General features: G+C 42.5%; 1 protein-coding gene across 7 annotated transcripts; it reads left to right on the top strand.

Annotated features, from left to right (window-relative positions):
• The first annotated feature begins 21,000 nt into the window (after nt 1-21,000).
• TRIM9 (tripartite motif containing 9) lies at nt 21,001-113,633 on the top strand. 7 transcript variants are annotated; one of them, XM_081098806.1, is made up of 14 exons: nt 21,001-23,123; nt 68,231-68,326; nt 70,178-70,300; nt 78,697-78,807; nt 79,670-79,823; nt 86,068-86,112; nt 89,070-89,227; nt 90,681-90,819; nt 102,895-103,083; nt 105,517-105,558; nt 105,977-106,000; nt 106,810-107,113; nt 109,422-109,584; nt 111,546-113,633. In XM_081098806.1, the coding sequence occupies exons 1-14, from the start codon at nt 22,302-22,304 to the stop codon at nt 111,606-111,608; spliced, it is 2,433 nt and encodes an 810-aa protein (XP_080954932.1). In that variant the 5' UTR covers nt 21,001-22,301; the 3' UTR covers nt 111,609-113,633. The 7 variants fall into 7 exon arrangements, with proteins under 7 accessions (XP_080954932.1, XP_080954934.1, XP_080954933.1 ...); XM_081098808.1 differs by having other exon boundaries at nt 106,810-107,059; XM_081098807.1 differs by lacking the exon at nt 86,068-86,112.
• Nucleotides 113,634-131,196: the final 17,563 nt, after the last annotated feature.

A 131,196-nucleotide genomic window follows, 5' to 3' on the forward strand; every position in this document is an offset into this window, starting at 1 on the left:
AGTGTCTAACTGCAGAGTGATTGATCTAATACCAAAACTCATTCAATCACTGTAGTATTCATTGTAAATATTAAGGGCTAATACATGGATTAGGAGAATGTTCTTTGAATCTGAATTCATTTCAGAAAAAGCAACAAGAAGATATTTTTCCCCTTTATTTCTCTCTAAGTAATGTGCAGAGGAAAACCAGGCTCTGATTGTAGAGATCAAGTCTTTCCCGGGACAAGAGGCCAGATCCTTAGATGTGGGTTCATTCTCTAGATAAATTTTACCCTTTTCCTACCCAAGGGGGACCAAGTTACTATTTTTTTATTGTGGCAAAATAGACATAACTAAAAATGTACCATTTCAACCATTTTTCAGTGTATAATTCAATGGTATGATGGCATTAAATACATTCACAATGTTGTGTAACCATCACCACTATCTATTTCCAGAACTTTTTCATCATCCCAAACAGAAACTCTAACCATTAAACCATAAGTCCCCATTACTCCTCCCCTCCACCCGTGGAAACCACTATTCTACTTTCTGTCTCAATAGATATGGCTATTCTTGGCACCTTATGTATAAGTAGAATCATATAATGTATGTCCTTTTATGTCTGGCATCTTTCACTTAGTATGTTTTCAAGGTTCATTCGTGTATCGAAATTTCCTTTTTAAGGCTGAATAATATATAATAATTATCATTATATTATAATTACATACAATATAAATACATTGTGTGTATTTTTATTTATCCATTCCTCTGTTAATGGACATTTGGGTTGTTTCTACCTTCTGGCTATTCTGAACAGTGCTGTTATGAACACTGATGTCAAGTATCTAAGTCCCTACTTTCAATTCTTTGGGGTATGTACCCAGAAGTGGAATTACTGGATCATGTTCATAAACATACTCTATATTTAACTTTTTGAGGACCCACCACACTGTTCCCTAGAGCAGCTGCACCATTTTACATTCCCATAAAGTCCCCCCTTTTAATACTTTGAAAAGATAGAACCTGTATCACTTTCCCAAATTCATGGTGCTGGGGGAAGGCTGTCAATAGAACCAACCCTATGAGTCAGTTTTGATACATTTTCCTGATGTCACACTGAAATCCTGATAACTTAAAACCAATAAACGTGCTGAATGCCTACTATGAGCTAGAGACAGGTAACAGAGATACAAAGAGGGCACAACTCAGGAAGCTAGACATTTCAATGAAAAAATGTAGTGAGATGAATCCACTAATAGAAGGATATGCAAGGCAATAAAAAAAAACACAGAAAAAGCTTTGCAGAAGGGATGACTGAATAATGAATAATGAATTCATTTGGAATAATGAATTCTTTGCAAGGGGGGAGGAAGGAAAATAGCCTACATAGGAAATCAGTTCAAAGAAGTTCCAAGAGAAGAATAAGGCAATGTTTACTTGCTTCTATAAAGCCAGTAGGAGAGCAGGAGCAAAAGTTAACAATAAGCAGTCCACCTAATGTAATGTAACATAATCATGGGTGTGACATCTCATCACCCTGCCATATTCTGTTGGTCACAAGTCTCACTCACCCTCTAAGGGAGAGGGTTATACAGGGCATGGACACCAGAAAACAGGGGCCATTGCAGAACACTGTAGGGGCTGTCTACCACCTAGGTACACACATTCAGTACTGTCATATCCCGGAAATATCCATCAAGAGGTTCCTCCCCAACGTCAGAGTACTGACTTCCCATGTCACAGTTGGCATGCTGGCGACGTGGTTTTGCCCATAGGTACTGCCTATAAGTATTGAAGAATGCAAGATTTATTAGTTTTCAATTTGTGTGTTTTATGAAAGCTCCACATCATTATGGAAACGTTCCAAATAGTACTGATAAGTAAAAGCACAAAGGACAGATTCCCTATCTCCTTTCCCATTCACAAACCCCCAGAACCGCTGCTCAGAAGTAGTTTTTGGAAATAGTTTGTGGATAGTGCAAGCTACCAAGACTAACACTGTTTCAGGAAAACAAAAGCACCATCTGTCAAAGATACAATAGCAGTTGTCCTGGGCAAGGTCAGCTATTGAGTGTCCTGAGGTACCCACAGTGAAGATCAAAGGGTAAGAGATTCATTAAGGAGGCAAGAGGGGAGGCAGGACAGCTGCAGAGGCAGTCTCCATTCTGCCATGTGGGGCTGGGCCTTAGAGACAGAAAGTTCAGTGGTAAGTTAGGGAGAGGTTAAAACCAAAAGATTAACTATAAAATAAGAGATATGAAAAATAAAAGGAGTGAAATAAAAAAATTACATAGAAATAAAACCAAGAGATTATTGGGAGTGAAGAAGAAAAATATTAACATGAAAAGAGTATAAAGTATTAAAGTAAACAGAGGTCAAAAGTTAAAAGAAACATTTAAAATTAAAGTCAAAACAAAGAATTATAAAAGTTAGGATTTTTTTTAATGGGTGAAGAGATGAACTGACAGTTTACAAGAAACACAGATGGTCTATATATATGGAAAACATTATAGCTTAGTCTCCCTTTTAATCAAAAAATCTATATATATAAAAGCCTAATATGCAAACTGTTCCCTCTGGAGTTCAACCAATCAGGAGTTCGATTGCTTGCTATGATGTGTGCTGACCACCAGGGAGCAGCGCAGAACAAAGGAAGGCTGCTGCTAGAGAACCTACTCATCCACGAATTTTGTGCACTGGGCCTCTAGTTAATAACAAAAATCACAAGATACTCTTTCTAGCATAGATTACAAAAGGTTTAAAAGTTTGATAACATGAGGAAAACAGTCTCATACACTGCTAGTAGGAATATGCATTTCTGTGGCCTGTTTAGATGGCAATTTGACAATATAATAATTTATAAAGCTGCTTGAATTAATTCCATTTTTAATAATGTATCATAAGTATATTTACTTGGTTTATATGTATAAATATACCATTTACCTTTATAAACAAGATAGATTGATATGGAGATTCATAGATCATCACTGATTGAGATAGAGAAATGATATAAAAACCTACATATCTATCAATTGGGAACTGGTAACATAAATGATTATATCTCCATTAAATATGGCTTATTCCCACTAAATAGCTTTCTCCCACCTGAAATGAGCTTCCCTTCATTCTCCTCTACTGGAAGACTTCTCAGGTTATTCCATATCTTAATGATGATTTAGATTTATAACCCACCATATCAACTTTCACCCACTTTAACTTCAGGGTAGCTGAAGCCCCAATCAGTGGCTTTCTTGGTCATTGCATTAATGGTCCCAATCAGTGTCCTCTGTATGCGTGCTCTCTGCCTTGTAACTCTGTAGTTCTGGCCCAATTTGAATCTGGGCTTGGCCTATATATGACCTGTTTAGACCAATAGGAAAATAGCAAACTTGACATATAAACACAGAGGCTTGAAAGGGAGTTGCTGCTGGACTCCTCTTGTTACAACAACAACAAACCAACATGACTAGGCTAACCTGTTGAAGATGAGATCTGGGTGTGAAGTCCAGTCATCCCCGCTGAAGCCATCATAGACCAGCAAACTGCCAGCTAATTGTCAAGCCCCAGCTAAAATTAAAGCGTCAGCCAAACCAAGTGAAGATCAGCAAACCACCAATCAACTCGTAGATTCATGAGAAATTATACATACGTGGTGGTTGTTTTAAACTACTATATTTTGGAGTTGTTTGTTATAGAGGAATAGCTAACTGATATATCTGCCAATTTGCCTTTTCCAAAAATATGTATATATTCCCAAGCTACTTGGGTGTATTAATAGCACTCACCATCTTTTTTTTTTAATATATTTTATTGATTTTTTACAGAGAACAAGGGAGAGGGACAGAGAGTTAGAAACATGAGAGAGATCGATCAGCTGCCTCCTGCACATCCCCCACTGGGGATGTGCCCGCAACCAAGGTACATGTTCTTGACCCGAACCGAACCCGGGACCCCCCAGTCCGCAGGCCAACGCTCTATCCACTGAGCAGCACTCACCATCTTTAAAAAAATTTTTAAATGCAATCTATCCATTAAGTTCAGGATACTCTATCATCCTTATGGTGGTTTAATGAACATATATATACATATTTTTTTTAGAATTTAGTTGTTTCTTTTATCCTTCTTAAATCAATCTCCATTAATTTTTTCTGAAACCAAGCTACATTATCTTCAATGATGTGGCAATTAAAAAGGATGGTGATTATGAGCAAAGGAGAGAAAAGTCTTTGGAGAGGATTTCCTGAAGTCACCACTTTGGAGGTTTCTTTTTTCTCTTATCCTATTTCAGTTTCATCAGTGGCTCAGGGCCTCAGTTAACACAGGACTGATTTCAAATACAGGAGAAAGCTGTGTATGCCCAATCAATCACCCACGGTAAGGAAAAAAAAAAAATCAGGAGCCTTTCAGATCGAGATGAATTTGATCTTGAAAAAACATAAAGCATTTATTACAATGATATATAACACACATCGATTTAACATGCTATCCTTACTTTTATACTTTTAAAAGCCTATGAAAGGTATTACAAAAAAAGATGTAAATATTAACATTTTAAATCCTTAACTTTTAAACCTGCCAGCTTTTCTGTCTGTTCGGCTTTCTCTAGAATCTGTCTTTTCCTTGCATCCTACTTTTTTTAAAATAGTCTTCAATTTTCCGACACAAAGGAGGATTGATTAGGACCCCCATTACTGCTTCAGGTGCCCATTCTGGGAAGATGCAGTGCTTCTTCAAAAATCCTTTCCAAACAAGCTCTCAAGTCGATTACTCTCCCTTTTTGTAATGCAAAACAAATTGTACCATTAGTCATTTAGCACAACAAAAAAATGGCTTTGTGAAAACCACAGAGCCATTTGGTTTGAAAAACTAAAGGATAAATCACATTTACCTAATGGATGGAACTTGAACATTTCTCCATATGTTATTCCTAAAATTGATATGGCAGAAGTTGCCAAGAGGGAGCGATAAACAGTGTCTCTAAAGAAAGAAAAATGGTTCTTGAGTCCTCATTAAACATATTCTTGTTTTAAAGTGTGATTCTGTTTCCACCAAGAAACTGAAATTTTCACTTAGACCTTTGTCTACAATTAAACAGCTTTAAGAAAGCTGTTTTCAAAACAACTATCCCCAAAGCCAACTTATGGAAAAGCAACATTCCCAAGTTACATTTTATGATTCTTAGGTTACCAATGAATGGCTGTACGCCCTTTTTGTACCCAACAAAGCAACAAAAAAAATGCCCACCTCTTCATCATTTGTTTTCTCAGATAGTAGACCTTGGCACTGAGCGTCATTGGTTAAACAGGAAAGTGGAATCCTCCAGAGCAAGTTCAAACTGCTTTCTCCAAGTGCGGCCTGGGTCTCCTAAGGTCATTGCCCATATTCAAAGTGGACCCTCATTTCTCCTGTACAGCAATGGAGAGCCCTCTAAGAAGCTGAAAAGTCTATTCATTTTATACAATATCTTTTGCTATTTGGCAATGGTTTCCCCAAAAATTAATTTAAAAAGCTATAATGGCAGCCAAAAATAACTCTTATTTAATGCAAGATGCCACTACTAAATAAATAAACATATATGCATATATTGCCTCACTAGTCTCTTTTGTTTTAATTTTAAAGTAGTTTATTCTTACCTGTCTGGACAGATCATGGAAAGAGTATTGTTTCTTTCATAATAAAATCAGTGTCGTGCTGTGTGTTTTTTGGAAAATGTCCCCTCCTAGGTCCACTAAAGAGAGATGTGATTCAAAGAGAGGGCAATATAAACTAATTTAGAAGTAACCATAAGCCAAGTGCTTTACATATGTTATTTTATTTAGTCTTCATAGCCACAATATAACAAGTATTTTATCTGTTTTGTAGTTAAGGAAATTAAGACTCTTTAATAGATGAGATAACTTTCCCTAGACCACATATGGACTCAGAGTTTGATCCCACATGGATCTGACTCCAAAAGCCAGAGATCTACGCATTTATTATTACCCAGTTAGATTTTAATAAAACCCATTGGAATGACATTTATAAGAAGCCATCAGGATTAGTCTAATTTAATTTCTGGATCTAGAATTATTTTCTTCTCTTTTTTTGTGTTAATCTTCACCTGAGGATATTTTTACATTGATTTTTAGAGAGAGTGGGGCTGGGGCGGGGCGGGGCAGGGGGAGAGAGAAACATTGATATGAGAGAGACACATTGATTGATTACTTCCTGCACAAGACCTGCGTAGGGCCAGGGATGGAGCCTGCAACTGAGGTAAATGCCCTTGACCAGAATTGAACCCGAGACCCTTTGGTCCATGGGCCAATGTTCTATCTACTGAGCCAAACCGGCTAGAGCTTCTCCTCTTGTTTTATTAAATCTATGACTCGCTTATATTTGACCCTTCTTAGTCATCCAAAACGTAAGCAATACAATTAAACTATAGTACCCTATTACAAAAACGAAACATCTGTGACTTACAGGCAAGAGAGGCAAGCTCTTTGCAAGCATCATGGTTTAAATTCCTGGCTCTGTCATCCAACAGGTTTATCGTTCAAATCCTCAGGGGGTCATCTGAGGACTAAACAGGGTCATATACGTAAGCATCTGATAGGTGTACAATAAGTAGTAACCTAATTTGTCAAAAGCTGAGCTTATTCCCGCCCCCATTAGACAGGCCTTGGAAGAGGAGAAAGGTAATAAAAAATGAAGGTAGGGGATGAGAAAAATGGTGAAGGGCTTTGGTCATGTACCAAAAGCAGCTGGGCACCCAGAGACCAAACCTTCCACTTTACAAAGTCAAGGGCTGTGGCTTTTAATTAAATCTGCGACTTGGTAACGCTTTCTACTCCTGTTAAAGAAACTTCAATTCCCACTTGAGAGGGAAACAATCAAGCCTGGCAGATAACAAGCAGCTCTGTGGTGACAACAATGCTCAGGCATCAAGCCTGTTGACAGAACAAGCTGACAAGTTCATGCCCTCTCTGTACGATGGCGAATTCCCAAACGTGTTTTGCCACCTTCAAGTGTGGACAGATGTATGTGGAAGAAAATGACTTTACTGTAAATTAGATTTTTTATGTGTTGCTCAGCAGCCCCTGCAGCTTTGACAGGTGCAAGAGAGGCGGTGGAGGCAGGTTTGCAAAGCTAGCCACGATGCCTCCCCCAGCTGGGCGAGGTGGATGATCAGCAGGACGTGCCATTTCAGTTCTGCCCGCATGTGTGCCATCAGGATGTGAGTGACAAGTGCTTCTTGGAAGAAGGCCTCCTAGCAAAACTCACTCCAGCTCCATCTCTCATCTGAATACTTTCTGAATCCTGTATCTGTAATAAATTACCTTCACATTGGCCTCTGAGGTGGGCACGATATCATCCCCATTTCACAAGTGGGGAAACAGATACACAGAGCAGTTAGGTAACTTGGCCATGGTCATACTTGTAAGTGGCTGGGCCATGTTTTGAGCCTAAGGAGGAGGATTCTGGAGACCACATTACATAAAGAACCTTGTCTTTGAGAGGCTAGCAATGCCAGGATTTAATCCTGGCTCACCATCACCGCACAGCAAAGGCTACATTCACGGAGTGCTTACAGTAGTCCCAGCCCTGGGCAAAGCATCATCAATATATTTCTCGTTTAATACAACACCTGCAGGAAGTGAATACTATTGTTATCTTTACAAATGAGTTAACTCAGGCTTGGAGTGGGTAGAAACTTGCCCAAGTTTACAAAACTAATAAGACTGGAGACAAAATTGAAAAAGCAATCTATCTGACTCCAGAGCTCATGGTCTTAACTACTATAGTGTCCTGCATCTGATCCTGTCTTGAATATTTGACCTCTGTAAGCTTTGGTCTCCTCATCTGTGAAATGGGAATAATATTGATAACTAACAAAAGACCTATGGGAGGGTGAGACAAAGAAAGGTATTTGAAGATGATCCACAAACTATAATGTACTAAATAACCTTAGTTATCATTTCTTTCTGATTTGTTCTAGATTTGCTCCTTAGCTCTTTCAAATACTTATAAAAACATTCCTCAACTAAAAGCAAGTTTCTCAAGGGTACAACAATGACTTGTATGCTTTTAATTTCATCTCTTACAGAATCTGGCTATATAGTTAGGTACATAGTTAGGGACTGGTAAATGTTTCTTAAATAAACATAGACATGTGGGACAGCAATACCAGAGGTTTTGTCTGGGGAGGAAGCTTGGTTAAGCCATTTTGCAAAGGCTATTCAGGCTTTTAGTCAATAGTCCTATATATAATGATCATTAAATACAAATACAAGCCAAAACCGGTTTGGCTCAGTGGATAGAGCGTCAGCTTGCGGACTGAAAGGTCCCAGGTTCGATTCCGGTCAAGGGCATGTACCTGGGTTGCAGGCACATCCCCAGTAGGAGATGTGCAGGAGGCAGCTGATCGATGTTCCTCTCTCATCGATGTTTCTAACTCTCTATCTCTCTCCCTTCCTCCCTGTAAAAAATCAATAAAATGTATATTTTTTAAAAAAATACAAATACATCTTTTACTTTAAAGCAATACATAAACTAAGTAAATCAACCTCAAATCAATGCCAGAAAAGACTAAAGACTTCACAGCTCTTCCAAAAAATCATGTGTCTAGAACAAACGGGAAATATGTGATTAGTGTATCAGGACTAGTGGCAATAACTCCCCCTTCACTTGAATTTTCTAACTGTAATCTCTACTTTACAAAGATAAACTCTCTAAATAGTGTTAATAAAGGTAGTTTGATCAGTGTGTGACCATGATGTTATCAATGCACACTTTCTAAAAGGCATGCTGTATGAAGGCTTGGGGTGGGTGGCAGGGACAGGCTAGAAGAGGTCTATGGGGAGATATGGGGGACATATGTAATACTTTCAACAATAAAGATTTTTTAAAATAAAATAAACAAATAAAAGATATGCTGTAATTCATACTCTTCTCCAAGCAAATTAATTCAGTCCTTCCAAAGCTGGAGATTTTGACGTTTATCGACTTAGCACATTTAGAGAGTAGAGGGGAGAAAAGAGAAGAAAGGGGGCAAATCACTTGCCTCTATCTCCCCACCAAGTGGTTTTGTGCTGGAGAACCCCAGACAATCCCTGCGGCATGGCCATGTCTTTAGTCTTGAACGAGGTAATGGCGAATGAGCCTTTTCCCTTCCAACATGACAAGTTCCCTATAGGGCAGGGTCCTTGCATTTGCTGCTCTCTCTGTCCCCAGATTTCCCCATAGCTGCTTCTTTTCCATCTTTCAGGGGTTTTTTTGCATCCCTGGCAACTAGCCCCACCCCACTCAGTCCCACCCAGTAACCCTATTTAAGCATCTCCACAACATTTGTCTGGGCCTGAAATTATCTTGTGTTTCTTGTCTATCTCCCTTAACTTGAGCTCCTTGAGGTCTGGGGACTCTGCTACATCCTCAAATGCCTGGCACAGAGCAGGTACTTCTACCTCCCCCGCATCCCATCTCCAAGTCAGAAAGGCTGTATCAAGGGCACATGTAAGAAGTGGTGCTCCCTGGTCTTTGGTGGTACCCTGCAGTCTCATGGTGAATGGAGTATCTCAGCTCTGCCTCTGGCAGTCTCAGCTCAAATCTTAATCCACACACTTGGTATATTGTTGCCAGGAGTCTACATCATGACTGCCAGGGTTCAAATTGCTGCTCTGGCTCTTCCTAGCTGGGTGATCTTGGGCTAGTTATTTAACTCCTCTAGGCCTGTTTCTTTAGTCTTACAATGGGGATATGTAGCACCTATCCTGCAGAGTTGTGAAGATTCACTGACATAATGCAAGTACCAGGTTGAGCCCAGTGCCTGGCACAAGGTATGATCTCAATAAATTGTAGTTCTGCATTTATTAATGGTGCAAGAAAATGTGCACATGTGCCACTAGTCCCTCTCCCGTGGTAGACCTCACTAATTGATGATACCATTCTTCCTTTAAAACAAATGGCCTCACAACCTTCACAACACCATCCTCACCTAGACAGTCACTACCAATAAATCATTTGGAATCGGGCAAACTAAAATCTATTAGCTCTTCCTAATTCAGGAAGCTCTCAACAAGCTGTCAAGCAGGACTATTAACATTGAGCTTGGTGTCCAAGAGTAAATTGGTAGTTAATTTTGCCTCTGGATAAGTGGCAAATTCAGCAGTAGATATCCATGGACAAACTCACTAGCATGGGAGAAGAGCAGGTGATGGGAGAAGATGCTTTTGATAGATGAGAGTAGAGGGGAAGGCCCTACATCCTCCCCTTAGATTTGGCTCCCAAGAGATTATAAAGATCAAGACTATTAGAAGACAGGTGGTGAGCAGTGCTCTGATTTACTCTCCTTAGATGGAACAGCTCTGATGGAAAATGGGAGTTCACCAGGAAAAATCATCCCTCATGATTCATTTGAATTATTATTAAACATTCCAAACACCTCCTAACAATTTCTGGATTCTAGTTAATATCATCATGGGTCTAAAAATTTAATGATATTTTTAAATGGCAAAGAATGTAGCAGATTATTACTATTTGGTAAAGGGAGGGGACTGTTTTAGAAGTGCTAACAGGATTAGTTATGGAGCTTTCCCAAGAGCTCAGGAGCCTGCCAGATTGGATGATACAAGGAAACTTTCAGAACAAAAATGTAAAGTTAAATGAAGTAATTGAGGTGGGGCTTAGTCAATATTATTGATATCCTTATAAGAGGTAATTGGAACGGAGATAGGCACAGGGGAAGCACCAGGTGAAGGCAACGGCAGAAGATGGTCATGTACAAACCAAGCAGAGAGGCCTCAGGAGGAACCAACTCTACTGACATTGATCTTTGACTTCTTGCCTCCAGAACTATGAGGAAATAAGTTGCTCTTAAGCCACCCAGTCTGTGGTATTTTGTTATGGCAACCCAAGCAGACTAATACAAACAGCTTTGGAATAAGTCAAATTTATGTTAGAATCTCAACTCTTCCATTCAGTAACTGTGAAGCTTCTGGCTGTTAACTCTCTAAGCTTTTTTTTTTTTCTCAACAGTAAACAGAGATGACATAATACTCTCAATTACCATACATTTTCATCAGAAGCTACAGGTGTGATCTTGGTCTCCAAAATGCAGACAAGAATTGTAGAAAAATATAAGCAAAGTCCATCTTGCAAGAAAAGAGACAGAGAAGAGTCAGCACCAACAAATGAAATAAATTTTAAACTTATAGAACTATGATTGATTATGGTTAAATAGTTTATTAAACCATTAATACTAATAAGGAAGCAGCTTGTTTCTAATTAATTTTCTGAGAGAGCCTCTTAAATGTAATTTCTCAAATAAATGTCTTCACTTGGGGAACAGATATCTAATAATTATGGTTTCAGGTTAGGCACATTAAGATTTAAGTTAACACTCTGAATTTTGACATTTAAATTATTTTTAGTATAACTGGTTTCTCTAGCAATCAAAATTCCAACTGATACCTTTTCTCCTACCTCACAATTTTACACAATGGGTATGAAACATCACAAACCTGTTTACCCACAGGCATCTACATAGTCCATATAAATATGTTATGTTGCCTTGCATCCCAACAGGAAGCAAGAACAGAGCTACTTTGAACCTCTGGGTTTTGGGATTTTAGAAGTGAGCACATTATTGCTACTTTTCTAAGTTGGTTGAAGAGCTCATCTGAGGATTTCCGATGAGTTCTTCAACCAGTTTAGAAAAGCAGCAATAGAAAAGGAAGAAAAGCTTGAACACAGGAAGTAATACAGAAACATCTGGAACAGAATACAGAGGAACCAAAAGTATTTCAAGAAAATCAGAGGCACCCTGGCTTCACTCTAGAATCATTCCCAAATAAGATTCAAAACAAGTGCCTTGGAGCGGTGCAAGAAGAACATCAGTAGCCATTGGAAGCTCAAGAGAACAGTAAACACTGTCTTTTCAAAGACCATAAGTTAGCAAGGAAGAGTGAGCAAGAGTGGAAAGGAGAGAAGCAATGGCTGGTACCATTGATACGACTCTTCAATGTGACATTATAACAATGTTTGAAAACAACTTTGATTAAAACTCAGTTTTTGAATTAATGACATAAAAGATTAAGATGCATATGGCAAAATGATTGCTTTTAGACACCAAGACACCAATCTTAATGTTGTATTTTGACTGCTCTAAAATGATTAAACAATTTTCACTAGATTTCTTAATAGATATATGTTCATTTTAATGACATAATTATAGGAAATTTTATAATACTGGGTTCCTAAAAACTGAATAAATTCCCAGATGTTATTCATTTTATAAATAATTATCTGCTATATATTATAGGCCTTTTTTTAGCAATGAAATTCCAAAAGAGATAGCCCCTGCTTGTTTAAAAAGGAAGGTTATATAAAGGTGTATCAAAAAAATAGTTCCTGTTGAGTTTTTAGCTTTTTTTTTTTAATATATTTTATTGATTTTTTACAGAGAGGAAGGGAGAGAGATAGAGAGTTAGAAACATCGATCAGCTGCCTCCTGCACATCTCCTACTGGGGACATGCCCGCAACCCAGGTACATGCCCTTGACCGGAATCGAACCTGGGACCACTCAGTCCACAGACCGACGCTCTATCCACTGAGCCAAACCGGTTTCGGCGAGTTTTTAGCTTTTAAAACAAATATTTGTCTGCCTTCAAAAATATTTAGAACCTCTAACAAATAATAGTTGGTTTCTTTGAGTGTCAGGTTACATAAGATTTTCTATTGATTACATATTCAAAATTTATATTGAAATTAGTTTAAAGAAAATATTATCTATGGTTTGAAATATGTTAAATGGGAGACAAAATAACTAACAGTAAGTATTAATTACGTATATGTTTGTATAGGAACTTATGCAGCATTTCTTTACATGCATACGTGATAACAATGGATGTTTAAATCTTAATTATAGTAAGTTCCTTATTTAAATCTGTAAAATATTTTTCTTCCATTATTCTCAGGTTGTTATTATGTACAAATCATGTGTATCAGCTCTATGTATTCTAAAATTTTGGACTCTTGAAGTGTAACATGATTCAGGCACTATTCTGATACCATCTAAAGTAAAAAATTAAAAATGTGTATGTAATATAGAGAGAAAGAAAAAAAAGTGAGCACATTAGCATTCAATTAATATTTTAAGCGTTTTCCCATGTTTGGTTTCCCATATTGGTAAAGCTGAGGTTGAATCAGCCAGGCACATAACTCCAAAATATAAAACTGGATGTAGCCTTGCTTCTGAGTCTTGTCCCTCATGTGCACAGACAGTCTGCCCTGGTCATTCCTTCCCAGCAAGAGAGACTTGTCCCCTCTTTGAGTCTCCATCCCAATCTGGCACAGGTTGTCCCCATTCACTAATCTTGAGTCTGTAATGTTACCCATCCTGCAGCTGCACGTTCTAGTCTTTCCCCCTTGCCAGCTCCTCTCCTCCAAAGCCCGCCACACCTCCCCTTCTCAATTATTTACGTCTTATCTACGTTCCTGTGCAATACAGCTGATCCCATTGTGCACAGGTTCAAGAAAGCCTGAGCAGAGAGGCTCAGGGGAGGACAGAACTGGTCCCATTCTCGTATCAGGCTTCTGGGAGTTCCTGGGGCATGGATGGCTGTTAAAAATGTACCATTAGCCTCATAATCCAACACCTCCCCAAATCTAGAATTGACCCACAATGAATAACTATTAAAACCTTTGGAGAAGGAACCTAACAAGAGAAAAATAGACAAAGGTTTGATTTTCTAGGCTTCTTTTTTAATTGGTTTCCGTTTCAAGAAGAATGTAAGCAAGACAACTTGCTTTGAATTGCAGTAAGGTTCTTTATTGTGAACGGTTATTTACACGAGCCCTGCAGAAAACTACTTCCCAACATCTTATCAGAACAGAAATTTCCACAAAGGTAGGTTCACTTAGCTCCTGTTAGCCTGACAGCTCTTCCAGCAGCAGAGAGAAGAGATGCCTGACTTGTGGTTATTGTAAATGGTATAAATTTCCAGCTTGCCCCATGTCCTGACTGAGCATGCTCCCTCAGCTGGAAAAATCCTTCAAAAACTCACAGCCTTTTGCCCTAAGCGGCCTTCAGCATGAAGAGTTGCAACGCTGAGGAAAAATGGACAGAGTACCAACAGCACCTGCCAGAATGGAGATTTCAAATGTAAGTGATTAAAATGTGACTGAATAATTTGATTTTGGTCTTTTGATTGCAAGGAAACAAGGCACACTTAAGCTAACTGAGAAAAGTTAAATTTATTGTAAGGATACCAATACGTTCCTGGGCTTACAAGTAGATAAATCTAAGTAACGCCAGGTCTAAGGGGAACTGTAACAAGCCATTAAGAAGTGATGCAGCTACTGTGGCCCTTTCAAGGGCCATGCTCAGGACCAATCTCTCCCATTTATCTCTCTTCCCTACTGTATTGGTGAGGTTATAGTATGCTATGTTACTGTAACACAAAACCCTCAGAATTCTGGCTTAACGCAGCGAAAGTTGACTTCTCCTTGGTTGTTCGCTAGGCAGTGAACCAGCTCTGATAGCTGTTTTCCACGTGGAGATTTAGGGACCCGGGCATCTTTGATCTTATGGTTTAATAAAATCTCAACACATTTTTCCATAACGTTGTACAGGAGGTTTTTACTATCTCAGTCTGGAAGTAACACATATCACTTCTACACACATTTCTTTGACCAGAACTGGTAGCAAAGTCTAGCTTAAAAACAAAAGGTTGGGATGCATAGTGTCCCATATGCCCAGGAAAGAAAAGAAACCTAGATACTGGTAAGCACTCGTGAGCATCGGTAACATCTACCACACCAGACATGCTCCTTGAAACTTTAGCTTCCACATAAGTATATGGGCTAATTGGCTTCTGGTACACTTCACCCCCAACTAACATAATCTGTCTTTCAGGTTTCCAATTTCCATTCCTTTCCTCAGTGTCTTCTAACTTAACAAAAGTGGTAACCACAAAACTTAAAAGAAAGTATGGTGTGCATGAGTCATAAACATTAGAGAAGAGCCCCCAGCCATGTCTACTAAACACCTAAAGGAAAAAAAATCTGCAAGCAAGTTTATTTTTCTAGCAAACCATTTTCCTCTTAAAGGCAGGAAAAAATATTTGCAGACTTACAAAATGTAGAGAAATTCCCCAGGAAGACAGCTCCAGAGAACATTATAAGGAACAATGGCATTGGAGCTGTATTGGGAAGCTGAAGGAGAAAGTAGCTATGATTTCTAATAGGGACAGAGGAAGTGATATAAAGTCAGATTAACACTGTCATGTATTAAGGAGAATTCCAAAACACAAAATCAGAAATGTGATATTCTGACACCCTTTCTCCTTGTTCATACATACAAATTCAAGTGAATATATTTATACCGAGGGATGTGTGGATTGTTTTGGTTGCTTTTTAACAAAAGAGAATCATAATATACACATTAGCCTGCAACTTTCTTTTTTTCATTTGACAGGATATTAGGCTAAATCATATAGATCAGTATTTGTACATCTAGGTATTTTTAAAAATATGTGTGTGTGTGTGTGTGTGTGTGTGTAAAACACATAGTACTCATAAACTTAGTTTACATAAGTGGGATATCCCATATGCTGGAAAAGTGGAATTGGTGCTTTTTAAAAATATATATTTTATTGATTTCAGATAGGAAGAGAGAGAGAGATAGAAATATCAATGATGAGAGAGAATATTGATTGGCTGCCTCCTGCACGCCCCACACTGGGTAACGAGCTGGCAACCCATGCATGTGCCCTGATGGGGAATCCAACCATGACCTCCTGATTCATAGGTTGATATTCAACCACTGAACCACAGCGGCCGGCTGGTGGCTGGGCGATTGGTGCATTTTTAATGACTTCCACACTCCCCTCCATCTCCACCTATAATCCATCTCTTCAAAGCCCCAGGTAACCATGGTTTGCAAGTTGGTGTGCATGCTAAATAAGTTTCTCTGTGTTCGTATAATCATATGCATATTTATGTAGAGGTGCTTTGAGCAGGGTCATTTTTAACCTACCAAAAACAAAATCATCTTGTATACAATCCTGTGTATCTTCCTTTTCTAAAGCAGTAACACCTGATGGAAATCCCTCTAAATCAGATGCTAACCAACTCATTCTTCTGTAATGGCTTAATCATATCCCATGGTACACATGCAATATAATTTATTCAACCATACACTGTCTATGAACATTTTGGGGGTTTTTTTCTCCTTTGGAGACAATATGAACCTCTTTCTATAAGTATTCTTTTACATATGAATGCTTTTTTAGCATATAGCTTCCTAGTAAAGGAATTGGTAAGCTGAAGTTCTTAATTTTATTAAATATTTATTGTTAAGTTTAATAGACATTTCCATACAGCTTACTTAGAATCTTTACTTACAATTAATTGACCATAGATATGTAAGTCTACTTCTAGACTGTATTCTATTTCATTGATATATATATGTCTATCCTTAAGCCACTCACAAAACACGTTAATTGCTATAGCTTTATACTAAGTATTAAAATCAGTATAAATTTTTCAAGTAGGATCTTTTTCAAAATACTTTTGGCTGTTCTAGCTTCTTTGCATTTTCAAGTAGATTTTTAGAATCTGCTTGTCAATTTCTACACTGCCCCTCCCACCAACCAAAAAAAAATGCCTTCTGAAAATTTTGATTGGAATTGCTTTGAATCTATAAATCAATATGGGGGAAATGTCCATCTTAACCATTGAGCCTGCCAATCTATGAACATGGCACATCTCACCATTTATTAAACCTGCCTTCATTTTCTCTGCAATGTTTTGTAATTGTCAGTGTTTAGATCTTAAACATATTTTAATTCAATTTCATGTTCATTGATGCTATTGTGAATGGTACAGTGTTAATATCAATTGCTAAATTGTGCATTGCTTGTAGAAGGAGATAACATTGATTTTTGTATATTTCACAAGTTTTCTTCACTCTGGCTGAAGGGAATATGAATGATTCCTGGCTCTATGTGTATAGGACTGTAATTCCTGAGAGAAAGCAAACAAAGAGGTGAGTCCTGCCTTCAGTCAGGCTTTCTACCTGACAGCAATTTCCAGACTGTGACATGGGAAAGAGGAACCAAGCAAAGCCCACCAATCTGCCTGACTTGAGGAGACAGATATGGATTTAGAGAAGGTCAAGGACGCTAGAATTTGCAGAGAGGAAAGAACTAGACAATGTTTCAGGTGTCTTAGGGATTTGCTTAGGTCTTTAACTGAACACAATGCGTGCATGTGTGGGATGAACCTCTCACAGGTTGGGCAATAACTTCTGAGGAAAGAGCAATACTGGAATTGTAATATAAATAATTCTTCTTCTCCATCTTCAGAATGTTCTTTTTTCCCTCAGAGTTCAAAAATTGTATCTGTAGATGCCTAGGTCTTTTTTCATCCAAGTCATCTGTAATTCTAAAATCCTTTCAATCTGTAATCTCATCTCTCTCTTGGATTCAGGAAAATTATTGTTTCAATTGTGATTTTTCTTCCATCTGTACCTTTTTCTCCTTCTGGGATTCCTATTACCCATAAGTTGGGGCTCCTGGATTTATCCTCCAACTCTCTTACCCTGATACAAGACTCATTAAACCTCCATCTTCCCAGATTCTCCTGTCTACCTTTTCCAAAAGTATTAATAATATGTTACTTATAGTTGGAAATACTACAAAATTTGAATAAGGCCATCAACCAGTAGTACGAAATAAGCAAAACACTCTTAGTTTACTATGATAATTGCATAATTTAAAAAACAAAGGAATACCAACAATAAATAAATATGGAAATTATTAAAGGATGGCACAAATATAGCAAGTATAAAATTAAATGTTGATGGGCTAAATAACCCCATTAAAAGAAGTTTCCTCTGAATCTCTTTTGGAATAGAACACCATCCCCATCAATTTCCAAATAATGCAAAATTGTACAAAACACATCCAGCAATATCATTAATCACAAAGTAAATACAGCACTTTTTAACTTTGTGTCAGAGAATCTTAAAATGCCAGAGTCTAAAATCAGCTCCTTTCATTGATTTTTCTCCCCCTACAACTAAAGATTGGTAACTCCAGGAGAGAATGAGGGGAGATGCTTTCTTCTCTGAGTGTCATTCTTTAGAATTAAAGAGACTGTTGTGTTAATAATTAAGCATTGTAGTCAAAAGCAAAAAGGAAACCACCTAAAATTTTCATTGGTAAACTTTTGTCCTTTTAAAAATGAGGAAAGCTGCTAGGACATTTTAAATTTATTCAACTCATTGCTAAAGAACCTCATGTGGGTGAATAGAAAACAATCAGGCACTTTACACAAACAGGTACATCTACACTCACCCCAGGAGTGATGAAATAACAATCCTTGTGCTTCAGAGCATGGCTGATCACCAGCTGGAAGAGAGAATATTTTCTCTATAGTATTTCTATAATATCATCAATTATACTCAGACTAGAGGCCTGGTGCATGAAATTCATGCATGGGTATGGTCCCTAGGCCTGGCCTGTGATCAGGGCCATCTTCCCCAGCTTCCCGCAGCTGGCCAGGTCCCCCACTGCCACCCACCCCGGTTCCCCATTCACCACTGGGTGATTGGTGCCTGGCGGTGGGGGGACGGGAATGAGAGGTCGGCTGTTCCTGCCCACTCACCGGCCCTGCCTCTGCCGAGGGTGGCCATCAGGCGATCGGAGCCTGCCGGCCGGGGAAAGAAACCAAGAGGTGGTCAGTGCGCCTCATAGTTACTGGTCCAGTGGTCATTCTGGTTGTTCTGCCATTAGGGTCAATTTGCATTATTACCCTTTCATTATATAGGATGCTTATTTCCCTTTAGACTCATTGGGGGACTTTAAAGTCCATTATGGCCAAATAGTGCAACAGGAAGGTAAAATCTTGAAAGATTTACAAAAATTTTTAAATAAATTAATTCAAGAAAAATAATAAACCCTCAGGGAAGGTAAGCAGAATCGCATAGAAGTGAACAAAGATCATTTTGGGGTATTTTATCACACCCAGAGCATGGCATAGAGTAGAACTCAGAATTTGTTGAATGAATGGCTGAATGAACAAATGGAAGAACAAACTTACATGTGCCTGGGTTCAAATCCCAGTCTCACTGATATTGACATTGAGTACTTTGCTTATCCTCAGTTTACTCATCTTAAAAATGGGGATAAGTGTGCCCCCCTCTTCTTGTTATTACAGGATTGAAGTAGGTAATGTGTGTAAGTGAATAAATCCAGTGCCTAGTGCAGAGCGAACAATCAACAGGTAACAGTCATTTAAGAGCTTTCCTGGAATTGACTTAGCTAATTCTTGACCAAATAGATCTCACAACTAAATCATCTCAATGTATTTCATAATAGACCTAATATATTTATATTGCCTTTATTATAAAACTGTATTCTATTGAGTCTTTGTGAAACCCATAGCATATTACAATACAGACATTCCCTACAACTATCCTTTATTTTGAACTAAGCATACATTTTCTGCTAATAAGCAGACCTCTTAGATGGTGCCTCATTTGGGCTGAGATAACAAAATACCATAGACTGAGGAGCTTATAAGCAACATAATTTTCTTTCTCCCAGTTCTGGAAGCTGGAAAATACAAAATCAAGGTGCTGGCATTTTTGGTATCTGGTGAGGGCCCGCTTCCTCATATGGCGGAAGGAAGCAAGGGAGCTTTCTTGTGCCACTTTTATAATAACACTAATCCCATTCTCGAAGGCTCTGCCCTCCTGACCTAATCACCTCCCAAAGGCCCCCACCTCCTAATACCATCATCTTGGGAGTTAGGATTTCAAGATATGAGTTTTGGGGAGACATAAACATTTGATCTATAGCAGATGGTATCTACTGCGGTAAGTAAAGTTCAAACTCATAAAAAGAGTAACAGCTGCTCACCTTGAAATGTCCAAAGCCCGGGCTCAAGGCTATTACGACTTTTGGCCAAATGCATACAAAAGTCATGGAAAGGATTGTAAATTATGAGTCGTACTAACACCTCTAACAGTTTCTTAATAATTACCTTCTTGTTTTTAGCAATTCTCTTGGGACCCCTAAAATAGATGTATCCTATAGATACAGATGTTCCAAATCCACATGAAGAAATTCTATGTAAACAGAATAGATAAGCTTTTGGATGCTCTGAAAGTCAGGTTAAAAATAAATCATATAGCATTTGTGGTCAGTGTAACTTTTTGTTGTTTATTTGTTTTGTTTTGTTTTTGTTAATTCTCACCTGAGTGTATTTTTTCTATTGTTTTTTCAGAGAGAGTGGAAAGAAGGGAGGGGAGAGAGAAAATTTGAATGTGAAAGAGACACAAAGACCTGTTGCCTCCCGCCCCCCACAGGGTCAGGAGGGAACCGGCAACCTAGGTATGTGCCTTTGACCAGGAATCAAACCTTCCACCCTTTGGTGTGCAGACCGAGGTTCTAACCACTCAGCACAATGGCCAGGGCAGTGTAACTTTAAATAACGATAAGAACATTTTCCCCAAATAGTGATCAAGTGTTGTTTTCATTGACAAAAGTGTGGAAAGATAACCTAGTTTATTGGACTATTTCTCCAAGGGCAGGGTTATAAAAAGTTCTTTTTTTTTTTCCTGGGCAGTTAAGTGTCTTTTAATGTAACTGCATATAATCAAATTATCTCTTTTTTGGAAGATAGAAAATTGGAACATTTCTTAGAACTTAGGAAGAGTTTTTGTTACTTCATGAATCATTCACAAAAGGCAGCCATGTCACTATGTCATTTTACTCAAATATTTTTCTTTCTTTTTTAAAAAAATATATTTTTATTAATTTCAGAGAGGAAGGGAGAGGGAGAGATAGAAACATCAATGATGAGAATCGCTGATCAGCTGCCTCCTGCATGCCCCCTACTGGGGATCGAGCCTGCAACCTGGGCATGTGCCCTTGACCGGAATTGAACCCTGGATGCTTCAGCTGCAGGCCGAAGCTCTATCCACTGAGCAAACCAGCCAGGGCTTTTTTTTTTTTTCTCTTTGTTTTCTATCATAAATTCACCAGTTCTGCAGGCAAGGGGCAGGACCAGATATCTCCAGCAATGTTTGGGGAGAGGACGAAGGGTGCTTAATATATGAGGACTAATACTAGAACCCTCTTCATCTTCTTCCCCCGCATCATCATCACTTAAGGAAACAGAAAGAACTCACCGTTCTGAAGCTGTGGTAAGGCCACGTGACATTGAATAATGTTGATTGGAGCCAAATATTGAGACTCCACAGCGACACAGTGATTTATTTATCCGGAACTGCTGAACTATGGGAGCGCAGGAACAGGCAACCCATTCCTGCCTCGACTGAACCAAAGGTCCTTCCGGCTCAGTGCAGAGAGCGCGGGGAGAACACAGATTTGGGAGGCAGGGAACGTGAACAGGGGACAACAGAGGCTCGTTTCGCACCACACCTTAAGCAGCCTCTGTGCCCAGCCCGAATTTAAAGCGGGAGATGAAGGGGCATAGATGTGAATTCATACAACGAGCCTTTACATCAGTCACCTAGTTTAACTCTAGGAAGTCGATATGATTAGGCACCAGGGACCGAGGGTGAGCCTGGAAGAGACTCTCGCCCTGGCTCCCGCCAGGCGCCGTCAGACTCCCGGGATGCGGGCGCGCCCGGGGCAGGCTTCGGCGGGTTCACGAGGGGGACAAAAGCCCGGCTGCCATACAGAAACCCGGGCCTCGGCGAGGGCCTGCCGAGGCTGCCAGCAGCGGAAGAAGAAGGGGGCGTCTGCTCAAAGCCAAACACAGACTGTTGGCGAGAAGCGCCAGCCCCCTCCGCCAGCCTCCTCGCTGAGGGGAGGGGTTTCTCACGCCCCCAGCTGGGTGACTGCACCGGAGTCGGAAGAAAGCGGGGCGAGGGATGAGTCATAGCGCCTAATTCCTCCTTCCGAGTCCCCTCGCCAGCCCACGCCAGCCCCCTCCCGAGATCACGCAGCGGGGAGCGCAGACTTCCCCCGTCCTCAGATCCTCCACCAAATCCACTCTGGCCTGCGGAGGAGGGGGAGGGACGGGGCGTTTGGCCAATAATAGCTTCGCTTTCTTGCCTGCCGCCCAATAGACCGCTGTTTACAGGCAGGGGCGGGACTAGGAGGGCAGAAGTGGGCGGTCCCGGGCTGGCCGGGCGCCGCGGTGCAGCAGCGCACAGGGAGCGCGTCTCACAGGTAGTCCGCGCCTCGGCGACGCGGGACGCGCTGCCGCCGCTGGCCAAGGTGCTGGACACTACCGATCTGTCGGCCACCTCGCCAGCTCAGTTGCCCGTTGCAGCCGCGGCTGCCTCGCTCCCACCTGGGTCCCCATGGAAGAGATGGAAGAAGAGTTAAAATGCCCCGTGTGCGGGTCCTTCTATCGGGAGCCCATCATCCTGCCCTGCTCCCACAATTTATGTCAGGCGTGCGCTCGCAACATCCTGGTGCAAACCCCGGAGTCTGAGTCCCCCCAGAGCCGTCGGGCCTCGGGCTCCGGGGTCTCCGACTATGACTACCTGGACCTGGACAAGATGAGCCTGTACAGCGAAGCGGACAGCGGCTATGGCTCCTATGGGGGTTTTGCCAGCGCCCCCACTACTCCGTGCCAGAAGTCCCCCAACGGAGTCCGCGTGTTCCCCCCGGCTATGCCGCCACCGGCCACCCACCTGTCACCGGCCTTGGCCCCGGTGCCCCGCAACTCCTGTATCACCTGCCCCCAGTGCCACCGCAGTCTCATCCTGGATGACCGGGGTCTCCGTGGCTTCCCCAAGAACCGCGTCCTGGAAGGGGTAATTGACCGCTACCAGCAGAGCAAAGCCGCGGCCCTCAAGTGCCAGCTCTGCGAGAAGGCGCCCAAGGAGGCCACCGTCATGTGCGAACAGTGCGATGTCTTCTACTGCGATCCGTGCCGCCTTCGCTGCCATCCGCCCCGGGGCCCCTTAGCCAAGCACCGCCTGGTGCCTCCGGCCCAGGGCCGCGTGAGCCGGCGGCTGAGCCCGCGCAAGGTCTCCACCTGCACAGACCACGAGCTGGAGAACCACAGCATGTACTGCGTGCAGTGCAAGATGCCCGTGTGCTATCAGTGCTTGGAGGAAGGCAAACACTCCAGCCACGAAGTCAAGGCTCTGGGGGCCATGTGGAAACTGCACAAGGTGAGTCCTAAGAAACCCACCCCTATCTCCCCGCGCCTCCGATCCCTCGGTTTCAGACAGTCCTCCTCTTTTGCGCACAGTGCATCCCAGCGGGGGCGCAATGCAGGTGCCTACAGCATTTGCTTCCCCCGTCTGGTGCATTGCAGGAAGCGCAGGCGGATCTTAAACCGAGCACACTGGAGTTGACTATCCCCAGAGAGTTGTTGCGGGGATGCCTTAGAGCGGGTCTTCCCCGGGCGTTGCGGGTGATCCAGGCGCAGGGCGCCCCCTCTCCGCAGCAGACGTGCCGCTTGCGGTTGAGGCCAGCGTGCGGGAAAGCGCTGCGTGACTGGGCAGAGCAGCACCAGTGCCCAGTGCCGCCAGGGCCGCTCCAGGGCAAAGCAGGCTGCTGGGCTCTGGCCATGGTCCTTGGGGAGTAGGTGGGGGCGGTTGGGTGGTGAGGACCTCGGGGGGCTGGAGCTGTTAGATCGGCAGGCGCCACAGTCTCCGTGGGGGCGAGAGAAAGTCACGGGCAGAATACTGATGAGTCCGCGCGTGCCCAGACGCCACGAACCTGCTGGAGGGGCTGCCGTGGGGGCCCGTGCTTTGCGCTCGGGAGGCAGAGGAGTGAGGAGTGGGGTGGGGAAATCCTAAATCCTATGGTCGCCTTGGCACCTGGGCCTGCAGGCTTAGTTTCCGACCCTCCCCAGGGGACCTGTGCCTAGAGTAGCTGGACCTGAGGTTAGGTGCGGTCAAGGCCTGAAGGCTGGGCAAGCGTCTCTCCCAGGGTCACCCCGTCCTGCCAACCTCCCACCCACCCGTTTGTCCAAGATTCAATCCCTTTCCTCTGTGAAAACTTTGAGACACCTGTTACCGGATTTATCTTTCTGGTCTTTTTTGATGGCGTTTCCGCCAAGACCTACATGACTTGTTCCCCTTTGACCTGCCTCATCGATGTCATTTCCTCCTCCTCATTCCCTCTGCTCCAGCCACAACGTCCCTCCTGCTGTCCCTCAACCAGCACCAGGCACCTTCTGGCCCCAGAGCCTTTGCAGCGGATGCTCCCTCAGCCTAAGGTGCTCTTCCCCAACGTGCTATCCCCATATCTGAGTGGCTCACGCTCGTGCCTCCTTCAGATCTTTGCTCAGATGTCACCTTTGTTGGCAGATCTTCCTGACCACAATTGCTGCCACCATCTCAGACATCCTTTAGTTTCCTTCCTACTTTATTTTTCTCAGTAGAAGTTATCACTATCTGGCATGCTGTATGTTTTAATTATGTTCTTTTTGTATGTCTGCTGCTTCCCTTCTCTCCCTCCATCCCCATACACTAGAGAATAAGCTTCAAGAGGAAAGAGATCTGCCCTGGCCAGTCTGGCTCAGTGGATTGAGTATTGGCCTGCGGAATGAAGGGTCCGGGTTTCCTTTCAGGTCAAGGGCACATCCCCAGGTTGTGGACTCAATCCCCAGTGAGGGGTGTGCAGGAGGCAGCCGGTCAATGATTCTCTCTCATTGATGTTTCTATCTCTCTCTCTCCCTCTCCCTTCCTCTCTGAAATCAATAAAAATAATTTTTTTACAAAGAGGAAAGAGATCTTTATAATGCTATGTCCACAGGGCTTGGAAGGAAGGGAACCATTCTTGAGATGTACATAAATGTGACTTCTACTTTTTAAGTAACCCATTCAGTGGGGGTGTGAAGGGTAGGGCAGGGGTTCCAGATTGTTGTAGGGAGGATTTCTTCACATCATTTCATTGCAAGCCCAGGGATAAGGCCGGGCCTAAAGATGGTGTTCAGTCGTCTCAGCTATGCCCCCACTTGCCAGGAGCCGGTCCATCCTTGCTGTTTCAAAGGACCTGGCATATATGGCATACTGTTCTTAAAATGTTTGCTCACCTTCTTGGCACTATGTGTTTTAACCAAGGTCTCCTCTCTGAGAAAGGTTGTTTCCCCAGGTAGGGATTTTCCCCTGAAGTTAGGGAGGGAATAAAACCTCTTAACTAAGTGCCAGGTGGGAAATTAATCACTTTAACTACGAACGATCATGCTTAAGCTACATAATCTTTACTCCCTGGAATGGAGATAAGAAACGCCCTAACCTTTGAAATAGAGATTGATAGGATTGGAATCAACTGGTATAAATACAGATGTAAGAAGACAGAACGAGAGAGACAGAAATTGGCACAGAACCTACACAGAACGTTCTCTAGAGACAGAAGAACTTCGCTGGAGAGAACATGGCAAAAGATCCTGGACAGAAACTGGCCTCAGAACCTAGAGACAGAACCTACCGAGAGAACATGGCAAAAGATCCTGGACTGAACCTGACTACAGAAATTGGCAAGAGAACCTGACTAGAACCTGGTGACTGAACCTGGCTGGAGAACCTGGACAGAACCTGGCTGGAGAACCTAGCGAGGGAACATGGCTACAGAACCTGGCTGGAGAACCTGGAGAACCTGGCTGGAGAACCTAGCAAGAGACCATGGACACAGAACCTGGCTGGAGATCCTAAACAGAACTTCGCTGGAGATCCAGACCAGAACTTTGCTGGAGATCCTGGCTAGGCTGCTGATCAACTGAACGCTGTCTCCGTGTCCTTCCTTCTTCGCCGACTCCGTCCACACCTTTGGGGACCCCTGGACCTGCTGGGGCAGGACCCCGGCACCCACTCAGGACTTCCTAGCATTCCTTAGGACTGGCCTTTGAGATATATTTTATTTACAGAATGAAAAAACCCCCCACACACACCACTTTCAGCAATCAGGGAGGGTTTCTCAACTCAATATTAATTTCACGTGATCCACATTTACAGTCATTTGTGGTCTCACATATAACCTATTAAACCATATTAGTCTTGCTGGAGATCTAATTCAGCACAAATTTGAGCTCCACTAGGCACATGCCATTATTTTGAAAATGCTTCAATTTAAATGTTTTTAAATGACAATTTTGAGTGTTTTTAAAAATTTAGTTCACAGCCAATTTTCATTTAATTGTGTGCATTCACTCTTCAACTGCTATGTTGAATTGCCTTTCTATCCTTGGAACTAAGAAATTAATCACCTTATCTGGAAAGAAGAACTTTGAGCCACACACTAATTAGGATGGTCAAACAAGAGCATTATTTTTCTGTGAACAAGAGCCTAAAGTACTTTATCCATTAAGACTAAAAAAACCCTTTAAACCTGTCTAGCCCCATGCAGATTTGAAATGTTAAACCATTTGTTTTACCAGTAATGGGAAGCTGTGAGTAGACTCTGTGATATGGTCTGGGTTGAAATTTAGATGCCTGCTAAAAAAGAATAATGTTAAAGCCCTTGAGATTTAAATAGGCTAAGAAGGGAATGTTGGTTTGCTTTTTTTAAGGATAATTTCTTCTCTAATCTTATGCAGATTTTTGCCAAAATAGCAAATAGGTATAAATTTTTTCAGTCAATATCAGGATTATTAAACTTCCAAGAAAAAATAAGGGAGAAGGATGACAGATATTAACATTCACTTACCATCTGTTGATGAACAACAAACATTACTCCCCCATATTATCTGTTTAATAGGGTAGTTAATGTGTTAACGCTTGATCTTTCTCATATTGTTAATGATACCTCTATCCTCACAAAAAGCTCATGGGCTGGAATTTTTATGCTCTTTAAGACATAAAAGAGCAAAGATTTACACTAACTCACTCTCCCAAAGTTGGACAATTAGTTCTCTACACAGGTGATTACTAGACCCGAAAGTTTTCATTAACAGTCTACCATGTTAATTAGCCATTTCTAATGATAAAGAAAATCTTATCTATAATAATAAAAGCGTAATATGCTAATTAGACTGAACAGCTGAACAACCTCCCGGACAAAGCCAGGGCTGCGAGGGCCGAGCCCCTTTCACGAATTTTGTGCATCAGGCCTCTAGTGAATAAATATTTCCCTTGGACACTAAGTCATTATCTTACTCAAGAAAAAATGACTGAAGTTATTTTTAAATAATTATAAAAACTAGCTAAAATATATCTGTTGTCAATTGACCAAATTAAAATACTTTTCAGATATATATGACCTTCAAAATTCATGAAAAATTGCAATGCAAGAAGAGGCATTAAAAGATAAATATCTGCTATTAGTTTTTATTTAGTATCAGCACTTGCTATGTTCCTTTATCCAATTTAGGTTGGTAAAAGAATTGCTACACACACAAAACAAATCATTTTGTAGATACTTTCAAATAGATCATTGTAATCATTATTATTACTTTGTAATTTTTAGCAATTCACATTCCTAAATCTAACATTATTCTTGATTCCTGATGTGTTTTATCAATTATTGAATCAGTGATATATTTGTGGCCAGCTTTGTGTTTATGCTGTTGAGCAAGGATTTACTTTTTCTTTGCATCCCAAACACTAACTATTCATTCATCCTCAAATGTTATTTCTATCTTCTTTTTTGTTGTTGTTGATGATGATTTGCAATTTACAACATTTTAAAATAAACTGTCAGTTGTTATGCTTTGTTTTTCAAAGTGTTCTGGGGGAAAAAATATGTGCTTTGCAGTATGGTGACATCTCGTCAAATATTTCTGTAGGAAAATGTGTTATTTAATGTAACTAAAGTGATATTCAGTTAACTATATATCAACAGTAAACACAATATAATCTAAGACATTACCGTGGTAAATGTAACAGGTAGCATATGTTCATGTTTTTTAATTTTTAAAAAGTTTACTTCTAGTCCAATCAGAACATTCTGTGTGCAATGTAAACATTCTTAGGGGCATTAAGGAGAATGTTACAGATAAACAAAATTTTCCTCTTTGTACTGAGACATAATGGAAAGAACTAGATGACAGGAGATCTAGGTTCCAGATCTGATGTTACCACTTACTTGCTGGTAACGTAAAGCAAGTCTCATAACCTCTGTGCTTCCTACCCACAAGGATGCAAAGGAGCTAAAACTATACTGTGGAGGTATTTTGGAAAAAAAAAAAGTAAATGTTTACAACTTACTAACTTCAGTTTGACCCAGGAGAAGGTTTTTTAATAAAACAGAAGTTATTGTCTCACTAGTCAACAACTACTACATAAAAATCTCACCCCCCAGCTTGGAGTACTTTGCTTGCTCCTTCCAGAACACAGAGTGTAGTACAAAGGCTACTCTGGATGGTGGCCTAAAAGAGGGAACTACATCATTACAGGTCCAGAGAGAAAGCTCAGGGAATAAGAATGCTACCCAAAGGTTTATTTGTATATTAAACGAAGGTATCTTGTTTTTCAATAACAAAGCTAAAAATGATAACTGATATGACTCAGGTTTTTTTCAGATTCTCCAGTGAAGATACTATTATTATGTTGAGGTATTATAAATTGTTCTTCCTGTATATGCCAGGAAAAGATGCTATTAATTGGAATTCAGGGTCAAATCACAGTTTGCAAGAGGTAAGAGAAAATGATCACAGCCATCTGTTATTAAGTAATAAGATAATGCACAGACAAAATTTACCTTTACCATGACTACAATAAATTGCACTTCTCTCACCTAAACACTTGTCAAAGTGTGTATATGCATATAACTGAACCTTGGCACAGAGGATAAGATTCATTACAAGATAAATGTTTAAGAATGAAGTAGTTCTACATAATATCATTTTTGTCCGTTTTATGAGGGATTGTTGGTTATAACTCCACTTAGTGATCTCAGAGGAATTCATGGGAAATGAAACAAAATCAACTCACAGAGAGAATGGAACTAGAAAGCTGGAAACTAAGTTCACTCTCCATACTCATCAGTTTGGACTAAGTTATGCTGCAGTCACAATTTCCAAATCTCAGTGAATTACAACAGCAGCATGTAATTTCTTACTCATGTCAATGCCCACTGAGACTCAGCTGTGGCCCTCCTCCTCATCCTCCTTATTCTTGGACTTAGGCTGAAAGAGCCTATTTGAGATATGCCAAACTTATGGCAGAGGAAAGAGAGCAAAGCAGAACCCCTCAATGGCACTTACAGATCCTACTCAGATGTGACATGTCACTCCCCTTACAGTCCATCGGCTCAAACAAGTCATGTGGCCCAACCTGATGTTTGTGTTGCAGGAAATACACTCTTCTAACAGAGAGAGGCACAAGAGAAGAGTTCTGTAGAGGTGGGCAGAGAATATTTTGAACAAATAATATTCTCATTCTCTCTCTCTCTCCCTCTCTCTCTCTCTCTCTCTCTCTCTCTCTCTCTCTCTCTCTCTCTCCCTCTCTCTCTCTCTCCCTTCTTAGCCTGCATGAGGCCCTACATGACTCCTCTAGCCCTGATTCAGCACAACATTTCAGTTCAAGTCTGCACTAACTAGTGTCTCTTAATTCACATTTTCAAGTTTAGAGAAAGAATCCAATTGGCTTAACTTGAGTCGGGTGTTTACTGATGCCGTCTGGGTCCTGGCTCCGCCCCTTTGGTTAGGTGGGTGCAGAAGACTAGGGAGAGGCAAGTGAGACGTTCACCTCAGGTACAAGACTTAAGAGGGCACCAAAACTATAGGTTTGGTTTTTTTTCTTAGGCAGAAATGACAAAAGAATAAGTAGAGGACTTTTTTGGTGTTTTTTGTTTGTTTGTATTTTGTTTTTTTGGCATTTTAAGTATCTTTATCTCTGCAGACCTAAAACATTTATACGTTTATCTGCGAAAACATAGAAAGATGTTTAAACCTGTAAGCAGGTATCTGCTTTATACTCACTTTCAGTTTTTCTCTTGTACCTTTTGCAAAGGTGGTTGAAAGAAAATACATGTATTCCTGTTCAAGAATACATGCCTGACCCGCCTCTTACCATAATATGTAAAGCAATCTATGAACTGGAAAAGCCTATTGTTTAAGAATGAACTTAAGCACTGCCAGATAACATCGTTTCTCATAAGCCTTGCATGTTTTGTACTATTAGTTCTGATCAAAGAAGGAACTGTTTCTTAAAGAATTAGCATGGGAAGTAGAATGCTCAACATTGTTGTGTGGTGTGGGAATAGTTACCTCTGTCATTAGCCAGTTAATTCTCATCTGCTGCTGATTTATGCGCGTGAGCTGATTTTCCAGCCAGAGAGCATCACCTCAGCTTTTTTTTTAGATTTTTGTTTATCCTCTTTTTACCCTTACTTTGCTTGCAGCTTGCATTTTTGGAAGCAACTATTTGACACCAAATACTTACCACTCTCTCCCATGTTCCAGTACCAGCCTGTGGGAGGGCCATACTCCTCTGACCTGTGGTGTCATCAGTCTAAACCAGTGGTTGGCAAACTGCGGCTCGCAAGCCACAAGCGGCTCTTTGGCCCCTTGAGTGTGGCTCTTCCACAAAAAACCACGTGCGGGCGCACATGTACAGTGCAATTGAAACTTCATGGCCCATGCGCAGAAGTCAGTATTTTGTGGAAGAGCCACACTCAAGGGGCCAAAGAGCCGCATGTGGCTCGTGAGCCGCAGTTTGCCGACCACTGGTCTAAACCATTACTTAGTCTATGAACAAGGCAGGTTGCTGAGAGAAACAAATGTGAATATCAGAAGTTAAACAGTTTCTACCCAATAAGGCTTTTTTATTTTGTAGGGAGCAAATACTTGGCAAGTTAAATATACACAGGTTCAATTGTATTACAACTCATCAAAAGCCAAAGGAAAATGACTCTATAACATAATGTACCATTTTTGATCATCAGTACTTCAGTTTCTTTCCATCAGTACAAATAACCAACAAGTGATTTTACTATAGATGTGTGTAGTCCACTGCGTAGTAGTTTTTGCATAGAGATATTCATGCCTTCACCCAGATACACCAATTTATAAAATTGATGAAAGGGTGTAGCGTATCCTATGCCAACCCCACCCCCCGAATGTTATCCCAAGAGCATTAGTAACAAAATCAAGTGTAAAATTGGACTTCCATCCAATCTAATAAATCTTACATGGCACAGAGAAATCTGTGGTGCTTTTAACAAGCAGTTATATTGATTTTATTGACCATCAGTCATCTGGCCAAGACTTAGAAAAGAAATATGATAAACACCTTTCAGCACACAATCAATGCAGTATGAGGAAGCTTGATGTTTACATTCAACTTGTGCTTTATGCTTATCTTCTCCCATGACGGAAGCGACTCTGACATTGGTGGAATTTAAAACATTATTCAGGATTAAATACAATTTTCCCTACTTTCCCCTTTGAGGATCAAGAAATGTAGTATATAGAGACTTATATAAGCACTGATTTCCAAGCTGGCTTCAACCAGCACAATAAGGATATGGAATGTAACTACCATTTCCTTACAGTTCAAAAGTGGCACCTTTACTCCCGGACTGGGATATGGATTTCTGATTCCTCTGGTCACCGCATATAATAATTTTGTGGGAAAACATATTACTAAAACTTTTGGTATTAATTGGCAAATCAGCACATAAATATTTTACATGAATTTTTAAAACCACAAAGCAAAGATAATTTTAATGCTTCTAACATTGAGAACGTCCTTGATTCTTGTTTTCCAAAAGGCTGTACAATCTTACATTTGTGCCAGCAATGTATGAGGGTTCCAGTTTCTCCATATCCTCCCCAATACTTGCTATTGTCTGTCTTTTTGACTAGAGTCACCCTAATGGTTGTGAAGGGGTGTCACATTGTGGCTTTGATTTGCAGTGACTAGTGATATGGAGCATCTTTTTCATGTGTTTGTTGGCTTTTTTATATATTTTTTAGAGAAATGTCTGTTCAAATCCTTTGTCCATTTAAATTGGGTTACTTCTCTTTTATTGTTGAGTTGTAAGCGTTCTTTTTATATTCTGGGAACTTATTCATTTATAACATTTAAGGAACAGAGATGTGAGCTTCTTATCCCTTAGAGATACTTACAGGAAATAAAAAACAGACATAGAGCTGAGCATGAGGGAAAACTTGTCAAGACTGGCCCACCAGCACCTACTGCTAATTCCTTGCCCACAAACCTTTATTAGCCAGTTCTGGGGCAGAACTTGCATAAGCCCTACCAGGATTGGCTCCTGACAGATAGAAAACATGGAAAAGTCCAAAAGCAGGAGGGGGAAATAACTTAGTTATCCAAGTTGTGGATATGGTGGGAAGCTTCCTCCTTACCTCTAGTTCCACTTCTCCTGACTGTGATAATGAAGTACAATATTATCAAATCCCAGCAGAACTATGATTTCTATTACTACCAATGTGGTATCCAAAAAAGTCACTATAGGGTGTCAAGGTGGTGGTTTCTCTGCTACATTTAAGAGTTATGAATGGATAGAAGGGACATTGGATCTTTGAGATCATTTGCCCAACCCCCTCCAAAGTCAACAATAAATCCCAGAACACTTCAGTACATCACCAAAGACACAGAGTACATATTATCAAAAAACTTTGATTTCAGTACCTATTTTCAGTTGCGTGTGTGTGTGTGTGTGTGTGTGTGTGTGTGTGTGTGTTCAATGAAGCTCAATTGAAACACTAATTCTCTCTTTTGGAGGCTCTCCTATGCCCCCAGACAACGATAATCACAGGTTTTCTTCTAGAGTCCTGACCACAACTATCAAAGTTTATCTTACCCTTGTTATTGTATCTTTAAGGGCATAGTATATATGTCTATACTATTGAGTTAATAACTTCCTCGTTATAAGTAAGGTCTTACTTTTTCAACATTGGCTTTTAATAGATAGTGCCTTTGCTCAAAGGATCCCTCTAATGGTAGGAGTTTCAGCACGAGGGTGGAAAAGGAGAAATCTGTACAGATGAGGTTTTGCTTTGTCCCTTACACGGGGGAACTGCTACAATGCAGCACAGCTCTCCCCTTGCATTGGCTGACTGACTGGCTCCTGCTCAAGCCAAAAGCACAAAGGATGAAGCAAAAGAGAGCCTCCCGCTGCTCCTCTCCCCTCCTGGGGCACTACTGGCCAGCTTTGTTGGCTCCTTACTGACCACTGGCACTCCCTTCTTCTCTTCTGGCCTGTGGTCTCCTGTGAATCCTCTGTGTGTGCGCCCAGATTTGGTTCCAATGTATGAGCCTTCTTTCCTGATCATCTCCATGCCTTGTGCTCACCACTGTGTGTCTGGTCTTCTCATCCAGCTCCAGAACTTTGGCCTGCAACTTCTGGGGAGTGTCACTGCCCAGCCCCCCTGGCTTGAGCACCTTCTGCCTCCAGCCTAACCTGGCTTTCTCAGCCCTGACTTCCCTCCCAGGGAAGGTCCCAGTGCTGACAGCTCCTCCACTCACACCTTGTGGCCAGCAACTTCAGGGTGGGCACTGATCCCAACAGTAGATTAGTGTGATGTACTTGGCTGGTCACCTGTAATGTTAAAATAAGATGATAACATACACATCTGGGTTGTATAAAAAGGCACTCACGTAACCCTTCTTTTGAAACATGTCATAAAATGATTTAACTAAATACAAACACAGAATCCATTGACAAAAAGCCACCACTGAAATTAAATATGATGGATATATAACAGAACTTGGAAGCTCTGCTTACGTTGAGAGCAGGAAGTACAGAATAATTTATAAATTTAATCTACAAAACAGGGAAGGAATGATTTAATAGGCAGAAGATTATTACCCAATTTGGAGGCTAGCCAAAGACTGGTCAATTACTCTCTTCTGAGTGGAGCCAAATAGTTCAATTATATTATAGTTTTAGTCCCTCAAGCTTCTATTTACTTTTATGAGGACAAACTCATCAATTCACCATTTGTATTATCAATTTGCATGTTGTTACAGCTTTTGGGTTATGGTTAATTATTAAGTTTTCTAAAATTTTATGTACAAAAAGTTATTATTGTGGAGACTGTTGATTGGAAGGGAGCATGAGGAGGGCTTCCAGGGGCTGATAATACTCTGTTTCTTGACTTAGTGCTAATTACACAGGTGTGATCAGCTTGTGAAAATTCATTGCGCTGTACATTCATAATGTCTACACTAATAATTTCTGAAATGTCATTTTTTGCAGCTGCAGCTTTCAATAATTTTAGAAATTATTTTAGAAAACTTACAATCTGGCAGATCCTCCTGTCTGACATAAAGCAGCAGAGAGAAACAAGCTGTCGGGTGCTGGAGCTGGCTTGTCTTTGCTCTCACGTCAGGTCGCCTGAAGTCAGCCATGGCAAGTGCTAAAAATCAGAGCTTTCCGTATTTCCCAGCACACCACTGAAAAACAGCAGTAACAACAACAAAAACCCCACACATCATTTCTTCTGCATAAATGATAATCACTCGAAATGGAAGGAATTTGGCTTCAACATTAACAATACATTACTCCTCTTAGAAGTTCAGCACCGAACTGGGCTCTCGCCCTGAAATAAAGAACTCCAGGCCAGGTGCCCAGCTCAAGTCAAGCTTCAGAATCCCCAGGGTGAGGGGTGAGGAGGCAGGAGCATACTTACCCACAGTTTTCACCTTTTATCTCTCTCAAGCAAATGTCATCTTTCATTGTAGAAAGTAAATGTCAAAAACAGCTTTTTCATTCCTTCTTGATCCCCCTCTGCCCCACCCTTTTCTTTCTCTGCCAGTAAAAGACAAGGAGTGTCATCTATAGACAAGGTCATTACCGATCCACCAGTGGGTTGTTCCACTGTGGGGGTTGGAAGCAGAGCTCAAAGCTGGGCAGCCTGTGCTCTTCTCTCCCCCTCTTAGCTGCCTCCTGAGCTGTCAGCCTCCCTCCTACATGGCTCTGGAGCCCCTGAGGCACCTCCAAGATCGGGGTCAAATGAGGGGAATGAAAGATGCTGCAGCTACCTGGTCCGCCTTCCTTTGATCACGAACTGTGGAAGCTCCAACTGAGAAACTTGAATCAGGAGGAAAATTAAAGTGTCTCTTACAAAGGCACAAGCAGCAGGTAGCAGACAGTTTTATCCAAGAAACTCTTGTCAGGAACTGGTCCAGAGAAACATCAATAAATCTAGGTCCCAATTAAACCTGCCACCGACAGGGACCTTAGTTCTCATCTAATTCTACATCCTTATTCTACACACGAGAAGGTGGAGGTCCTGAGGAGTCAAGGAGGTTGTCCAAGAGGTAGACACATTCACAACAGGGGCCTCTAACTCCGCATCTCCTTCCTTCTCTATTATACTTGGCCACCAGTATTCTAAATTCCTTGATGGACGCCCCCCCCCCCACCTCCACCCCACTCCATGTTAACGTTTCTGAAATTGGGAAGTACCTTACAATACTTTTAAAAAATTATTTTCCTTGTGTGTTTTTTCTAGGAAAAAAAATTAGAAACATGTTATTAACTTGTTGGCATCCTGGAATCTGGGCAATGTGGATTTACAACAGATTTTTGTGGGGAGCCGATATAGGGTTAAGCCTCGGACTGACCTGTTGGCAAAGTCACAAACAAGTCCCAGCTTAGAGGGCACAGTCCTCTTAAGCATAATTAGGCTTGACCTTGTGATGCTCCCTAGATCTTACCTGGGAAGCTAATGGGCTGAGGGAAGTGCAACAAGAACAAAAACAAGTGAAACTCACAAGAACAGTGTAACTATGTTTACCTCTGACTATAAAATAAAGGCTCAGTTTGCCTCGGGATCTTCCTCTGTGGCCTCAGCCAGGCCAGGCACAGGAAGATCCACGGAGACTGAAGAGAGCTAGAGAGTTCTGAACACTGTCTCCATGTAAAACATTCTTCGCCGACTCCATCCACACCCTTGGGAACCCCTGGACCGCTGGGGCTGGACCCTGGCAGATTTTTACATTTGGAAATGCCTACCAGTTTTTTTATATATTGAAAATGTCTCTAGTACATGTAGAATACAATTGGTTTATGCAAAGTTTTCAGGAACACATGCCCACGTGGGGCTGCATTTTGGAAACATTTCTTAGCAGCTTGTTGCCTGTCACTTTTTCTCCCCCCATTTTTGCTGCCCTCCTTTAAGTCGTGGCCTGAATTCCTTGCAAAGACCCAGAGGCGAGTGAGAGTCAGAAAGCCTTGGATCAGGCTCTGATGAGAAACAAATGGCACCACAGATGGCTGAGCTGTCCGAACTCTCAAGACTGTGCGGGGAGGGGTCTGATCCAGCTGAATTTCTCATTTCTCTTGGCCAACTTCTAACTCACCCAATGTGGAAGTTAATTTTATGTGTCAACCTGACTGAGTGCCCAGATATTTAACTAAATGTTACTCCTGGATGTGTCTGAGAGGGTGCTTCTAGATGAGATTGGTATTGGAATTGGTAGACTGAGTAAAGCAGATTGCCCTCTCGGGGTGGGCAGGGGTCATCCTAAACAGAAGGCCTAAACAGAACACAAAGGTGGAGAAGATAGAATTTGTTCTCTATGCCTGCCTGCGTGAGCTGGGACATTGGTCTCCTCCTGCCCTCAGACTTGGAATTACACCATTGGCTCTCCTGGTGCCTGCTTGGGTCTCCAGGTTGCAGATGGCAGATCATGGGACTTCTCAGACCCCAAGTGCATGAGCCAATTCCTTACAACAAACCACATATAATAAATCAAGTCCTCATCACCAGCCCCATTTAACAGGTAACACTAGCACACATGAATCATGCACTTATTCTGGCCTGGCTCTGTTCCAAGGGCTTTGTGTCCACCATTCCTTTCATCCTCACAACAATCCTTGGAGGTTGGTCTGATTATTATGTCCATTTTACAGATGAGAAAACCACGGCACAGAGAGGTCAAGGGATTCACCCAAGTTCACACAGCTAAATGATGAAAATGTCAGGGGTCAAATCCAGGCATCTGCCTCAAGGTTCATGTCCTGAACCCTTCCACTGTGATGCCTGAATTACAGTAGACCCAGGAAGAGAACCCAGCTTTTCTGACCCTATACCAGTAAGCTGCACAAGACCATGCAGGCAATCCCCACCAATGCTTCATCAAGAAAAGGCCTCTTCCACTGGGCTCTAGTCCTTTGGTCCTCACTCTCACTTCAGTACTTGCTATAAAACGGCTTCACCAGAGACTAGTTTTTGCATTTCTGCCATGTTCATTTTATTTCCTGTTTCTTCTATTTTATTGTCTGTTCCCTGAATCCCTGCTATGCATCTCAGATTCTCCTAGCTTATATATGTGTCAAAACGCTGTCAAGTTTGCTCTCAGCCAACAAAGCATTGATATGGCAACATCACAATGGCATACATGATCAGCTGCTTTTAGGAGCAGGAAGGAAGGAGTCTCATTTCCTGTAGATGTCATGGTTACCTCGTTGGGTATTTTAAAGTTTGAGGTAAGGTGATCATGAGCTATCAGACTTAAGTCCTGGCCCTCAGCCTTAGCTTTGACGTGGACAATGTGCTCCTAACTCATTTCTAATGATCCCCACTGTTAAGTCGAAGAAAGAGTTCATGGTGGACAAGACACTGATATGAAGTCACATCTCATATCACAGTTTACACAGCAAATCTTGTCCCAGAAACAGTTGTTCCACGACTTTGGTTTTAATATGTTACAAGAGCCAGTTCTTCTCAGAGGCACTTGGGAATTAAAGTAGTCACACACCATTATCCGTGTAACCGTTATTTAGTCCTCTTTTAGGGCATATAACAGTGCTTTGTTTATGTGATCAAACTGGAATCCCTTACTGTGTGGATTTCCCCAGTTGAGCAGCTGGATAAAACCAAAGCTTAGTACCAGCTAAACAGCCAGTGGCTTCATGCTACACCATTCATATCCTGAGTCTGAATTAACAGTAAGGGCCTCCCCTAGCCCACACTGGGCCTTGAGGTAGTTACAATGAGTTGGAGCTTTGAATACAGATCATATAAATGCCTGGGAAGATTAAAGAACACTATGACAGGAAGGAATGCAGTGGGTTTAATATACCAATGATAAATATGATTTAATTCTTAAAGAAAATTAGATGATGTAAAAAAATACTAAATGAAATTAATTTTCAAGTCTAATATTTTTGCAAATTTTATACCAATCCCTCCAGACACACTAGTTTTAAATGTCTCTAAAAACACGGGGTTATTTTTTATGACTTGTGTAATAACCAGCAGCATCCTGCCTTCTAACAGGTAATCAATCTTGCCTGGTTTTGCACTTCGCATGAATGCAGTCATGCAGTGTGCACTCTTACGCATGGCTTCTTTTGCTCACTTTTATGTTTGTTGGACTCATTCATGTTACCGCATGTACTTTAGATCATTCTCATTACTTGATAGTATTCCATTTTAGGAACATTCCACAACTGATCCATTTTACCATGGGAGGGATTTGGGCAGTTTCCAGATTTTGGCTATTGTGAGCAATGCAACTATAAACATAGTACTTGTCCTTTGGAGCAAGTTCTGTTGGGTGTATCCCCAAGGAAGGGAATTCCTGGGTGGCCAGATATGCATAAGCTCAGCATTAGTAGATGCTGCCAAACAGTGTCACTGAGTCATGGTATCATAGTACATTCCCACCAGCAGTACTCATTCTCACCAGTGCTTGCTAGTATATGTTTTCGGTTTTCATTTTAGCTATTCTAGTGTGTAGAATACCAGCTACTCTAATGGTATCATAGTGGTGTAATAGCCAATGGTATTAAGTAAGCATCCTATATAATAAAAGCCTAATATGCTAAGAATCCAGTAGTCCGGTTGGCCATTCAACCAATCAAAGCACAATATGCTAATGATATGCTAAGGCTACTCAACCGCTCGCTATGATGTGCACTGACCACCAAGGGGCAGATGCTCCAACCAGTAGGATTGTCTGGCTGATTGGAACTGAGCGAGATGGGTCAGACATGCCCTGGAGCCCTCCCTCAGTCCCTCCCCGGCTGGCCAACGTCCCATGTCCCTCTCCAACCCCAACTGTGCACCAGTGGGGTCCCTCGGCCTGACCTGCTCCCTCTTGCAATCCAGGCTGAGGGACCCCCCCCCCCAAGTGCACACATTTCATGCACTGGGCCTCTAGTGTTTTCATAAGTTGGTCATAAGTGGTCATTTGCCCACTTTTCCATTGCGTTGTTTGATTTTTTCTTACTCACTTGTCTTTTAAATTTATTTTTTATGCACAAATACTAAAAACAAACAAACAAAATTAATTCTGAAATAAGCTGCTTTTTTTCTTGTGGGCCAGAGGTACTAATTAGAACAGACTTGTCCCCCCGCTTTCTCTTTTATTTTTTCTCAATGCAGTTCTTCTGCTATGCTGTGCATTGCTCTCCATCAAGTGTTGATCATATTTTGTGGATATTTCATAGCTTCACTTTGAAATATAAAACAATTTAGAGAAAATGGTTTTATAAGAGCAAATAGTGCAAAGGCAAATACATTTTCAAAAGAGAACAACTCTTCTTAAAATGAAAGTAAAAAAGAGCTATTCAATTCTTTCTAAATGAAAGTAAGAAAAAGTAGTCTGCAAGAAAAAAAAATGACTTGAAACCTCAATAACCTCAAAAGGTAATTCTGCTTTCACATGAAATATGAATTTCAAAAAGTTTCCAGAGGTAAGGCTTCTTTTCCTTCCCATTATTTCAGTAGAAAGACCTTCTTTCTTATCTGCCAGTCTTTTATTTAAACCTTGTTCACTAAATATTGAATTCCTCCTATATATTGTGTGAGCTGTTTAATTTTTAAAAATCCTCATTTAGATATGGGAGTGCAACCTGTTAATCCATACTGATTCTAAGGCCAGAAAATACAGCAATAACTTAAAGAATGATTTATTATTTCAGAGGTTAATGGTGGGTCAAATATACCAAACAGGCCTTTCATAGATGCCTAATGGCTCTACTCTTCTTCAGTATTTTTTCTCATGTAATAAAATAAGATAATGTATGAAGACTGCTATTTCAGGAGCAAGAGTTAAGTCTCCTCAAGAAGAAAGAAATTTCCTGAAACATTCCAGACAGAATCGGGGCATTCCCAGGACCTCCTGAAGGTCCAGGCCCTGTGTTTTCCCCAAAGCCCGGGGTTGGCCCTGTCCTGCCGTGTGTGCCTTTTAGCTGCCGACAGCATGGGCAGCCCAGAGCAGAACTGGGAAGAAGGGGAAGTTCCCCCTCCGTGCACTCTGCTCCCCTTCTCTCTGTGCTGTCCCTTCATGGTGCTCCCTCACGTTACTGAGGCCAGGATTGGCAGATGGACAGCATGGAAGCCATCACCGTCAGTCATGGCACTTTCCCCCCAGTGAGCCCAGATGCAATCCAAATGCAGCTCAGAATTCTGAACATGTCACCTTGAGAAACTAATACCAACTTCAGATTTGGCATTTAAGATGGTGTTTACTTGCCATCATTTTCTTAAGTGATATGATTCTTATTCTATATTTCCCATTAGCCCCAAAGTGTAAAGTATTACTTTCCCCAAGATTAGGAACATTATCTTCTATGGCAGTCCCTATTGTCTGAATCTCTGACTCATTGTTTTCTATCATGGTTCTGGCCACTTTCCAGCTCCAGACACATAGGATTGTTCGAGAAATGCCTTCAGAGACCAGATAACACAAACAAGGTAGCAAGGTTTGCAAATTTAATATTTTGTCTATAGAATAGGAATAATAGCAATAGTTTTCACCTTTAGACAGAAATATACTGTCCATTTTTCAGATAACATGCAACCCTTGGTCTATCTTTGATTTGTCCAGTTTTGATAAAGGCATATAGCTGATTCTCATTATTCAAGGTAGTTATGTTCTATAAACTACAAATACTGGATTAACAAATACTGAACCATTGATCATAGGGGAAATACAGAGTTAGGTTCCTGCAATCCTCTGGTCACAACATTTTATCAACTGATCAATATGTAACCTTTTTTTATGTGTGTTTCTGTTTATAGATACCTTATTTTATATATGTTGTCATTTCATTATCATCAAACTTACCACCAACAGCACTTTAACTTATGCCTAAATGAAGTTTATCTAATGCATGATGAATTCATTGTCATAAAGCTATTCATACTGGTAATATTTATTTATTATCTTTTTCTCTTTTTCCTTCAGATTGAATAATTGCTATTAATGTCTTTTCAGAACCTGTTATTCTGCATATTTCAGTATAATATTAAGCCCATAAATTATATTTATTACAGATATTTTACTTTTCCGTTCTAGTATCTCCATTTGGTTCATTTTTTAATAGCTTTCATTTCTTTGTTTAGATTCGCCATCTGTTTATATAATGACTATATTTTCATTTAAGGCATCGAACATATTTATAATAGTTGTTTTTGAAATCTCTCTCTGCTAATTCCAACATCTGGATTGTCTCAGGTTTTGTTTCTACTGACAGATTTTTATTCCTTTTTTCTTTTCAACAATGAATCTCATTTCTTATTTCTCCACATGTCTCATAATGTTTTATTATGTACTGGACATTGTACATAATATGTTTTTTAAATTATGCTTTCTGTTATTTCTCTAAAGACTGTTTTTCCTGGTACACATATAAATTACTGGGTGATCACTCTCATCTTGTAGAAGCTTAATGTGTTTACCAACTACTCCACAGTACAGGACTCAGACAGATTCCTTTTAGATCCTCTTCATTACTCAAATATCTCTGCTCATTTATTTCACTTGTATAGCCGTTACTAGGTTTCCCTAGACTCCCCAGAGTTTCTCCCATATATCTACAGTTAGCCAAGCATTTCGGGGGGCGGGGGATTTAAATGCAGATTTTAGGGATCTGCTATCGGTAGCACTCTCCTTTATAATATCACCCTTTCAATTTCCAGCCACTCTGTTACAGATGAACTCTGTCTTCCCTAACCACAGGCCAGTAAGACTTCAGCTTATTCTAGTTGCCCTTGCCCCAAAGAAAAATCCCTGTAACACAGGTCTACATGTAATCCCTTCCAGTTTATGTCTCCTTTTTTGTTCCTTAATGCCTTTACTTATTAAATATATATTTTGCCCAAGGTTTCTAATTGATACTAGTATGAGGGTTATTTCAATAAAATCTACTCCACCACTAGCAAAACTAGCACTTTAATTATTCTTTTCAATGTGATATCTGACATAAATTCAAAAATTGTGAAACTTATGAAGAGTCCAGAAAATATGACCCATGGTCAAGGCCAGAAGCAGTCAATATAGCAGGAACTGATATTCTAAAGAAGCTACACTGAAAGCTAGATGTCCAAAGCCATAGTAGAGGAATATTAAATTACCTAGTAGGACTGTATTTTTTTCCTATTCTCTTCAAAATGCCCCCAATTCTGTTCCTCCAATTTGAATATTGATGAACAATTAAAAGTAAATGTTGAAAAAAAGACTACCCATCATTGTATTTTTAGTAGATCACATGTAGGATTTCCTATTATTAATGAAGTCACCTGGTTGAATGCTATGCTCGGCTTCCAAGATTGCTGTTTCTGCAGAAATTAATTTATAAGTCTTGTGGTAACCATGGTAACCTGAGGCAAAGTTGTGGAAGTGGTGTTTAGTGGAAATGAAAAATCTCTGCCCTTCCTCTGCGCTGTGATTTTCTGAGAAAAGAGTTGATTTCCCAAGAACTGTTATGAGGAGGATTGGGGCAGGAGGCGGGGAGGGGGGGCTTGCAGGGGAGGAGGATTGCTGATATTGCGTTGGTCCTAGGCCTGGCTGACTAAGCCTCCATGTTATCAGCTCTTCCTTTATAAACATATCTGACCTGCCCTGGGAGAACCTCGAGAACTGGGTACTCAGCCCAAGGGCTCTAAAATCTTGTTTCCTACTACAGCCGCTGAAGAAAAATGCAAACCATCACATGAGAATTCTTACTTCTGTGTGAAGAAGAATCAGCAATATTTTTCTCATTTTTCAAACATCTCATAACAAATCCTATCCAGAATTTTCATGGCATTTGTCATTCTGATTTTGTGATAGAAACACCTTGCATGCAGCTGAATTGAAGGGGCTGAAACAAATTTATTTCACATAAAAGTCTGAGCTGAACATATTTGTTCTGTTGAAGCAGTCCCAGGAATCTAAACATCTTCGGTCTTGTTGCCATCATCCTCCTGGCCCAGGATGGCTCCCCACCACACCTGCATTCTTACCACCACAATGGGAAAGGGAAAGGGAGGGCATGTCCTGGAGGACACACATATGACTTCACCTCACATCCCAATGGCCAGAAATTAGTTCTAGGTTCACACCCAGCTGCAAGAGAAGCTAAGAAATGTAGTCTTTATTCTAGTGGAGAGAATTCAAATTCACTTGCAGCTGAATCAATAGCCTAACATACATATGTGATCTCATTTGGTCTTCCTAACCAATGATGTTGATAGAGCAGGCAAAGCAGGAATAACTCCCCATTCTGTGGATGAGAAGCACATAGCTACTGAGTAGCTCAAGGGCCCTCACATAAGAAGTGGTTATGTCTGGACTAGATTCTAGTTTCAGCTCTGGGTTCCAGTGCATGATTGTGCTGTGCTATAATACGAGGACCCCTCCACCCTACTGTGGGGGGTTGAAATGTGTTCGTCCGGGCCCCTAGATAACCACGGGACTTTTCTTCATTTTCTCTTGCTTTTCAGTCTCTTCGCTGATAAGCTATCAGCTGTCACCTCCAGCTGCAATCTGTTGATAAAAGTGTTACTTTCAATGAGTTGTAGACTTAGAAACTAAATAAATAATCAAGGTTGTTAGAATTTAATTTAAAATTAGAATAAATTGGCTTGAAATCAGGCCCCAAAGTTCTCTTCTCTGAGTAAATTATATTTAATTCGTCTTTAAATTGATGTATCAACATCTTTCTTACTTGAATTTGAGAGAGATGGTTTAGTCTTATACAGATGTTTTAATCTCAAAAGAATCTTTTTGATTTGTGGATTTAAAAGCTTGGCCTATTTTTTATCAATAGACTATTCTATTAAAATAAAAGTAAATTCAGATGAAAAGACCACAATTTTAATTTTATAACAAAAATAAAAACATGATTTTTATACCTTCTGAAAAATTGCTAATATACAATGCTATTCTGCCCATGTATGTCATATTTTTATGGACAGTTGACAAGCAGATTTTAAAAATGAAAAAATCTAAGAAAAAATTTCAAATATGATAAAGCAATGTATTAAATTTAATGTATTTTATTTTAGCAGGTAGAATATGACTATAAAATATAGGGAACTCAAATTTTAATAATATTAATTATGATGATTTCCAGAAAACAAATTTCTTGATCTATAGGAGAAAATAATAAGACTTCCATTATAACTTTCTTGAATACAACTTCAGGGATATCTGTAAGTTTAGAAGACAGAAACATTTTAATTCTGTCAAAAGAGCAGCACTCCTAATAATAATCAGGCTAATAGCAGTGATAGAGCAATTCATTAGCTCAGTCATTTGCTGTCAAGGCTACCCAAGTAATTTGCTTCCCTTTAAAGTGTGAGCAGCAATTCCTATCAAAGGACCAATAGAGTTTTAGGGTGATAAAATAAAAATCAGGAGACTTAGAGCAAGAAGATATAATGTTTGAGGTCCTATGCTGTCTATGCAAAGAGATTTCTCAATAAATACTTCAAAAAGTAAAAGGCTCCAGAATGATTCTGTTAATGAATGGGAGATGCGTTTGTTTATCTGATGGGCAGAAGCTAAGCTAAGCCAGATGAATATTAACAGGTACAAGATATAGCCTTAAATGTCTATTTCACCGTAATAAATATTTCTTCTTGAACCCAGAAACTGAAAACACTGAGCTTTGATATGAAGGAGCTAGGGGAAAGGCTTGGGCAAATTGCATTATGCATGACAAGACAGCAATGATAGCAGAAACAAAGAAATAAAAACTGCTTGCCAGAAAAATCAAGAACTTGGACCAGCTACAATTGAGATTCTGGAATTGTGACACTGGAAGGAAAGATAATGGCCTAAGAATAACAAAATAATAATTTCCTTTGATGGTTTGCTAAGCTCTTGATCCAAACGAACTGCCTGGGTCACTTATTTTATATTCAGAGTACTGTACCTCTTGATGAATAGTTTGTTGCGCACATGTGAGACGACATTTCAAACTGCCTGAAAAAATGCTCGACTCATTTGTTTAATGTCAAGGTTTTACATGTGAGATTATGAGTTCTGGGATCTAGAGTGTAGCATATCTGGCATTAGGGATTATTTCATTTATTTTGTTTTGTTGTTAGAAATTCAGCTTTGGATTTAGGTAATACAGTTGCAAACTCTGCATTTGTGTAGAATTTATGTATTTATGTGCTGGATCGAGGGCTAACACAGATAATTTTATTTTTTAAATTTTTTAAAGAAAATAAATATTATTTTTTTCATTGCATTGCATGATAAAAACTCACTAACTGTAAACTAATTTCTGGTCTAGTTAGAGAGGTTTTAATACTTCTGAAATACTCCTGTTTTTTAGCTGGACCAAGGATGATGAATGCATAGGCATAATTTTTGTCCCATTGTAAAGGTTGGCTTTTCCACATCTATAATAAATAGAAGTGGATGAAACATCAGAGACATAAGTGGAGTGTTGAGCAGTGAGGTTAGTTCTGAATTTATATGTCCTAATGAAGTTTGTTTCCTATGGCAGAAGAGTGTATAACTAATCATTTCATGATTGTCTAAAATTGTTTATTTATGAGTAATAGTTGAATAATTTTCATGAATTTTTATACCTAGTAAAATATACATATTATAATTTCAAATCTGTACAAGTTATATTGCATTTATGGATTCTAAGATGTATATAACATGAGCTTCCTATCCCTGCCATAACAAGTTCTACAAACGTAATGGCTTGAACCAACACAAATTTATGTATTATCTTTACAATTCTGTAGATTAGAAGTCGTGATCAAGTCTCTCTAGGCTAAAATAAAGGTGTCACCAGGGCAGCATTCCTTTCTGGAAGCTCTAGGTGAGAATTCACGTTCTTGTCTTTTCTGGAGGCCGCCCACATTTCTTGACTGATAGCCCCTTTCTCCATCTTCAAAGCCTTGCTTTTCTCTGACCATTCTTCTGTAATCATATCCCCCTCTGACTTCTGCCTCTATCTTCCACTTTAAGGACCTTGTGATTACATTGTGATTATAACCCAGGATAATCCCCCAATCTACTGATTAACAACCTTAATTCTCTTTTGCCATATAACCTAACAGATTTATAGGTTCCAGGGATTGGAATGTGGTCGTGTTTGGGGACCATTATTCTGCCTACCACACACATTTTTTTCACATCTTATGATCTTTGCCATCAGGACATGTCTTACAGTCAATGTGATATGAAAACATTGTTTTATAGTTTAATTGGCAATGCTTTTCTTCCTTATTGGAACATAAAGTAATGGTCCTTTTTACAATTGATAGCATTGGGACTTAATGAAATAACATCATAACTTCAAAGTAATAAGCCAAGTGAGTATAAGATCCAATCTTTTTTCTTCTATGAGTCATAAATCATACTTTCAAAATGATGTCAGAATGGTTTCTAGAGAAAGATTAGTTAATTCTGTGATATTCTCTGGACTTAATAATTAAATTTTAAGATAATGAATTTTTAAAATTCAGGTTGACCATCTATCTTTGGAGATGGCAGCTGATTAAACTGACAACTGTCTTTATTAAAGATTTTAAGACAGCAGACCCTTGTAGACTCATCCTTGCCCATAAATTTTTTCCTTTGTAGTCTTTATCTTGGATAACACTTTGTAACCATTCCCATCCACAACAATGCCTGTTTTGATCAATTTTACAGTTGAGCCTGGGTCTCTGAGACTCTCCCAAAGCGTAAGCCATGCACTTCACACTGAGTGCTGAATGACCTTTTCTGCATTTGAATTGAGGCGTTCCCTACTGTCAGTATGTGCTGTGCATCAACCAGAGACACCCCTCTATAAAGACTCAGCTCTTTAAAGAAAGTGCTAGAAGAAGCACAGGGTTTCCCTGAGGACCATGGAAGGAAGTGGACAATTGAAACTTGACTCCTCTTGGGGCTCTCTGATAAATGTTGTGAGAGTACCCAAAATAAAGCTCATCTTATTATCATTAATAAAACATTTCATAAATATGAAATATAAGTGTTTTGCACAAGTCATTTTTCAAGATTCTTTTTTATTCTGAGTTTTGTTTTGTTTTGAAACTAAAGATGGTAAAATGACAACTTATCTCCATCAATGTCAGGAGTGAAGTATGGGGCTTATACATACAGGGTACCAATAAAGTGATGTGACCTGCTATACCCTAACTTCAACAACTAGAGATTTATAGGCAATGATGTCTGCTCCTGGAGTCTAAAAAAGGGCTGAAGAAGAATCTGCTTAAGTAATAAAGTCTGAGTACCTAGTGGCAACAGCTAATCTCAATGTTATAGAATCTTGGCAACCTCTGTGCCTACATTAAGCCTCCTACTTTGAAATCGAGGGTTCATACCATTGAAGCGTGATGGATGGTATGTCAGATCGACTGTGCTGCTTTAGGCAATCAAAATTGTTGTCTTCTTTCCACTTAAAATTAAATCCATACGGATTAAATACAAATTAAGTGTTCCTAATAGCAATGGTTGATAGCCAGAAATAAATAGTGCTAAGGGATAAGGCTGTTAATGATCAAATTTAATTCCCAGGAGAAGAGGGATTCCAGCAGACACAATGGGGGTAAAAAGATGTTGAAGAGTCATTATTAACCAACAAATAATTCCTAATCTTGTTGGTGAACCTGTCTCTTGTGTAATTTTTAAAGGGGTTCATTAAGTGGTAGGGAGTTGGTAGTTTGCTTTACAACATTTATAGGACTTTTTTCCACCATTGGAAAATGTGTGTTGAGAGAATTAATTTAATGACAAGCCAGATAAGGACATTAATAAAACTTAGTAGTTGGATCATTATGCCTGTCATATAAAAGACCTTAAGTATGGTTTGCTAGACTGTTGTATCTTTTTCTTCGGGGGACCACATTTCACCTCACTAACAATCCAAGTTTAGGATCATTTAGCTATTTGCGTTATACTCCTCTGATAATTACACCCACACTAGCAAGTTACATGAATGCATCTCTCCCAAGGTATTTTGTATAAAAATTTCCTTCTCTCAATCTCAGTGCAGCATAGGTTTTCCAGATAAGGTCTGCTTGCCTTCATCCCACCCACTCCAAATTTCTCTTCAACCGTTCCTTCACAGTGATTGTTTGGCTAACAGAATTACAGCTCCTCTGAATGGCCTTGGATAGGCCAAGGAGGGATGAAATGAGAATAAGTGAGAGGAAGGAAGAAAGCAACAGGACTGGGGGGAGAGAAAGAGAGCTAGAGAGAGACATTAAAGAGAGAGCAAGGGTGGAAGATAGAAGGAAAAAAAATAGATAAAAATTTTAGGGACAAAGAGGGTTTCCTGTGGTTATCTAGTTATGATAATATTTTTTTGTAACTGGTAAATCACAGCATATCAATTTCTTGTTAAAACTCTCCAGTGAGTTGCCACCACACTTGGAATTAAATCCAAGATCCTTACTATGACCTACAAAACTTTACATGTTCTAGATCTTAAACACCACTTAGAGACTAAAAACAATTCATTGTTGCACGGTGTCTGTGGGTCAGGAATCAGGAGTGGCTTGGCTTGGTGGTTCGTGAGGTTTCAGTCAGATGTTAGCTGGTGTCAAAGTCATCGGAAAGCTCAGGGAGGAAAACTTGGTTGTGGAATCCATTTCCAAGGAGCCTCACTCAATCAGCTGGCAGGTTGGTGTTGGCCATCTGCAGGAAACCCCCGTTCCTCTGTATGGCAATTTTCCCAAGTGGTCTGGGCTTCCTCACAACGTGGCAGCTGCCTTCCAATTGTGAGCACCCTTGGGGGAAAAAAGAGGGAAGGAGGAAGGGATGGCAGGAAAAAAAGGGGGAGGGAAGGAGATAAGAGGGAGGGAAAGCAGAAGACAGAGACAGAGATTTGAAGCCAAACAGAAACTTTATTGTTTTTACTACCTCTCCTTGGAAGGCACATACAGTCACTTCTAACATACTCCACTGGTTGGGACAATCCCAAGCTTCTCCCCAGATTCAAGGAGAGGGAACATAGAGCCCTTTTCTTGTTGGGTCACATTGTTAGAAGTACATGTAGGAAGAGAAGTATTGATATGGTCAATTTGGAAGAATATAATCTTCTGAGGTTGCATGATTATAATGACTTTTATGTAACTGGTCAATCAGATCATATCATTCTGTCCAATACCTTCCCATCAAATCCAAAATTCCTTACCTACAAAGCCTACCTGACTTGGTCCTTCACTCGGAACCTCTTTTTTACCACTCTTGACCCACCCCGTCCCTCTTCAGACACACTCATCTTTTTGCTACTTCTCACACATACCTATCTCATTCCCTCTGCCTGGATTGGTTTTCTCCCAGATATTCACATAGTTTTGCTTCCTTGCTTCATTCGGGCCCCTGTTCAAAAGGTTCCCACTGAGAAAGGCCTTCCCTGAGACCCCACACTAGGGTGCCCATGCACACATTCACTTTCTCTCTTTCCCTCTCCCCTCACCCCATTCTATTTTTGTCCAACGTAACTCTCACTGTCTGACATTATAGTGAGATATATATCTCAGATATATATATATCAGTATGTCATATATATATATAGTCTTACATTATATATCTATATGTCTATATCTATCTTTCTTCTTTTGCATCCCATCAGAACTGTGAGCTGTATGAGGGCAGGAATTCATTTTGTTCACCATCCTATCGCCAATGCATGGAACAGTGTCTACCCCAGAGTGGGTATTCCGTGTGTGAGTGTGTGTGTGCACGTGTGTGTTGGATGAGAGAATAAAAAAAAACCCACACACACACACACACATGAATGGTAACTCTTTGTGAAGGTCATTTCCAAGTTGCTCTGACCAGTGGTGGCAACACTGTAATGAATATGTCTGAGAAGAAGACATTCTAATGGGCAAAAGTCCACAGCATGTGCATATTCTTGGTGCTAAGAAGCATTCACATGACTGCATTCACAATGAGACCCAGTGTAATCTCTTCAGTCCTGAAGAAAGAATAAAAGACCATAATGGTGCCTACACTGAACTATGTTAATGTAAATAATAAGACTGAATTGTAATGACTTCTCATTTGTGCATTCAAAATCTATCCCAGACATTTGCTTTTGAATTTTCTAATTGTTCTTGCCCAAATCAATTATCTCTGAGGTTTTTGAAACAGCCTAGCACTATTTTAATAATGATATATCAAAGGATTAAAAACTTCAAGATAGATAGACTCTAATGGATTTTAAAGGCATAGCACTAGGTACAAGGTAAATTATACTGCTAATGAGATGATAGTTCAGACCTTTTCTGAAAGCCAGCAGAATAAACCCAAGCATAATGCCTATGCCTGGTAATTTAAGAAAGTTAGGAACAGCTTGATTAGTGATGGCTGTGTTTACTACTGGAAACAGAGAGAGCATCAAGAAATCTCTGGACCACATCTTCTTACTGCCCTCCTGCAGCCACACTGAGCAGCTCACCATTCCAACCAGGGCAGGCCATCTTACACCTCCATGTCTATGCTAGCTATAGATAAATTCTTCTACCCTCTTCCCAGTTTCCCCAGTGGTAACATTTTGCACAAACTATAGTACAATATCACAATATTACATGACATTGATACAGTCCACTGATTTTATTCAGATTTCCTAATTTTACTTTTACTTTTCTCAACATTACCAAAAATTTCCTTAGCTAAAGACAAAGTCTTTCATTCGACAACTAGAAATAAATGATTTAAAAGGGAAATCTTTGGTTTAGATAAAAATTTAATGCGGATGAATTTCAATGAAAGGATGATGGATGGGGTATTTGGCAGATCATTCTTCAGTGACTGGTATCAGATCATCCCTAAGCTTTGAGAGAAGGAAGGAGAGGTGGCATAGGGAGAGGCGGGCAGGCTGAGGGGCCAAGACAGTGAACAACATAGATGAACACTTTACCATATTTGACCATAATTGTCTTCTGCAGGGTGGGGGCAGTGGCAGGCAGTGTACTGAGAATTGCTGTTGAATACTTGCAGCGGCCTTTAAAAACCAGCTCCCTTAGCATAATGCATCACGAGGTGGGGTGGGAGGGAATTGATTAGCTATCAGGTTTGCACTTGGCAGAGGGTCCTCATCACATCTTGACTATTTGCATCCTTCTTCAGAGCTGCACACTCATTCCCTCCTCTGATCTCTGCTGAGGACACAACCTCACTCCAGCAGCATTTTCTGCTCCAGCAGTGAGTCCCACTGCTCAGAAGGAAACATGGCTCAATGGATTCAGGACTGGAGTTCATGGAATTCGCTTTAAGTATCTACCACTACATTGACTGCATTCTTTTTCTTACAAATTCCAATTAACCATTATGATCAGTATAGTAAATGTTGTTGGCAAAATATGTTTGTACTAGTAAAGCATTATTTGAAACAACATCATGTTCGGCTTTTAAATGAAAATGAAAAACCTGAAAATGTTTCCATACAATTTTTAATTATTAAAAAAGGGTAGATTACTAAGAAGGGGAAATGATGGCAAAGAGGTACAACAGCAGCACCTATTTTAACAGAGAAATAGATAATAAGAAATTAAATCCATACCATATCGGATGCCTTAACAACAGCTCTGGGAATCTCATCTTTTCAAGGAACGAATAATGGTTTCTGGAAATAAGGAGAAAGACACTTGGAGGTGAACACTTGTCATTTGCTATGAGATGCACTAAAATCTATTCCCTCCACCTCAGATTAAAACATCATTGAAATTCACAGGAGGTCCAGCCTGTGCTGCCCACACTTGGCGGGTGCAGAACAGAGCAAGTGCAGCAGCTCAAAACAGGCATTTCCTGCACGTTGCTGTCTGGGTGATGTTAGCGGCAGATTCACCAGTCACCTCGCATAACCTACCCTTGCTCCTGCAAGCTTGTAACAGGCTTTTCTTTGGAAATGATTGCACAGTTATTAAGTTGTTTACAAAATCAACCCACTCCCATGGTGAGATTTATTTCTGCAGGAGTCAAATCTTACATTCTAACTAGCAGAGCAAAGACCTGTTGTCATGGCAACTGTTCCCATTTCACTGGGCTGGCACTGCAATTCACTTGCATGAAGATGGGGCTTGACAAAGATGCAGAGGGAAAGGGTAAAAGGAAATCAGACATGGCTTAAATCCATTTCTCTGAGCAATATTGATGATCACTGTTAATTTTACTTTGGATGGAAATTGACCTATAAATGCTGGACCCTATTAAAACCTTTCCATACTGGATGTGGAGGGGGGATTCCTAAATGTGTTTCAGAAGCCATTGAAGATATCCCAAGGGGTTTCCAAGGGGTTTCTGTTTTGCCAATAAAGAGGATCATTTATTAGAATAATAAGATTGTGTTTGGTTTGTTCTCAGAGTAATTAAAACCATGATAGTGAGAGGGAGAGTTATGTTAAGGATAATTTAATTGCACTGTATTCAGGCTTTATAAATTAAATGTTAGGACTGTCAGAGACAGAATATGTGGGTTTATTATCAACTAGAGGCCCGGTGCACAAAATTCACGCACTTGGAGGGATGTGTCCCTAAGCCCAGCCTGTGCCCCACAGTCCGGGAGCCCTTGGGGGATGTCCGACTGATGGCTTAGGGAGCGGGCCTAAGCCAGCAGTCGGACACCCTTAGCGCTGCTGTGGAGGCGGGAGAGGCTCCCACCACCGTGAGCCCAGCTTCTGGCTGAGTGGCACTCCCCCTGTGGGAGCTCACTGATCACCCGGGGACAGCTCCTGAGCATCTGCCCCCTGGTGGTCAATGTGCATCATAGCAACTGGTCATTCCACCGTTCAGTCGATTTGCATATTAGCCTTTTATTATATAGGATATGATAGGAGCACATGCTTCTCACACTCATAGTCAAAGGAACCCAGCACATCTGCCCACAAGTTCTTCCTACAAACTTACGGCATCATGAGTTGACCAGGAAGAGCACATACATATTATAAACCTTATGGTAGAGCACGTACATATTACAAGCCTTATGGTATTTGTGCCTTCCTAAAGGGTGGGGCATTTTTGAGGGTGGGCAGAGGTACTGGCGAAGTGGGGGTGTGTCATCTAATTTCTTACTATTTGTCTCCAATCATTCCTGCTCCCTCTGAGGAATCGCCACTTTTCAAATTAGGTATACATTTCCTCTTGAAGGACCGTCAGCCAGACACGTCTTTATATTTAAAATTATGTTATTGTGAGAGGGCACAGAGCCGAGTTGGCAGTTGCCATGTGACTAGATTTCAGGTGGTGCTGGGTGTCTGCAACAGAAGAGAAATGACAGCAGGACCAAGGGAAGGGCATGAGAGAAACAGCCTTTGAGTGGAGGGCTCTCAATATTGAGCATATGAGGCTTGAGGGTTTTGTGAGTATTTATTTAAATTCAATTGGAAAAAATAAAACCATCTGAAAATAAAACTTTTTTCCTACACAGTATGGAATTCTCAGTAAATAGAAATTAAATTATATAAGGAGTATTTATTCTTAGGGAAAAAGTCTATTTTTTTAAAAGCATAAATTATCTATAGCAGAATATACAAACCTTATGTTTACAGCTCAATAAACTTTTACATATATATGTCTGTATATGTATATATAGATATGTAATTACCACCCAGACCAAGATAAAGAACCTCTCTACCTTACAGAATTTCCTCACAACACTTTCCAATGTCTCCACCTCCTAAAGTCACCATTTTTCTGACTTCTATCATCATAGGTTACTTCTGCCTGTTCTTGAACTTTACATAAATATGTACTTTTTTGTTGTGGCTTCTTTTGCTTAGCATAATATTTTTTAAATCACTTGTTTTGCTTATATCATTAGCTTGTGCTTTCTTACTACTAAGCAGTATTCCATTGTATGAATAGAAATGATGTATTTACCCCTGTTATTATTGGTAGATATTTGGGCTGTTTCCAACTTGGGGCTATTATAAATGAAGCTGCTATGAACATTTTATCAAGTCTTTTGTGGACACATGCTGTCATGTAGGGTAGGAGTATATTTAACTTTATTAGAAAGCTCCAGTTTTCCCAAGTGGGAAATGGTTGTACCATTTTAACTCCCAGCAGCAATGTGTGATTCTCCCCATTCTCACCAGCACTCAGTGTTGTCAGTCTAGTAGGTGTGTAGCGTCTCTCCTTGTGTGTCCTTTATTTATAAAGAAGTTATGCTGATGTCTGCATCAATGCTGTAATGGAGTCCAGAAGTCAGAATTAAAATTCAGATGTTATGATTAACATTTGCCAGCCCTCGAAAAATGTAGCTTTTTAAAGATAAATACAAGTTCAAGCAAGCTGAAATTTCGGGGTAGCCATATGCTGATGATCAGAACAGATTTAAGTTGAAAAGGAATACTTCGTTATTCAAAACACACATCAGTTCAGGCTTCTTAAATGAACAATCGCCACTTGCTCTGAAGAGACCAAAAATCTATTTCTGTTCCTACTTTTAAGAAGTCAGTGAAATTCAATAGTTGACTCCAGCCTGATGGGGAAGCTTCACTTTTGATGGTTAGCTACAGGACTGATGAGCCAGCTCATTCTCACAGAATTCTAGTTTATCAGGAGCTCAGGTGCCTCAAATACTTCACAAGTGTATGAAAAGAGCTGAAGAGCCAATTCTTGGTCCTTCACTCCACCTTGAAATGTGTCCACAGATTGTGATGAGTCAGATTCTTTTTATTCTTTGTGGTCATATTGCTTTCCATCTAAAGCCTCTGTACTCCAAAGGGAAAGCAAAAGATGCATATTCTAAACAAATTTATAAAATGTCAAGTGAAGCAATTTGGCCATTACCAAAGGCAGTAAGCATCCAGCTCAACTGACTGCCTTCTCGGGTGCATTAGGTTTCTCTTACCCAAAATGTTGTGACTTAAAACAGCACAGATTTTTTTTAATCTTATAGTTCTGTAGGTCATGAGTCCAACACACAGAACTGAGTCCCTTCTGGATGTTCTAGGGGGAATTCCTTTCCTGGACTTTTCCATCTAAAGGCTGCTTCCATTCATCGGCTTGTGGCCAACTTCAGAACCAGCAATGTGACCGCTCGCTGGTCCTTCTCCTGAAGTCACATCTCTCTCTCATTGACATAGCCCAGAGGCCCTCTGCTTTTAAGAACGTGTGTGAGTAGAATGGTCTCAGCTAGATAACCCAGGATAATCTTCCCATCCCAACATCCATAACCTTAGTCACACCTGCAAAGTCCCTGTGGCTGTAAGACAACATATTCACAGGTGCAAGGATTAGGGTGTGGACATTAGTGGGGGCCATTATTTTGCCTACTCTATCAAGAAACAAAATCAATACCCAGTCACTCCAATTGTGGTGGCGTGGCTGAGCCCTGTTCCAGTGATGCTGCTGAGGCACAGGTGCTCCATTGAAGTGAATAGGGATTAATGCAACTTACTGATGTAAGGCCACAAGTATGGCTTCTATCCCTCCCAAGGTATCTCAGAGACTGAGGAATGGATGATAATGCCATCAATTGTAATTGTCTCCCAGTAAAGTTTAAAGGCATCTTGTGTTGTCAATTCCAGATACAGGGTTGCTTAGCTATGATCTATTCTTTGAAGTTATGAAAACATCTACACTAATATAAGAGAAAGATACAAATTGACCATACCTTTGTGACACCCACCAGCCAATCAGGAGTGTGTATGCAAATTAACCCAACAAAGATGGTGGGTTAATTTGCATATGCAGGCACTGAGCGGCCGGGGGTGGGGCAGGATGCTTGTGTCATCACCATGGCCACGATGCAGGCATTCCACACCGCCCCAGCTGCTCCGGGCCTCTGGGCAGCGTGGGAAGGTGGAAAGGTGGGTCCGGCCCAAGCGAAGGCAGTGCCAGCAGCCAGGGGAAGGAAGGCCCATTCTTGCACAAATCTTCACACATCAGGCCTCTAGTATTACATAAAGAGAGAGAAGCCACAAATGGGGACCAGGGGGCGGGGGGGGGGCGGGGGCAGGGGGGAGACAGCTGTAATGGTGTTGACAATTTTTAAAGAGAAAAAAAAAGAGAGAAGGGGAAGCCATTGTATCTTGCAATGAAACTCATAACTTAATACTGGAAGAAAGTACACTCTGAAATTATTGAATGTTCAGAACATAAGAACAGTCTGCAAGAGCCATCCTAGATGTAAGCACTTAAGGGCAGAAAAGCCACCTCTTGCTTTTACGATCTGGCCACCATTGTGATTTAGCTTTGAAAATATAGGACAGGTGGGAAGGATTCTATTCTGGGTTTAGGAGGCGCAGGATAGGGAGAAGGGGAAAAACTGTTCCTGTTTTTTAGTTTCATCTAAGAACAGTATTCCTAGTGGGAACAGTGTTGTAAAGAGCATTTGGGTTTCCTAGTCTAAACATCATGTTTTAAAAAGCAATATATTTTTGTAAACTATTCCTTCTCAATATCTAGATAATTCATAAATCCAGTTTTAATATCTAGTTGATCCAGGGGTTACTTAGAATGTTAATTCTTAATTTACAAGAGATACTAAACATTAAGTAAAGCATTTTGGGGAATGTGGTAGAGCAGGAGGATCAAAGTTATTAGTTAATTTTGACTTAGTGATGAATAAATGTAGGTTTACATGTGATGGAAGATGAGATGGTAGCAGCTTGCAACATGAAAAAGCATAGCAAAACATCCAAATTAGTTGTGAGTGGGATTAAGATATTAAAAGAAATGTAATAAAGCCACTGAAATTTAAATTAAGGGAAAATGGGTTATAACTAATAGTTATACTGTAAACAATATTGATGGAAAAACCAACTATGTCAATTAATACAATAAATGTAAATAGCCCAAATTTCCCTATGATAAAGGAAATAAACATCAGATTGAATTTAAAACAAATGTAGTTTTAAAATAAAAGGTAAGCAAAGTTATTATACTAGAGAGATAGAAAGAGCAAGGAGGGTATATATAATAGCATCAAGTGAAAAGGAGTTTAAGACCAAAACAACTAAGTGAAACAGAAGGGTCTGAGTTGATGTTAAAGGTATGATGAATGCACAAAGAAGATGTAACAAACAACAAAGCCACAGATTACATAAAGCAAAAACTCAATGCAAAGGAGAACATGATCAAAGCACAATCCTTGTGAAAAATCTGATCACCTGTTTATTTTAGAATACAATACTGTAAGTCAAGGAGACAAATAATGAGCAAGAATACAAGATTTCTGATTAACCCAGTTAACAAGTTCAGTTATGTTTATAAATGTATTATGAAGGTTTATATTATGAATATTATCTTATACATCTATCCTCCACTCCTATAAGAAAATATATTCTTCTCTTACATCCATTGAATATTTACCAGAAGCTACCATACCTGTGTATCTGTCCACAAAATAATGATTATACTATAAATTCTAAAGAGTAATCCATGACTTTTCACTTCCTCTTCAACAGACTACCTAAAATTTTCAGATCATTTTTTAGTTTGGGGTCCCCAAGGCTTTCTTGGTGAGCAAACACATGATGAGGCCAGCCTTGTTCACTGATAGTCATCAGCAGTGCAAAGACACTAATTTAACAAACACTGTGTGCTAGCACCTCTTCCAACTGCTTTACAAATAATACCAATGAGAACTTAAACCTTAACTACAAAGAAAAGATCAGTAAGAAGCTTTAAAAAGCACAACCACTCTGGTAATTTTTAAATGCAAATTTAATAAATGAGATTCTATTCTTTACCTATCAGGTAACAAAAAAATTCTATATAATAAAGAGCTAATATGCAAATGGTCATTATGTCCTCGTGCCCTCGCGCCCTTGTGGCCTCACACCCTCGTGCCCTTGCACCCTCATGCTGGGCTCCCTGCCCGGTGGGGTTTAAGAGAGGACCAGGGGCCGCGCCCCCCTGCCCAGTAAGGCTTGACAGGGGACCTGAGGCCACGCCCCCTGCCTGGCGGGGCTTGATGGGGGGCCAGAGGCTGTGCCCCCTGCCCTGTGGGGCTTGATGGGTGTGAGACCGGCTGGGTCTGGGTCTCCCATGATTTCAAAAAGCGGGCGGGTGGGCGGGGACTTGACTCTGGGTCCCGCAGCGCACCCCAGACTCTGAGAGGAGGGAGATTTTCATATACATTTTACTAATTTTCTTTCATCTCTGACATTTCTATTATAGAGAAAGGGCAAATAGCAATATTAAAATATTTCCTCTAATTAATTCCCTTTTAATGTGTATGAATTTCATGCACCAGGCCACTAGTATAAATTATAACTGGATTAAGATATATAGGCAAGTATTACTCTCATCACTCACCACAGCAGGAGTGTAAATTGAACTCCCACTCAGAGGGACATTTTGATAACATGATTTTTAAAAACCTCTAAATTTTGAAAGTTTGTTGATCAAGCAATTTCATTTCTGGAAATAGGAATAATCAAAAAATGTGTTTAAATATTTACTATGTGAATTTCATTTCAGCTCTTTGCAACAAGATGGAAACAAACTAAATGTCCTAAAATAGGAGATTGGTTAAATAAATCATGAGGCGCCCACACAGTCATTACCTTACAGATTAGCAGTTAATAGAATAGATTCTGGCCACAAAATCTCTGGATTTGAATCCTTGTTCTGCTTTTTAACTGCTTATGCCTTTGGACCAAATAACCTCCCTTGCCTTAATTCTATCACTATTAAAAAAATTGAGTAATAATAGAACTCACCTTTGCTGAGTTGTTTTAAAGATAAGTTAATATGTGTAAAACATTGCCAGCCGTGCCTACCACTTAGCAAATTTTATCAGTGTCATATAGCTATTAAAAAGGTTATTGTCATATATTTATTCAGATGCAAAAATATTTATAGAATATTAAGTGAAAAGGGGGGATTTTAAGCGAGCAATGGGCATATGACATGATCTCAGTTTTGTTGATTTGCATTATTTAGAGACATGCATATCTGCCTATAAATGTAGACAAGATTTCACAGGATAAATATAAAAAGTTCATCATCGAGGCTGTGTGACTCTGGAGATATTGATAGTTTTATTTTTTTTTCTTCTAAGTCCTTTGATTTTCTGACTTTTCTGAAATGAGCATGTCCTGCTTTTGAAATAAGGGGTAAAAAGTTATTTCTTAAAACAAATAAAAAGTCTTTCTCCTACCAGCTGTTTTGTTCTCCCTGGAAATTTGAAGGGAATGAATAAGAAGTCATTTTTGCTTTAGCATTTAACACTTGAGTCTCCAAAAGAGCACAGGAAAAACATTTACATATGAAAAATAGCCCAGTGATTTTCCACTTTATCACCTACATTTCGAAGAGCATGTTTTTGCCTCATCATGTGTTTGTTTACCAAGAAAGCCTTGGGGACCCCTAACTAACACAGACCGTGGGTCAGAATACCCGTGGAAAGGCGTGCTCTGACGGAGCCTTGGGCGGGGTGGCGTTGACCTTGCAGCCTGTCTGCCTCCCGCTTTATTAAAGTTTCATGCCTTCAATCACAGTTCCTGCATGAATTCTTTTACAGCTGCCAGCACGCTAAGCAAAAGCCATAGAGACACGGCAAATCCATTTTCTCCTCAGAAACGGTGGACATTGGGTGAGGCCACAGTTTTATTTGCTGTGCTGTTCATAAACAGCCCTTACTTATAGAACTGAGAATCTCTACCTGGGGCACTTAAGTAAATACTATAGAGAACTGGGCACTTACAGATCTCAAATCTGTTTTTCTTCTTCCCACGGTTGCCTGGTGGTATCAGACCAAGCAGAACGCCAGGGCTCCTGGAAGAACGCGGTGGACCATGAGGCGTGGACATGAAGGCAGCCAGAGGGGGTCGTGGAGGAAACAGCTTTCTAGAAAGGGACGCAGAGCCTGCTGGTTGGGGCCCTACAATTCTCCAGAGAAAAGGCAGCATTTGCACAAAGGAGATCTAGCCTGTAGTCCATCTGCAGGATGTGAAATCCAATATTTACCCAAAGCCTTAGCCCAAGGAAGGCATATTTTTGATCCTTGGCTGTAAATACATAGTAACTGCCTAACAACACACAGACCGTGGGTCAGAATATCCATGGAAAGGCATGCTCTCTGACGGAGCCTTGGGCAGGGTGGCGTTGACCTTGCAGCCTGTATGCCTCCCGCTTTATTAAAGTTTCATGCCTTCAATCATGAATTCTTTTACAGCTGCCAGTACGCTGAGCAAAAGCCATAGAGACACGGCAAATCCATTTTCTCCTGAGAAACTGTGAACATTGGGTGAGGCCACAGTTTTACAAGGTCTTTGCCATGCCGTGAGGCGAAAAGTGGCTCCTGGGTCTCCTTGCTGAAAAACCTTGCGTGGTGACCCGCATTCCCAGGTTAAGAATTTCCTGTCTCAGGCAGAGAAACATCTTCCATTTGATGGATTTAAAGCTGTTCAAAGTATCTCTAGAATTCAAACTGTGGCCCGAATTGGCCATGTCCTGCTAGGGAAGCAGATGCTTGGCATTTTCCTCTGAGGGTAGAGAGCTACATTCTGTTGGTTGTTAGAATATTCTAGTCTTCCGCTTCATTAGAGAGCCGATGGGAGAGGGCTTTCACATGGGCATGACCGAGCTCAAAATAGTGGTCATTTCAGGGCAGGGATGGTTCCTTGAGGGAAGAGATTGTGTTGACTTTCTTTATCATTGTTTTCCTAGCATGAAGCACTGTGCCTGGCCCATGGTGAAACCCTATGAAGAGGGATTAATTAATAAATTGTGAAGGGAAGAATTATCCTTGTTATCTGTATTAGTCAGTATTATGGCATAACAACTGCCAAAATCTCAGTGGCTTTTAAGACAAAGGTTTGTTTCTTGTTCATGGGAGTTTCCTAGGCAGTAGTCAAAGTTCTGTTCTGCTTGCCTTCCTTCTGAGGCCCACAGCTGCTGTGTGGGGCATGCCCAGTGCTGTGTGGGCCTGGCTCCCACCAGCTCACAGCTCAAGAGTTGATGGTGCGCATCTCTTCCCAACTCCATGTTCAGTGATATCGTTGGGGTAGCCTAAAATCGCCTTTGCATTTACACCGTGGAAATGGGCAAACACTTTAAATCAGAATTTGTTTTTGTTTTTTGAGAACCAGTTTCTCAACACACTACCAGATTCATGTGACAAAGAAGAAGAGCAAAGGAGCTGGCAGGAAATCACGAAGCCTCTTCAGACCAAAGCAAATCACATGGCCACGGATGACAACGGGGCAGGGACACCATTTACGGGAGGCCCTGCAAGTCATGTGGCAAAAATGGGGAGGGAACAATCTACCCCACTGTCTGAATGACCAAACCCCAAAGTGGGGCAGGTGGAATGACAGAGTCTTTTAATGATATAGATGTATATTTTAACATACTTTTTATTATAAAAATACTACTTATTAAATAAACGCTTATAATATGCCACGTGTTGTATAGAAAAACTTTCTATCCAAGATTTCATATAATCCTCACCACATCCTATGATGTAGGTACTGTTATTAACCCATATTGCAGATGAGGAAACTAAGCCGAGAAAGTAGTGTTGTAGGTTGGATTCCCTGGACACAGACTCAGAGTTGCGTAGGAATGTTTAGCTGCTGAGCGTTCCCAGTAGATCCACCTGTGAGGAAGTGAGACCTGAGAGGTAGAGGGAGAAGCAGTGGCCTCAGCCAGTCCTGCAGGGAGTCCTGGGGCTGAGATGGCCTGTCAGTTTGTTCTCAAATGGAGTCAAGGGGGTCCCAGAAGCCAATCATGGGCCACCCCAGAAGGAAGCGCCTTGAGCAATGCAGTTGCCTGTTGGCAGGAGCAGCTTCTAGTGGAATCTATCAACAGTGATACCCCAGCAGCTGGAATAAAGGAGGTATCGGCCTTTAAAGGGGGATCTGGGCAGAGCACCACAGTATCCACTACAATTAGGTGCTATGTCCATGATCACATCGCTAGCAAAAGGCTAGAGTTTAAATTAAGTCCATCTGACCTTAGATCTGTCCTCTTAATCCCAGTGCTAATTTGGCCCCATTGTCCTATCTATTTCAATTGCTACAATCCGATGAAATAATGGCATTTCTGGTACACGTTTATGGTTTAAAGAGTGACTGGAACAGAATGTTTGGGTTTAATGTGTTACTAAACAGGCAGTAAATGGCATTTGTCATAAGCTTTGGGTGTGAATGTTTGTGTGCATGTGCTCACAGGTCTAGCACTGAGATGAGAAAGGGGTAGGAAAGCGGATGTAACTGTTAGATTAAAAGTCCATAGCGTCTTCCTTCTTTCTGTCTTCCACACAACTTATAGGGTCAGGTTCACGATAAAAGGGGTGAGATTTGTTTCATGTGTGGGATGTGCCAGCTCAGGCAGGGGAACGCGGACCTGCGGGGGACATGCTTCCCCACTTACCCTTAAAGTTAGCCTGGGCCTTTGAAGGGCCAGCTCTTCGGGGTTGTCCCAGCTCTCCTTCGGTCAGAGCTGGGGGTGGCCACTGTCAAAGGTAACAAAGCCGACACCAGGTAAAGTGGTAAGGACAGATTTTAAACAGTAATATACTATCACAACAGGGAAAAGAGTCCAGCCTGAACTGATCTCAACTTTAATTTGTACAGACGTGACTGGGCATTTTAAGGGGAGAGTGAAAGAGGAGGGAGAGGGTGATGGGAACTCAGTAACTGAGTCAGATAAGGGGAAAATTACAGAAAGTGGGAAGGAGGGATTGGCTCATGTGATGCCCACCTGGGTTTGCTAACTAGTGTTTATTGGGGTTAGGCTTCTACTCTCCCACAGAGCCTGGGAGCCGGGGGGACTGTCTTTAGGTGATGCCTGGAACAAACAGTACTTTTTTCTGGCAGCCTGTCTCAGACAGATGCTCTAAGGGGGGATAGTGTGGTCCTAGGGATGTGGCCCTGAGCAGTCAGAAACTGTGTTAGCGTTTTGTTCAAGTCTTTCTAGGCAAAAATTGAGGCCTAGTTGACAAGCACAGCTCCGAGAAGCTTGGCTAGAGTTTAGCCACAGAGAGAATCTGTGTCACAGCCAGTGAGAAATAAGCAGTTAGCGGACCAAATCCCTACCCATCAGACCCCTCTGGTACCAGTCTTATCCAAAGCCAGGAGTCTACTCTACTGATGGGAGATTTCATACACGCGCAATCACATACTCTCTTACATCCTTACACACTGTACACTCATACTCACACACATACACACATACAATCACATACAGTTTCACACACTCTTACACACATAGAGCCTCACCCACACTCAGATGTTCTCACATACACACACATACACACACACACACACACACACACACACACACACGTCCCTGGGCTTTGTGTATCAGTTCCCAGGCTCAGCTACTGGGCTTGCAGGTTGCAGCCTGTTCACAGCCCTAGCCCTGCTGCTGGGCTGAAAGACAGGGTGGCACTTCCCGGCAGACCAGCCTCTCAGGCTGCCTCCCCATGTAACTGCAGTGAGCTGGGACTGGGGTAGATCCGGGAGCTTCCACCACCAGGGAATCCAGAGGAGAGACCCCCCACTCGGGGGGCAGGGGGGGGCGCAGGCAGGAAGAAGAGGAGCGTTAGCTAGAAGGAAAGCAGGCCCTTGGGTGGCTCTGTTTGAAGGTTCCTCGGCTTAAGGCTTCACTGGGTGAATTCTCATGTGTTTACCTCATTCCATGTTCAGCCTGGTTTCTGCCAAGGTCTCAGGTCAGTAGGTGAGAAAGCCAGGACTGGACCCCGGTCCAAAGCTGCTTGCCCTCTCCCATGAGACCCCTCTCTTTGACAGGGATCCTTTTCAAATTCACCAAAAAACTTTAGGGAAAAAAAAACATTGAACATTTCACAGGTTAATTAGCCATGCTATGGTTTCCATACTGTCTGATTGTTAAGCATGACAAACCCCCTTATCAGCTCATCATCTTTGGTTTTACAAGCTCTTACCATGGGCTGTTCTGGTTCCTTCCCGCATGGGTGAAGGAAGAGTTCTCTGCTTTGGGAGGGTGGGGCAAAGAGCATGACTTTGGAGTCAGACGAGGGTTTGTGTTCCGGTTCTTCCACATGTGAGTGGTCAAACATGAGCCCAGCTGTATCCCTCTGAACCTCTGCCAATGGCAGGGTGGTGACTGGGATTACATTGGGCTCGTAGTAAAGGCACCTGTCAGAGTTCCTGGCTTAAAGTAAATGGCCAATATATTATAACTATTAGAATTTCTTGCTTTTACTTTTAATTATATAATGTCAGTACGTAGTGAGACTCAAACGTCAGTATTTCAAGAAAAATTGTTATTCCCCCGGGTCAGGGGGGCGGGGGGCGACTTCCTTCAGATCACATTGCCTGGATTGTCGCTTTGCTCCTGCGTTTTGTGTTGGCCTCGGGCCCTGGGAAGGAGGTGGATGGGGCTGCAGTCCTGAGCAGCATGCACTGTGACAGAGCCTCCCTGGGGAGGCAGCAAGGGTGCTGTAACTTCAGACCCCAGGCAGCCAGGAAGCTTCCTTTGCCCCAATTTGTCTCCATCCAATAGTCGTAGTAAATTGGGGGTGGGGGTGGGAGGTTAACACATGAATAATGTCCATGGCAGGGAAAGGAAGGAAGACCCTGTCTTCTGTGTGTGCTTGCTTAGCAGCTGGGCTGGGCGAGGCTGGGTGGATGCACAGGCAAGTAAGGAGTTAGTCAGGATGCATGGAATTTCCTTACCCACTAGCTGAGCCTAAATCATAACAGGCTTTGAGATACCCTCCCTGTGCACTCCCAGGCTGAGCCCCCGCTCCTGTAACGTTCTGTCCTTTGGGAGGCCAGGGGAGCCAGTCCGGGCAGAGACTGGACAGGAAATCAGGAGAGGAGGGAAGGGGGAGGCAGAGTTCTTTGTTTCTCTCCTCAGGCTCCAGACAACTTGCATCCTTTGGGGAGATCTTGGCTATTCAGAGCATGCTCTGAGCGCTTGACTGGAAATTTGTCAGTGCTTCTTTGGCTACATCATTTTTCCACTCTCGTTCACTTTCTGATCATGACACTTTTTCAGTAAATTTGAAAACAACTATCCAAGCAATCAGAATGTCATTGCCAAGGCATTATAAACAGCTCCTAATGGTGCGCACCCGTAACGAAAACACACATTAAATATTTGCATCTCGAGTGTGCCGGTATAAATTTACAAGGCTACTCTGTGGTCCTGAATACAGAACGTCTCCGTTAGCACAGAGCAGGAATTTAATTGCTTCTGGGAAACAAAATCCATCAATAATAAAGTTCTTCTATATCAGATGGAATTTATAAATGTGATCAAAAGACTATCCTGTAAGAAGAACACACACTTAAATCCTTACAATGAGAAGAGCGTTTTCCAGTGATAAACAGTTTCCGGTGTTTTTCATTGTCTCCTGCTCAATTTCTGCAAGTTAGCAAAGCTTCAGAGGGAGGTTTCTAGATCTTTATCTTATAATGCAGTTTTTTCTCAAATTCCAGAACACTCATTTGCCAGGTAGAGGGGATCCTTAGGACTTAAGGTAGACACTAAGAGAAGAAATCTACAAATAGATTTGGCAGTTCATTTATTGCTTTGCCAGATAAAATCCTGAGAGTGGAGGAGGCCAGCATTCTTTGTCAACTACAGAATAATTTTACAGCAGCACTTGGTCAACAATTCTTTAGGGGGAGGGGGAGGTTTGACCTACTTTATACAAACAATTAATTGCAAAGCTGGAATACAAGAAATTAGGTAGCTCCGGTTCTCTGTAACTGAATGAATTTGGTTTCTGTACTCCAACCTCCAAATGTTACTGAGGTGAAGGTTACAATCAAAAGGGGGAGGAAACTGGGGTGGCACAGCCAGCTTTTGCTCATTCAGAAAAAGAAGGGCTATGAGTTAGTTCCAAAGAACAGTGAAAAATGCCTCCTTTGGAATATGTCACTCATCTTATTGCTTGCTCTTCTGAATGAGATCCTCTTTTCCCTTCATCTTTGCCCCAAATTACAGTGCATTTGGGACCTAATAAAGTAATAAAGAATTGAGTGCCCTTTCAGCAAGTTGAAAGGGTTAAAGAGAATAAAACGGGGCAGAGAAAGACTTTTGTGCTTAGCAGGTATCTTGCAGAAAGCTTGCAGCCTTGAGCACAGCATAGCTCAGATAACCAGAAGACACCTGGCATGGAAGGAACCAAGACACACCAGACCCTTATGTCAGCAGAGCGGCTCACAGCCAGCAAGGATTAATAAAAACCTATCTCTCCCTGCTCTCTTCACTGATGCCTTCCTCAGTCTCAGCCCACCTGTGCCCAGGTGGTCGGAATAAAATCTTTTTTGATACATTATGGCCTCGTGTCATAGGTGCGCAAGCCCGACCCACTCCGGACCTTTCACAAGTGTAGTCTCATTTTATGCTTTTTCTTATTCTGTTATGTTGTTGGTCTGGCCTCCCAGAGTCTGAGTACATAAATCAAAGCACAAGTGATAAAGTACATTCTTCTACAGGAATCTCTCCTTCAAATGTCCCCAGTCAGTTAGCAGGCATTTGTGAGCAGGAAGGAAGAAGGTAAAAAAGAGTTGATAACAGTCAATGTTTATTAAGCATGCACCATGCACCAGCGTGGCCTTAGGGATCGTATATCAAGCAATGCCCACAACCTCCAAGAGTAACAGTATTCTTCTCATTTTATGGATAAGGTAAAACTATGGGTAAAAGTTCGAACAGCCAGTAACTGGCAGCATTTATTAATGCAGAATAGTTCCCTTAACCACTACCCTTCACTAGCAGGAACTTTCACATTACTGAATACACTAAACCCTCACAATAATCCAACTGCAAAGTATCATTATTACTATTATTCCCATTTTTCCCATGGGAATAATTCAGCCACAAGTTCGCTTTCTCAGGGTCACCCTTAGTAAGGGACAGAGCCAGAATTTAGACCCTTCCAAAGGCTGTCTTTGTTCTTTCTCCTACTCTACATTGCTTCCACCAGGCACTTGGCATGCCTATTCTCAAAGAGGTGTAGTGCCCAACTTTGTATTTAATAAGGCAAATACAAGTGCAAAACATACACGGGACCTAGAAATACAATTTTAAGATCCTGTCTCTTTCCTGAGAGGAAAAAGTGGATGGGGCATTGTGTTGGCAAGGAGGAGAGTGGGCTTTCGTTTTCAAAGAAGGCATGTGGGAAAGGGCGTTTGTCTCTGTAGTTTACAGGAGGGATGGAAGGACATGCCCAGGCTGCCAGGTGATGGAATTTTGAATCAGGTGCAGTGGTGATGGTTGCAAGTGATGGGAAACTCCAGTGCAGGGACTTAACCTGGAGTTAGTTTAACAAGAAGCCTAGTGGTAGGAGACCTCAAGCGTTGGTTCAGCTGTTCACAGATGCCATTGGAGCTTAGGCCTTTCTCTTCCTACCCCTCCTCCCTTATCAGGTTGGCCCTCTCCTCTTGAGAATCACACGAAATTTGCCATAAAGTCAGGAACAAAAGGAAAGAAGAGTGCATCTGCGACACTGGGACCATGTTTGCAGAAATGGAGAGGCTTCCTCAGACTCTACCTGCCCCAGATGACTCCCACTTAGGTCTCATCCATCAGGGGTGTGTCCCATGGCCACCTCAGCAGACAGGAGGCTGGGAAAGCAAGTGCTTCCCTGGACATGTGCCCCCAGCAGAACTGCTTCCCTATATGGATGGGGTGGGGTGGGATATCCCAGCAGGCCGTGGTTTAGGAGGCTAGTGTGGAGGGGAGTTAGGCAACAGGGCTGTACTTGGGAGAAGGAGGATGTTAACGAGGAAGAATGGCCTTGTGCCTTTGTAGTTATCTTTCCATTTAAATGGCCTCAGAGCATCACACTGGGATGCTTCCTTTCTTCCCTCATCCTGTTCTTGACTCTCTTCACTCTGTCTGCCCTGACCCCACAGCAACAGGCCTTTGGGCTAAATAATGTTGATAATTATCAGATCATCTGACCCTGCTTTTTTTTTAATTCTTGCAAATAATAGGCATTGAATAAATTATTGCTGAATTAATACTTAATGAGATGAGGAAATTCCAGGCAAATATCAGTGGGCCAGGGCCTTTGACTATGTGGCCAGAAGGTCTCACTTCTTCAGAAGAGAAGCTACTTGGAGCCAATGGAAGGCATCTGGAGGCCCCTGATATCAGAATCCACATGTACCAATGTCGGCTAAGTGGCCTGACTCAGACAAGAGCAATCTGAGGGGGCCGAGGACTCTTGGGCCTCGGGTCAACACTGCCCTGTTTGATCTTGTTGCTGCGTCATGTGGTTATAGCTCCATGTCTTCCTTCTTGTCTTGCAGAGCCAGCTGTCCCAGGCGCTGAACGGGCTGTCGGACAGGGCCAAAGAAGCCAAGGAGTTCCTGGTGCAGCTCCGCAACATGGTCCAGCAGATCCAGGTACCTGAGGCAGCAGCACCTGAGACAGGCAGCAAACCCCATAGGACAAGATGGAACTATGTGATGAGGGAGATTGTTTCTTCTCTGCTATTTCTATGTGTTGTGGGGGAAATCCTATTTCTTTTCTTCTGCTCTGTCTCTTCCATTACATACAAACACACATACAGACCAGCTTCTGACATGTTCCTTCTTGAGGTGTTACGTTTGCCAGTAGCCAGAAAGAACCTGGTTTTCCAAGGAGTTCCCGTCTTCCACACAGAGGTCCTAATTCTCCACTGCTGAGGATTTAAAAAGAGGTCTACTTCTTTGTGAAGGCAGAGTCATTGTTGTTGAGTTTTTTAAACTCTGTAGGTTCCCAAAGCACCTTGCAATGATTATATCTTATCTAATGGTAACAAACCAATCACACTTACTCTTTTTTTCCTTCCTTCCTTCTTCCCTTCCTTTTCTTCCTCTTTCCTTCTTTTCTACCCCAGAGTGATGCTTCTCCTCTACTTAGATACTTAAATATTTTTCAACCACGATCTCCTGGTGACTCTAATTTCAGATTGCTTTATCTGGACACAATGACCAACAGATCAGCCAGCATCTGGAAGCTGGTGAATTCTTCCCCAGAGCTAAAGGAGAGAAGCCATAAATTGCATGACATGCTAAAATAATGACTTTCTGCACTGTTTACCAGAGAAGTAACCTGAGCTCTTCCCTCCATTAAATTGTCTTTCTGAACTAATAATTAACCCTGTCAAGGCGGAAATGGTTTTTTTTAATGTAAGTCAGCCTTCTTTCTAAATGATGTCACACTGATTTCTTTGCCTGTTTTTGGCATATATGCCCATGTTAAAATTTCTAATTCCTTAACAACCTAACAGTTGTACACGTCCTTCTATTTCTTAAGCAATAGAGCCTCTTCTTTGCTTTTTCTGGCATAAAATATGCAGCCCCAGGCTCGCCTCTGAACCCCACCTCTTCCTCAGACAAAGCTTTCCCTCTGGTCCAAATCAGAGCCTATGAGGAGAAAGCTCCCCTCTCCCTCCGAATATTGCCCTGCATGGGACAGAGAACGCTCTTACCTGATGTTTTCTGGGGCTTCTCTGAGAACTCAAAGCAAATGCCACGCAAACCAAAACTTAACATTGCTTATAATTTAGTGAAAAAGTCGCTTAAAATGAATGTGTAATGAATTTAAAAATATAGATCCAGCATTCAATTTAAGCACCATGGGGAAGCTATCATTCATTTGGAATGTGGTCACCTTCCCCCAAAAGCTGTTGGTTCATGTCTGACTTTAACAACTTACCCACTTATGTTCACTTGGCTTTCCTTAATGAAAGGAGCACTTTTATCCATGATTATTCTTACAAACTTCCGGTGTCATCTGACTATAGTTTAATATTGAAGACCATTGCCATTCTCTTTCTTATGTCTTTCCCTGAATTCAGTGACTCTTTCATCTCTTGTGCCTTAACAGTACCCACCCCCTCAGGCAACCAGCCTTTCTGAATGTCACCTTCCACCAAACACAGCTGAACATACGCCAGCCTTCAAAAGGATTCATGTGCAACTCTGCAAACAAAGCTTGATTTGTTTATTTAATACAATTCAGACTTTGGAGATGATTCCCTTTTGCTAAAAATAAGTTGATCAAGTGATATTCTTCCTTTTTGATCTAAATTTAGAGCAAAACACAACCAATATAGAATGAAATGTATACAGTTACTTTTGAGATGGCAAACGTGCACTGTGGATGGAGCTCTCCTTCCTTCCCTTCAGTGGGGATCTCCACCCCACAGTGGACGGGCGAGCTCTGTTTCTCCGGCGGCTTCTGGCTGAGAGGTGTGGTCTCTCACACAGGAGAACAGTGTGGAGTTTGAGGCCTGCCTGGTGGCCCAGTGTGATGCCCTCATCGACGCCCTCAACAGGAGGAAAGCCCAGCTGCTTGCACGCGTCAACAAGGAGCATGAGCACAAGCTGAAGGTGAGTGCTGGGCCATGGGGGGACCAGAAAGTCACGGAGCTGGGCTCCGAGGGCTGTGACAACAAGCTAGATGGGGAAGCAGGATGCCCACAGCCTTGGGTGGTCAGTGGCCTGGCTGGCAAGGGGTGGGCATAGCCCTTTATTCACCACTCGTTTCTTCATTTCACTCATCAATATTAGTGAAGTGACTCCTCTGGGTCAGAAATTGCTTTGGGTACAGGTATAATAAAATAAATAAATATCCCTGCCCTCATGGGGCTTATATTTACCAGGAAGGATAAATAATAAGCAAGATAAGTAAGGAAGATCCAGTATATTAGTGAAAAGTGCTAAGAAAACAGTAAGGAAACAGGGCTGGGGAATACTGGGGATGGTGGTTGAAATTTTAGGCAGCGTGATCAGAGTGGCCATGCAGAGACATAAAGTGCGTTTGAATCGGGAAATGGAGTCAGTACTTCCCAGAAAGCAAACAAGACTTGTCTTAACTTTGAAGTGAATCATGCATTTGGACAGCTGTGCACACTTGTCATCACAAGGTAGAATCAATCAGTTACAAGTCTGGGTCCCTATTGTCAGAAGGACTGTCCTGGAGCAGGTGATACCCCTTCACGGCCCCATTGGAGCAGGACAGCAGCAGCTGAGAGCAGGCTGGGTAGATGGGAAGAGCCCAGCTGAGGGGAGCTCAGAAGTAGGAAGTCACCACAGGTCCACATACATGGCCAGCAAGCCTGTGGGTGGCAACCAGCGGATGGTGGGTGTGCAGTGTGCAGTGTTAGCCTGGAGTTGGGGAGGGGGGAGAAATGAGGTGTGACCATAAATAAGCTCTCTGTTGGGGTTGGGAGGTCGGCATCAGGGAGCTTCCATAGTGGGCAGCAGTGACTGGGCACAACCGCGGGGGAGCTGAGAGCTGGTGACCATTGCAGTTAGTATCAGGTATCCATGCAAGTTTGGGACAAGCTCTAGTCCCTAGAAGATAAGAGAACTGCCCTACGTCTAAAAGACGGATCCAATAGGAGACCCAAGGAAAAGTTTGAAAATGAAGAAATAAGAGAACACAACTGACAAGATTTTAGGCTACAGCTTGGTGGCAGGGAAGCTTCAAGCCAGGCCAGTACCCAGTTCGTGGTTATGAGAAACAAGGCAGGAAACCAGGTGCTAACAGGGGCATGGAGGCCTGGGCAAGCCTGCAGCAAGACTGCCATGCTGAGCCCGGAACAGCAGTCACCAGTCCTTCCTATGTGCCCCACCCCCACACCAGGACCTAGAGCTCAAACTCTCAGGGAGCCGGGCAGCACCATAAAGAGCACCATTTCCCCTGGAAGATGCCCGCTTCTCCCAGAGGTGAAGAAAACCCCCACTCCAGCCGCCTCCTCTAAGGCACCCTCCTCCAATGCCTACCTGTTGCTCCTCAAAACACATGAAGAGCCACATACCTGCTTCTTCCTTCCCCAAAGCCAGGGCCATCGTGGGGCTGGAATATAACCCTTTCTCCCCTGCCTCTGTGACTTGCCCAGCTGTCACTGAAGGGGCCTGTGGAATGGAGGCGGACAGAAGGCTGAGCTGTGACCAAGGGGCCCAGCCCAGAAAAGCCTGACGAGAGCTATGCCCATGATGAAGGCGGCCAGTGAGACCTCCTTTGGTGCTGGCTCAGAACCATGTCTTTGAGCGTTCCTGGTGAGACGGCGAAAGCACAATTTGATCAAGGAGAGGCACGGCAGAGTCCTTGATAGAGAAAACTGCACATCCTGAAGTTGAATCTGAGCCAGGAGTGCGGAAAGAAGTGTCCTAGGCTGGGGATTATAACACTCCTTCCAGAGAGACCAATACTGGTTCCTGGTGCTGAGTCTAACTGGAAGACCCTCCCAGGTTCATCTTACAACCAACTCGCCCTGCCTGGTGGAGCCTGTGCCCTAGAGCTGAAGGTAATCAGGAGGCCCTGGGCTTGCAAAGGAGGCACCTGTGTGGTGCTTAATTCGCAAAGTGTGGAGTAATGGCTAGTTTTACCCACATAGCTATCTCTAGCTCATTAGTTCCCAGACTCCAATCTCCTAAAGTCTGGGATCAAGTTATTTGCGTTTGAATTCCCTGAAGGACCACTGGGCTATGTCTCATGGCAACATACTTGCAGTGATTCCTAATATGTGGGGAAGAAAGTGGGAGCAGTATTAAAACTACTGTTTTTTACCCAAAAAAATTCCCTGAAAGTTTTATCAGGTGGAGATCAATCTTATCGATTTAGCTGCAACAACCTGGGAAATATTTCTACTCCATAAACATTTTCCTCCAAGATAGTCCCATTAGGTATGAGTGAAACATTCTTCAAGAGTCGCCATTTTTTTTAAAACTGAATTAAAATCCAGACATGCTCTGAAATGTGATTCTATAGTTGCCCAGGGAGCAACACAAGAATGAGCATTCTTGGCAACCAAGCCCTGGCTTTCCGAATAGCAATCGCTCACACTTGGGGACACCTGCTCTGAGGCAGCACTGTGCAAACCGTATTGCAGGGATCAACTCCTCAATTCCTCCCAACACCTCCACAAGGTCATTCTTACTCTTATCCCCATTCTAGAGGTGAGAAGCAATGGCACCATGATATTAGGAACTGGTCCAAGGATCCAGGATTCCAGCGCTGGTAACCTGGCTTCGGAGCCCAGAATCTGTACTCCACTGGCTCGTAAAAGCACAATGCACAGAGAAGGCCTGTCCCCACCCCCACCATCTCATCAGTCCGCCAGCACCTAATGCACACCTGCTAGGAGCTGAGTGCTGGGGGCGGGGGAGCAGGGGAGGAGAGAGGAGGTGGCTCAGGATGAGACGTGCTCTTCCAAAGCTTACATTTCAGGGGATGAGATAAATCACACCCACAGAGGACTTCAACACAGGTAGAGAGTGAGCTTTCAGAGGGGAGGTGGCCAGAGCATGGAAGTTAGGAGGAGGGTACAATTACTTGCAGCTGAAAGGGTCACAGAGGGAATCACGGGAGAGCTGGCCCTGGCGTTGCCCAAACTTTGGGAGGTGTGTGCTCGTGGCAGCTTACGTTCTCACCTGTGGGATTCGGCAGAGCGTGGAGGGAGGCAGACGGTGGTTAGCACACTGCACCCCGGCCTTGCTCCATCCGGGTAGTCATGAGGAGTGATCCACGTGTTCTGATTCTGTCGCTGCTCTGCCATTATTAACCGATCGCCACTCTAGCCCTTCATTTTAGCAGCTTCAGAAAGCCAGAACTCTGGTTGCTATAGCAGAACTCAAGATACCTTTTGAATCAATCACATAGAGTGATCTAAAATAAAAACACAGTTGTCTTTAGGAAATGAGCCGTACAGCTGGGGTTTTCCCTAAATAATGGGCCAACGGTTTTAGTATCTCGCCATAACATTGTAATGTTTTCTCAATGGAAATGTCTTTTCTAAAATATTGTAGACACTTTCCTGGCATTATAAAACTGAACACAGCGAACAGTTTGTGATAAATTATATGGATGGTGACTATCGTGGCAACTTCAAGTTTCCTATTTGGGACGATGTTAAGGGCAGGAATCTGGGTGGAAGAGGAAATCAGCGATTAAGAAAGCATCGCTTATTTATATCAAAAGGTGGCAGAGGGGCATGAAGCTCCCCAGGCCGCTCCTTAGTGCTGCCTCTGCAGATGGTACTGTATGAAAACGCGGGACAGGCTGTGCTGTGGACGCAGATGGAGACCACACAGGAGCAGTTTTAACGCATCACTGGGGCTCTGCCCCACAGGGCGCACTAAAGCTCTTGGGGGCTGCTGAGCAGAGGGGCCTGCCCTCATTTCACTCTGCCCAGGGCGGAGTTCCCTGCCCCAGATCCCAAAGGGCTATGGAAACCGGAGACAGGTGGCTGGGTGTCCCCCGCGGCAGCAAAGCTGTTCTGTCTTCTGTCTGGAGTGATTTGTTTCTCTGCTGTTTCAGCTGATTGTATCTGTCACTGCTTCTAAAAACAGCCAGCAGTGCCGACACCGTGACTGCCGACGCCAGCCTCCCTGTCTCCCTCGCTGCTGTTCTCCTCCTGCCTTTTCCCTTTCTTGTCACTTCTGTTGCTACTCAGATTTGTGAGAAAGGACTGGCCTTTTAGGGACATCACTTGCCAAGCACAGTTCTTTCTGTCTTTGTTGGCTAACCCATCCCTCACAGTCTGGCAGGGATCATCTTATGGTCTTCCGCTTCCTTTGGCCGAGTTCTCTGGGAAAGCTTTTTGCTGACAAAGAGGAGAGTTGTGTGTGTGTGTGTGTGTGTGTGTGTTCTGGCAACTTTCTCTTCCTGAGCAATCCAAAAGGCTGGGGGTGCTGGAAAGCGAGCGTGTATAAAGACAGCCTTTACAGTCTGCTCAGGCCCTCTCTGAGAGCGCTGATGGCTTGAGCACATTGAGCAGTTCTGCTTCAGAGGCAAGACGGAGCTGAGTGGTGAAGAGCCCAGTCAGTCTCTGTGTCAGAGAGAATGGGGTTTGAGGACACCCTTTGTCATTTACTGGGTCTCTAACTGTGGGCAAGTGTTAAGTCTCCATTTCTTTTACCTGTAAAATAAGGCTGAAGTAGTCATCACTTCATCTGACATTGAAAAACGCTGAACACAGTACCCAAAAAATATTTGCTGTTATTATTGATGTTATTAAGGAGAGAGAATGACTGAAAATCTGGTTTCCCTCAGCACACTGAAGAAGGGCTCCTAAGGCTTACTCTTCATAAACCATCTATATATATATAAAAGCCTAAGCGACGGTTACAACCGGTTGACTGAATGACCAGTTGACCAGTCGCTATGACACATACTGATCACCAGGGGGCAGACACTCAACGCAGGAGCTGCCCCCTGGTGGGCAGTGTGCTCCCACAGCCAACCTCCTGCAGCCTGCCCCGATCAGCCACAATCACCGGACAGGCCAAAAAACCCCACTGATGCATGAGTTCGTGCACCGGGCCTCTAGTAGTTTATAGTGTAGAATTAGCCTATGCATCGGTGTCACTGTCTCTGAACCTCAGACATTCTTTAGTGGCCTGAGTTTATAATTGATCATCCTATAAAATAGTTCACAAAGTTGGGTGAACTATTTTTAAAAACTTTTTTTCAAAAAGGCTTTGAGACATATGCAGATGTGGCCATATTTTAGGAAAACTATTTGAAATGTAAATCACAGTTGATACTATTTTGTGATTTGAAAAAAGCACTGGGAGCCAAATATCTATTTTCAGGATGTGGTGAACTAAAGCAAATGTCTGAAAGCTACTGGAGAGAAGAAAAGCTTTTGAGCTTTCAAGAAATATTACCAGGTCATATTTGGAACTCCTGGGCAATATCCTCCTGACAAACAGATAGACTGGATCCCAGGTTCCTGTCCTGTCTGCATGTTTGTTAACATCCTTCCCAGGTCCCCTCGCTGAGCAAGGCCCTGAGTATTTTCCTCTCTGTGAGATCCTCACAGGGAATTTGTCACAAGTTACAGTAAATTGTCTCATTAATGAGATCTATGCTTTTCTCAGGAACTTTACAAATGCTATTTTTCATTTGCTAAACCCAAATAAATATCAGATAATTATTGTTATTTATGTAATGTTCGGAATTTCAAATAATTATCTTAAGTATATTCTATCTCCAATATTTTTTAATGAATTCATATGTTGAATAGTGTGTGATAGGTGTCTTAATTATCTTTCAACACCAAGATCCTCTGGAAAAAGAAAGTTATAGTTATTCAAAAATATTCTGGGAAAGTGTAATCTTTCATTTCCACATGTGGTTGGTAAAACATACCAACAAAATTACTCAGTGAGAATGTCGAGGGATATTGACAAAGCTAACTGTTTTATGTAGCTTTTCATATTTATAGAGGGTCTCCATATCCCAATTGTAATTATCTATAGAATGCTTGATTTTGAATCTTACTGTACTGTTGGATTTTGTGAGAATCATTATTATTATTGTCATCATTATCTTTGTTATTATTTACTATGTATTGCCTGTTATGGTCCCATTATGTTTGTTAAAAACTACTTATATGGCCATATCACTGAGTACAAATTTACACTAGGGATATTATTGGCTTGTCAAACTGCTTACTTCAGCTATTTTACCATTGATTCATAATAGGAGAGAGAGAGAGAGAGAGAGAGAGAGAGAGAGAGAGAGAGAGAGAGAGAGAGAGGTTGGGGAGGGAGGGAAGGAAGAAAGAAGAAAGAGAGGAAGAAAGAAGGAAGGGAAGAGGAATATCTGCTCAAGTTCACAAAGAATTTTAAAATAATTATATAGCATTTGACTGGCTACAGCTATTACTAGAAAGAAAAGGCAACAAATTTAAGCCAATAATCAGCTCAACCCCAATAATCAGCTCAACCCCAATAAAACTACTACTGGCTAAGAGTTCAGTTTATCTATTAGAATGAAGACATTTGGGAAAATTAGGCACACTGTAAACAACTTCAAACCTTCAGCTGCTCTCATCAGAACTCGTTAGGAGCCCAACTCTAATAATTACGCCACAATTATTATTGATTGCAAGCCTGTTATTATGGGCAGTTCCTTTCAGTTTCATTTGGCGAATTCTGTGGTCCTCTGCTCCCACCATGTAGGAGCAAAAGTCACAGAAGGTCTGTACGGTGGCATGTGACAAAATAAAGATGTTCTTTCTCAAAAAAAAAAAAAGTTTCAGTGAATGTAATGATAATATGGGAGATAACATTCAACTCTAGGAAAATAACAGGAGAATTCTTTATTGTATTCAATTAATCTAATGGCCAAGGTGCCTCACCTGTAACTCACAAATGAGTCAGTTCCAAGCATTAATTGGTTATGTTGCTTTAAGACAGTGGTTCTCAACCTTGGCTGCACATTAGAGTCACCTGGGAATCTTTTTAAAATCCTGATTTCTGGGCCTCATCCTCCGGAAATTCTGTTTCTTTGTTACTAATGTTGTGGCCTCACCCTATAACAAAGAAACAGAATTTCCGGAGGATGAGGCCCAGAAATCATGATTTTAAAAAGATTCCCAGGTGATTCTAATGTGCAGCCAAGGTTGAGAACCACTGCTTTAAGACATGATGGTACACATAGAAACTCCCCCATTGACCAAAATGACCTGTGAAGAATAAATTCAAGCATGCATCTTTAAAGTACTTGTACCTCAAATAGAAAAAAAGAAATGGATTACCTCATAATTAGGGGAATTGGTTTTAAACTGTGATGGGATAGTATACATTATATTTTAAAAGAAATTCTTGAACCAGGAGAAATAGAATGTTAATATTTACTTAGACTAAAAATTCATTAGTGGTATCTCTCCAGATGCTATGATGAGCAGGCTATGAGAAAAAGTATTTATTAAAAAGAAAAAGTAAAGAGAAGTGAGATGATTTGATTTTTCCCCATCTCCCTTTCAATTGTTTTGGAAAGTATATGTAATAATCTTCAAAGGAAAATAAATTTATAATAAATGGAAAGAGGGAACAAGGAAAAGACATCAAATAATTATTTAAACTCCTTTAGTTATTATCTGTGAAATCTGGGCTGCTGGATGTTTCTGAGGCTTTTGCAAAGTAGCATGAATATCCGCATGTGAGTGATTGCGATTCCCAGGGAAATCTTGTTCAACTCTGTGCTTCAGAAACCATCTCAGGGTTTGGGTCACTGAGCAACGGACACACAGGATGAACAGGGGCTGTCCTGCGTTTGACACTGGGCAGAGACAACTTCCCAGAGGCAGAAACTGCCTTTCTAGGTTAAAGCTGACTCTAGGACAGCCTTTAAAACTGCTTTTCAAAAATGAGCTGATTCTAAGCCGGTTATTCTTAAAACTTAATTCTGCAGCCATCTCTCTCTGGCTTGCTGGTCATTAGCTCATTGTTTTCCAACAAGTCCCACCTCCACCCCCCACTCCACTACCCACCTGAAGAGTCAGATTGAGAAAGGAGCTGGGTTCAGATGGTGATGTCTGCTGTTTAGAAGGGACACGCAGCGGTGGGAGAAGGTGGGCTACTGTGTTCCAGCGCGGGAGCTGCAGCCGAACCTCAAGTGGCTCAGGTCCTTCACAAACTCTCCGTGACCCCCGACTTCCAGCAGCTCAGGGTCTCCGCTTCCCAAGAGGAGAGTAAGGGGACCTGTGGAAGATGTCCTTGGAGGTACCAAGGTAGCCAGGCTCTCATGATTTCAATCTGCAAGACTTTCTGGTGGGTCCTGTTGTTACAAGTTTCTGTAAGAGCCATTATCCAAGCTGTCCTCTGGGGTCGTTGTCCACAGCAGACATTGCCATAAAACAGTCTCACAAATTCAGTTTTGCTCCATGATGTGCTTGGATTCTGGTTTGAAGAAGCTTTCCAGAGTCCCGGTTTGCTTCTTTTCTACTCTCTGCCATTTTTGGACCATTCTGTTCTGTCATCGATCCTAGGTGGTTCGAGATCAGATCTCTCACTGCACAGTGAAGTTGCGCCAGACCACGGGTCTCATGGAGTACTGCCTGGAGGTGATAAAGGAAAATGATCCTAGTGGCTTTTTGCAGGTAAGTATCAATTAGTTTCTGCTTCAGATGCTCAGTGCCCCATGCGTTTGACTCTACCAAGGCCAGATTCCGACCAGTCCTAAGTATGAAAGGTTTCTATCTTCTTGACACCTCCGACTGTCAATATGTCCACGATTTCCCCCCCCAAAAGAGTGAAGTTTTTCAATTCCTTGGATGTCTCGTGATTTCTTCAGTATTAGTTGTTTTAGTGAGATGCTATGATGTCAGTTGAATTTTATTTAACTTTCAATCCCAATGATTAAGGGACCTTTCATTAAGGAATATGTAGATCACTTGCAAGTCACTTCCTGCCGAACTGGCCAAGAATGATAGAGACTAAATATAAGAAATGAAAGCACTCTCTGCCAAAGAATAGGGTGGTGCATGAAGAGGATGATGTCTTAAAGTGTAACAAATCCCATTCTACAGATTATCATAGGCAGCCTCTCTAAAGTACTTGTAAAACTCATTTCCAAGTATGACAGGATACCCACACCTCAGGTGAGAATCAGGGTTGTTGGTTCTAGTAGGAGTCATTAGTCACCAACATAGCATTATTTAATGTTGCTGGCTTTAAGCTGATCAGTCCTAAACAGCATGATCATCCATCCAGGTTTGTCTATTAGACCAATTAACAGCTGCTGATTTTTATATCACCCCCTCTGACTCACAGAAGTATCCAGATTTGCCTGCTAAATCATTGGGTCACCCTCACCCTTACCGGCTCCTCACCACCTGCACAGAGTCAGGAAGGTGTGAGTCCCAAGGAAGGTTGCTGGTGACACTCAGGCAGAGTTGAGGGCAGTGTCCTGTGGCCACTGTGGTGGTGTATTTCTTAGGCTGTGGTCTTTGATGTGACTAGATTTCTGACGCCCTCATAAGGAGAGTGCACCTGACTGAGGACCAGTGGGGGAAAGGCACGCTCACTCCCAGGATGACCACAGACTTCGACTTGAGTCTGGACAACAGCCCTCTGCTGCAGTCCATTCACCAGCTCGACTTCGTGCAGATGAAAGGTGGGTGCCTGGGTCCCCCCAGTCATAGAACCAGCCGAGTGGAGACAGGTGCTTAAAGCAGAGTCAAGGCAAACAAAATGCAGCTGCCAGGTTTATAAATCACCTGAGAGGTGGGAAGGTAAACACACACGCCTGTGGTTAACGTTACAAAACCCGGAATGGCTCCTGTCTTACCGTGTAATGGACACGTACCTGGTAGCTGTGTAACCTACCTCTCAGAACAAACTCAGGGCTTGTCAGTTTGAGAATCTTAGGGATTTCAGAGGCTCAGCATCAGAGAACAGTGGGGGGTGGGTGGGGAGATAAAGAGAGAGAAAGAGAGAGAGAGAGAGAGAGAGAGAGAGAGAGAATCACAGTACAGTACATAAATGTTATCTTAATGCAAAAAGTAAAAAAGTAACCCAGGTCCTGGCCAGCTTGGCTCAGTGGATAGAGCGTCAGTCTGCTGACTGAAGGGTCCCAGGTTCGATTCCAGCCAAGGGCACATACCTGGGTTGTGGGCTCGATCCCCAGTGGGGGGTGTGCAGGAGGCAGCCCATCGGTGATTCTCTCTCATCATTGGTGTTTTTATCTCTCCTTCTCCCTTCCTCTCTAAAATCAATAAAGAAATACAAAATATATTTTTTAAAAGTAACCCAGAAATATTGACAAAAATCAAGAGAGTTCAGAATTGCAATGACTGCTTCCACATGGGTAGATAGTGAGCAAATGATTGGACATGGATTAGTGGGAAATTGAAGATCAACGGCTTGCCAGTACTGGTCAGAAAAATTGGGCCTGGATGGAAAAAGAAAATAAAAATTTGAAATAAATGTTAACGTTTTTATTTATGTGATTAAAGGCTATGGCAAGATCTCTGAGATTTGGGGGGTGGCTGAGGGAAAGGAAAAATACTTAAAATTATCTTAAGGAAATTAACTCTTTCAAATCAAAATTAAAACTCAAACCAATCATGCAATGATATTTTAATGGCAGCGTAAGTAATATCCATTTGAAAAATATTTCTGAGAGGATTTTTTTTACTTTTTATATGGAAATAATTATATATTTACAGGGAGTTGCAATAGTAAGGAGAGGCCCAGTACCTTTAATCCAGTTTCTATCAATGGTTACATCTTGCATAACTAGCAAATAATGTCAAAACCAGGAAATCGACATTGGCACATTGTGTGTGTCTAGTCCTCTGCCATTTTGTCAGGTGGGTAGCCATCCGTGCAATCGAGGTGCGGAACTATTGCATCACCACAGAGAACTCCCTCGGGCTACCCTTTTAGTCAGCCACACCCCTCCCTCCACATCCCCAACCCCGGGCAGTCCTGGGTCTGTTCTCTGCATGATTAGTCACTTTCTGATGTTTCCGTAAGAAATTGATTTTCTCTTTGCTTCTCCCAACGTAAGCATCCACATAATAAATGACTTAAAGGACACGTACTTTAAAATTTTTGTTTCCTAGGAAAAATCTACATGCTTCCTTTAGCAGACAGACAGACCATGTAACTCTGCAAGGTGTGGGGCCACGTGCTGATGGCCCCGTCACGCAGCGAAGTGTAGCTTCTGAATGGATCTTCACCCTCTTTTATTTCCAGTTTTCTCATTCTGTTGTTCACCATGTATTGCTATGGGACAATGCCCTCGTTCACATTGAAGTCGAGTATAGATTGCAAACAAAAATGCTCTGCCGCAGTGACAAGAATGCTTAGCATTTGTAGACTGCTCACCAAATCACTCTTCTAAGTGCTTTCCATGGATTAAGTCATTTTGTCCTCACCGCGCCACGAGGCAGCTGAGGAAACTGAGGCACAGGAAGACTGTGTTACTTGCCTAGACTCATACAGCTAGTGAGTGCCAGGCCCCGGATTCAAAGCCAGGGAGCCTGACTCCGGAATCCACACCTGCTACTTCCCGTTTGTACTGTAAAGCTAGTGCCTTACTAAGCGGCTTCTTCCAGGAACCACTAGATTCCTCTCTGAAAATTAGAAATTTAGTTTTTTGTTGCAGCAACTCTTTCTTGCTGTTTAAATATTCTTCTTTTCCCTGGCTGATGTGGCTTCGTTGGTTGAGCATTGTCCCATGCACTGAGAGGTCACCAGTTGGATTCCTGGTCAGGACACATGTCTGGATTGCCGGCTAGATCTCCAGTGGGGGTGTGCAGGAGACAGATGTTTCCCTCTCTCTTCTTCTCTCTCTAAAATTAAATAAAAACATATTTCAAAATAAATAAATATGCCCTAGCCGGTTTGGGTCAGTGGATAGAGAGTCGGCCTGCGGACTGAAGGGTCCCCCGTTCAATTCCAGACAAGGGCACATGCCCAGGTTGCAGGCTTCATCCCCAGTAGGGGGCATGTAGGGGGCAGCCAATCAATAATCCTCTCTCTCATCATTGATGTTTCTCTCTCCCTCTCCCTCTCTGAAATCAATAAAAATATATTTTAAATAAATAAATAAATAAAAAATAATTTTTTTCTTTAACACCGATGCAGTAGCCTGTGAAATACAGCCACCTGAGTAGTGGTTAGAGCCCCTCCATCAGCGTCTCTCTGTACCCAATTCTTTCAAGGAGGTAAAATCGTTCAAAGGTTATGTCACAAGCAGCTCAAAGGAGAAAATATGTCACAAAAGAACAATGTAAGGGCTTTTGGTGGGAGAGGAAAAAATTGAGCCAACCCAGTTAGCCCTGCTGATGGGGCAGCAGAGGAGGGACAGGTGGAGGATAAGAGCCTCCAGACGCTGAAGAGCTTCCAGCAGCTGGCAGAGCCTCTCCTCCCCCGTTCACCATCACTGAGTCTCGTCCTTCTGCCCACCGTGGCGACCAGGCCACACGGTAGGATGGTAGCCATTGCGTTGGAGTGAACAGGCCCTTCATCTGGTCTGGGAGCTTCAGGTTTATGGGCTAGGCCTCACAGACCTCACTCCTAAAGCATCGTCACTCGGCTGTTCAGGCTGCAGCAGAGAGAAGCGTGGACCCAGCTGTGTGGACAGCCCATTATTCTGTGCATCCAGCAGAGAGGGCCGAGCGCTCTAAAGGCCCAAATGCACAACACACCGCAGAAGTTCACCCGGGACACAAAAGTATGCAGAACAGTCATGTATGAAGGTGATATAATAGACCATTGCAGAGGAGGCTGGGTTATTCCCTTTTCCTTTTCTTTTTAACACTTCATCTTAATGTGATTTACTTCTGATTGGTGTCCCTCTGCAGAGTTCATGTATATGCTTTGTTTTGTGCTCCTTAAAGTTTAATTCAGTGAGAGCCATTCCTCTTTAGAATCTGAATCATTTCTATCTGTCAGATGCTTGCGACGGAAGGAAAAAGCCAAAGCTCAGGATGCCCTGGAACTTGGCTGGCTGTTGCGAAGACGGCACTGGCCTCTTTGATGTCTGTTAACTTCTACACATCTGTATCGGTGTAGCGTTAGACTTTATTTTTTAGTATATTTGCGGTCATCTAATAAACTGCACTTTCATACCTTATCAGTAAAAAAATATCTCAAGAAACTGCACCCCCGCCATAACCCGTTTGGTTTAGTGGATAGAGCGTCGGCCTGCGGACTGAAGGGTCCCAGGTTCAATTCCGGTCAAGGGCATGTACCTTGGTTGCGGGCACATCCCCAGCAGGGGGTGTGCAGGAAGCAGCTGGTCTATGTTTCTCTCTCATCGATGTTTCTAACTCTCTATTCCTCTCCCTTCCTCTCTGTAAAAAATCAATAAAATATATTTAAAAGAAAAAGAAATTGCATGTATAAATGACCAAAATTTAAGCAGCATTTTAAGGAACCTGACCATTGTGAAACTAACAATATGTGTAAGTCAGTGTTTTTAATGGTTCCAATTGTCTTCTGTGGATTATAGTAGAAAGTTAAAATATTTTCCAAATTACTGAAAATATACATTTAAAGTTATGACTCAAACTGACAGCTAAAATTTCTACTTACTTTTTTCTTTTCTTTTTTTTCTTACTTCTTTTTTTTTTTTTCCTTACTTCTTGAATCAAAATTGTAACACCCCTTTGGTTTTGGTATTTCATCTCAGATGCCTTTTTTTTTCTTGATATGAAAGAAGATAGTTCTGTTGTTGGTTTTTACATGTTTCCATTTAGGCCAGTTACTATTTGGCAAGAATGCACTGCTTAAAATTATTCTATTATTAACTAAGGATTTAACTAATCTGATCTTTCTGATTTCACATCACCCCCAAGCAATTGAGATCTAAGTGGAGATTGCTGGTAGCTGCTTTGTTCAAACATCCCAAAATTTTAATGACATGTTCTCTGGTTGCATTTTGATTAGAAAATTATCTTATCCTCCTTCTATACTATTGAGGGTGGTGTTTGGTCTCTCAGACTTTTCTTTTATAAAAAACAATAGATTAAGCTTTGTTTTCTGTTTTTATTAGTTTTTGTGTGTGGTTAGTTTTTGGGGGGTATTTGGGAGGATTGTTTGTTTGTTTGTTTAGTTTTTCCTTAATTCTAAGTTGGTATTGTCAGCTTTTCCCAGGTCATGGAAAGGAAATTTTAAGATTCTTTTCCTAAAAGGGCTCTGCTGCTTGGCTCAGAATAGATTTCAGATACCTACACCCTCCCAGAAAAATATTACCCCACAATTGTCTAAGTATACAAAGTGCCCCAAGATTCACTAGTCTGGGTGGTGAAGTGAAACACCAGTGTGTTCATTCTGAACCAGATGAAACCGTCACTTACCACTCCACCTAGCCTTTTAGCACATATACCACAGCTGTTAACCCCCTAACTCCTCTACTCACCTAAGACACATTTAACTCTATTAACTGGCATTGAATGGAAGAGCTCTATGTACCAAGGTCATGGGCAAAGACAGTGTGACCTTAACAGACTCCCCTATAAATCATGGAGAAAGTGCGCCCAGAGGTTTGGCAGCGGTGGAGACAAGCCCACACAATACTTGCATGTAATCTGTTCATGCATGTAATCTGTTCATGGTTTGGGGGCTTAAAAGGCATGTCCTCAAAACATGTGTTCATGTTTAACCTTAGCACTGTAGTAGCGATGGCTTGCCAGAAACAGCTTCCTCTAAAGCAGCGGTTCTCAACCTGTGGGTCGCGGCCCCTTTGGCGGCCGAACGACCCTTTCACAGGGGTCGCCTAAGACCATCCTGCATATCAGATATTTACATGACGATTCATAACAATAGCAACATGACAGTTATGAAGTAGCAACGAGAATAATTTTATGGTTGGGTCACAACATGAGGAACTGTATTTCAAGGGCCAGAAGGTTGAGAACCACTGCTAAAGTCTAAACTTTCCCTTAGATGCCATTTGTATTGCTCAGCCACCATAAACGAATGAGTTCACAAAGGAGCCTTCAGACAAGGTGACTCAGCAAAATTGCCTTCCCAACTACCATGGGTTGCGCGGTGAAACATTTCATTAATCCATGCCATCAGTTCCCGGAAGGCTTTATCGTTCCCATATAGGGACCAAAAAGAAACTTCCCCTTGGAATTGGGGGTGGGGGCTTCCCTCTAGTGCACTATTACTGAACAGCCAACCAGAGAGGCAGTAGAATGCAGCGGAAGCTTGGCTCTAAATCCCAGCCCTGCCACTTACCAGCCATGAAACCCTTCTGTTTCAGTTTCCTCCTCCACAAAACTGAGACAATAACAGCACCAGTTACTGTGGGGTTGTTGTGAAAATTCAGTGAGTAAATACACGTAAAACTTCACCCCACCATCACGCATTCAGTAAGTGCTCAAGGCCACCACCTATCATTATTTCTTCATGTCCACAGTGGGAGGCCCACTTCCCTTCGAGTGTCCTCCTACTCCTGCTCCCTTTCACAGAGGAATTCCGAGTGGCTGTGACCGTTCACTATCTGAAGGGTTAGGGGGAAATATTAAATGAATATGAAAAATCTGAGATATAATTTGAACGAAATGGACTTAAAAAGTTAAAACACTTGAAAACTTTGGTATAAGAAGACACTGTTGTAAAATTTAATTTTGAGCCATAGCTCTACCAGGCCCCTTCAGGGAAGTCAGTAAGAACAGCTGCCCCTTTCTCTCTAAGGGGTGAGACTTTTAGCCTGAAGCTGGGTTTTATGGGCTCAAAGAATGCTAAGTTCTAGAATTCTATCAGATAGGAGAAATTAGTTCTTTAGAAAAAAAACCCACAATGATGTCTAGGAATGATCACAAAAGTGTCAAGATCAAGATAGCTATGGTAGCTTCAGTAACAAGAGTTTCAATAAAATAAAACCTTTTTTCTTGTAGCTCAGCCCAGGAACTGTGATGCTATCCATTTTCAAACCACAAAAGGTAAAATAATTTGGGAATACTTTGGATTCTTGTAGACCATTTATTTTATACCCAATAAAGTAAAACGGGGTAACATAACACCCACTATCAAATGTTTTTCTAAAATGTCAGCCGAATGTTGTCACATTTGCCTTTTATATGCAACCTCACTTTGGGGTAATTAATGAAAAAGAAAAAATAATTCTGAGCACAATGAGAAATAGATTTAGACTATGCAAATCGTAGTAGTCTCTCTCTCTCTCTCTCTCTCTCTCTCTCTCTCTCTCTCTCTCTGCCCCTTTTTTGTTTGCTTATTTGTTTAAACCTGGGACAATGTTAAGATCTGAAGACTAGTGAGTGGTTAGATTTTTTTCTACCCTTTTGGTCTTTTAAAATGTACCCACTGAGGACTTATACTAGTAAGTGAGGTTCACATGTTTTAATTATACATGACACTATGTATTTCAATTAACATTTTAATTATACCTATGTCCATATAGGGAAATTTGAGTTTCTTATCAGTCATAGCAAACATTTGTACATTCAGGTGAAACCATCTTATTGGTTTCTTATTGTGATCTTATTCTTTGATTTTAAAATTGATGACATGTAGACTTTTCTGAAACATGAACAAAGGTAAAATGAGACTGATAGGGGAGCTAATGAAATAGAGTTCTAGAAATTGCTGATTTATGGAAGTTCTAACCAATATGGCCAGTTAAGAGCAACTATCCCCAAGGAGAATCATTCCTTGTCTTTAGAAGCCCTTTGAAGAATGGTTAGCTTGAACTTGTCTTATTTTACTCCACAGTTAATATACTAAAGTGTATTTCTTTTATATGGAAAATATTTAAATGACAAAGTAAGTTCCTAACATGTATAATAACCTAAAGTTAACCCTCTAATTACAACGCATAGGTGATACCTGTTTGTGTTTATATGGTCATTAGAATCGTTAGAGGGAGTTATGTCTTCTCTCTCTTCCTTCCTCCATCCAGTCCTGTAGTCTTTCTATTGAACGAGGCAATGAATGTATCTCCTTTCTCCATGTCCAGATGTTCTGGGATTTCTAGGGCTACAGATGCCAATGCTCTCTGATAAGATCCATCTGAACTCTATGCCATTGACACTTGAAACAGAATGTCCCTTCCTAAGCTGATCACCTCCAATTAACACAGCGGTTCTCAACCTGTGGGTCACCACCCTTTGGGGGTCGAATGACCCTTTCACATCGGAAAACACATATATAATTACATATTGTTTTTGTGATTGATCACTATGCTTTAATTATGTTCAATTTGTAACAATGAAATTGGGGGTCACCACAACATGAGGAACTGTATTAAAGGGTCGTAGCATTAGGAAGGTTGAGAACCACTGAATTAATGGGTCATAATTTTAATTTAATTATATTTGCTCTAGTAACTCAGGCATGGTTTTCTCGTAACGTATCACAGTCTTTTCTTAAGTATAAGATAACTGACCTGCTTCACCTTCACATCTCTCATGGTATATATAGTCACTGCTTTTGTTTCATAGGTTACCCAGCATAGAACCTGTTTCCTATATTGCTATTAAATTAACCATCCTCTGGGTTGGGGTGACTGGCAAGGGGAGCAGATTTAATTCAATGCATGACATTCAGAGTCCAGTTTGGGTACAGCATACCTCTTCCACAATTAGCTTTTGTTCATCTAAATGTCCCTGGATGTGAGCCAAACTGCCATCTCCTATTTTATTTTATTTATTTTTTGAAATATATTTTATTGATTTTTTACAGAGAGGAAGGGAGAGGGATAGAGAGTTAGAAACATCGATGAGAGAGAAACATCGATCAGCTGCCTCGTGCACACTCCCTACTGGGGATGTGCCCTCAATCAAGGTACATGCTCTTGACTGGAATCAAACCTGGGACCTTTCAGTCCGCAGGCTGACACTCTATCCACTGAGCCAAACCGGTCAGGGCTCATCTCCTATTTTAAAGTGCTACAAAAATAAATTCATATTTTGGTGCTGAAAAATAATTGTTAAGCAACTGGTAAAAACATTGTCCCCAGATACATATATCGAGTTTATATAGGAACTTGGATGATTCATGATTCGTTACCTAACATTTCTATGTCTGTATGTCTGAAGTCAGTTTTAAGTAACACAGAAGACTCAGCACAAAATGGAGACAGGGCTGTGTTGTGACAAGTAACACTGTGACAGACACTCCCAAGGTCACGAGGACACCCTGACCCTCCCTGATAGGCCCTGTTGCTCCCATCCTGCTCTCTAGGCTCCCATGTGACGGTTCTATCCCTGCAGAAAGAACTGACTTGAGCTAGTGCTGTCTTCAAGGTATAGCTACCTTGAAAGAATGATGAAAGTTCCTCAGACGTTTCAAAACTGAGAAATCACTGTTTGTGTCAACTGATACCAAATTTTCAAAAATATACTGTTTTAGCTACTTATATGCACAAGGCCTTGAATAGAGTCACTGGTTTAAAAGAAATGACAGGCCCTTAGAAATATAGTGGTTTCAGAGATCTTCCTCAGGAATAGGCAATTTCAAGTTTATAAACTTGGGATGTAGGGCTCAGAATAAATGTTATGATAGATTTATCAGCCATGGTATAGGTTAAAAAGGCTTTTATGGGCTGGACTGGAAATGGATCCCCCTTGCAAACCATTTCCCTTAGAGGTGGTGTCTTTGATGCTCAAGGGAGTGAGAACAGAGCACTCATCTCCCCTTGAGTTAGGGGAGGAAGTGCCACCTGGACTTGGCAGAGGGCAGCACAGTGGCTCTGGAAGCAGCCCCACTCCTGGAGGCAGGGAGGGAATCCGGGTCAGGTCCCCTCTGCGACCCCCCCCCCCCCTTCTCGGGGCCAGATACTTTGTCTAGTCACTTGTTTATCAGAGGAATGTTTATCATTCCAAGATACTGAAATGTTTGCGGTTCAACAGAAGCCAGGGTTACACTAATTTCTGTTTAGCTTCCTCTCCAGTCCCAGCAACCCCCATCCTACAGCTGGAGGAGTGCTGCACCCACAACAACAGCGCCACGCTGTCCTGGAAGCAGCCGCCTCTGTCCACGGTGCCCGCCGAAGGATACATTCTGGAGCTGGATGATGGCAATGGTGGTCAGTTCCGGGTAAGCAGAGAGCCTATTCCTGGCTAACCAGAACCAGTGACTTCCTCAGTGCCCCGCCGTGCAGTCTCAGGCCCACGCTCCCTCCTCTCCTGGGGACATGCTATCTGGCAGGGTCTGCCTGCCCTCAGCTGAGGCCTGCTTTCTCCTTGTATCATATCAGAGATGAACGAAGGAGTCTCTGAATAGAAATGGCCCTGCCTTTCTTCTCCTCCTCCTCCTCCTCCTCCTCCTCTTCCGCCTCCTCCTCCTCCTTCTTCTTTTCTATTATTTTCAGAGAGGAAGGAAGAGGGAGGGAGAGGGAGAGAGAGAGAAAGATCAGTAATGAGAGAGAATCATTGATTGGCTGCCTCTTGCACACCCCTGACTGGGGATCGAGCCTGCAACCCAGGCATGTGCCCTGACCGGGAATCAAACCATGACCTCCTGATTCATAGGTCGATGCTCAACCACTGAGCCACGTCAGCCAGGCATGGTCCTGCCCTTCTTAAGAGAAAGTTCATGCAGTGCTGTGAGCTCTGGAATCTGAATGCCTGCATTCAAGTCCAAACTCCACCGCCGAGCTGGTGGCTGCCCATTCCTTGCCTCTTTGAGCCTTCATGTCCTCAGTTGTACAATGGGGATGATAATAATAACATTCGTAAGAGTCATTTAGATCATCCATATGAAACCCTTAGCATGCTGCCATCCCAGACTCCGTCTCCTTAGTGTCCCACCAGAGAGTCGACGTTTTAAGGCTGTGCTTTGAACGTGAATTATTTTTACTCATTACATCAGCATAATGTTGCAAAGTGTGCAGCTAAAGAGGGAGGCAGATGCCTAACCTTTGCTAAACATGCATAATGCTAGGATTTATTTTCAGCCTTTGAAATGTCATTCTTTCTCCATTCCCTGTTTCCTCCCCCTTCATTCTGTACTGTGATGAAAACCTATACTCCTATGGCTTTGAGTGGATAGTCCTTGCAACAGTTCCTGAAGTCATGATTGGAGTTATAAACCCAGCATGGAGACCACCCTCATGTTTTCAGATCTGTTGTTTACAAATCACACTGATGGATAAAGAGCTCATAGGTATAATACACTGTGTAAATGATATGCTAACAATAACAAGTATAATGCTATCTCTGACACCCAACTTTAATTTTTTAAGCCCTCGCTGCTAATAACTCCCATTCATTAAGGTGCCATGCTAAATACAAGGCACCATGCTAGTCAGTTTGCCTATATGACCTCATATAATCCTTACACTAACCGCATAAGCTGGGTATTACTATAACCATTTTCCAGGTGAGGAAACTGAGGCTAAAAGAGGTCAATTAAATGGCCCAATAGCTCACAGGAGTCAAAGCCAGATCTGATGCCCAAACACTTTTCCCCTAACCACTGGGCAACACTACCCCCTAACGCCTCCCAAGGGTTCCCGTTAAATGGTGGCCTGTTATTTGTCGACCCTCAGGAAGTGTATGTCGGAAAGGAGACCATGTGCACCGTGGATGGTCTTCACTTCAACAGCACGTACAACGCTCGCGTCAAGGCCTTCAACAAAACAGGAGTCAGCCAGTACAGCAAGACCCTGGTCCTCCAGACGTCCGAGGGTAAGGCCCTTCAGCAGTATCCCTCAGAGCGAGAGCTGCGAGGCGTCTAAGCCGGAGGCAGCCCCGCCAGGGCCGCACTCCGCAGTGTGGCCATGACTCGCTCTGCGCCCTGGCACAGGCCGCTGGTCCTCTCCGGCGCTGGGGAGCCCGTGGTGTGTGGATGTGTCAAACCAAAGAGTCCACGGCGGCGGTTCAAATGGCTCGGGCCGTCGGCTCCCTTTGGTAACGCTCTAAATAAGCTGCAGGTGAAGAAGCTGAAACACGGAGGCCTGAAGGTCCCCCCGCATGTGAGACCAATGTGTCTAGGCGCTAGGGCAGGCTCCCCTTCCCCACCACCCACATCATTGCCAGTGTTGCCCAGATGCTTCTCAATCGCCTGTTAGTGCTTGCTTGCTCCCGAGGGTGGGCCGAGGTTCTTTCCAGCTGTGGATGTGTCTGACCCACCGTGGTGCCGATGGGTGGGGTGCTGGAGCTGTTCAGAGAGGGCCAGCCCGCCACTCTTGCGCACCCAGCATGGACTGCTTCCATTTCACACCCAAGCCCAGGCCGGCAGCACCAGGACTGAGGCTTCCTGTGGGCACCAGACAGGACGAGACCAGCAACTCCGCATTACCTTGCGATTTCGTCTTTGCCAGTCCCTCTAGGCGTGGTCAGAATGCCTAGGGACGCTGTATGAAGTCAGTCTCTAGATATTTTGGTCTGTAAATATTTTTGGTCATCGAAGGCAAGCCATCCAGCTCAGATGGCCAGGTATAACCTCTGAGGCTTTTAAAAATTTTCATTTTAAACGCAATTGCAACCCATGAACTCCAGCCTATGAAGAGGTATCTGTGGTTGGTGCCAGATCATACCTTCTGGGTATGATTTTAATCATAGAAGACCCCACACTACTGGCATTCTCCATAACGTCCCTCTGCAGAACTAATTATGTTGATTTGGGTCAAATTCAAGATGTTAGCTCCATGGTCGGCAAACTGCGGCTCGCGAGCCACATGCGGCTCTTTGGCCCCTTGAGTGTGGCTCTTCCTAAGCCTTAGGAGTACCCTAATTAAGTTAATAACAAAGCACCTACCTATATAGTTTAAGTTTAAAAAATTTGGCTCTCACAAGAAATTTCAATCGTTGTACTGTTGATATTTGGTTCTGTTGACTAATGAGTTTGCCGACCACTGTCAGTTAGCTAAAAGACCTATGGTGGTGGGTTCCTCCCCGCCCCCTCCCCCCCCCCCCCCCACACACACACACACACACTTTCCACAAACCTCAGCCTGTGCCAATCGCCCCTGAAATGGTTCACATGGTTAAAAACAAGCACAACTTCAAATCCCACAGCACGGTTGATAGGCCCCTGGCCATGAAAACCATGTGTGGGGCACAGTCGTTAGTGTAATAGCATCGAGGGATGCTATTCAAAGAGAAGGATTTCTTCAAGGGCAAAATGTCCACGTGGTCTATTTCCATTTGGATTACAGGGGATGTGGTAGCTAGGGTCTCCCTGGGATGACCATCTTAGCATCTTCTCTCTGGGATGCCCTATCAGCTTGAGAGCAGCTGCCTCTTTCCCCACAGTCCGATGGTAACTGCTATTGCCCTCCCAGAGTTCCTCCGAGATGCCATGCCGAAGGCCCTGCAGGGCGATGGCCTCATTTCCATGTGGACAGGATGTGTGACTAAAGGGTGAGGTGCATGCCGTCAGAGCAGGGAGACCATTCGCTACTAATGTCACTAATCCATGTCATCAGACTTACTGGGACGCTACTTCTACTCCTAATACATCGTGGAAATCATACTTTTCTGCTAAAACCAGTTATCAGCTTAGCAGCTTGAGCACTCACGTCTCTCTTTTCATCCTGCAGGAGGATGTAGTTTGTAGCTTTCACTTAATGTCCATAAGATGCAGTGTCTAATAAATTACAAAGTTGGAACTGCGACCTTGGTACCACAGTCACAGAACTGGGGGTCGTTTTCTAAAAGAAACTAATGGAACAAGGCCTCTTCCAACAAAGAAACTGTTCTGTAGAAATAATTTCCTCCATGAATTTTATATATTGTATACAAATATAAGGTATGTATCTAACTACAAAGACAACCTTATCATCGTGTAGAAACCAGTATCCTCTGTTACTGCACAGAAGTGATTTTCTCATGATGAAATAAAGTTCACACACATATGCCTTCTCCATAACTTTGGTTTGTTCTATTTGTTTCTCCCTCATTCTAACTCATTCAAACAGTGAGACAAGATTTAGAAAACAAGGAAAAATATAATGAATAGCTTATTTTTAAAAAAAAAGATTTAATTAATCTGTAACAATACAGAAAGCCTATAGAATTAAAAAAAATTATATCGTCTTTGTTTTTTAGAAATCAGTGAGGAAATGCCATTAATGGAGTGTTGATATATTAACTGAGCTTATGCTTTATTAATATTATTTCCTATAATTTCTGGAAAGGTTTGCTTCAGATATATTTTTTCTTTGCTGCTACTGGAGGTAAAGGGGTGGTTGGTTTTCGCTTTCTACTATAATACAATCTTTTGCATTCTTCTTAGCAAGAGTTAAAACCCCTTTCCAAAGTTCAAAGCAAAGACGTCTGTATCACAGAATACAATTCATAGGTGATTGCAAGTCAAACTTGAATTTACATGAATTTCGTCTGAGGTTTAAAGCACTTTTCACTTACACTCTTCTGAACAATCACAAAAATTTCTGCTGATCTAAAGGTAACATTAGGGAAGATCAGATGCCCACATTGTTATGAACTCTCGTCATTTTTTTCAAAATCAAATGTGTTTGTGTATTGATCTATTTGTTGGACAGTGTTTGATAACTACCCTCTGAGTAAGCAGGCTGTGGGTATAGAGTGTGAAGCAGACCTCCCCCTGCTGTCTAGGAAGAGAGACAGGCCTTAAAGAAATAGACGCACCAACAGTTGCATATTTGCAAGTTATGATAAACAGTGTGAGAGAGGGGAAAGGGAAGACGTAATTTGTATAGGGAATTGGTCAGGACAGCAACGAAAAATAATTTAATTCGATGAAAATGATAAAGAATGTGTTATTAAAAGAGCAGAGGAAAGGCAAATGTATGTTTGGTTAGTTCCTTACAAGCAAAGTTCTTGGGGATGTACCTAAAACAGTCATACAAATAAGGTCTGTTGTATTCTAAACCAAATTACCCTGACTTAAGAAGAAATAGAACTGTAAGCAATTAAGAATGTGAACATTGTGTAACAAGATCTTCTTAATACGTAGAGTTCTGGACTCAGTCTGGGAGACTACTCTTAAAAAAAGAAACCACCGAAGAACAAGAAAAAGAAAAGGAAATATTCTGTGTATTTTTCCCTATCTCCCCTCTGCCTATCTAAATAGACTATACTTTTTTCTTTTTCTTAAATCTGAAGAGAAAATGAAATAGACCAAAGGCAATATTCCTGGGGCCACATACTTTATGGAGACTGTTAACTGGCTGAAGGAGGAGGTCTCCCTGACAGCCTCAGATCTCAGAGCCAGGGAATTGCTCTCCGCAGCCTTCTCAGCAGAGGTGGCGCTGTGCTCACCACGCCTCCAGGGGATTAGGACAGGAAGGGTTGCACCCGCTATGTAATAAATACTCTTTAACACAAATCTTTGTGTGAAAAGGTTATTTTCCTTGGACAACTTCCTAGAAGTGGCATTATGGACCAAGCATTTTTAAGGCCCTTGATCTGTGTTTCCAAATTGCCTTTTAAATAGATTTTACACCAGAAATGTATGAACCATTTCATTTTACACTAATTCTACTACTTAGAGTTTCATTTTGACCTACCAGCAGCCTCTCCTAAAAGTACAAATGTTTCTAAAAGAAGGGATTTTTGGAAGGTTTTACAAGGGGATTATATTTTTTTGTTATTTTTGTATCTGATTAGGTCTTTTATTTGAATTTTTCAATTTTATTTTTCCATTACAGTTTGCATTCAATATTATTTTGTATTAGATTCAGGTGTACAGCATAGTGGTTAGACAATCATATCCTTTGCAAAGTGAGAACCCCAATATTTCTAGTACCCACCTGGCACCTTAGAGTTATTACAATTTTATTGGCTGTATTCCCTATGCTGTACTTTTGTAACTACCAATTTGTACTTCTTAATTCCTTCACATTTTTCTCCTAGTTCCCCCAATCCTCCTCCCCTCTAGTAACCATCAGTCTGTTTTCTGTATCTATGAGTCTGTTTCTATTTTTTTGTTTATTTTGTTTTTTAAATTCAACATATAAGTGAAATCATATGGTATTTGGTCTTTCTCTGTCTGACTTATTTCAGCTAGCATTAAAAGAGGGGTTTTTAAATGTATATTTTAATGACTGTTTTACATCTAAGAGTTACTTGAAATACATCACAACACATTGCAGGGAAAATGAACATGATCTAAAGGGAAGAGAAGACTTCCCAGAGAAGAGAGAGGGATAGAGAAATCCTAAGGGAATAACTGTATGCAAGCCCAAAACTTCAAAATCTGCATTAAGGTGACTGTGAAAAGGACATCATTCATTCATTACTGAGCACCTCAATGTTGTCTGGCACTGGGCTGGGCCCCAGAACCACAGAGATGCATAAGGCATAGTCCCTGCTTCAGTACGTATGGGTTTTAGTCCTCCTCCTTCCTGAACTGCATGGCACCTGACTCAGAGCATCTAAAAACTATGGCACCACCTGACCTCTCTAAAGCTATCTACCCTACAGTCAGGACAGTCATCTTACAACCAAGAAGTGAGCCATAGTGATCTCTGATTGGGAGGAAAAAGAAGTTCAGGCATAGAAGCGCCTGTGTTATCCTCACAGCAGAGCCCTTGGCCTCACTCACTTCTCACTTACTTTTGGTTTACGCACAGTTCACTGGCCTCCCTGACCCATTCATGAAGAGCACCCGAAGCATCACATTAGAAGAGAGAAGAAGGATTTGGTATAGAAGTGAGTTGAGGCTATTGGTAGCACTGAGCAGGAAAGATAGCTAGAAAAACTGAACAGACAAAAAAAAAATATCAAAAGAACATGCTATGACCTATGTTCTGGGTAAGAAGTTATGTAATGCATTTTAGAAATATTTTCATCTAACACCTTTAAAAGTTAGTATATTATCTGGAATCTTTGGTAATGAAGTATTAGATATACCTCAGAAGGCTTTGTGGAATCCTATATAATAAAAGGCTAATATGCAAACCGACCAAACGGCGGAACAACTGGTCACTATGATGTGCACTACCCACTGGGGGTAGATGCTCAATGCAGGAGCTGCCCCCTAGTGGTCAGTGCGCTCCCACAGGGAGAGTGCCGCTCAGCCAGAAGCTGGGTTCATGGCTGGTGAGTGCAGCAGCAGTGGCAGGAGCCTCTCTTGCCTCTGCAGCAGCACTAAGGATGTCCAACTGCCAGCTTAGGCCCACTCCCGTGGGGCCTAGGCCATCAGTTGGACATCCCCTGAGGGCTCTGGGACTGTGAGAGGGCACAGGCTGGGCTGAGGGAACCCCCGCCCCCGAGTGCATGAATTTTGTGTACTGGGCCTCTAGTCATAATATAAAATAAGCCCCCCCCCCAAAAAAAAACAAAAAACAAACAAAAAAAACACCTCTGATCATTTTGTGTCACACTTCTAAGACCCTCTTCATTGTCCATTAAAATATCCCATGAAAAATGACAGCTACATAGACTTTAGACTCTACCTCTGTACCCATTGGGATGTGGACATTCTGGGGCATGCCATTGTTCTACCTACCACACACTCTATCATTATCATTAATGCACCACTCTATGTATGGGAAGGTGCAGCCTCTGAAAGGTTATGTAACTTGTCAGACCCGGCCTTTCAGCTTCCGATGTGCAGCCCAGTGTAGTCTGAACAGTCTATCTGCTCTCCACTACAGGGAAGGAAAGAGGAGAAAGCAATCCTAAGTTTGACACTAGATCAGTGCTACTTGCTCTCAGCTAAAGGGAAGGCAGGAGAGGAAGCAACCCTAAGTGTGTCTGCTAGGTGTTCAAACATCTTGTCAAAACAAAGCAGCATTGTGTAGCTGCCTCACATGTCTATCCAGAAACCCCAGGCAGAAAGAGGAGTCATGTGAGAGTGTTTTTGAAAAGAGCAACATTCCTACTTTTAAAAAGAAGGTGTGAGGTGGTCATTTCCAGCATAATATCTGAGCTCCTCCTCCGGGCCTGTCTCTGTGCTTCCTCTAGACCCCCAACCCCATCCCAGTGAGCGTTCTCCTAGACAGGTCCTCCAACCCATTAGGTACCAGCGGCTGCTGCTCTTGGTTGGCAGAGACAGTTGGCTGCCTGGGAAAGAAAAGGAATGTTGGGGCCACATTTTGAGACTATGGATAAGGCTGCAAATTCCAGCACCTCAGCAAAGAGGTGCTCAGAGCCCCGAGAAAGTAAGCATTTTCTTAGTTGAATGTCCATGGGAGCCATCTCCCCAACACCTTCTAGGATTGCTTTATCTAATGACTGACAATAAAGGGGTTGGGGTCTTCAAATTACATCTTAGAAACTGCTTTCTAAAAGAGGACAGAGAAGGCATTACTCATAAAGATCAAAATGCCTTTTGTTCCGTTAGACTCAGCATCACACTACCCCTTCTACTATGAGAGCTCCTCCCACACATCAAAGGAAATAACCCAGAGAATAGTCAGTGGCATAGATGGAATGTAGCCCCAGAATAGCCCCCAATGCATCTGTCCTAAATCTCTTTATAGGTATTTTGTGGTGATTTGGGGCCAGCGTAAGTGTTGCACTCTCAGACCCTGATGTCCTGAGATCCCTCCGCCAGAGAAGTTGCAACCTGTAAGGTGGGGGGATGGGAAACCTCATCTAATCTCAGAAACAGCCATAGAGAGTGCCTAAGCCCGCCCAGCCTCTCTGGCCAAAATTCCAAAGAGAGGAGTGATATGTTTGCCTTTCAATCCGTTCACAGAATTACTCTATTTAGAGAAGGAAGATTAATCCTCAGTAAGTACGGAGTTTGGAGACCGATATTAAGTCATCTACACAAACCTCGGTCACCAGTGAGACCACTGGTGTGTGCCCCATGTAGCATAAATTTACCTTTTATATATTTCCAACAACAACAATGGCATTGCCACCTCCAAAATTTTATGCACCAGGAATTGATCCTGCCTGGGTCCCTCTCCTGTCCTGTCATAGTTAAAGGCTTGGATGTGTCCTTTAATCTCTCAGGATTTCAGTTTGTTGTTGTTCTGGGGTCTTTTCGGGTTTTTGTTTGTTTGTTGTTTTTGTCTATAGATTGACAGCAGATGACCTATAGTAAGTACCCTCTGGTTTTTTTTTCCCCTGGCTTCTCTCTTCAAAATTACTCCTGAAAGCTGTTAACTACTTCAGGAAATGCTATGAACAGGTGTAGACAGCTCCCACTTCCTCAGAGGGTCTTCCTGGGTCTTAGAGATCTGCCTGTGCTACTGAAATTTCAACACTAATAGGAGACAGCTGACTAGGGATCACATCAGGAAAAGTATGGTTCACTGTAGGTACTTTTCCTATGCCTCTGTTTTGCTTTTCCTAAAGCCTCTCCCAACGTAATTTCGTTAGGAGAACGTGCATTTTCAGAGCAAAATCCTCATGGCAGGTAAATCATTCCTGAACAAATTTGGGCGGATTTTATCACGTCCAAGGTGAAAGGCATGATGACAGGTCTCAGAGCCAAGAAAGGAGAGACACTCAGTTCCTTTTAATTCTGAGAACATGCACCGTATCCCAGGGAACTTCCTGAGGGTTTCCATTGGGCCAAATTGGAGTCAGACCCTATTTTTTGTTCTGAGGAATGTGCTTTGCAATTGACACTCTGGGGAGCAGGTTAGTCCTTTGGAACCTCTTTTATCTGTGTGAAACAGGGATTTTTGGTTCTTCTGATGATAGTTCCTTAGAAATAATGCCATGGTATTGTCAATTGGAGTGGAGGAGTTGGGGACAAAGTATGCAGCCATCCCAGTGGTAGTCAGAGGCTGTTGCATTTGTTCTTATAAAAGGTTTCAAAACAGATTTGTTTCTCACTTCTCAACTGCAATTAATGCCACACTTATGAAAATTTAAAATACCACCTTCCACTGGAAATTATATGCCAGTGGACATCACTGTGACTCTGGATGCTTATTAGGCCATTGAAGGAAACTCGACCTCCTTCATTCATTTCTTTCTCTCTTTGAAAATCTTCCCAACAAATGCAAATTCTTTTCCAGCTGGCTTATCATTGAACTGAAACTCACCTTTAATGCTGCTCGCACTGTCCTTAGTGACATTTCTTGCTTTACTGTGCTCTGAAATGCAGCTGTCTCACTAGACCAGTGCCCAAGGGCTGCTGAAGTTACCAAGCTGTTCACTAGCAGACAGGGAGACCACCAGGAATCCACCAGGGCACAGAGGCAGCTGGAGTAGCACACGCTATCAGAAGGATCCCCTGTCAGTTTGCCTTTCCTCTTTGAATTTCAAAAAGGACACCTCCAATACTGTATTTACACTTCCACAATATTCTATGATGTCCATAGAAATCTTTAGTGCTTTGTATATGTTGGAATCAGTCAAGAAGCTCTACTCCCAGAAGAGTGAAAAATTAATCAATACTATGAAACACAGACTTTCTCTAAATTATTCTTTTTCTATGGTCAGCTTTCCTGGCGGTTCATGTTTCCTGGCTGCTTAGTTCTAATACAATACTTGGCACATGGTGGTTGTTCAATAAATGTTAGCTAATAAATAAAAGAAATATACAGTTAGCCAAACAGAAGTACCACTCAGATATTCTTTTTTCACCTCAAACCCAAAAGTCAGTAGGCAATAAATGAGGTCCACCAGCCAAACTTGCTTTGATAATTCTTGATCCCACAACCCCAGGTGAGAAGGGAAAGCAGTCCAGACAAGGGCAAGAGGAAAATGATGGTCCATGTCAGAGTTGATGGAAAGTGTCTTGACCTATTCCAATTATGAACACAATCCCCATCCCAGTGTCACAGATATGCCTAGAGTGGTCACACCAATATGCAGCTGCCACACTGTTTTCCATTGCTCTTTACTCTTTTTACTTAGCAGACAGGATCACTGCATGGGATGAAACATGACAGGAACATAAAGCCTTTGAAGGATGTACTTGTCTTTCTCTAGTGGTCTACATGCTAAAAACCAATGATCATCATCCTGGACATTAGCTATGAACTGAAACATGGCTTTGCATCATGTGTTCTGGGGGGAAAAAAGATAATCTCATCCTGTTTGTCTCTTGACTAATAGAATACTAATGGCTGAGAAGCCTTCTCCAGGTCTCAATATTTGTGCTTTGAAGAGGGTGGGGGGGAGTGAGATGTACATACTTTCTGCATCCCATGCTACAACACAAAATACATACATGTCTAGCTGTGTGTATGCACAATGTGAGTTATGTGATTCAACCAAACAAGGGAGTGACATACAGTTCCCAATTTTTCTTATTGTCTTTGGTTCATGTCTTTAAATATGTCCAGAAGGGCATGACAAGATTAAAGCTTTGAAAACCTTACCATAGAAGGAAGATCAGAAATAGATTCTACTTATCCCAGAAAAAGGAAAGAACTAAAGGGGATTGGTGACTGCCTGCAAATACTTGAAGACCTAGTGATCTGTTCTGTGTGATCCCAGGTAGTAATGCTACAAATGATGACTGGAGCTCCCTAAGAGGCATTTCCAAACCTATATAAGCAATAACTATACACCAATGAGCTGCCTTGAGATGATGAGTTTCTCAATGCAGGGGATTTCAAGAGGGAGTTTGATGATTGCTCCTCAGATGTTACCACCATGTGTCTTCCCTCTAAGACTCCTGCAACCAAGATAATATCAAGTGGCATAGATGGTCCGTAGGCAGCAGACCAAACATTTGCACTAAGTGCTCATGGGAATGGGCATAAAGACACTCATGCGGAATGTGTTCTCTCTCTTGCAATTCATTTGAGATGCTCCTTAGAGAACATGGGGTAAGAGCCCAGCTGGTAGGGTGTGGGTGGCCATAGGTGGGAAAAACTCAAAGACAGAAATGGACGGTTGGATAATGTGGTTATTAAATAATCCTTCCTGAATAGAGGGCATACTTCAAGAATAAGAGGAGTCAAGGAAAACTGGGTCATCAATAAACAATGGATCCTCATAAAAAGATAGAAAAACAATACTATTTTAGTGTTGAGCTATTAATCCCATGAATAATGATAGCTACCCTCACTCCTCACCCCATGGAGTGGTATCCTCACCAACTTTAAGTTTTTTTTTCCTGGTGCTGAGAATAGAAAAGGTAAGTACAATCCATGATGTGCTCATATATGCTCCCAAGGTCTGGATTCAGTACATATCTTTTCACTGATTTTCAGATGAGTATTTGGGGTTTTGATATACTCTGAAATTAATTTTACTATATATGCCCTTTCTCTTAATTTTTAAAGCAACAACTATTTTCAATATAATAAATTGATTGTTACCAGAGATTTTTTTTCAATAAAAGATCTTTTATTGACAAGAATATACTGTAAATGCCTTTTCTCCCTAAAAGAAGTCCACATCAGTTTGTGGTGCTGTATTGTTGTTTTTCAAATTTTCCCATTAAACTAAAAGACTAATTTCCCCTTGAGATAATTATAACAGGAACTAATTCTTATTTACTATTTCTGAAGAAAGACATGATCCTATATGTCAAATCATCCAAACCATATAAAGTTTAGGTGGAGGAAAATTTAAATATATTCTCGTTGGGACCATGATGTCTTAGGTCCATAAACAGCAATTCCTTTTCTCTGAGATCTGGTTTATACTTTTCTTTAAAAAAAAAAAAAATCCCCTCAAGAATAAGTCTAAAGCCTAAAAAGCTAACTTTCTTATTCTAAGTTCAGAAATGAAAATGAGGCGACTCTTGACAGTATTAAAATGAAAACCCACCAAGGCCCCTGTTCTGAGCCCTTCAAGGAAGATCATATTCCACAAACATGCACTCAGTTTTTTGCTTGAACATAATAGCATTTTCACAGGATAAAGGGTGTGTTCAAACCAGGCTCAACCCAGAAAAATATCCTCAAGAACACCCTCTGGCCATTGAAGTAAAATTACTTTTTCAATGGGAAGAAAGTTCCTTGTTGGTTTTGGACATTGACTCTTACAATCATGTCATGTGTAGTTGCTAAATTATGACTATCAAACTATGTTCTAAGAAGGCCCCATTTGGTAAAACATCAATCTCTGCCCAGACCACCCGACTGCAAAGAACCAGTTATTGATTGACAAAAGAGAAAGGAGTGAATTTAGTAATTTAGAGAAACTACCTCACAAGCCCTTCTAAAGCCAGATCAAGTAATTGGTGAGTCCTTTCTCTGGTGTAATAGTGATCTTCACAGCAGATCTGACTATCTGAACATAAAGACCTTTTTTTGCCACCAGTTCACCTCACCATTGCCCACAGTTTGTTTATTATTAGAGAACCAGAGATGTTCAAGGGGCATCCCTAGGGTCTGATCATAACTCAGAAACAGAGGTAAGACTCCTTCTGCAATGGTCAGCCCTATTTTCCTCGCCTATCCAAAGAGCAAGTCTCGAGTGTGCTGGTATAGAAAAATCATCCATTTTGAAATGGAAAAAAATATATATGGAGAGAAGAGGGAAAATGTGGAACAGCAGAGAGTTGGTAAAAATCATCACCTCCTAAGTAGAAACCCCTTAAGAGGTAGCAACTTCAGAACTAGCTGAAGAGGGTGAAATATTAATCTTTTCTTCACTCCTGGGTAAAATTTACCTCTAAAGTTTCTAATTACAACTCTAAAATATTTCATTAAAAGGGAACTTTCTCTTCCATGAAAAATTGGGGGAAGTGAAAACAACTGTATGTGACGTCCTCCGTCTGGTCTTGGGTTCTGACCTGCCTAGAATTCCCTCCCAGCCCAAGCCATTCTGGGTTAGGAAATGCCTGTGACAACGGCGGGCTGGAGGAGGCTTGGTACAGATGCATTGGTGAGGCCGGTCTTGGGGAACTGTGCACGGGCAGGGGGCAGATTTCTGATCTCCAGTTTGCATTGATCTTACGTTTAGACACAGATTCAGAAGAACAGACACTCCCTTTTCCAGTGCCTTCGGAAAGATTGCCGCTCCGTAGAATGAGTCCTTTCTCCTCCACCCTAAATCTACAGCCCAGCTTTCCCGGGAGATCCTACTTTGATTTCCGATCCTCACCCCACCAGCTGAGCTTGCATTCCTCCTTACAGTCTCTCAATGCACCGGGTGAGCTGAGCCCCTCCGACCTTTCCTCTTGATTGATCTCTGTGCCTTGAAGGCATCTCTGAAACAGCTGTTTTGTATTTGCCATTCATGTGCGTGGAGCCGGCCATGAGCGAGTCTCGATGTTTGTGGCCTGCTTTGATATGAGGGGCACTTGGCCCATGGAGCTTTGTGGTGGTCTTGTTTGTGTGGTGTGAGGATGCTCCCCCCCCCCCGCCCCCCATCGAGTTGTGGTCAATGTACAATGGCATTGGAAAGCGATGAGTGAAGTTGTTCTTTTTTGCACAAGCTGGTACCACCATGGACAGCCTGCTCTGGCATCATACGCAGTGGCATAGCACGGCACAGGAGCTGGCTGAGGGGAGGCCTTAGAGGTTTGCAACCCTGCTGTATCCAGGAAACCAGCTCTGTCTGGGGCACTGGATCAGTGCATCCTGCCTGGAGTGGTCTGATTAAACATAGACTCAAGAGATCTTTATTGAAAAAAATAAGACAAAGCAACACCAACAGCAGAATGCATCATACAAATAAGCAAACCAGAGGGTAGAAAGTAAAAACATTTTCTGCAAAAGCCTGTGCTCACTGGTAGAACAGTTGGGCTTAAGGCTGGGTTTTGGGTTGTTGTTTTTTTCCAAGCAAAGGGCAGGGACCACCACTAGCTGAATGAGAAGCCCTTAACTAGCTTAAGGCCCAAAGATCTGAGTCATTGAAAAGTCTGGCCTCCCCAGAGGTTTCCCATAGCCAAGCAGGTTGTGATAGGGCTCTAGGCTGACTGCAGGAAAGCTAGACCTGTGCTACCATGCAGTGAACTGTCTAGCAAGTAGAAACTTTAAACATCTACGATGCAGACCTATTTGATCTCTTCAGGACTATATTGTAATCATGGAGACACGTGATGCACATTTCACATTTCCAAAGGTTTCTTTTGTTTCTTATTTTATTCTTTTTGCTCATCCCACATCCTGGAATGAAGAAGACCACAGCATGACAGTGCAAAAAGGATGCAGGGACTTCAAGCTCTCTTTAAAATGACATTTTTCTTTGTGCTTTTACGTTTCTTATTGTTTTTCTGTGCACTACTGGCTTTCAGACATGCTTTGTTATGGAATTCTTTTCACTTGTGTCTAATGTACTGGAATATTGTAATAGTCTCTGTAATGTATATTGTCTCAAGAATAAAATGAAATGTGGGTTTTGGGGTAACTGATGGCTGTTTGCACTGTTCTAGTTGTATCGTTGAATCTTGAATGTTTGACAGTGTGTTTAAAGTAGTGTAAAAAGATTTCACAAAACTTGTTTTGAAAAAGACTTGCACAAAGGCATGATTCATTTAAACGTGTTAAAAGCCCTGTTGGGATTCTACAAATTTGCTTCCAAAGCTGGATATGAAATTCGGTTTTAAAACTCCATGTGTTCTCAGGAGAAAATTATTCTTTTGTGTGCAAATTCATTCCAGAGTAACCAAAAACAAGTAAGTTCAAAATCTTTAAATTTTGCTTTTAACTTAATTATTAGTCCTTTCTAAGTTCCCTTCTTAATTCTTCTGAAATTCTTTTAATTCAGTGTATCATCCTTCAATTGTTTTACAAGTTAATATATTAGGGTCTTATACATTGAAACAAATTAAATTATCCTCTCTCGGGGATACCCTAGTGCTCATCTAAGCAGTCCCTGGCACCACTTGAAATTATAGTTCTCACATCTTTGAACATGTTAATACAAGACTGCTTCCTCCACCCAATGCAACTTCTCATGGGGCAGGTAGGGGTACCAAATCTTAAGGAAAGGTGGTAGTTGGAAAAGTTCCAGAGGTGATTCTAAACTATCTCTGAGATCACTCATACCCCCACCATCCACCAATCCCCCACCTCTTCCTTAAATGGGAAGGAGGTAGTAAAACAACCTGAGAAGATGAAGACATTTTTATTATATTTCATTCACGTCATTATTAATAATTATCAGATGTATTTATTAGCATATAGATTACATTTCCCATTTGATTACATGCGTATCATTTAACTTGGGGCCAGTCACAACAAAGGCCTAACCCGAGTTAGAAGTGCATGGAATAGTGATATAGAATGGAGTTTTCTCAAGATCCAGCATTTTCTCCCATTTCAATGGGATGAACTTTTCTCATTTCTAAACAGTAATCCTTCTTAATGTGGAAACGATTGAATTTGAAGAAGGAGAAAATTTAAGCTGTACAAATTAGAGGAATATTTATTAAATGGGAAAAAAAAGAGGTACTTCTTGTTTCAAAAAAGCAGAAAAGCAATCTTGACTCAGCAAGTAAACTAACATAAAAGGGCTTTGGTTTTTCATGAATCAAGCCTCTGGTGACTTTATTCAGCAGGTGCTTTTTAAGTGTAAGCAAATAATTATTATCAACGTGGTTGTTGTTTCATAGCTTTGATGTGTAGTATCTCTTTATAGGATGCAATTTTGAGCCACAATCTGCACCTTACTCTCAATTAGGCAAGTATACCTATTGTAATTGTTATCTATTACCTGTGTGATTGGTATGCTCAATTTCCTTCACAAAATAAATGGCAATAGCTTCTTTTATGTCAATAAAATTGTCTAATTGTCATTCAAATACCATTATAATAGCTTCTCAAATATTTAGAAATATGGAAAAGATACCTGTATTTTAATTTTATACCTCAAAGATTACTTTTTCTGACCAGTTTTCTTACATATACATCCATGCAAAGCACTCTTTATGAGCGCTAAGTGTGGGTAAAGATAGTCAGACCAACTGTTGTGGTGTTCCTAGAGTTTAAAACTGAGCCCATTTTTGGTATTAGCCTATCAAAAGAGCTATGTTTTCTTATCAATGTCAATTTTGCTTCCTATTTCTCTCTCCCATGCCTTTCACTTGGAATGACAACAGTTGACATTAAAAAGCTGTTGGCAGGTATGAAATAAACTTATTCTGTTACAAATAGCAAAGACCACAGTGCCTGTGAGGTGGCTCACAGGTTCCATAAGTCAGCAGTGACTTCCCTCTAGAGTGTGTGATCAGCAGGCGGCATTTAGAACTCGGGGCGCAGCAATGTGGACAAAGACGTCATTCTATCTGCACCTCGTGTCCCAAATTCCTCCTACAAACTGCATGTTTAAGTTATGAAGGATGCAGCCTGTCTTGTGTCCACATCACAAGCACTCAGGAAAATCTGTTCATGTCTCTGAGAGCTTCGCAGCTTTTCTGAGCTTTCACTAGCACTGAGGACATTTTAAAAATGACTAGATTTATGGAGTTCTGCGAAGGAATGTTTCCTGGTTTCACAGTGTGTTTATCCCTCCTCCATCCAGGGCTCTAGATCCTAGCCTCCCTGCCTCAGGGCCACACAGGCATCTTAGCGCATCCCTCTCACTTTATGTCTCTGGTGTACTGTCTGCCAGTCACTGGGTGAAGGGACTTGCACCTTCCAAAATCGATGCCACTCCACTCCCGGATCACCTGGTTGGGAGTGCAGTCTGAGCCAGGTAACCCCTGCTAAATCGGTCGGGTGTCCTTCCATCGGCTTCCGGGCGCAGAGAGTCCCAGCCCCCAGGATGTGGCCCCTGTCAGCTCACTCACAGCCCCTTCTGGCCCCGGACGCCTCCCTCCTGCATGGCAGCATGAACATGGGACACGGCGCCCCTCAGCCGCCCAGGAGCCTGGTATGGTGTTGGGCTCACCGTGTCCATCTCGCTAACCCCACTCCTTTCTCTTGTTCCCAGTGGCCTGGTTTGCTTTTGACCCCGGCTCAGCACACTCGGACATCATCTTCTCCAACGACAACCTGACTGTGACCTGCAGCAGCTACGATGACCGGGTGGTACTGGGGAAGACCGGCTTCTCCAAGGGTGTCCACTACTGGGAGATAACTGTGGACCGCTACGACAACCACCCCGACCCTGCCTTTGGCGTGGCTCGCATCGACGTGATGAAGGATGTGATGTTAGGAAAGGACGACAAAGCTTGGGCAATGTATGTGGACAATAACCGGAGCTGGTTCATGCACAACAACTCGCACACCAACAGGTACCCTGCAGCCCCCAAACCAAGCCTTCTTCACGTTGGCTTCTGGTCAAGAATGAGAGCCCAACTTCAAAGGCCTATTAAATAGACAACATTAAGGAGGTCGAGGTCGGGCAGTAGCGCAGGAGTTCTACTAGTCTTAACTGAGAACATCCTGGTGGGTATTGTGTTTGCTTGTTTGCTCACAGAATGGCAGAGACATAGCTCTTTCCTAGGCCCTTCGTTGTAATATTCCACCCTTGGGGGGAAGCTGAGAATCCCCATGCGCACCCATGACAAGACCACATTCCAGGATTCTAAAATCTAGTCCCACTTCACAGAAAAGCCATTTGAACAAGTTATTTAGTTTTTCTAAACCTCAATTTTTAAATCCACCAAATTAGGATATTAGTATTTTTCTATGCAGGAATGTTCCCAAGGTTAAATGGAATGTGCAAAAATGCCTACATCAGAGGCATCTGAAAATAGAAGCTATTGTTTCTCTTCTTATGATTATTGCCAATACCACTGCTCAGAAGAGAGGCCAGTTAATAAACTAAATCTTGTGGATGCCAATTTGGATAGCTTTGTACTTGAAGATGCCTCTTATAATTGGACAGACTCTGAGCACCCAGTTTGGTGGGAAAGGAGAACATAGTAATTCCTTGGGTTTTCCTCTACCACCAAAATGTAAGCCCACACTGTAACAGTTTTAACCCCCACTGTAACCATTTTCCTAGACTTCCTCTTCATTTGGTTTGTGTCTTCTTCCTCAAATGTATTTTTTTATGAATTTCCTAGATAAGTATCTAGGTCCTTTTTATTCACAATGATTTCCCCAGGATACATTCTCACTGGTATTTCTGGAAAAAAAAAAAAAAAAAAAAAAAAAAAACAATCGGTCTGATCAAAAGGAAAGTGAGTGAGGCAGTGGCAGGACAGTGGCCTCCACTGTTTCAGCCTTTCTACATGCTCATCGCGGCCCCTTCTCTAGCCAGGGTCTCCCAGGGCCTCCACGCCTGTTCCCTTGGATGTTTCCTTACACCTCATGCTGGTGTGTATTATTCACCGCCTCTCCAGGTGAGCACGCGTGCCATCTCAGCCTGCTGTCCAACCCTTTCAGATGCAGCTGAGTGGTTTTCTTCAGGGATCTACATTTTGGGGGAACCCTCTGTCACTGGATCTCTGAATCCACCACCCACGGGCCATGCTTACCTTTCCCTTTTAGCTTCTTTATTTTGAAGTGAAGGGGTGAATAATGACCACTGTCACACTATGCAGAGAAACACATTCTTAAAGCTGAACACGCCTGCTTGCATGCCAATTCATGTCACTTGTGCTGTCACTGTTGAGGGTGTGAATACAAGACACAATTTATCAACCTGTCTTTTAACAGCCATGTGTAGTCCGTGTTCTGCATGCCAGAGGGAAAGACCAGCACTCTTACATTTCTGTGCTCTGCCGAGAGGAGGGTGAAATGAAATACTGCTAGACCTCAGCGAGGGGGAGTGGCCAAGCTGCTCATCCATGCTGAATGGTGTTTGCGAAACCATCCACTGAAGCATAAGACCCAATTCACTGTGCAATGACGTTTGAGTTCAGGTTCTTTAAATTCACTCCGTCTCCTACAGGCGAGAGCCCCCTTCTCCGATGTCACTTTCTAGAGAGCCTCCAACTTCTCAATGCGGACTCAGCATGCCAAAAATGACCATCTTTCTGGAATGAGTTTTTTCTATTTAACAGGGAGCCTAAGGCCCCAAATCCAATTTTTCATGCGTATGTTTAAGTTTGGCTTACATTCTTCTCTATTTTGATTTTTAAATTAAGTGGCTCTCGATTAAATGATGTTGAAGCCACACCTCTGTGCAGAGTGTCGGGCACAGCTGTGGGCAGAACGCAGAGGGCCCAAGGGCTACTCTCTTTCTTAGTCTTCGATGCTTCGCGTCTCGGTGGTGGTGACCCTGTGCGAATGGGGTCACTCCCAGCAACAGCAGGGCGGCGCTGTCGAACCCATCCGTACTCCGCACAGCCACACTTCCCCCAAGGGCGTGAAAATTGGTTTGGGGGAGTAAGCACAAAACCCTCCCCTTTTAATATATAAAGCACAGATATGCGTGCACACATAAATTAATACACAGTGTGTCTGTGATATTCACATTTCGTGTAAAGAGGAGCGATTAAAGAGGAGGGGCCTGTTTTAAAAGGCTCCTGGGAGGGAGGAGACGCTACTTGTAAGCAAGTCCAGGAACACTTAACCATACAAATGGGGAGCCCCCAGCATGATGACAGGCCAGGGAAACCCAAATGCTTTTTGTTGTTGTTGTTTTCACAGAACTGAGGGAGGGATCGCCAAGGGGGCCACCATCGGGGTCCTCCTCGACTTAAACAGGAAAACCTTGACATTTTTTGTCAACGACGAACAGCAAGGGCCCATCGCCTTCGAGAACATGGAGGGCCTCTTCTTCCCGGCAGTGAGCCTGAACAGGAACGTGCAGGTCAGCACCGCGCCGTGAATGCAGACGTGGCTTCTGCTCGCTCTGCTTCTGGGCTGCCCGTGGGCGGGCAAGTCCACCCCCGAGAGGGGGAAGCTGACCCCGTCAGGTCCAGGCCCAGACAGGCAGGGAAGGAGGAGGGAGAGGGGTCGACATTGACAGCTGACATGCTCCCGGGCCAACCTAAGCCCCTTCGTTCTACTTGGACACAGTCTAGTTAACAGCAAGTGGGAAACTGGAATTCTATTCGTGGTTTGCTAGTGATTGTCCCTCTGAGCCCTGGTTTCATCTTTAGTAGAAATGAAACTCCTGGGCCAGCTGGCACGAAAACAAGTGCCTCGCGCAGTTCCATGAGTGCCCGAGAGAGGGTGTAGGACGGGACTACTAGCACCATTATCAGCAATTTTGAGCACCTTCTCTGCACTCTTACTTGATTTATGGGGATGGAAAACAGTCCCTGCCCAAAAGTAGTTATTTCCGATTTCTTGTGAATAGAAAAACAACAGATCCTTCTCATTCGTTCATTCAGCAAATATCTGTTGAGTGTCTTTACTATGTGAGGCACTATTATAAGTATTGTTCATCAGCAAAAACAAAACAGACAAAAATCTTGCCCTCATAGAGCTCACATTCTAGTTGTAGGAGACAAACAAGTAAGCACAGTTACCATGTCCATTATCGAGTGTGTGCGAAGGCAGTAAGTGAGAGGGAGCAAAGACCGAGGGAGGGGAAGGGGATCGAGAGTGCTGGGGTTGGAGGGTGTTGCAGTCTTAACCAGGGCGGTCAGTGAGGGCAGGCCTTGATGCAGTCACAGGTGAGCTGAGCCCTGAAGGGGGTGAGGGAGGGAGCTGTGTGGGGCTTTCCAGGCAGAGGGAACAGTCAGAGCAAAGCTTCTAAGGCCTGAGGGGCCTCGCCCAGGCAAGAAAAGGCCACGGGGGTTGGGGCAGTGGGAGAAATGATCAGGAAGGGGTGGGCCGGGCCAGCCACCGCTAGGACTTGGGCTTTCATTTCCCTCTTGAGCTGGAACTCTCATTGTCAGCGTGAATCTCACTCAGCAAGTGGCTACCTTAAGATAGGGCTTGAGAATCAAAACACTGCAGATAATTTTTGCTCCACTCAGAACCACAGTCTTGGGAGCTACTTAAAAGAATCCATTGTTGTCTTCAGGATGTACAGTAGAAGTGATGCCCGCCCAGTGACCTCTGCCCTCCTCTCTTCCTGCAACTAGTTGAGTTTTTCTGGGAGGCTGAAATCTAATCTATCAAGCTCAGCCTCTACATTGGTAAAAAGGAAACCATAAAATACCCAGAAGTGAGCCTTGGAAAACCTCATTCAAAGTTTTCCACAGTTTTAACTGCTCTGAGTATCTTTAGATCAAAGACTCTTGGGTTGGGGAGGACGAGGCCAAGAACGGGAGCTGGCAGTACTGTGCGGAGTGACTCTAGCCTTGGCCATGGCGGTATGAGGCTGGACAGAAATCAGTGAAACAGCATTAAGCGCCCATATTTCTTCACACCTGACAATCATCTATGCAATCCCCAAAGGAAAGGCTTATCCTCATTGGAATAACTAGTGGGCAGGTAATAAAGGAAGGGTTGCCTGCTTATCTGTTCTCTAACCATGGACTTGGCAATGATCACTACCATGTGGCCAACAGGCTTTGCTACCTGCAGATCAATGCCTGGGTCTTTAGTCATAAGGAACACAATCTCTCCAGAATCTTAGCATGAGGACCATAGTATCGAGTGTCTCCAGGATGACCACCATGATGACCAGGTTCCTAGCACAGGCTGAATTCTACTACAATTCTCTTTAACGTGTTCTAGGGTACGGGTTAAAGAAGAGCGAGCAGATCCCTTTTGAATTAGGAACACACCCACTGTGCCCGGGGAAGGAGGGTGCAGGGGGCGGGGGCGGGGCAGAGTCCTGCCTGTGCCCCCAGGGCTCACAGTCTCTTCCCCCAGGTCACACTCCACACCGGGCTCCCAGTCCCCGACTTCTACTCCAGCAGAGCGTCAATAGCCTAAGGATGGGCCGCGGAAGTGCCAGCTGCCTGCTCTTCCCTCCACCTGAGAAGCAACTGCAAGGAGCTCAGCCAGAGCGTGGTGGGATGCCAGAGAGCTGGAAGGAGAGGGAGAAGGAGGAGAGCAAAGCTGGTCCTCTATGCTCGTTACACCCCACAGCTCCGCCCCTTCCCTCCCAACCTCTCTCTTGCTGTAATGCCTGCGTGCGCTCCCATGTTCAGCAATTCCAACCAGCGAAGGACCCAGACAGCCCACGTGTCGCTTCGTTTCCTCTCTCAGATTTTGCTTTTAGTTAACTTCATTTTTATGTAGGTGAGTTACATTGTGTTTCCCTGCTGGTCGTGTTATCAGTGACATATGGAACTGGCCCTGCCAAGAGGAAATTCCCCTGATAACTTGTTTTCTTAAGCTTTCTGTCAGAGGCTGTAGGGAGAGTTAGGGAAGAAGGAGCTGAATTTGGAGCCTGCAGTTTACCTCCTAGAATGTCCTTGCCCTGCTACCCCCCGTGCAGTGTTCGCTCTGCATAGCTGATCTTTGGGGGGTGGACAGAGTGAAGGTAGCCTTGAAAAGTTTCCTTATCCATTGAAGCACAAAAGGATCAGCTACACAGCTACATCGTGGGTAGGGCTGTTAGGATAGCTGGGTCATTAGGACAGGCCAGAACCCTGGTCATTGAATGAAAACGGAAAGTCTCCAGACATAAGCAGACCAGGGCACTTAACAATTTGGTTCATTTCTTTAATACACGTTTTTGATTGAGAGCCTACGATGGACCAGGCACTATTCTAGACACAGGAGACTGGTGAGTACACAGGTGTGGTCTCTGTCCTCCTAGGAGAACAACCCAAAATAAAATGATAGCAAATTGAAAGGAAGCAACTGCAAGGAAGTAAACTAGAAAGGAAGTAAACAAGGGAAAGAGAGGCTCATTGGCAAGATCTTTTGAACCCCCTGCCATGATGCTAAAAATCCACATATTTTGGCCATAGCACCAGAAACATACCCACTCAATGCCTTTTCCACCGTGCTGTTTTAATTAGGGTACCTGCTGCCATTCATCACAGAGCCCTTCCTTAGTAGAAATGATGTCAGCATTCTTACTGGTTAATGCTTCAATGATACTAAGCCTTAAAAATGTATGGGGGCGGGGGGCGGGGGAGGGCGGGGATAGTGGCCAGAGGAGGTGGGCCCGTCCTCAGTAGTGGGAATCTTGGGTTTCGGGCCATCTTATCGCATTCTCAGGATAAACACGCTCACCCCACGTACTGCTCTCTGTGCCTGTGACAGATGAACAAATCCATCCTCTCTGCTACCATTACAGCCTGCCTTCCTGGAGCTGTTCAAATAATGTTTGGAAGAAAATGAAATTGTATGCAATTGCTATGAGTGATAGCAAAGTGCTAATGCTTGTTACTTCTATAGAGGGAGACTGACATGTAACATCCCCTTCAGATTCTTTAGTTTAACATGACATTTTAGAAAATGTAGGACCTGGAAAGATGTTCTGATTAGTGGTCTACATATTCTCCAGTGAGCCAGGAAATTCACCATGAAAAAAACAACACCACACACACAACAAGAATAACAAATAAAAGGGAAGAGGTAGGATGGGAAAGCTAACACAGTTTTGGCAAAAAAAGTAACATATGTAAATAGCTACTGGTTTAGTTTTGTGCTTACCTGATTTAGATTAGTTCTCTCAGTTACAGTTTTTCTAGTCACGTGTACCTAATTTATTGAATGGGTGCTATCCTGTTTCCGTCCGTCCTGGTTTCTCTTGGCTACAGAAAACCTCTGTTGCAGGGCAACACTAGTTTGATATTTGATTTACTCTCCAAATGAGACTCGATGGCTGGGCCGCTGTAGACTCATAGTTACCCTTGTTCTTTATGAAATTCATCCTGCTAATTAGATTTCTAGTGACTTGTAACATGTAGTTTACACAGAATTGCAAGACTAGAAGCTGCTGTACTAGAAAAAAATGATCTTTCTGGTGTGCCAATAAATGATTTTTATGAGAGAACATGATATGTGTCTTTAGAATCTCTTATTTTTTTTTGCCTATTTGGGACTGACGATTCGCCTTTGTCAAGGCAACGTCTCTTCAGTAGAGTGTAATTGGAAAGTCCCCCAGAGCTCTTGAAAGCACCTGTGATTTACCCTTTTCTCCTGGGCGCTGGCAGTGTCTCCTGGGAGCACGCAACTCCTCAGTCTTAACTTCGAGGGAAGCTTTTATTCAGTGGTTCTCAACCTTCCTAATGCCGCGACCCTTTAATACAGTTCCTCATGTGGTGGTGACCCCCAATTTCATTGTTACAAATTGAACATAATTAAAGCATAGTGATTCATCACAAAAACAATATGTAATTATATGTGTTTTCCGATGGTCTTAGGCGACCCCGGTGAAAGGGTCGTTCGACCCCCCAAAGGGGTCGCGACCCACACAGGTTGAGAACCGCTGGTTTGGATGCAGGTGGGGTCTGCTCCGACCACTGGGGACTGACTTTAACGAAGCTGCTCCTGAAGAAGCCACAGGCTCCTGCTGCAAAACACAGTGTGGCTGACCTTTCCAAGCCTCCTTCCTGCAACATTCCTTTGAATGTTTACGTGGCTAAATAACACAATTGTTTTTGTGTGCATTCGGATGGCTAAGCGATACGGGTGTTTTTAAATCATTACGACGTTATGGATCTCCTTTGCATTGTTAGTAGCTTCTTAAAATAAACTGCCTTTGTTCTTCATGAAAAGAAAAACATCACCTAAAAGTGTGTGATCCAGGCTACTCGCTCAGAGCGGCCCATCAGGCAGGTGGCAGCTGCTGCTCGGCCGGTTTCTGCTCCCTCCTCTTTCCTCATCGCCTCTGCTCCTCCCCCGCGCTTTTTTCTTCCTCTCCTATTGGTCCCACCTCTCCTCTGTTTTATTCTCTCTTTTGTTCACTCCCTAATGGAACACTCTGGCTCGTTGTTTTACTCTTCTCATGGTACTAAGGTTAATGGAACTTCTGATTCCTGCTATGTTCTCAGAGGAGCGACTAAGTGATTTACAAGAAATCCTCCCATTTTCTGGAGATGAGATCCTGTTTTTCTGCCTCCAATGTGTGCATTAATCTTTCGCCCATCTAGACAACCTATTGATAAGGCAGGAGGGCTTTGGAATCAGGATTTCTGATTACGAATTGAGGGAACTTCAGCTAAAGAAGTTCTCAGATCACATTACTGTGTAATTTATATGAATACATATATGAATTCATATGAATAATGTATATGTATGCTAAAGACACCTGCATATAGTCTTCAAATATGTGTGCCAGGTACTTCCACTGAGATTGGTGTTTATGGAATCTTAGGTCTGATATACATCACACATAACTGAGGCTACCTGCATCTGGTCTTTATCTGAAGAGCCAGCTTTTTGGATACACGCAGAATGTGGGGTGTTTTGAACAATGGAAGCAGCTAGTTACACAGAAACAGCCCTGGCCGGTGCTCAGTGGTTAGAGCATTGGCCCTTGGACTGAAGGGATGTGGGTTTGATGCCCAGTCAAGGGCACCTACCTGAGTTGCAGGTTTCATCCCTGGCCCTGATTGGGGTGCGTGCAGGAGGCAACCAATCAATGTCTCTCTCACATTGATGTTTCTCCCTCTTTGTCCTCCTCCCTCCCTTTCACTCTCTCTAAAAATCAATGGAAAGAATATCTTTGGGTGAGGATTAACAAAAAATTAAATATTTAAATAAATACACAGAAACATCAGTCTGGTCCTTTGCATTTATTATCTGCTCCACTCTGCCACAGCTGTGCTAAGCTCAGAGAAGCTGCAGGTGTAGAATTAGGTATCACAGATTTAGAAAGTGGGGATGGCTGCATAACCTTGTGAATACAGTAAAAATCACTGAATTGTACACTTTAAAAGAGTGAAGGGCCATGTTGGACAAGACCAGGACTCTCTTTGCAGCCTCCCTCACACCACACCTAACAGTCCATTCCTATTTCACCAAACCCGTCCTCTAAGGCAGTGGTCGGCAAACTGCGGCTCGGCAAACCGCGGCTCTCAAGCCACATGTGGCTCTTTGGCCCCTCGAATGTGGCTCTTTCACAAAATACCGACTTCTGCGCATGGGCCAGGAAGTTTCAATCGCACTGTACGTGCACGCCCGCATGTGGTATTTTGTGGAAGAGCCACACTCGAGGGGCCAAAGAGCCGCATGTGGCTCGTGAGCCGTGGTTTGCCGACCACGGCTCTAAGGTAAAGCCCAAAGCAGAGGGGGAAGGGTAGCAGCTGACCCCTGACCCTACCTTTTCTTTCCCTTCCCACTTCCCCACATTCTCTACCTTCCTAACAGGGACTTTAACCTGCCCCTTCCCTGAGGGCCATCATGGTGGAGAGAGTAGAAAACCTGGCTACCATTAAGGAAGCAATTCCAAATAGCGCTTACATCAAGCATGTCAAATTTGGGGCCCGCGGGCCACATGCTTTGTTTATTTGGCCAGTGTTAGCCTTTGAGTTTGACATGCTTGGCTTACATACTCCCTGTGGTTATGAATCTTGTTCACATATTTTTCCTTCTCCCACAGGTAAACATACCGTGAAATCTAAAAGGGTTGATATTGTGGCTGATAATCTTGCCTTTTTCCTCCCAACAACTTTTCTGGAATTCCCTAATAATTAATGAAGACAATGGAAATAATTTCAGTAATAAGCATGGCTGAATGTTAAATGTTAATTACCTGCTTATCAACTTACAAACCATCGTGTTTTTTTAAATCCTCACCCAAGGAAATGTTTATTGATTTTAAAAAGAAAAGAAGGGAGAGGGAGAGAGAGAAAAAAAACATCGATGTGAGAGAAAAACACTGATAGTTGCCTCCTGCGTGTGCCCCAACAGGGGATCGAACCCGAAACCTAGGCATGTGCCCCGAAAGGGAATTACACCCGCAAACTTTTGGTGTATGGTACAATGCTCCCATCAACTGAGCCACCCAGCCAGGACCAAACCATCTTTTGATGTATGACCATGATTTTCAATGTGTTTGATGAAGGAAACCATAAAGCTAAAGAAACCATCTTGAAGAGGGAAGCTTCATGAAGGTATAAACCTGGGCTTCTCTACCGTGGCTAAAATTCTCTAATAAGGGCAAAATTCTCTAATAAGGACATATGCATTTATATATGTCCTGCACCAAGAAAGGGACACACGTGAGAGAAAGCATGTAAAAGCGCTTTGCACAATAAAGATGAAAGGCATGTTGATACAGGATGAATTACTGTAACCTCTGCACTCTGCATGGCAGACAAGCCTGAGAGCAGTCGTGCAGTGGCTGAGAGCGGTTTCCGGCAGCGACTGACTCCTGGCCCTGGCCCTGGCTCCAAGGTGTGCCAGCTGCGTGCCCTGGGGCAAGCCATGAAACATCTCTAAAGTGGAGAGAATCATAGACTTTTTTGAGGGTTAAATCAAATAATACATGTAAGACACTCTGAACAGTACCTGGCCCACAATGAGTGAGCACTATGGTATTTTATTTGCGTGCAATTCGTTAATAGTGCCACAGTGCTGTCCCTCCCCACCACCACCCTTATTGTTTGTTAATCCTCACTCATGGATATTTTTCCCATTGATTTTTTTAGGGAGGGAGGGAAGGAAAGAGGGAGTGAGAGAGAGAAACCTTGATGTGACAGAGGCACATGGATTGGTTGTCTCCCACACGTACCCTGACTGGAGCCAGGGATCGAACCTGCAACCAGGTATGTGCCCTTGACCAGGAATCGAACCTGAGACCCCTCGGTGCTCGGGCTGCCGCTCCAATCACTAAACCACACCAGCCAGGGCCCCTCCCTTTTTTTATTACTAAGATCCCATTTGAGTGTGAATAATAATTCTTACCATCATCTTCTTGGGAGACAATGCCTACTTTTGGAACTTGACAAAATGTTTGTTAAATTCTTCTGCAAAAATCAATGAAAGAATGTAGGCAAGGAAACTCTGAGAAAAGGTAGTAACTTGACTTGTAGGACACATTAAAATCTATTTCAAAGCCCCAATAATCAAAGTGGTATAATATTCCTACACTCTACTACAAGATAACTCAGACATAGAAATTTTAGTAGATGTTGAATAGAGAATCACAATGGAAGAAATGAAAATTATTCAAAAATGTTGAAAAATATTATTTGAAAACTGGCTATTTGGAAAGCAAAACTATATCCTTAATCACAACATTTCCCAGATGGTAAGGTGTTAAACATAAAATATTTAAAACTGTAACAAACCAGAAGAGAATGCTAATATTCATCTGATCTTTCTCAAGGCGGCTTAAGTCACTGTAAAGTACTTTATGCAAATGGCGTATCAGTTTTCTAGGACTCCTCTCCAACTTACATTTTACATTGCGAACTCTTCTTCGCCTATGTATCATAGCCATCTGTTTTCTTCTTTAGTTACCTGGGTCCATCTTTTTCCTGTCCGAACGCACATCTAGTACTAAATATTTATGGAGTGTATTGATTTATTGCTAGGCTGCCATTTAACAAGTTCCCTTTAAGGAAAGACTGAGGCGTTAAATATGAGCTACTCTGCACTCTGTTTCTGGGCTGTATTTTCAACCTAATGGTTAATGAGTTTACCATGAACAAGTCACCTGAGGTAATGAGATCCTCGTGGTTCCTTCCGCGACGCTGACTTCCACGTGTGATCTGTGAGAAAACCACTCTACTCCATATCTTTTCCTAATTGCCTGGTAGGCTGTGTGGCTATCAGATATGAAGAAATAAGTCTCCCGTCGTATCAGTTGGGCAGGTTTAAAATGACGAGCAGGTGAAGGTTAATTGCAGCTTCTCAAGAGGTCGGCTTCATGGTTGGCAATACCACAGACTTTGCAGAATATGTGAACCTTAACTATCTAAGCATAGTGATGCACTCAGACCTGACAGACCTGTAGAAAAAATGACAAATTTCTATCAGAAAGAAATCAATCTTAGAAACCTCGAGGATCAGACGAAACTTCACGCCATTATTAAATTCTAGGTCTTCGAGATTCCAACTAAGACCAAGAATTAAGATGTTGTGCAGTTACCACTTACAATACATAAACTGTGTGTAAACCAGTTGTCCATCACCAAGTTGAGGGGACACTTGGTGTTAAGAGAATTGAGCCTTGGGCATGGACAGAGACTCTCAGGGGATCAGATGAAGCACTGAGGCCAGTCCAGGGGCAGTGGGGAGGTCAAAGCAGGGCCTCAAAGGAAACAGGAGAGAACGGGACGCAGGGGCAGACCCAGTAGCAATGATGGTCACACGCATGTCACAGGTGCTTCTTTGCTTTAGGAGTCGCAGGTCTCAGGCTTCATCCTTAATGCTCCTGCAGGTGTGTGGCAGTAACTAAAGGAAACGTAATCATCACTGGGCGCATTCCTAGTAGAAACTTTCAAAGACACTATAAAAGAGCGTATTTTTATCGACTTTAGAGAGAGAGGGAGGGAGGGAGGGAGAGAAGAAGGAGGAGGAGAAGAAGGAGAGAGAGAGAGAGAGAGAGAGAGAGAGAGAGAGAGAGAGAGAGAGAGATCCATCTGTTGCTTCGCATACACACCTGGGCTGGGGATTGAACCCGAAACCCCGGTATATGCCCTGACAAAGAATCAAATCCGCAACCATTTTGGTGTACAGGATGACGTTCAACCAACTGAGCCACCCGGCCAGGCTATTTTGCATCTTGATTTTTGTTTTTTCACACTTTAACAGCTCTGCAATGAAGATTCATCTTATGTGTGTCGAAAGAAACGCCTCAGCTACTAGCAAAGTGATGGTTCTCGGCCTCCACTGCATATGGAAATCCTCTGGAGAACTTCACAAATACTGCTAACAGGCTGCTAGTTTCCTTGGTCTGGGATGCAGCCTGAGAGTGTGGGATTTTTTAAGTTCCCACGGTGGTTTCAACCGGCAGCCAAGGTTGAGAATGCAGACGTAAGGAGTGAGTGGGTGGCCTGTAGTCAGGCGGCTGTTACTGCCTGTACATTTGGGAAGTTGATAGGATGCAGGGGTGGGGGGCGTCAGTTCATCGGTCTGTTACTTCTGTGAGCTATTTGCATTGGTAGCTGATCAACTTAAATTCACATGATTGTCACTTAAAACGTCTTTTAAAAGATTCTACTACAACACAAGATAGAATTTTTTTTAAATTTGGACATGTGCAAAATTAATACTCATACACTGGATAATACAATTGAAGAAAGTAATAGTTGCCAAAATTCTGAAAACAAATCACAGATTTTTATTTGTTGGTACCAACTGGCATGTCAAGAACTACCATTCAGATGTCCACATCTGTTAAAAGTTTCCAGCTACCTTTACTTATACCTACAACTCAATGAAAAGCAATGATACAAACCGAGTAGCCGAAAGGGAAATACAAACAAAACCCACACACAGCCCACAGTAGTCTCTGATATGTGTTTAGATGATTCCTCAGCAACACAAGTCTGCTAACGAGGTCCAGCGCATGAGCAGGTGTGCCTATCACAGCGTGTGTGGCTGCCTCTGGCCACACTCGGTGGGCACTTTAGACTCAGTTGTGCTGGCCACTCTGAAGAAGCAAAGACCACATGTTTGTGGGGATGAACGTGCTCTGTTACAAACTAGGTTTTTAAAAAGTTGTGTACATTTAATGTTGTATTTGTTTGCTTTTCTTCAAAAGAGCCAATTTTAAGTCAGTTGTGCATTTTATAATCTCTGACAAAGGCATCTTACAATTGAGAAATACTCTAATAATATTAGTAGCCATATAGTGAATCTTATTCTGTTCCACGCAATGCATGAAGGGCTTTCAGTGAATCATTTCGCTTAATCCTCATGTGACTTACGCGTTTTTATTATTAGCATTTTAGAAATGAGAAAACTGAAGCAAGGAAAGGGTTAAGTAACTTGCCCAAGGTCACACAGCAGGCAAGTGTTAGAGCCAGGATTTGAACTCAAACAGCCTCACCCTAGGATTTGTGCTCTTAACCACTTGGTTACAGGACATTGTGATTGCTACACATAGGATGTAACATATACACCACACTCATTCAGCCAATAAATATTAAGTACTAAACAGTTTTAACTACCAGGGGTAGCAGTGAACAAAACGGACAAGGTCTCTACCTTCTTAGACCTGATATTCTAATAGGGAAATGCAAAGGAAGGAAGGAAGGAAGGAAGGTAGGAAGGGAGGGAGGGAGGGAGGGAGGAAGGAAGGAAGGAAGGAAGGAAGGAAGGAAGGAAGGAAGGAAGGAAGGGGAAGGAAGGAAGGAAGGAAGGAAGGAAGGAAGGAAGGAAGGGGAAGGAAGGAAGGGGAAGGAAGGAAGGAAGGAAGGAAGGAAGGAAGGAAGGAAGGAAGGAAGGAAGGAAAGGAGAGAGGGAGGGAGGAAGGGAGGAGGGGAGAGGGAGAGAGGGGAAGGAGGAAGAAAGGAAGCTCAAGATAATTTCAAATAGTAATAAATAGCAGAAATCAAACAGGCTAATGAGTTAGAAAGTTTTGGGGTGGTCAGCAATTGGCTCTCTGAGAAGGTGACATTCAGGCTGACGGGCCAGGGGTAAACACCTGGAAGCAGTAACAAGCTGGTTATGTCCAAGGAACAACCGAGAAGCAGTGCAGCCGACAGGTAGGAAGAGAGAGGAGAGGGACCAGATGGGCAGGGCCAAACCACGAGCTCCGAAGGCCAAGTACACCAGTTACCAAACACCCAAACCTGACTCTGCCTCACCTAAAGGCACAGAAGGAAAGCACTAGAGTGGTACAGGCCAGCTCAGAATGATGGGAACCTGGGCAGCTCCGGGAACTGAGGGGCAGAACTGATAAACAGGCAGCCTTCTCCAAACCCCAATCCACCGCCATCCACTCCACAAAAGCTCCCCTCTTTCTCATCTTTTTGTCTCTGCTCAAAAATTTGACTCTGGAAATACAGCGTCTGATTTTGCCTGGGTCCTGTGTCTGCACTTAGGGAAGGGAGGACAGGACATCATGGCTTAGAACCCCAACCCCTGCATCCGCTCTGACTGCTGTCGGAAAAGCGGGCATGGGTGCTGGCAGCAAAACGAGCAAAGTGGCAGCTTCAGTCTGTCATGCTTTGAATGAATGGGTGCTGCTTACGCCTGTGCCTTCACTTGCTGGGATGTGTTCTTCGTTTTACAAAAGCCAATGTTTTAGAAATGGCAGGAAGCAAGGAGGCTCACATTCAATCCATGCAGAGAATAAACAGTGAAGGAGGAAATTCTCCTCAGTATTGACTTTATGTCTCAGAATATCAAACGCTCACAACTGATTTAGCTCAAAAAACAACAGAACTTCCACCATCCAGTCGAAACTGGGGCCACAGCCAATATTACCTAATACATCTTTTCCAAGCAATAAACACAAGAAATTGCTGCCTCTCTGCTACGCAAAACTGAACTGGGAAATTGTTTGCATGGCAGAAAGATCCACACAGCTGATAAGAGAAAAAATCATTCCTGGGGTATTGCTGATCTGGATGTCTGGACTTCCAAGTCAGAAAAACCAGGCTCCCAGCTCAGGTCAACCACTTATTAGATACGAGATTAGAAAAGTTAATCTAATCTTAATCAGCCTTAATTTGTCACAAACCAGAAGTAATAATACCTACAGGGGAGGGTGATTGTGAGGATCAAGTTAGAAAATATGGGAAGTGCCTGATGCAGCACCTCATTGGGATTCCTGTTCATTAAGCTCTTGTTGATCTTTGCAATGGAAAGTGGTCAGCATGTAATTAAAAACACATTGCTAGAATGTTTGCAGGGTGCATGTGGAGGGGAAAAGATTTACAAAAGGTTTTGAATAATTTTAAAAGTTCACGCCAGTGTTTCTTAGGGCAAGTAATAATTGCTACTATTACTTTAGGGCTCACAGCGCGTGTCCTGTGCTATTCTAAATACTCCACTTTTATTAACTCACTTAATATACACAACAGCCTATCAGGTGGCATTACTATCACCCCTCATTTTAAAAATCAGGTGTATGTCATTTGCCCAAGGTCGCATAGCTGATAAGTGATAGAGCTGGGATTTGAACTCCCACATGTTGGTTCTGGATCCTTCATGCCTAACTATTCTGCTTTACTCTCCAAAAAGCAAAGGAGCACTAATCCACACCACCACCACTCCTACGTGGGCTGCGCAACTTCCTCCCTTACATGCAAAGGTGTCCATTTGGGATTTGGAGTAACAAACTAAAAGTCCAATTTTAAAATTATGTGTTTGGTTGGTTCTCCAAAAATAAACTTTAAAAATGGGCAAGTTTTAAGTTTTGTGAGAAAAGTGCTTTATGCAAATATGAGGTTTTCGAAGACAGGGACCAGGTCTTCTTCAATATTGTCCCATGTGCCCAATGTTCCCTATAAGCTGTTCCGAGTAAATGGACGCAAACCAACCGTAACCAATGCGTACACCTTTAGCACCTGGTACAGGTCAAGCTTCTCAGCGCCTCTGTTCATTGGAGTGGCATGCATGGCATGAAGAAGACGTCAGCTGGGATAAGGCCATGGTCTGGGAGTAGAGGGAAATAGGTCTTCTCCCCATTTCCTAGAATAAATGTAAATGGTTTGTGTCCATGTATTTGACTATTTTAGATACTTCGTATAAGTGGGGTCATGCAGCATTTGCCCTGTGTGACTGGTTTACTTCATTTAGAATAATGTCCCCAAGATTCATCCATGTTGTTGCATATTATAGAATTTATTTATTTTTTTAAGCTGAAGAATATTCCATTGTCTGAATATGCCATGTTTTCTTCATCCATTCATCCACAAATGGACATTTAGGCTGTGTACATAGCTTGGCCATTGTGAATAATTCTGCAATGAACATGGGGGTGATAAAAACACATAGAATCAAAGAGTGGAATGATGGTTGCCAGAGGCTGGGGACGGGGTATTGGGGAATTGCTAATCAACAGGCATAAAGTGTCAGCTAAGCAAGATGAATAAGTTCTAGAGATCTGCTATCAACATTGTACTTACAGTTAACAATACGGAATTGTTCACTTAAATTTTTTCCAAAAGAGTAGCTCTGATGTTAAGTGTTCTTGCCACAATAATAATTAAAAAAAATGTTTAAGGTTTATGTCCAGGACCTGAAGAAATTCTGATAAAGACCTGGTCTTCTTGCAACCTGGCCCTTGACCTTGGCCCTCTTGGAGGATCACCAAGCTGGGGGAAAGAGGCTCTGTTCTCTAAGTTTCATTGCCCATCGAGAATCCTCAAGGACAGAGAACAGAGTCCCAACTCCAGGCGAAACCCCAAAGTAAACATGGGGTCTCTTTGGCGCCCTCTCACTTTCCTTTCTGTGTCCTCCACTTCTCACCCAGAATACAGTACCCAAGGCACTGAAAGCTTCCAACAGCTACAACATGCGCCATGCCTCAGGAGCTATTCTCAGCTCAATCTCTTTTCCATTTCCCTCATTAATCGAATTTTCCAGTCTTAAATTTCTGGGTTTTTGCTATATCAGTTTCTTACAACTCTCCACTAAGATATCCATATAAGCTTCTTTTTAAAAATATATATTTTTATTGATTTCAGAGAGAAAGAGCAAGGGCGAGAGAAATAGAAACATCAGTGATGAGAGAGAATCATCGATTGGCTGCCTCCTGCACGCCCTCATGTGGGATGGAGCCCACAACCCAGACATGTGCCCTGACCAGGAATCAAACTCTGACCTCCTGGTTCATGGGTCAATGCTCAACCACTGAGCCAACCCGGCTGGGCATCCATACAAGCTTCAACAGTGTGAGAAAGCCTATCCATTATTTGACAGTGCCTAAAAAGAATCTAGGCCAGTGATGGCGAACCTTTTGAGCTCGGCGTGTCAGCATTTTGAAAAACCCTAACTTAACTCTGGTGCCGTGTCACATATAGAAATTTTTTTATATTTGCAACCATAGTAAAACAAAGACTTATATTTTTGATATTTATTTTATATATTTAAATGCCATTTAACAAAGAAAAATCAACCAAAAAAATGAGTTCACGTGTCACCTCTGACACGCGTGTCAGAGGTTCGCCATCACTGATCTACCAATGTCAACATAAAGAAAGCTGAACTGCACAATGTAATTGTGGCCAAGAGGCAAAGGAAACCTGTTGAAATAAACAGACTGCACCCCTGGGACAGAGCAGCATGATCACCTTGAAGGGAGAGAAAAAGGAGCTTGGGTCACCCCCACCCCATCAGCACCCAGCTCAGAAATGCAGGGTCTGCACAGAATAATACCCAGGGAGCTATGCCCTGCTGCAGGCAAGGGGGCACCCACCCCCCTCTTGTTGTACCCATTCAGGACCATGCCTCTCAGACACACACTGTTGTAGGCAGAGGGTTGCTAGCAAATGAGGGCTGAGGAGGAAAGACCTTCAGAGGCCAGGCATGCTAAGGGTGTTTTGCTAATATTGCTGAAGATAAAAATTATTTTTCTCAGTGAAGCAGAACAAAAGCGTGGGAGTTGGGAGCAGGATGGCTAGAAGGTAAGGGTTTTTAAACTGCAGCCATTGCTGCACTGAGGACACTATAGACAACTGCTTTGGGGGAAAATTGCTTTTTTCTGTTCCCCTCACCCCTTCGTTTGTTAAAATGCTTTAAAGGGACCTCTGATTATGTGAAAGGAAGGGCCCGGCCCAGCCCAGCAGCCCAGCAGCCCAGCAGCCCAGCAGCCCAGCAGCCCAGCAGCCCAGCAGGCTGAGAGAATGTGGAACTGACTGTTCTGCTGCAGTAACGTGTTGCCTCTTTGTGCGGATGGGGTGTGAGCACAGGGGTTTGTTTGTTGTTTCTTTTGTTGTTGTTGTTGTTTTGTTGTTGTTGTTGCTCATTTTGAGGGACTTCCTTTTCCTCCTGGCAGCCCAAAGGTTGCAGCTGGGGGTCTCAAGAGGACAAAAAGGTGGATAAAAACACTCTAAAAGGGTGGTCTCCAGGAACATGGAATCAGAGTAGGACCCAATGAAAGAAACAGCCAGCAAGGAATTCCCTCTGACAGTGTTTGCCGAATGGTCTGTGGGCGCAGTGATGCCTGGTGTCTGATTTCAAGATACTTCCTGGGTGGTGAGCTATTTCTCTTCTATTACCACCACACACACCCCACCAAGTCTTCAGAGAGGCTCCCTTAGCTTATAGAACTAGGACCCATGTTAAGCAAAAAGTGCCTCCAGGCTAGAGACTAAGTCAGTGATTCTCAACCTTCTGGCCCTTTAAGTACAGTTCCTCATGTTGTGACCCAACCATAAAATGATTTTCGTTGCTACTTCATCACTGTAATGTTGCTACTGTTATGAATCGTCATGTAAATATCTGATATGCAGGATGGTCTTAGGCGACCCCTGTGAAAGGGTCGTTCAACTGCCAAAGGGGTCGCGACCCACAGGTTCAGAACCGCTGGACTAAGTGATTTGGAGGTTGGAGAGTCAAGCAAAATGCCCAGAATTTATTCTGACTACAATTGTGTTGTATTCATATAATGGAATCCAATGCAACAATGAAAACATATGATGTTTGACAAGAAATGTACAGACACAATGTTGAGTAAAAAAGTCAGGCAAAATGGAGATGTACTCTCCGATTTCATTTACACCGTGTTAACGTGGCCAGAGGTGAGGTGCAATGTTGAAAACCAGGATAGTGATTGGGAGCGGACACCAGAGAGGCTTCCAGCTGCTCATAATGCCTGTAGCTCAGTCTGGGTGGGTTGCACACAAGTTCTTCACTTGTCAAAATTCATTGCAATACGGACTTAAGATATATCTGTCTGTAAGTATGTTTTACTGCTATAAAAATATTACCCAAAAAGGGGGGTTTTCAAAGAGCTTATACAGGATGGGATGAAAGTGGGTTTACAATTGTTCATGTGGAAAATAATACAATATTAATAAATTATACAAGAATAAACTCTGTATTTCCCATACTCATATCTGTAAACCTACTTTTGCCCCACCCTGTATATCAAAAGAGAAACAGTATGGTTGTTTTAGTAAATTTCTCTATATCTAAGAATCTGACTAATAGTGTATACATAATATCTACTGCTCTAGTTCTTAGGAGACTTTTCTGTTTGTTTGTTTTTGAGTCAGGGGACACCTCATGAATCCAGCAAATGTCACTGGTATTGCTCCTACTGGCCTTTCCAACCCTCCAGGCCCAGCACACAAGCCCTGTGCTTCCGGGAGTCTCCAGAAGGTGTCTCCACTGGCCCGCAATCTGGCCGGCAGCACCTCAGCCCACTGAGCTCCCCCAGACCCTCCCCTAACTGTGCGGGAATGAAAGGCAAGAGAGCTCTGGGATCTGAGTATTTTTTATAAAGCTAAGCAAGAAAATTCTTTTTTTTTTTACTGACTGTCCTCTTTGTCCAATGGAGCACATGCTTCTAGGTACATGCCCCAACCAGACTTCCTGCTGCCCTGACAACTAGGGCTTCTTCCTGGCTCAAGCTAATCAACAGGCGCTTTCTATTCTCAGGGTGAGTTCTCACCCAAGAAGCTCCTCAGCCTTGACTAGCCACCCACAGCTTCTAGACAAGCCTATAGGTACCTTAGCCCCAGCGATGGGCATGGCCTGACTGCTTTCCCGGTGACTCCAACTCCCCAGGGCACACTGACTTCACTTGGGCCTGTCTCACCACTTTGCAGACATGCCCATGCTGGCTTGAAAACCTGCGAAAGACCCCAGCAAGCAGTGTAGAGGTCCAGTTCTCTGCTACTGGAAGCTCCTGTGGTTCACTGGGAAGTCCAAGCCGCTAGCAGGCCCGACTTCTGTGTGTTCCAAATCTAGCATCCGAATGTAAAGGTCCGTGTCTTTTTATGTTTAAGACTGCATCAATGTTCTAGATCAGAATAAATTATTTTAGATTTCAATATGTATATTTTGAAAGGGAGAGAGTACCATCTACTTTATGCTCTGGCTAGAGTGATGAGAATAATCAGTTTTTATTTATCTTCAGAATATGGGTAATGTTTTCACAGTGTTTTAGTGCATAAACGTCTGGAGCAAAGAAAGAAATAAAGCAGTAAAATTGCAATCACATCCTTTTCAGAACCACTCAATAGCCTGAGGTGTCAAGTTCAAATGGCAAATCCCTCCACCTGCTGGTGTAAGCCTGTCTCTGCTGTCCTCACACGGAATCTTTTCCTCAGAAATACAAGACAATTTGTCATGAAAAATGATAAAGGGAGTAAACTTCATATTTTCATCTTAAACCGGAAATGTGTAATGATTCAATAACTAAGATACTATCATGCAAGAGGGTAGAGGAGTAAATAGGACTTCCAGGAAGAAAAAAGAAACATCTGTTAGCTTCAAGACAAATACAAGATTGTCCTTCCATCCTTGAACTTAGATAGCACTTAAGATCTGGGCTAATTGGTTTTTTTTTTTCTCTAGTACATTCTGCCTCGAAATTTTATGTGAGCGAGTTGCCTTGACCTAGTTTAAAAGTTCTTGTAGCCCGGCTGGTGTGGCTCAGTGGTTGAGCACAGACTTATGAACCAAGAGGTCATCAGTTTGATTCCTGGTTAGGACATCAAGACACATGCCAAGGTTTGGCGGGGGGGGGGGGGGGGGGGGGGCTGGGGGGAGTGGTGCAGGAGGCAGCCAATCAATAGTTCTCTCTCATCATTGATATTTCTTTCTCCCTCTCCCTTCCTCTCTGAAATCAAAAGTATATATATTTTTAAATGACCACTCCCACAATAAGTATATAGATTTATACTTAAGTATGGGGTGGGGGAGGGGGTAACGGGAGGGCATCAGTTCCCAGAAAACAAGGCACTGGGGAAACAGAGTAACAGTTTGTCTGGCTGCTCTATGGTCTGTTTGGTTCACTGGTATATCCCTAGTGCTCAGCACAATGCTGGACACATAGTCAGTGCTTAACAAATATCTTCTAGTAAGTCAATAAATTAAAGCATTGAATTTGAAAAACAGAGATAGGTAATGCTCTGCAAAATTATGCTTAATGAACTATAAAACATCAATGACAACAAGAAATGCAGCGAGAAAAGCCCCTCATCTGTGTGAGATCAGTTTTCTGTGCTGTGCTCAGTACGGCCAGGGGTGAACCTGAAGGGGGTGGTGAAGGATTAAAGAAGACAGACAACAGAATAAAGCTGGGGCTAGGTGGGACACTGTTCTCGGATGGAGAGAGTGCCACAGCCTGCAAGCTGAATCTTTATGTTATAGCCAGATTCCACGAGGCAAAGTAAGGGCATGGTCAATATGTTTACAATGTTCTCGAGGGTTTCGAATCTACTCAATTACATGCACCTGAACTCTATCAAGCTTTTTTTTTTTTTGGCAGCACTTGCTGCACCTCCCACAGCCTGCCTCACTTAGCCACCTGGGACCACAGGTTCTGACCATAAGGTCAAGCTTACAACTATAGCCTTTGGCTTTGCCCTCCAAGCTGGGACTTGCATGTGGCTTTGCCACCAGAGGACCGTGCCCTCTCATTATTCCGAGGCTTGAACCTGTCCAAACACTGTAGCCACTCTCCACAGTTTACAATATATCATCCAGTTTCCCAGGCTCACTTTTGATATTACTAAGCAAAAAGGAAGCTATTTTTTTCTGTATCTTATATCTTAAGCTAATAAATGTTACCTCTCATTTTCTAAGCACCTTACTGCTTAGAGCTTTAAAGATGGGTAATTAAACAGCTAAGAGGAGTTAAAGTACATGGCGTTTGGGAGGTTAGTGTTTGTGATTCCTTAGGTTTACCCCTTAAGGGAACAAAATTCTAAAAACCAAAAATACTGGTAGGGGAACTATATACTTTTCCTATGGTAAATCCTGCAGTTAATCAATCAATCTCACATAAAGGGCAGGTCAAAATTGGGCCCCATGAGGGGTTAGTATGACAAAGAGACAGGTGACAGGGAGGCTGTCTCTAGTGCATGTCACATCATGATTATCTGCTGAAACCCTATGCTTAGCACATCTCTCACTTCCCTTCCTCTGTCAGCATTTGGTCATATCTCTTTGCAAATGTTTCCCAGAATTAACCTCCTCATCCGTTCCCATAACAAGTTGAAAGTCTTTTGTGAAACACAAGTCTTGTTGCATGAGTAAGAATACCAGAGGGTAAAGCAAAGACAAATGGCATATAGACTTGGGTGTGCAAGAAATGCACCTTTATTATATACATACATAAATTTCTAATCAGTTTCTAATTTGAATGTTCATTCCTACAAGAAGGGGAAAAATGTGATCTCAGTCTATTGGTCCATTCAACTGAGGTCCAAGGCACAAGAGGTGAGGGTGGGGGTGGGGAGCCCTGGCCTCGACTGTCTCCCCTGGGGTATTCTCCGAGTCAGCCTTCGGCACTCACTCTTCAGCCAAGGGCTGAAATACAACTGGGGATGGGAAGTCTGTGAATATGTCTAAGCCCCAACTGCTGAGAGCCTCCAACCAGTTGCATCTTCCCTGAGGTCCTGCTCCTTCTTGGAACTCCTCAGAAAGCAGAGCAAAGCCCCAGGCTGCTCTCAGACACTCCAGCTTCCAGGGGTTTCTGCTGTCTCCCTGGGGAAGTAGGATCCAGGCTCCTCCTGCCAAGACCACTGACCTCTCTACTCCCTCTACATCCACGGTGTCATCTTCTCAGACCCTTGGCCGCCACCCTTATGGTTCTCCCAAATGTTAACCTAGGCCAGCAGGCAAGCCCAGGAAGGCTCACATCCTTCCTCGGAGACTCAAAGCTCAAGTGCTACAGTGGCTCCTCAAGGGAGATGGGGAAAAGATAAACCACCAGGAGAAGAGTCAAACATTGACTTTTCAAAATATTTCTAAATATAATCCCAACTCAAAAGTTGACATCTTAATAATGCTGCCAACATTCCCTAGCACTTCCCCAGTCATACTTATTTTTTGAGCTGGGCCATCTTATGGAGGGAATAGGACGGAGAGCATTAGCCTTACTTTCCAGACATCAAAATTGAGGCACTAAGTGGTTCCCTGGTCTCAGCATATTCCACAACAGGCATGTTAAAATTGTAAGTGATTTGAGGGGCAGGGGTTGTTAAATATCTGGCTTCTCAGGAACTCCCACTGGGCCACCCCTAACAAGTCAAACCACTGTATTGTTGAGCAAATCAAATATGACAGGGCCTGAGATTGCCAGGAACACCTGCTTGCTTCAAGACAAGCCAAATTTATTCAGGTAACAAGTGAATGGTCACAGTCACAGCCAATTATAGAGGTGGCAATGCGGTTGGCTGTGCTGCCTACAGATTCTCAGGGAATTCCATTGTAGAATAAGTCCAGGCTCTCAGTCATCTCACTAAATATTTAAAACAGCAGCTCCTAGGTAGTAGCCTTGGTTGACAGATTCATTCATTAAATGTTCTCTGTGAAATGTACTGAAATCTGTTCATTGAGCAGAAAGCTCAGCTCATCTTTTACGCTGTCCATCTCTGGGATGCAAATGACCTGTTTGTGGGGCCACTTTGGACCTCTGGCATTTCCCTGAATTTCAGAACTAATTAAAAGTAGGTCAAAAGGCCAGAGAACAGTACAAAACAAGCCAAGTGGAGAAGGTAAGTAGGTCCTTAGAGGTGCCGGCAGAATTCAGGTTTAC

This window comes from Myotis nattereri (genome assembly GCF_964212035.1).
Source record: "Myotis nattereri genome assembly, chromosome: 1".
NCBI lineage: Eukaryota > Metazoa > Chordata > Mammalia > Chiroptera > Vespertilionidae > Myotis > Myotis nattereri.

What these genes read in the sequence shown, in the direction of transcription:
- TRIM9 (XM_081098806.1), top strand. Translation starts at nt 22,302, where the DNA reads ATGGAAGAGATGGAAGAAGAGTTAAAATGCCCCGTGTGCGGGTCCTTC. An exon ending in ATCCTAGTGGCTTTTTGCAG is followed by an intron (nt 78,808 to 79,669) that starts GTAAGTATCAAT and finishes TGATGTGACTAG; the next exon opens with ATTTCTGACGCCCTCATAAG. An exon ending in CCATTTTCAAACCACAAAAG is followed by an intron (nt 86,113 to 89,069) that starts GTAAAATAATTT and finishes ATTTCTGTTTAG; the next exon opens with CTTCCTCTCCAGTCCCAGCA.